The sequence below is a fragment of the Aythya marila genome (genome assembly GCF_965140915.1).
Source record: "Aythya marila genome assembly, chromosome: 9".
In the NCBI taxonomy this organism is placed as follows: domain Eukaryota; kingdom Metazoa; phylum Chordata; class Aves; order Anseriformes; family Anatidae; genus Aythya; species Aythya marila.
Window position 1 is genome coordinate 26,587,536 of NC_139050.1, and position 103,520 is coordinate 26,691,055.

At 41.9% G+C, this 103,520-nt stretch overlaps 4 protein-coding genes and 4 long non-coding RNA genes across 14 annotated transcripts; 5 read left to right on the forward strand and 3 right to left on the reverse strand.

Annotated features, from left to right (window-relative positions):
• Positions 1 to 1,345: 1,345 nt before the first annotated feature.
• Positions 1,346 to 21,098, forward strand: CP (ceruloplasmin). Its single transcript, XM_082767209.1, has 19 exons — positions 1,346 to 1,546; positions 3,142 to 3,386; positions 4,884 to 5,096; positions 5,574 to 5,747; positions 6,345 to 6,599; positions 7,869 to 8,034; positions 9,001 to 9,140; positions 9,731 to 9,871; positions 9,997 to 10,208; positions 10,813 to 10,963; positions 12,007 to 12,219; positions 13,062 to 13,269; positions 14,561 to 14,700; positions 15,217 to 15,345; positions 15,950 to 16,056; positions 17,404 to 17,620; positions 18,385 to 18,524; positions 19,266 to 19,428; positions 20,006 to 21,098. Exons 1-19 carry the CDS (start codon positions 1,347 to 1,349, stop codon positions 20,074 to 20,076), a joined length of 3,285 nt encoding a protein of 1,094 aa, XP_082623335.1. The 5' UTR covers position 1,346; the 3' UTR covers positions 20,077 to 21,098.
• Positions 21,099 to 21,244: 146 nt separating this feature from the next.
• HPS3 (HPS3 biogenesis of lysosomal organelles complex 2 subunit 1) lies at positions 21,245 to 40,715 on the reverse strand. 2 transcript variants are annotated; one of them, XM_082767210.1, is made up of 17 exons: positions 40,448 to 40,715; positions 39,167 to 39,658; positions 37,485 to 37,671; positions 36,051 to 36,136; positions 34,674 to 34,866; positions 34,361 to 34,442; positions 32,985 to 33,139; positions 31,698 to 31,806; positions 31,324 to 31,505; positions 30,808 to 30,985; positions 29,999 to 30,229; positions 27,976 to 28,161; positions 26,448 to 26,636; positions 25,703 to 25,810; positions 25,133 to 25,339; positions 23,791 to 23,881; positions 21,245 to 22,559 (listed from the first exon to the last, which is right to left on the reverse strand). In XM_082767210.1, the coding sequence occupies exons 1-17, from the start codon at positions 40,668 to 40,670 to the stop codon at positions 22,432 to 22,434; spliced, it is 3,027 nt and encodes a 1,008-aa protein (XP_082623336.1). In that variant the 5' UTR covers positions 40,671 to 40,715; the 3' UTR covers positions 21,245 to 22,431. The 2 variants fall into 2 exon arrangements, with proteins under 2 accessions (XP_082623336.1, XP_082623337.1); XM_082767211.1 differs by lacking the exon at positions 29,999 to 30,229.
• A 982-nt stretch (positions 40,716 to 41,697) lies between these two features.
• On the reverse strand, positions 41,698 to 45,838 carry LOC309881190 (tubulin alpha-3 chain). Its single transcript, XM_082766854.1, has 4 exons — positions 45,419 to 45,838; positions 44,740 to 44,888; positions 43,190 to 43,870; positions 41,698 to 42,275 (listed from the first exon to the last, which is right to left on the reverse strand). The coding sequence occupies exons 1-4, from the start codon at positions 45,687 to 45,689 to the stop codon at positions 41,970 to 41,972; spliced, it is 1,407 nt and encodes a 468-aa protein (XP_082622980.1). The 5' UTR covers positions 45,690 to 45,838; the 3' UTR covers positions 41,698 to 41,969.
• A 5,679-nt stretch (positions 45,839 to 51,517) lies between these two features.
• GYG1 (glycogenin 1) lies at positions 51,518 to 66,306 on the reverse strand. Of its 5 annotated transcripts, none has more exons than XM_082767451.1 (9): positions 66,231 to 66,306; positions 63,057 to 63,192; positions 61,039 to 61,213; positions 60,526 to 60,688; positions 57,148 to 57,228; positions 56,600 to 56,726; positions 53,209 to 53,428; positions 52,517 to 52,567; positions 51,518 to 52,313 (listed from the first exon to the last, which is right to left on the reverse strand). In XM_082767451.1, the coding sequence occupies exons 1-9, from the start codon at positions 66,235 to 66,237 to the stop codon at positions 52,143 to 52,145; spliced, it is 1,131 nt and encodes a 376-aa protein (XP_082623577.1). In that variant the 5' UTR covers positions 66,238 to 66,306; the 3' UTR covers positions 51,518 to 52,142. The 5 variants fall into 5 exon arrangements, with proteins under 5 accessions (XP_082623577.1, XP_082623581.1, XP_082623579.1 ...); XM_082767455.1 differs by lacking the exon at positions 66,231 to 66,306 and adding an exon at positions 65,259 to 66,215; XM_082767453.1 differs by lacking the exon at positions 57,148 to 57,228.
• An 18,819-nt stretch (positions 66,307 to 85,125) lies between these two features.
• LOC309881560 lies at positions 85,126 to 89,454 on the forward strand. The gene is made up of 5 exons (XR_014318153.1): positions 85,126 to 85,196; positions 85,574 to 85,714; positions 86,860 to 87,681; positions 88,685 to 88,795; positions 88,916 to 89,454. It is a non-coding gene; the product is annotated as an uncharacterized lncRNA (long non-coding RNA).
• Positions 89,455 to 91,565: 2,111 nt separating this feature from the next.
• On the forward strand, positions 91,566 to 92,213 carry LOC309881561. Its single transcript, XR_014318154.1, has 3 exons — positions 91,566 to 91,689; positions 91,820 to 91,881; positions 92,154 to 92,213. It is a non-coding gene; the product is annotated as an uncharacterized lncRNA (long non-coding RNA).
• A 187-nt stretch (positions 92,214 to 92,400) lies between these two features.
• LOC309881563 lies at positions 92,401 to 93,578 on the forward strand. 2 transcript variants are annotated; one of them, XR_014318156.1, is made up of 4 exons: positions 92,401 to 92,425; positions 92,556 to 92,632; positions 93,165 to 93,230; positions 93,319 to 93,578. It is a non-coding gene; the product is annotated as an uncharacterized lncRNA (long non-coding RNA). The 2 variants fall into 2 exon arrangements; XR_014318157.1 differs by lacking the exon at positions 92,401 to 92,425 and adding an exon at positions 92,869 to 92,909 and having other exon boundaries at positions 92,554 to 92,632.
• A 73-nt stretch (positions 93,579 to 93,651) lies between these two features.
• On the forward strand, positions 93,652 to 96,274 carry LOC309881562. Its single transcript, XR_014318155.1, has 4 exons — positions 93,652 to 94,607; positions 94,727 to 94,776; positions 95,170 to 95,263; positions 96,184 to 96,274. It is a non-coding gene; the product is annotated as an uncharacterized lncRNA (long non-coding RNA).
• The last annotated feature ends 7,246 nt before the right edge of the window (positions 96,275 to 103,520 follow it).

Here is a 103,520-nt window from a genome sequence, read left to right on the forward strand (position 1 = left end):
AAAACTAAAATCAAGATTTTTCTGAGCATTAAAAAAATAGCTTCAAAGAAGATTGTAGTTATTACAGATATTTTAAGCTGTACAATGAAATGTATAATTTTGAATGAGTGTACTCAGAGTTCAAAAAAAAAAAAAAAAAGAAGGCCCAAGAGACTGACAATTGTTTTTTTAATAGAAGTCTTTACAATTTGCAAGTTTACAGTTGGCCTGGTATTCCTAAAGCTTCAGACATAACCATAATATAATGGATGTATGCTTGAAAAAATGCTATTGCAAATTTCAGTTAGGTGCTTTTTAAAAGTCCTAGGTTTCAGGTCCAATTTTGTTGCTTTTATTCAATTAAACTAGCTGGTACAAAAGATATGCAGAATTTGAATAAAACAGAAGTATAGCCTTCTGCACTGAGTAGTCAGTTTAAATAATGGTAACAGTTAAGATTATCTTGAGCTTTGAGTATCTATTATGCTTTTAATCACTGAAGAATGTGTCTTATCCTGCTCAGTGATAGGGCAGGAGAAGGATAACATAGAAAGTTCATTCTGTGGAATTTCTGAGCCTCATTTCCATTTGAGTAGTACTGAAATTGCTTGGGAATGAAAAGTAAACATTCTTCCCCTCCCACCACCCCCCAGCTCCAATCCTTGAAGACCAGTCCTTGAAATCCTGGAAGACCATTTTATCTCTAGCTATATTTTCCATTCTTTGTGCTAAAATTATATTTACAAGGGAACTGTGGTGGGTTAGAAGAGCTTATCCAAGTATGCATCGGTGTGCAAATGCCTCCGTGATAGCAGTAACCTCAGTCCTCCTTCTCATCAGTTTAGTGAATGCTGTACAAAGGGGAAACAAAGAGATCTGTAGATTCGGAAAGAACAAGCTTAACAGGCAAAAGAAAGTCTGCATTTAAAGGGCCTGCCTTTCTTTTAGTTATGTCAACAAGGAGCAGACACACTAGGGGCAGCTGTTTTCACTTAGAGCTTTTAACAGTGCACTTAAAAAGTTGCATTCTTCAGACAGACTTAACAGAACTTATTTTCTCAGTAGTATACAAGCTATAAAGACAATGATAAAGACAACAAATAATGTAATTAAACTTAGTTATCATCAATTCAGCTGAAAGATTTACAATCTGATAACAATCTAAGCAGCAATTTGTGTTACACTAGGTTGGCAGAAACTGAAAAAATTCCTTTGAAGATTACGTGTACTAACGAGGTTACCAGAATGTTTTGTTTACTCTTGACACAGAGAGACATTGTGCAACTTTTTATTGTATTCACCAAAGCAAACGGGGAGAGTAAAAAGGGTGGGGGGTGGGAAAGACAGAATATATAAAGGGAAATTGCATGTGCCCATCATTTCACATTTTCCACAAAGTTCATGAATTAAAAATGAAGTTATTCTTCCTAAATTTCATGCTGTTTTCTTGCTGTTGCCAAACTGGGGCAGTGACCAGGGAGTACTACATTGGGATCATAGAGACAACATGGAACTATGCACCTGGCAACACAAATATCATCTCTGGACAGCTTTTTGCAGAAGAAGAGTAAGTAATACCGTTTATGCTGATCAAGTTTTATTTTACAGCACTGCCTGCTTTGGATACTAGGACAAAGCTATTTTGTGAATCAATTGAAATTAAATGTTTACTAAGTAAGGAGAGACAAGGAAATGGCTATAAATGTCTAATGATGTTTACTTTGAATTAACAAAGTATCAGTTTTGATGGTAAGGCTTTTTCTTTTATGCTTGTAAACTCAGAAATTTGGCACATTTGAAACATTCCTATTGGGCACAAGTTTCCTTTTTAGTTGTTCATCATTGGCAATGGTCATTTTCACTTGTCAGAGGTGCAGCAGCATAGGTAGGGTGTTTCTTGTGAGGCAAGGAAGGTCCGTGAGAAAGAGAAACAGAGGGTAAGTATTGTGAAGAGGTGGGAAACACCCAGAAGACATGGATCATCAATAAAGAAAACTGAGATGTAAAAGGCAGCAAAGAAAATTTTGAGATAGAAAAAAATGTTCCTTTTTCTATTTTTTTTCAGTGCCTTTAAAATGAAGTAGGACTGTACTAAAGTAAAAACAATGAAGAAATAGATCTGAAATGAAAAAAAAAAAAATCTCAAAAATACAGTTTTACTCAGTTTGTAGATGAAGGATTAGATTTCCAGTGGTTTGTTTTCTCTGGTGAAAGCCAACATCTCAGCCATAACTTGCCACTTCATCATGTATGAGGCAAGGCAGTCAATGCTTCTTTCTTTATTTTTATTTATTTATTTATTTATTTTACTCAAATGGAGAGATATGTGATACAACGTCAGTGATTCAGTAGGTTAGTAATTCTGATAAATGGTGGAATCAAGGCATCTTGTCTAAAAAGTGAAGAGCAGTGTTTTCATATGATAAGCCCTCACTGTTCACTGCTTTTCTGTGCTCTGTGACAGCCTGCAATGTGCCCAAAACATTCAGTTTTTCAGTGGTTGTATGCCTGCAGTGGAGCTGGCCCCTTTTACCCTAATGTTCAGATTCTCTGATTCTTGTTCTTATGAACCCTTCAACTATGAGGCTGTGCTTGCATGGAAGATGTTATTTATAGAGGCAGGGAAAGGTAAAAGGGACAAGTACAGTGTAGCTTCTGGAAGGAACACTACAATTAAATGGTAATTGTTTAAATTGTCCAAGAAGGGTCATAATATATTCCCTTGATTTAAATTGTGGCTGGAAATCTTGGTGCACTCAGACTTCAGTAACAGCCTTTGCAAGCAAGTTTATGCTCTCCAAGTTTCACAGAGCTCTGCACTGAATTTTTTTTTTTTTTTTTTTTTTTTTTTTTAATTACACTTCAGATCTGTGTTTGCATATGTACAAATAATGCATCCCTGTGGGCTCAAGAGGAGCAAGTGTTCCGTTGTGGGGAACACTTTGCGTTTTGGTGCACTATTAACTTGTTTCACAGTATGACTGCTGGGAACATGAAATCACATTGAGTTTAGGGTAAGAAACGCATTTGCTCCTAGAGACAGATGTAGTTGTGCACAGCGCTATAGAGGCCTTTTCTTGTTTGACACCCTATTAATTAACACCATTTAAATATAAAATTAATATCTGACACTACAGATGTGTTTGTGTATTTTCTTTACAGGCAGGCTGAAGTCTTTCTCAAAAAAGGACCGCATAGGATAGGAAGCATTTATAAGAAGGCTGTCTACACTCAGTACACAAATAGTTTATATGATGTAATAGTTGAGAAACCTTCCTGGCTGGGTTTGTTAGGCCCTGTTATTAAGGGAGAAGTTGGAGACTCTATTATTATTCACTTGAAAAACTTTGCTTCCAGAAGCTACACACTACATCCACATGGTGTAAGGTACACAAAGGAAAATGAAGGTAAGCTTGAGTCCGTTTTGTGTCAGAATTTATCAGAAGTTAACCATTCTTCTGAGTGTGATAGTCTATCACTAAAGAGACAAGTGCTTAATTAAATAAAGTTTTGAAACAAAACACACTCAGTTTAAAATAGGAGCTGATTAAGAATTTTGGTATTTCTTCAAGAGTGAAATACAAAGCCAAAAGTGGAATTCATAAAGAAGGCAATTTTAAATCAACATTTCACCTGAACTAAGGGTAATGTAGGGCCACAGGTATTGAGGGTATCTGAAGGAAAAACTAACAGTGTTATAAAGAAAATGCTGTTAAAGGTGATAATTTATGATTCAAAATTCCTAATGCTTTTTGTATAAATTTTATACAAGATGCACCTGACGGAGAAACAGCTACAACTGTACAATGGTGTACAGCTGTACAATTCATGATATAGAAGACTGACACACTTTAAGATGTATTGTAGGAATGCTATTGGGATTAGTGGTGATTTGTTGTTGGCAGTAGTGGGGAAATTTCAGGCTGTGGAGCATTGCTCTAGTTTCACTGAAATCAGTAGATTCCTTGGAGATCTATAGGCAGATATACAGCATTCTCTTCTGTTCAATTCTAACAGTGTTTCTGCAGCATCTTTTATACATACAGCAAACCGTAAGTACAAATGACATCTGTCAGAGACAGCAACTCATCCATCCTGAGGAAATACTATGATGATTCTAGTTTCCTCCTTCAAAGCTACTAGATATAGTGTGAGTACATGTTGTAGCTAGGCTGCAGCCTGACAACTCACTCTGCACCCCAATGAGAGTTTTATTTATTTCAATACTATTAACTGCAAACAAGACTGCACCAGAACGTAGCCACTAGAAGCTTGTTAATAGGCCTTAAAAGCAGGGTGTGAATTATTGAGAATATAACATTATGCCAAAAGTAGTTTTTGAAAATTTTTCAGTAGGAAAAAAATATGAAATAGCAGCCTAACTTCTAGTATTTTTTGAAGTTTTTCTTTAGATCTAATATGTGACTTGATATGGACACATTTTGTTAGCAGAACAGCATGTTATGTAGTAATATATGCAATTTTTGCAACAATGTTCAAATTTTTTTTTTTCTGTTGCTGTTATTTCAGCAACACCTGAATTCCTTAGGTCCATGTGCAATGTTTTAGAACAGATTCCAAGATTAATATTTAACAAGTGTTTTTACAAATATTTGAACTGTTGTCCTTTTAGCAGAAGTACATGGTGCCCTCCTAATAAATTAAGGACTAATTTAAAGTTCTGTTAGTCAAAGCACACCCATGGAAATCAAAGGCAAATAAGGGAACCCTTAAATGGAAGGAAAAGCTCTACTCATTTGGTTTTAAGGATTTCTTTTACCTGTATTCAGACATTCAATCCATGGTATTGCAACATGCAGTTAAGTTTAGAGCATGAAAGGTGCTGTTCTTATATCTCAGCATGAAATGTGTTCTATTAATGTTGGCTGTGTGGTATTCCTCAGGTGCTTTTTATCCTGACAACACCAAAGATTTTGAAAAAAGAGATGATGCTGTGAAGCCTGGAAGCCAGTACACTTACATATGGGATGTAACCGAAGATCAAGGTCCAGCTGAGGGAGATACAGACTGCATAACCAGGGTTTACCACTCTCACATAGATGCTCCAAGAGATGTTGCCTCGGGGCTTGTTGGGCCTTTAATAATTTGTAGGAAAGGTAAAACACAAATAAATAAATACATATAACTATTGATAAATATAAATGAAATAATTTACTGGAAGAGGAAAAGATTAAAGTTAATTTTGAAAGAGCAGTTTATTGTCTTCACCATTAACTGTCTTTTAATACTACAGGATGTGATTTGATTTTGTGTGATGGTAAATATAATTTGTAGAATGTTTTGTCCACGAATGTATATGAGTGAAATGTGTTCATGCTACTAATGTAAAAGGATCATACCGATAGGAAGAACAAATGTTTTGTAATGTTATCATATACAATATTTATTCTTAGTGAAGTTCTTTTATGGCATCTACCAAAACCATTTTTTATTTTCTGAACATGTCTGTAAGTTAATGTGTGCACTCAAGATAAGTGACAAAATATCAAGTAAACATTAACCAGCCTTACAGATACTACACTTAAAACTGAAAAGATGTCAGTTGCCAAAGAATATACTGCTTTCTTTTTCAGGTACAATGAATGAGGGCAGTGATAAACACATTGATGCTGAGTTTATCCTTATGTTCTCTGTGATGGATGAAAATCTCAGTTGGTATCTAGAGGATAATATCAAGACATACTGTTCTGAGCCTTCCAAAGTTCGCAAAGATGATGAGGACTTCCAGGAAAGCAATAAAATGCACTGTGAGAGAACTTTATATTAATGCCACTTGTCATTTATATGAAGTATTGTTTTTTATGGGTTGTCCCTCTTAAAGTTTTTTTTTTTTTTTTTTTTTTTTAAGCAGAACAATTCTTTCTTGGAGAATTAAGCTTCTTTTAAATTAAAAAAAAAAAAAAAAATGATGTCAGGTATTTTACAATTCAGCCTTTGGAATTGTGATACAAAATTCATACATACTAAAAATTTTGCCAGTACTTTTTTGGCAGTATAATTTCCCAGCAATTCTAAACAGTTATAAGATTTTTTTTTTCTAAGTCCAAAACTCTATGCTATATAACATTGCAGTTTAGAAAAACAGTTTTTACTGTTAGTTTCAACAAAGAAACTAACAGTAAATGGCTCTGACATGGATTCCAGAATGACAGCAAGAACTGCAGAGAGATGGGAAGATAAAGTGTGTCTGATATGCTTAACTTTCAAAGGTTCAATATTTTGTTTTGAACGTCTTTCTATCCTGAAGAGCAATGATTGTATGACACCCATTTTTGAACTAAATATTCTTAACTCTATGAATAAATAACCTTTTATGTTTGTTTGTTTGTTTGTTTGTTTTCAAGCCATCAACGGGTATGTGTATGGATACCTCCCAGATCTCACAATGTGTGTGGAAGATAAGGTAAAATGGCATCTTTTTGGCATGGGTAATGAAGCTGATATCCATTCAGTTTACTTTCATGGACAGACCTTAATAGAAAGGCATCATCGAGTTGACACCATCAACCTCTTCCCAGCCACATTTATTGATGCTGTCATGATACCAAGGAGTCCTGGGGAATGGCTGCTGAGTTGCCAAGTGAATGACCATATTGAAGGTAAAGAATAAGTTACAGGGATTTTTTTTTTTTTTTTTTTTTTTTATTTACCCCAGCTTGAGCTACCAATTGAATGAGTCTTTTTTTTAGCATGACTCCTGACATGGTTATATGCCAAATTATATTCTCTAGGTAACAAAGCTCTCTCTCATAACACCTGAAATGCCTAAAAGTGTATTAGATACTTTTGCAAACTTAAGCTTTAGACAAATGATATCATAATGTTTGCCTCTTACTGAAAGTAACTGATCACAGTTTTCTGTTTGCCAGCAAAAAAAGTTGGCACTAATCCCATATTTGGGCAAGGGCATAGGACAGACAGGTTAACTTAGCTGCTGACAAAGACGTGTTCTGGAAAGTACATTGGCTAATTATCAAAGATGATCTGCACTTGTCTTCCTTGTATCTTCTTGTATTTCCACTGTTTGTTAACATTATGAAATACTTAGAAGCTAATCCCACGCTTCCATATGATCTTGATATATAATCTTATATCCCTCTAAGTGAGTAACAGAAGTCTTTGCCACAAAAGTGGAAATAAACACAGAACTCAAAATCATGCTCCAAGATCTGAAAATTCTGATATAGAAAGGAGTATGTTTAACCTACGATTTCAACTACAGGGGATATAAGTTTGGAGTTAACTACCACATGAAGCAGTATCCTGAAGTGGTTGAAACTTCATAGGCAATACTTAAATAGATAGATATAGATAGATATCTCAATAGATAGCTCAATATATAGCTGTAAAAAGCCTCTCTCTCTCTCTTTATTTATTTATTTATTTTTTTGGTATCATTTGTACCTTAAATTATTATTTTTTTATTATTATTTGTAAAGGACATTTGTTAATGGATCTTTCTCCGAGAGTGCAGAGACCCAGGAGTTTCACAAATAAACCATTGATTAGAGTTAAAGGAAACGTGGTTCATCTTGTAGTACTTAGCCTCGGTTCACTGCCATCTAACAGTACACTGTTTTCACTCTGACCTAATCTTTTCTGTAACTACCCTGTTAGTTGTATCTTTACAAGCAGAATTCCCTTCACCACACCTGTCTACCTACCATAGACACTATGGTCATAACTCTATAGCCTTGCTCAGCTGGTCTACATGCTTTTATATCATTCACCTGTTCTTTATTTGTGATTTGTATATCCATCAATGGTATGGGAATCCTCCAGGGAAAAGAAGAAACTATTAGAAGCATGGGAAGAAAAATAAAGTGTAGTTTCTTCTTAGTTTTCTCTACCTCCTTACTTTTTTCCAGGTGGTATGCAGGCCCTTTTTACAGTAAAAGATTGTAGGAAATACACAACAGATCAGAATGAGAGTGCAAAGATAAGACAGTACTTCATTGCTGCTGAAGAGATTATCTGGAATTATGGCCCATCTGCAATGAATCATTTTACAGGACAAGAATTAATTACTGACAGGTAAATGTCTCTAGTGGAGAAGTTTAACTTTCAAGCAGAATTGATAGAGCATGCTAAACAAGGTAAGCCTTATGCTAGAATTTACTTCTAACCAGAATTTCTCATTTCTCTGCTCTGCTTAATTATTAATGCTGAGATAAATATCCAAACAAATCAAGACCATTCCTTCCCTTGTAATCTTAATATACATCTTCCTGTAATGTTAGTAATTTCACTGGGATAAAGATTAAAATTAATGTCATATGTAGACGGTCACCTTTGACATTTCAAGTTGGTTGATTACTCTGAGTTAGAGAGCTGGAGTTCATGGTCAGCACCTTACATGATGAAAATCCATGATAACTTCATCTCAACCAGCAAATCGTTTGTACATGGTGGCTTTGCCACTTGCTCTCTGTCTGTATGTTTAAGGTCTGGATGGAGTCACTGAATATATTGATTCCTCTGCTTTTTATTCACTGAAATGAGTTAAGTAATACTAGTAATACTTATCTGCTCCACACCTGACCTGCTTGTAAAACACTGAAAGGTCCCTTTTTTTTTTTTTTTTCAAGAGTAAAAGTGTACACTAAATCTCCATAATTTCTGCTTAGATGTTACATATTCTCTGTGTTTGTATATACTGTTGAAGTATGTATAACTGTTAATAAAAAGAACTTTTGGAAGAGTAGACTTAAGGCTACAAAATGTCAGTTAGAAATCTTTGTTGATGACTCTCATGCTGGTTTATAAGGGCAACATAGCAGAATGTCTTTCCCTTAAAGAAAAATTGGTGAAGAATAATGGATTCCTGCACATCCTTATATGGAACTATGTATAAGTGCATGCTGAGATCACTGACTGGAGACTCAGAAGACAATCTCAGTATTTGATATGTTAGAGAATAGGATTGAGGTCCTGACTGCCTTTATAAAGCTGAGCATTATCACTTAACTGTTTGCATCCATTACAATTTCTTTCACACAGTGAATCTCAGATTTTTTTTGAGCAAAGTGAGACACGGATTGGTGGCTCTTATAAAAAAGCCATTTACAAGGAATACACAGATGGTACTTTCACGGAACAGAAAAAAAGGATCCCAGAGGAAGTACACCTTGGACTCTTAGGTAAGACATTTAGAATGATTTCACATCAAGAGCTTTTCACAGTAAAGTATCGCTTCCAATGGCTGGCCAACAGTGCCCCTCCACCTTCTCCCTCCTTGGCATTCCCTTCCTCCTGTGGACACTGGTGCCTGTGGCTTCCTCAAACAGACATCTCAGGGTGTAAGAAAAGCTCCTGAAGACAATGCTGAGGTGGCCCCATGTCTGTGGGAATATGCCATGGTCACCAAAGGTCAGGTATGCATTTCAAGGCAAGGTTATGGAGATCTAGCCCTATTTATAACCTGCCTGATTCTGGCAGGGCTTTGGGATGAGTTTGAGGTTGGTACTAATGTCTGTAGATCCCTTTAGAAAGGGAGGAACTGTCCTGTGTTGTATCAGGCCTTCATGAGAAACTGGGAGGTGAGCACTCCAGTTGCAGCTGGGGTGCCATGAGATTGGGGCCATATGGCAGGAACCTGGTTTGTGGTTGCATAAGCTCAGGGGCAGTTTCTTGTGGCAGGAAAAGCAGACAGTCATTCCTATGAGTTTGTGTTAATCACTACATCACTTGATACGAAAACCTTGTAATTAGACCATGTGCTCTTTTCTAGGACCCATTATCAAGGCAGAAGTGGGTGAGAGCATCAGGGTGACTTTCCGAAACAATGCCAGCCGCCCATTCAGCATCCAGCCTCATGGTGTGAGTTACCGCAAGAACAACGAGGGGGCACTGTACCGTGCTGCCTCCAGAGGTGCGCCTGTGGACAGGGACATTGCAAGCACCAGAGAACAAGTTGGCATATATGTTAATGCATTAAAGGTGGCAAAACAAACAAGTTTTATTGGGCTTAAATCCTAATATTGATTTTTATAACAGATAGTGAATCTCGAGCTTCCCATGTTAGTCCTGGTACTACATATACATATGAGTGGAACATACCAGAAGATGTGGGTCCCACAGACCAAGATCCTGACTGTTTAACCTGGCTCTATTACTCAGCTGTGGATGCAGTCAAAGACACCAATTCTGGCCTTGTGGGTCCACTTTTGGTGTGCAGGAAAGGAACTCTACTTCCTTCTGGGAAACAGGTCAGTCAAAGAAGAAAAAAAATGGAATCATTTGCATCATCATAACTGAATCTGTTTTATCTTCTTAAACTGGGCCCACAGGGCCTGCCACATTAATGACTAATGACCACCTCCCTCCACATCACTATCTCACTCATTTGCTGAGGGGAATACATAAAATGAAACGAAGTGCATTTTGTTTTAATTAAAAAAAAAAAAAAAAAAAAAAAAAAAAAGGAAAATTAGTTTGGTCCCAGTTAAGTAGACACTGTACTGTAAAAAAACATTATCACAGTGAATAATCACCAGCCTTCAAGTCTTAACTAGGAGGAGAATGAATTAAGTTTAGAGGCTTTCAAGGCCAAAATATGAATTAAATTCTGGACGCTGTTTCTGCTGGTAGAAAGAGCATTAGCAGAAGATACCTACCCACCAGATACAGCAGTTAGATAGCTTTGAGGTTGTCTGAATGAAGAATCAATATATGCATCTTCTCCAGTTTTTTAATTATTCTCAAATTGTTATATGCGTTTGATTATTTTTTTTTCCACAGATTTTTCTTTTTTTTCCTGACATCGTCTGTTCACTCATTTCTATTTTTCTTTGTGCTATTTCTTCTCAACAGAAAAATGTGAACAGGGAGTTTTTTCTACTTGCCACTGTATTTGACGAGAATCTAAGCTGGTACTTGGATGACAATATTTTGATGTTTACGTTAAATCCTAGTAAAATTGACAAAGATGATGAGCACTTCCAGGAGTCTAACAAAATGCACTGTAAGAAAATTATTTATTACAATTAGCTAGTCAAGTGCTTCTTTTCTACAGTTTTGTGTTTCAGTTTTGTGATTTCATAGTGGAGATTGGGAGACTGTATATCAGCAGAGATGCTTCATTCCTTTCCATTGGAACAAGCCTGTATTTGAATGCAAGTCAATTTCAGCTCAGTGTGGTCATCCATTCAAAACATAATGCCAGCTGTTCAGTGTCTTGCATAGCAGTCATATATTTAGCACTGTTATGTACCACTTTTAGCAGCCCATGTGCAATCCCTGCAAACGCAGCCCCCCAGCAAGAGGAAAACTGACCTCTGCCCTATAGATGACATGGCTGAAAAGAGGATTTTGTGTCTGGCTGATTCTGGATTCCCTTACAAGCATTGCAGATACCTTACAATGAAAATCTTTACTGCTTTAATAGGGCAGAACCAAGCTTCACAGTGAGTTTTTTGATACTGCAGCAAATTATTTGAAGTTTCACATGAAAGAACATTTTTATCTTTAGTCCCTAGTCCTGCAAATACTTTCTAACCTTTAAACACATTTGCCTGTGAACTTCCTAAAATTTCCCTCTGGTATTTCTACTGTTTACAGAGCTTTGGTACTGAGAATTCAGTGGTACCTGTGAGGCCCAGGCTTTGAAAGGTTTGCATAGGAGAGCCTAGTAAGAATTAACACAAACAACAATTTGGATTATCTCCACTGTGTGGCTGTAGCACATTTACAGGGTATAAAGCAATGGAAGTTGCAGGTGGCCAAGTTAGCTTGCTGTGCTTTAGACACAGTGAGAACTTCAGACACAGCGAGAATAAGTGAGAACAGTTCAAAATTGTTTTTGAAAGTTGTTTTGCTTGATTTGATTCTCTAGTTTTGTTGTTGTGATAAAGTATTTTACTATTGGTATTTTTGTGAGTCTAAGGCATCACATTACATGTTAGGGGTTATTTATTTTTAAGTATTATATTTAAGTGTTATTTAATTTGTATTGCAGATTTAAGTTGTGTTAATGAAAGTGGTTTTGCTTCCTCAAATCTTCTACAGCTATTAATGGCTATATGTATGGTAATCAGCCTGGTCTTGAGATGTGTAAAGGAAATGTTGTTTCCTGGCATTTGATGGGCTTGGGGTCAGAAGTGGATGTTCATGGGATATACTTTTCAGAAAACACATTTGTAACAAAAGGAACAAGAAGGGATACAGCAAATCTGTTTCCACATACGTTTCTCACAGCTATTATGAAGCCTGATTCCGAAGGTAAATGTCTAGTTGTTTTTATTTGTTTGTTTTTAGCTTGTATCCCAGACACAGAAGTATTATGTTGCTACAGAAGTTCCTTGCAGCACTTCCTCCGATTGGCCTAAAAGTTGCTGGAGGCCATTGCCTGGCAGAGGTTCTCTTGCCACAATTCACAGCTCATTTGCAATAGGCAAACATTCCCAATGAGGCCCAGAACAGCCCTTTTAGGGCACCTGTTCTTTACCCTAAGCACTTTGACGTGCTTGTATAGCGCTGCTGCCAAATAGGAAGGATCATGTTTTCCCATTGAACCTTGCCAGATTTTGGGAGCAGTCACTCTTCCAGCTCTGGTGTGCCATGCCTACCTGCAGGAAGGTGTCCTTATGTGCCAAAGGTTGCAGAATGGTGGACTCAAACAATTTAAAGCAGGCTCTTATTTCTTCCTTTTTTCTTTCACATGTTGGTGACAGTCTTGTCTATGTACATAAAACTATGTGACAAAAAAAAAAAACAAAAACAAAAACATTTTTTTGCCTCCATGGTACTGTGAAGTACTTTCTTATGAGCATTTTATGCTTAGATAGAAACTCTAAGTGGGAGGTATTTTGATCCTTGGAATACAGCATAGTGTGTAAACTGTATGTAAGCTTCTAACGCTAAAGTCTTGATTTTCCTAGCTTCTATGTCTGTGTTGAATTATGTTGCTACAAGTAATCATGTTACATAAAGAATCTCAATCTTCCTTTATCAATAGCCTGTGTTTTGGTCTCTAAATTTTAAACCAAAACAGATAATGCAGTTTCAAGAGCTACAATAACAGATTTTTGTCTTCAAGTCTTTGTTTCTGGTACAATCTCTAGGAGTTTTTGAAGTGTCATGCCTGACGACAGATCACTACACAGGGGGCATGAAACAGAAATATGAAGTGAAACAATGCCATTGGTGGAATGTGAATCCATCCCTATATCTGCATGAAAAGACTTACTATATTGCTGCAGTGGAAGTTGAATGGGACTATTCTCCTAACAGGACATGGGAATTTGAGCGGCACCAGTATCATCAGGAAAGGTACATTGGAACGTACACAAGGGGAAAAAGATGGGAAAAAGCAAACAACTTATCCTGTGAACAATTTCCTCCTTGCAATCCAAGCATTTCCATACACATTTTCTTTGCATATACATTTTTAGGGCTCACTTGAATTTGTAGTCCTTCCAGTAATGTTGTCATATAACTGAAAGACAGACATCATAATATTCATGAAATGGTCCAGCACAAATATTATGTGTGGCAGCTGCAGGATTTATTGGATCCTGGATATTGCATGTGTGTTTGTTACTTACTGATGCTGATACAGTCCTTGCTGTGGAATGCTTAAATTATTCAATAAGTTGTAAATAAGATGACAGCTTTGCCTGATGATTAATTATATGATGTCATGGTTGTTTGTCTCATGTTTATCTGAACTCTGAATAAGGTTTCTTTTCACTCCCCTTATTTCTTTACCTTACACAAGATGAGATGTTAAGTTCATGACAGAATCTACTTACGGTGAAGCTTGTAAACTTGTTGTTTTATTCCCAGTATTTGCATCTCGCTGAGAGTGAAATGATAGGATCTAATAATTCATGCCAATTAGCAGAAGAGGATAAATAATTAACTGATGAGTTTGTGTGTGACCCTTCTGCCTATATAGCTTCAACTGAGCATTAAGTAGATTCTGTCTATATTTGCTTATTGACTTAGTTATGTGTGTGTTTATATATACATGTATATATGTCCAGCCTGACAGAAGATTTCGTTGTCCTGCATGCCATAGAGAACTCTTTCATAGTCCTAAACATCAGTAGTATGGACTATGCTGTTACTTGGCTTTTTATTTTTTTTTTTCTTTCTCCAACGCCATGATCTCAGCAGAGAATCAATCCCTCATGTTTCAGTTCAGCAAGGCATGTACGCTTTACAAGTTTAGGCCTCATTTCAGATCAATAGAAGTTGCTGAAGACTTTATTTTTCAGTATGCACGTTGTTGGATGACCTTGTCATTTGAGTCATCTCCTAGGCCAACCACTCAGCATTCTCTCAACCACTGTAGTCAGTCTATCTACGGTGTGTTTATTCTCTTGTGGGTTAAGTGACCTCCCAGCCTAACAGAGTGTTTTCATGTTGAAGACACCAGTGGCCTGTGAGATCCTGTGTGAGTACTGTTCCACTGAGCTAGATTTTTGTTTGATGGTTAATTAAACAACCTGCAAAAGAAGGTATAAAATACATGAAGAAATGTAAGATATATTCTCATGTCTATTTTCTGTGTTTTGTTTTGTTTTTAATTATTATTTTGGTTTGGTTTGGTTTGCAGCCCTGGCAATACGTTTTTAAATAAAGAAGACAAGTTCATTGGCTCAAAGTACAAAAAAGTAGTATATCGCGAGTACACTGATCAGACATTCAGTACTCCCAAAAACAGAGCAGAGGGGGAGCATCACCTGGAAATTCAAGGTATAGTCATCATGAAGTTCAGTTACAGAATTGAGGAAAAAATGCAGAGGAACGAAACAAGCAGACACTACTTGAACAATACTGAGTATGGTCCTAGCCACACAAAGTGCCTAAAGCCACATGGAATTGCTATTTACATATTACAGTGCTTTTCTCGCAAGATAACATTGCTTGCTTTACAAAAGAAAAAAAAAATAAATTAAAAAATCTGGTTTGCTGCCTGATCACAGGCCATTGTTTTCAAAGCTGGCATTTTGGGCACCAACATCCAAGCTGACTTCAAATACATAGTACTTGTGAAAGTGGTCAGAGCTTCTAAGATGCAGGCCTCTAATTAGATGCCTAGCTTCAACTACTCAAATTATAATATCATAGTGAATGCACATTATCCATGTCTAGTTTGTAGCTGAATTACGATTATATATCAAGGTTGTTGTGTATTTCAACACCCTAAACTGTTTCTCTCTGGTCTGATCATTTGTAAAACCAGCTTAATCTTTCTTTTCAATACAACAGGGCCACTGCTTATGTCCAATACTGGAGACAGAATTACAATAGTTTTTAAGAACCTGGCATCAAGACCTTATTCTATACATGCTCATGGAGTGAAAACAGACAGTTCTGTTGTTGCTGTAACCAACCCAGGTATCAAAGCACCCTTGTTTATTTCCAACAGGTAACAGCAAGCCTTCTAGTAAGGTTTAGCAAGCTTTTCTTTCAGGACAGCAGGAAATACCTTGGAGTTCTGGTTTTCTTGGTTTTGTGTTTTGTTTTGTTTTTACCTCAGATTCTTACATTTTGAAGCTGATACGTCTGCAATTAAAATGCCCTTCATAACTATTGCTATATATCCTATTCCTTGACAAATCAGTAATTTTTTGACATGACTTTGTTGTACCTTTTAAGACAGCAAACAGGTTTGTCTACAGAGGGAGAGCATGGCTTGTGCTGGCTATTATTTTAAAAGTTATTGTGATATTTACAAAAGATACGGTTTTTTTTTTTATTATTCAGTATGGTAAACTGGACAGTGCAGCCACACAAAAGAATATTGGGAAGAAATTTCAGTGATCTGCAGAAGACAACTAACAATAAGAAGCTAGGCAATGCAGTAACTGGGAAGAGGAAGATCAAGACCAATATAAACTGTAAATGGAGATAATACCTGATAATACCTGTTTCAGGACTTTTTACAGATCAGCACACAGAAAAATTCTAAAATTCATCAATATTTATTTATTTAATTCAGGTGAAACAAAAATGTACATCTGGAAAATACCAGCAAGATCTGGTTCTGAGAGAGGTGATCCACAATGTATTGCATGGGCATACCATTCAACGGTGGACATCATTAAGGTATATTACTAGTATCAGTCTAAAATATTTTGTCCGTGACTTCAGCATTCATATACTTACAGTGAAAGGGAGACAAGTCTGACACTTTCTCTGCTTTCTCTGTAAAGTTGTTCCCTTATTATGATACCTTTGAATTTAAAGGCCTCTTGAATAATGCAAGAAAGTAAGGGCAGAATTTGAAAGTCATAGTCCCCTGCTACTCATACAGATCACGTCATGAATATTTTATTTTTAAAGATATCACTTTATAGCTCCCTCAATATCTCAGCAATCATGTGTGGAAAAACTAACAGAATGGCGGAACATAAATCTGCCTTTTTCACACAAGCATCCATTAACTTAATATGAGCAATCATTTTTAATAGAAAGTAATGTATTCTTTCCTGTGTGTCTGTCCTGGTTTTGATTGGGATACGGTTAGCTTTCTTCACAGTAGCTTTCATGGTGCTTTGTTCTGGAGTAATGATGGAAAATAAGTGTTGGTAACACACCGATGTTTTAGCTTTTGCTGAGAACTACCTACAGAGGTGTTTGTTTCTCACACGGCCTTGCCGGCCAGGAAGCTGGGGTTGCACAAAAGGCTGGGAGGGACACAACTAGGACAGCTGGCCTCAGCTGACCAAAAGCAGATTCTGTATCAGATGGGGCTGTGTTCTGTAAGAAAAGCTGTGGAGGGGGAGGTGGGATGCTCAGAGCGATGGTGCCTGTCTTCCACACATAACAGGCACTGCCGGGCCTGTTATGAACGAGCCCGGCTGTCCTGGCAGTACTGACCATCAGCCTGCCACTGGGGAGTAGTGAATGTACTGCTCATTTAGCTTTGTGTGCATATGCAGTTTTTGCTTTACTTCGTAAACTGTCTTTATATCAACACACTTTTATCTTTCCAATTCTCTCCCACATCCCATGGTGAGAATGAGTGAGCAGCCACATGGGGCTCAGCTGAAAGCCAGGGTTTACTCACAGTGGTGTCTCAATAAACAGAAATGGAAGAGTGCCAGGTTATTTAATATCAACTGTGTGAAATGTTTTTAACGGAAAACAGCTGAAAAACACTAAAGCTTAAAAAGAATTTAAAAAAAAAAAAAAAAAAGAAAAGAAAAGAAAGAAATTAAAACGGAATAAATGCTTATTTCAAGCAAGAAATTAAAAAGATAGTTTTTCTCCATAGTCCATTGTACTTAACCCACACGTAACAATGATTAAATAACCTTATTTGTCTGGCACTGACTACCTTTATTGTCAGGTAACAACAGCTGTAAAAATAACAAGAGGATTCATGTTTGTCATTAAAAAAAAATGTTTCTGCTTTTATTAGTCTTAAAATTATTTATTTTTTAATTTCAGGACACTTACAGTGGATTAATAGGCACACTTGTTGTGTGTCATAGGCATTATTTGCCATCATTTCATACTAAAAAGAAAGTTCAATTTGCTCTTCTGTTTATGATTTTTGATGAAAATGAGTCATGGTACTTGGATGAAAACATTAAAACCTATTCTACCAACCCACACCATGTTGACAAAGAGGATGAGGAATTCCTTGAAAGCAACAAAATGCATGGTACGTTTCCCAATTTAGTTGGCCTAACTCTGGAAACACCATAAAATTATGCGTTCGAAAGTACTGCATATAAATTTGACATTCTTATCTTCCTGAATTTCCAGTTACAGGGTGGAAGGCCTGAAAAATTTCACTCACACTATTTGAAAATATTGTTGCTGCCAGTGAATGACCTTTTTTAATCTATAAAAAAATAATAAAAAGTCCATGTTGAAATGTTGAGGACAAAAAGAGTAAAAAGCAAATTTGAAATTTAATGCCAGCAACTAATCTGAATAGGTTGGTAATATGCGTCCTGAAAGTGTGTCCTCATAATGCTTACCCTTTTTGAGAGCCATAGGAAATGCAGGCCTTCAAGAACTGTAGCACAGGTATTGGTGTAAAGTAAATCATTTTACTTTTAACTACCTCTTGCTTTCTAGTTATGTGTGGAAGTTACAAACAGACCCAATCATAATATGCTCTCTCTTTTGGTAAGATAACAATGCATTAATTCGTTAAAAAAAAAATATCTATATCTATATCTATCTATATAATATAGATATATATATAATATAATATAGATAGATATATAAAATATCTATCTATCTATATAATATAATATAATATATATATATATATATATATATATACATACCATGCCATTCAAAGCAGCCTCTTTTGCCTGGCAGTAGCTTTCAACTCTCATACTCTCTTAAAGCCTTGAGAATAACAAGAAACAAAATCTTTTTTATTTTTCTTGTTTTCTTGTTCCTTCTTTCTAGCCATTAATGGAAAAGTGTTTGGAAATTTACATGGTCTTACAATGCACGTTGGAGATAAAGTAAGCTGGTATTTGATGGGAATGGGCAATGAAATAGATATTCACACAGCACATTTCCATGGCCACAGCTTTGACTATAAGGTAACTGGTTCTTTCCATTCATTTCTTGCCATGTTAAGTATAAGAGGTAGAGCAAATATCAGGAAGCATCACCGTTTTTGAAAAGTCAGATGTTACAATATTAAGCAGCAGACTTGTAATTTGACCTTCAAGTCTTTTCATGCCCCAAACCTGTATTTGATCAAGACACAAAAACCAGATCCATCTGCCAGTAGCGTTTTTTGGCTGGTAATTTCACAAGTTGCTTTGACAAAGCAGCTGTGAATTTCAGAACCACAGACTGGTTTGGGCTGGAAGGGACCTTAAAGCCCACCCACTCACATGCCCTGCAGTGATCCTTCCCCCCAGCCCAGGCTACCCAAATCCCATCTAGCCTGGCCTTGGGCACAACCAGTGATGGGGCAGCCCCAGCTGCTGTGGGCAGCCTAGGCCAGGGCCTCACCACCCTCATGGTGAAGAATTTCTCTCTTATATCTCACCTAAATCTACACTCTAGATTAAACAAGAAATTTAGTATTTTCATGACTGTGATATGAGAACAACTGCACTTTTTAACATTCATTTCCACTTAGTTTCTATTTTATTCATATTTTAAGCACAAAGTGAGTATAGAAAAACTCTTCTATAGAAATGACATACAGTAGATATCTTTTTACTCAGGTGTGATTAAAAGTTTGGTGGGAGTATGAGTAAAGGGTAGTTTGTTTTACTGCCATCTGGTTATGCCACACTGTTTAACGATTGCTTGTTCTCATCTGGAAGCAAACAGGAGTTTACAGGGCAGATGTCTTTGATTTGTTCCCGGGGACATTTCAAACCGTGGAAATGATCCCACAGAACCCTGGAATATGGCTACTGCACTGCCATGTCACGGATCACATCTATGCAGGAATGGAAGCAACCTATACAGTGCTTCCAAAAGAAGGTCAGTTCATCTACCCCAGCAACATTAATTAGGAATCTGAATCCAAAAGAATTCTGAACATTCTTGTATCTACAAAGTTAATACTATTTAAAAGCAACTTTCATGTACTAAAAAGACAGAGCACAAGGTATGAGTTATGCTAATTGACAGACAGAGAGCAGTACTACAAAATGTGTATGTCTATGTGTATATATATATACAATATAATACATGACTATACTTATACACATAAATTAGGTTGTTAAACACCATCTAGTTATATATGCCTGATTTGTAGAATACATTTTGCCAAACTTGTGCAGATGATAAAAAAATTGACTCAGACTACACAGAAAGAGATGAATAAGAAGACTTCTATGTCTAGAAGCAGTATGTTGGATTTTTCAGTATCAGCTAAGTATAGTCCAGTGCATTAAAACGTACACATCAGTGCATTTTAAAACTGTTTTAAAATCTAACTCAGGATGTGTAAAAGTTTCAGAGATCCATTGCTCTCATCTTCAACTCTGTTATCTATATGCACAGGCTCTTCTTTTGATGGAACAGGTATAACAAAAGCTATTTTTCCTCCTTACAGACAAACAGTCTTCGTTGCCAAAATTATTCAATCAGATCAAGCGTAAAGGTATGACAGACATGCAAGAATGAAGAAAACATTTTACCACAATGATTCTCTGAGGTCTGCCTTCAGTGAAGAACTGCTTGAGAAGTCTGGACAACTCATCTAATCTATTGGTGTTTTAGAAGACATCATTTGGTGGCCCACAGTTACCAGAAGGACCATAGACTGAGATAGATGAAACGATATAATAGCTTATATTTTTCCTTAAATAAAAATCATACCTTGCAAGCTAACCATGTTCTAGGTGATGCCTAATGCATATTATTTAAGTGCTGAGAAACATTAAGAGCTAAATCAAAGGTACTTTCCATGTTATGTTTATTATTTTTAATTAGTAACTGCGTAACAACAAAATTAATTTTAGGTATTTTTCCTAGCTTTGATGTCCCATTTTACTAGTCATCTAGTAGCTATGTCTAGTAACTAGACATCTTAGTAGCTATTCCACAGAGAATTGGACTTCAATTATCCAATTATTCACTTTATCCCCAGGTTCTTGAATTATTTTATAATTTTATTTCAAGATAGTGAATTTAAAAGATGCAATGTCTGACTTACCGCAGTTGCACATAGTTCATAATTGTTTGTGTTTTTTTGTTATGAAAATAATTACAAAAGAGACAGTTATGATGACATAAGCCTGATAAAATTAAGACAATGAAGGGTAAAATATGGTGACTAGTATACCTAAGAGCTTTGCCCCAAATCCTGAATAGCTACATTTTGCTTCTATTGTTGTAGTACATAGCTAGACAAATTAAGCACTTCTTGACAGCTGGAAGCAACAGTACTACTGCTTGACTGATTCTTGGTCAAAAACGTAAGCAGCAAGAACAGGAATCTTTGTACCATCCAGTTGTGTTTTAAAAACCTGACTGCCCAAGTTAGAGCATAGCTCTCCCTTTGGCTCATCATTAGATTGTAACATGTAACAGGGAAGAACATATTATACAGACAGACAAAGCAAAATACCTGGGGCTTTATAGCTTACCAGTGTAAAGGACATTTCTTCTCTGTACCAAGTCTAAATTGCTCTGCCTTTTTTTTTTTTTAAAAAAAAAAACGGGAAGTTTCTGTTAAAATCAGATGACTCCCTGCTAGTAAATTAGATCACTGATTTTGGCTGTATCAGACCTGCCACATAAAGAAGTTAAAACTACTCTGTTTTGTTTTGTCTTGGATGTTTTATTTGGAATGTAGATGATCTCTTCTAATTTTTTACTAGTTTACGTAATGTTACAGCTTCAGTGAAATTGGAGTTGAGAGACTATATCAACTAATTAGGCCTTTAGCTGTTTACAGGATCAGAGGATCATTGTTTTATTTGTAGTAGATTATCGAAGTACATTAAACTATTTATAAGACAGCCATAAACACTGTGATAGTTTATTATTACTAAATTTGAGCTGAAAGAGTAGAAGGATGCCATCTGCCCAAAAGGAAGACAAATATCAGTACATACATGCACATGCACGAGACACTTACCAGAAGACCTGGAAGAAACATATTTCAGCTAGATTTGTGACCTAGTGATACTTCAAATACTCGCAAGTACTATTCAAGTACAACAGAAGAAAGCATACAAAAACAGCAAGTATGTATCAAGTATGTAACAGCAGTAGTATGTATCTTCCATTCCCCTTAGGAACATTTTTGTGTCTTTAATTTACAGCCTTTTCTTGTAAATTGCTAAATGCTAAATAAATGCTAAATTGATAAAATGATAAATAAATTTGATAAATTGATAAAATGATAAATAAATGCTAAATTTTCTTGTAAATTGCTAAATAACACTTTCACTGTAACACTTGCAGGGGTATGTATATAAGATGACAGAGCAGCTGACTGGATTTTCCAGATGGAATTCAAGGGAATGTCTATTTTTCAAAATCCAGTAACACTTACAAGAGTAAGGTACTTACACAATTAAATACATGACTAAGCGTAACTTCCTCTCTAGGTCAGTGATCCAACTAGCTAGCGTACAATTAAAACTAACTCCCTGTTTTACTTTCAGTGAATATTTTATGTCCAATTACACTGTACAGTCTGTATTTTTCAGCTGCTTTGGCCATAAGTTCATCCTTATTTACAGGACTAGTGACCTATGCCTAGTAGTTTAATAGCTATGTTTTTAACGTGGCAAACAATTACTCAGTTCTTCTGGTTCACTGACAAAGTGCAATAGTGTTAGCTTCAAAGGAGATGCTCTGCCTCAAGTAAGTTGTCATTCAATAATTGTCATAAGGTATTAGCTCAGAAATAAGGTGATTTATATGCAGGGGTACTCATAGTGCTTTTTATGTATTTCTCTTTTTAAATGTACTTTTTTATTCCAGCACGTTTGTGGTATTTAAATGCATAGTAGACATCCATTGTGTCTAGGTCAGCAGTTTCCTCTGGCTGCAGTGAAGAAGATGTGGCAGGAAAAATGCTGCAGTTCCATCCTCTGGTAGAAGACTCAGGAAATCCCTTAGTTCCAATTCCATTGCAACAACTGATAAAGTTTCTGCCCAAAGCAGAGGAGAAAGTCACGTTTAAGGTATTTTGGTTAGAACAAAGAAACAAAAAACATTAACAAGGTCACTAATTCAAGTTATCAAGTGATGTAAGTATTGTAACTCAAATAAAAATCAGAGACACACCCATTAGAGAGCAAATACAGCTACAGAAAAATTATGTCCTAGATTAAAACCAAACCTTTATCTTAATTCATCAGGTCTGCATGTGGCAGTAATGTTTACGGAAGTCTAATGAAGTACTCTACATGTTTTGTAGCAAATGAAAAAGCAGCCCTGGAACTCTACCAGTACTCTAAAACAGCACTATATGTTAAAACAGATGTTCTGCAAACAGCCTCTAAGATGAAGCTGTTAAACATGTTCTTAAGTCCTTATTATAGCACAGTTATCACATGAAAACGAGTACAAAAAAAAAACAACAACCACAAATAAACATGCTAGCACTTCAAACTAGAACTTTATAGTGCAGCACAGCAACCAGTGCTGCACCACGCAACTCAGTGCTGCTGTTGTTCTGACCCCAGGGAGCACATTGTTCTGTTTTAATACATTTATTTTATTCAGCCTTCTTATTCTGTCAAAAACAAATGCATACATGTATGTTGCTTAGCTATGCAGTATTATTGACTTCCTACAAACATATAACAACAGGACTACATCAGCTACTAGGGTTGGTTTTACTTCTTTATTTCCACTAACCAAAGAGTTGTAACCCCACCACCACTTTGCCAAATGTTTTCTTCTGCTTAATGTCACCAACTATCAGTAACACAGTGTAGTTTTTATAGTCTGTAACCTAATCATGAGTATACACTTAAATGCCCACCAGGTTATCAACAGTAGCCAGTTAGCTGTCATTGCTTAGAACCATATAGTCACTTAGCCCAGAAAAAAAAGCAAACAATCCCTATCTTTTAGGGAAACTGAGTTCTTTAAATAGTATATATTCTTGACCAATATAGAAGCAATGATTCTCACAATGCAATTGTTTGCAATATATAATGAATGTCATCCTTTTTTTTATGAGACAACACTGTATGTTGCAGAATGCTGTTCTGATTACGAGAAAGCCTGCTGAACTTCATTAGCTTTAAACATAGAAACTTACTCCCCTTTCTTTGAAAATATCACGTCAGTATTCTGTAAGGCTGAACAATATTTAGAATGTCAGATGCTATACAAAGGCTTCTGTAGTTAAGTTTTAACCAATTGATTTACCTTTTAGTGATGAAATAAGAACAGGATAGTCATTTTCAGTAAGTCTGGTTCTCTTGCAAAGTTCTGGAAGCAGTTTGTTCCACCATACAGCCTAATTCATAAAAACCCACAGCAGAAGTGTAAATTAACAATGACTACAGTTAAGAGTATGAAAGACCTGCTAAAAATATACTGAACTAAGATCAGACGTATATGCAGATAGGTTACAGTGGAATCAGTAAGCAATTTATAAAATTATTTGAAATGCAGTGTTTTTGCAGATGCATTTCCAATTTTCAGTGTGATCTTTTCATACTTGAGAGTTAAACAGTGTCCCCTAGTGCCTGTAAGATGACTTTTTTTTTTTTTTCATCCAAGCAGCTCCATGCAAGGAGTCCCTTGCATGGTGAAGTTCCTTGCATGGTGAATTTTATTCACCATTGTAAGAACACTGCTGTGCCCTGACCTAATCTGCTTCCAACAGCTAAAGTAGTGAGTTATTTACTGTCAATTTGTCAATAAGAGTGAAAAGAGGAAGAAGAGATTTCTTTCTTTCTTTTCTTAAACATGGTAACCCTTTTCTACCACCTGTGTTCTGATTCATTATTGTACCCTCACAACTCTATAACTAACATGAAAATTACCAATGAAACCATTTTTAGATCTGAACATAAAGCACAAATGTGGTCTTGAATGCAGCAATAGTATTTCCCTCTGGTAGACAAATCACCTTCACTGAGTTTGGTCAACAAAAATACGGACAGTTAAGTAGCTGTGATAGGCAATGGAAGTAAAATCTTGTACTCCCAAAACACTGGAATAGAATCAGTTACACCAATCAAAACTGCATGGAGGTCTATGTGAAAAATGGGACATAAAGAATGTGAAATTTCTCAGTACTATACCAGTACCGTTTTGATGACAAGGTGTCACTAAAAACACAAGAAGAACATACTTAAATATGATATTATTTGAAGAATCTTCTCCTAGCTTATTAGTAAAATATGACACTTTATACAATAATATCAAACAAATTAGAACATGGATTAGTAAGAAACTAGACAGTTTTCCACTTATAATGGAAAAAAATTACTCTGTTTTCTGAGGTCCTCTGTTCTCTGAAAAGAGGAAACTTACTAGAATGAATACAGGGAGTCACAGAAGAAACAGGGAAAAATGTTTCATTAAAATTAGTGGTATTGATTTATGGAATTTAAAGGCCAGGCAAGTGAAAGTAAGCTAAGCAATTTACTGTGTCTGAAATCTTGGCTATTTGATCCATCCAGAGTCCATCTGTATGTATACAATAACAGTGTAGTTAGTGGGAAAAAAAATCTGAATGAGTTTAACCAAAGTAGCTCACCCGACTATCATCCTTCAGCTCATGCTGAGCATATAATACAGCTGCAGCAGGACACCTTTTGAGAAGCTGGTCAATGGAATCCTCATACTTGGCTAGATGAGTACTGCAGAGAACATGGATGGTGAGGCCAACATTGCCAGCCTCTATCAGAGGTTCCAAGATAGGCAGAGCAGCAGTTATATTGATTGACTGACTACATAAAAGAGACTAGAGACAGAAAGAAAAAGTATTGTTTGGATTTAAATCAAACTTTGCAAAGCAATGCTAACCATAACCTTAGAACAAAAGGCCTGTATTTATCATAGTATATTTGAAATAATATTTATTTTATTAAATGTTATTGAAAACTGATTAAGTTTAGAGTTAACTGAAAAGTAAGTATCACAGTTATTGATGTGTCATTTTGGTATTTTTTTCTTCAACGATTTCAATGGGTCTTTTAGTTCAACTTGGGTAGTTCAGGGAGTGGGCAGGGAAGGAGGAGAGGAGGCTGCTAGAGAAAGATCTACAGGCACAGACATTTGCAGAATGGATCTAAGTTGCAAACGACAAAGTTTAAGTGTTTCATACCTGTAGCTTTGAAATATCTTCAGGGTAATCTTTATCAGGTGGAGATCCCATTGACATTATGAAAGTAACCCATGGGAAAATGAACCCAAAACGATTACAGGAGTTTATCTATGAGAGGGAGACAGGGAGAGAGGGAGTGAGAGAGTGAGAGAGAGAGAAAGAGAGAGAGAGAGAGAGACAGAAATGAAGAGCAAGTGAGATGGAGAGATAAAAATTGTAATAAATGAAGTATTTCTGTTAATGACAGTTTCTTGTGAACATACCCATACCACACCCCCTCACAAGTGAAGAAATTTTGTTCTTAAATAGTATACTTGGAATAGCAACTGTTCTTTCTTCCGGTTCATATAACTGAATAACAAATAAACTGGAAACTTCTATTTAATTCTGTATTTTAGACTCTCTATTCAGAATATTTTACAATCAATTACTCCTATGTTTTCTCATTTAGTCAGCTTTGTAAGTTTTCCATTAACGGGAAGAAAAAAAACCTCCACCTGACAAACTCTCAATGTTTCATTTTAGCCCTTATTTCTGCCCAGAGCTCAGATTCCTGCTGCATATTTGCAAATGCTCTTAAAGAATAGGATTCCCCAGAACCATCTGTCTGGTAAGTACACACTACATCATTTACTTTCAGTCTTGCTTCTTTTAAGTGATAAACTGTCCAGAATTAAAATACAAAATATTTGGATAGACTTTGGATGAACACCACAGATATAAAACATATGAGTAGTACACTTACCAGATCCTCTGTTGTTTTCAATGGCTTAGTTTCAGGAAGTTGCTTCTTCGATATTCTCCAAACATACTGAGAAGTAACCCTCAGTAAGAGCTCCTGAAGTACATCTTCCTGAGAGCATACTACAAGGAGAGCTTCCCAGAAATCTACCAAGAGCTGAGGAACAGTGTTTTCACTGTTATTACACAATATCTAAGAACAAAAACATTAGAAGACAGCAATTTAGTATAGAATGTGGCAATTATTAGTAGAAGAAGTTAGAACAAACAAAAGGAACTGTTTTTTTTTTACTTTTACTAGAGGCAGGATGTTGGTTCCTTTTTTGTTTTGAGGTGATAGATGTGATTCTACATGATACAGTGCTTGGCAAAGTATAAAGTTCATGGAACGATTTTAAAGCAATCAATTCTAACGTATAGATTTGATTACTTCTTGAAGATTTATTCCACTGACAGAAATGTCAGCACATTGTCAGCAAGGATTTACTGACTGCTACTTTAGAGGCTTTTATATACACCAACAGCCTAACAGATGTCTTCTAAGAAAGAATCTTAATGTAATCAAAGGCCAATGATAACAAAATGATGTGCAGCTCAGGTATAATGGTAGGTCCCACAAGGGAGATGCTTCTGGGCTTTAAGGCCTCGTGTGTCAGGCAGGGAAAAGATTTGTTACTCAGTTTACACCTGACTTTGAAAAAACATATTTGTTCTATTTCAGGTTTCATGATTTGGTGTTTCTGATATAGGTCTTTCACAGTAACAGATGCAAGACCACAACATACCAATATTGAAGTATATGTGGTTTTAATCCAAACAACATTACTGATTGTAGAAAAAAAAGTTTTGTCTATTCCCAGTCCAAACAAAGAAAACGTCAGTAACTAGATGTTTTACAGTAACAAGTGTATTGAATTGATCCAATTGATCGAATCTAGGCTGGATGGGGCCGTTGGCACCCTGATCTAGTTGGTGACATCCCTGCCCGCAGCAGGGGGGGTTGGAACTAGATTATCACTGAAGTCCCTTCCAACCCCAACCATTCTATAATTCTATTTTCCTTTCCATAAACTGCAGAGACCCACTCTTCTTTCAGAAGTGTATACAGATGATCAGAGCATTATATACCTTCATATTTGAAGCATATTTAATATAGAATGTGTATTTAATATTCTCATTCTTTAGAAATATGTCTCATCAAAAGGAGCCTATGGAAGTGGTTTATCCAAATTCTGTTAAGTTTCAATAGTCTTAGGAAGCCAAACTGTTAGGAAGCCACTGAAAGATCCCTCAGACTGGGGTATTTTCCATTCAAGTGTTAATGGATTTTTTTTTTTACTTGATTTGACCAGTATTTCTTTCCAGAAGTTCCAGATTCTGATGTAGTCATCTATCAAAACTGGAACATATCCAACCTTCATCTCTCTCGTTCAAAAAAAAAAAAAAAGAAAAAAGAAAAAAAAAGCTGAACATAACATCAGTACATGGAAGGGAAAAAAAAAAAAAAAAGGAAAAAATTGTCAGAGGCCAACCTTGAAAAACACATCTGCTTCTTCCAGTTCAATTTTACTGTTCTCATGTAAAGCCACTATGGCAGCCACCAGTAATCCAGGCTGCATCTCCTTCAGGTGAACAGCAAATTCAGTTGGAATAACGATTCCTTCTTTATACTGTCTCAGGAGTTTCGGTTGCTCAGTGAAGCCAGAGGCCAGTACTGTCTACAAACATAGATATAAATCAGGTAAAGAACTCAACCATGTACAATTCAACTCTGCAAACTCAGTATTTTCTCAGGCAGTCAAGTTTATATAGATGAAATAAAGAAAACTAAGGGGATGGAAATATAAGCTTTCTACAGTTTATAGAGTAGCTCTCCAGAGATCCAGGTCCAAACTGTGTGCTGGATCAGTGACTCCTGAGCACTATGACAATTGCCTGAACACTGGAAAAAATGTGCTGTTGAAATCTGGAATTACTGTATGCGTAAGAAAAGATTTTACTATGGAATCACAGACACTAAATATACGGGGTGTTCTGAAAAATCACTGGCTGAAATTTCAATTAACTACTTAGCTGAAATATAATTTTTATATTGAAAATACACCTGAAATAATGACCAAAACATGCTGCAAAATATACAACTCTAAGTTGTTTCTGGGCATCTGAGTGCCTTTGAAGGTAATATAACAAAATATTATTTCCATTTTAAAAACACCTGGGAAGTGATGCCTGAGCATATTAAATGAAATACACCACAAATATAAGGCAGACCTAGGAAGAAAGTAAACATTTCTCAACCCCTGTATGTAGAAACTATCTTTCCTTTCTTTATCTTTCTAGAAGCATTATTTTTAAGAATTTGCACTAAAATACTTTTTAAAGGTGAGATGTAGTAAAGCATTTTTGTAATAGATCAATTAAAAATAATAAAAAAAAACAACATACACAACCAAGTCCCTAACCTTTAAATGAGGTACGCAATGGACTGGTGGTGGTGAGTATTTGGACTGGATGATCTCCAGAGGTTCCTTCTGACCTCAACCATTCTGTGATTCTGTGAGTATGTATTTCTTAGCTTGTATGTAATGTCACAATTTCACCTGATCTTGCTGCAAATGGTTAGAAAGCAGGTGGTCCTAAATACAATAATTGAAACAGCTATCCACAGTTCCCAACTTGCAATTCAAAACCTAGTAACTCTTGAAAGCTCTCCAAGGACTTTTCATGCTGAAGCTTGGTACCAAAGTTTGGACTATCTATCAGTTTATCTTAAAAACCTTTTAGACCTCTAACAGCTCACACTCAGAAAGATTTCAGATTTCAAGCTCCACAAACTTTGAATATTCCTTTTTCAACACTCCTGAAGAATCTTAACAAGAAGTAATTTACAGACTGGGCTCAGTCTAAATCCACATGTGAACACCTATGGCAGAGAATGATCAGCTAACATTTTTTCCCAACTGATGTGGAATTCTGATTTTGATAGCACTGAAGTAGGTTCTGATCTAGTCTTAATAAAAGTTAAGTACTTTGATTCTACAGAAGATTGGAAATTGTATAAGGAGATTGTACACAGAAACGTTGGCTTGTATGCACCACGGACATTCTGCTACAAAAGCAATTTTATAAGGGCTGTTTATATACAGATGGTAGGCTTTCATGGGCACACTGCATGTTAATCATGTATTAATTACAGATGGAGAGCTGGAGAGGCGGAAAAATGCTACTATGCAACCCCGCCATATTGGTGAAGAGCATTGGCTCTGCGGAGCCTGTTATGCTCCAGTAAACTGCATTTAATTTATAAAAAAAAAAAAAAAATAAAGCCTTTAAAACATTTGTTTATTGATAAGGCTTTGCAAAGATGGAACCATCCCAGCGTACACTAGTCCTGGATCTTACTGTTATTGCAGACATTCAGTGGAGCCTATAATGCATACCAGGAGGAAGAAGAGCAACTGAAAGGATGTTTTACTGTAAAACAGAGCCACTAGCCAAACTTAATGACTTGAGCATTGTAAAAAGCAAACAGTTCGTGCTTTCAGCATACTTTACCTCCTTATGGGAGCCCATCTCATGCTCATACATCATCAGGTCTCCCATTTTCAGCGCCATGAAAGCCTTAGTAAGTGTGAGGACCACTGATGGCATATTGTTTTCTACTTTATGAAGATACTTCACAGCTGTCAAAGGACATGCATTTCTCATGCAGGGACTGCAGAGGATATGAGGCAGCTGCATGGGATCAGCACTACTGAATATCTGGAGAACTTTATTCGCTGATTCCTATTAAAATAAAATCCATTTGACAGTTTTAACGTTTCCAGATACGTAATCTTTTCTGGCATAAGAAGCACTCCTTTTCTTCTTTTGAATAGGCAAGTACAGATTAGCTACCAAATCCCTACTAGTGAAAGTAAAGTTACTCTAACCAGGAATGATTCAGCACATTATTTTGAAAAGCCAGGAGAACTCTCTACCCCACTGAGTCAGTTTTACCAATCTGAGCAATATGGCAAGGTTCAAAAAACAGTTTGCATTGTTGCAGAAATGGGAAACTAAAGAGATTTGAGACAGAACTTTTCTAGCACAACAGTATCTCTGTGTGCAAGTGGGAACCATCATTATCAATATGCCTTGTGATAACCAAATCCGTAAGTTGCTTGAAAGCAGCCCAAAAGCATCACAGCTGTTACATGCATGCTCTTTTGTCAAAAATGGGTAAATAAAAAAATGTATGAAAAAGAATAATTGTAATACCAAATAAACAGTTCAGCATTTTAAGAGAAATTTTACTTAATATTTGATGCAGTTCTTAAATTGTAATTAAATCAACAGATTAAGAAAAAAATACTTGTTTCTACCTTGCTTAATTCTTCATTTATGTCTTCATTAAGAGAGTGAGTTAAATAAAATATAAAACCTCTTTCATATGTCTGTATTTCATCACCTTCTGAAACTAGTCGCTCTAAAACTTCAGACACGGATAAACCCGCCATTCTATAGTATGGCAAAGCAAGGTGGTAATCCTTTGTGTCAAACCTGAAAGTAACAGATGGGAAGGAAAATGAACAATTAAGAGCAACACATCTGACACCACTGTTTCTAAGAACTAAAATAACTCATCAAAGTTGCAAGCACACCAGTATCTGCAAATACATAGCTAATACTCAAGGTAACATCGTATTTTGTGTTAAACTGACAATAAAAACAACCAGGCACTTAACAGAGGACCAGATTAAGCTTTCTGGTAGAATGTAAGTTTTTGAAATACATATGCCATGCCAATGCAAAATAGCAAGGAATAATGGATTTTCATTTTAAGGTTACATTATTAGAAACAAATGCTCATCTATATCACTTTGACATCTAAAACATACCTGCTGTAGCAGTCTCCTAAAAAGGCACAACTTTCTCCGAATGCTCTTAGAAGTTCTTCTTTATCATCTGATTTAAGGAAACCAGGGTCCATTATAGCTGCTCTGACTAGTAAGTGAGCCTCACTTAGGAGGTGGATGCAACTCTCAGTTTTCGCATTTTCGTAAGTTCTACTATAATCTACCTAGAACAGATACATGATACACTTTGGATGCTGTTAAAAATAAAGAATATACAGAAACAATTCTAGAGAAGGCAGCAGGTATTTGAAATAGAATTATGAGCTATTCATAAGAGATATATTACAGTATATTCAGCACCAGAGATTAACAGTACCTATTTTTAGTCAATAAACAAAAGCAGGAGTGGGAAATACCATTTCTCTGTACAGCTGGATGGTTGAAACAGTGTTTATAATATATAAATTCCACCCAGGCTCTGACTCGGAATTTGTTCTGGATTTGATGCTATTAGCCTTTCTGGAACTAGAGAAAAGGAAAAGAGTTAAGTTGCCAATGTCCAAATAAACATTCTGTAGCCAAAAACAAACAAAAATTTGACAGTTTAAATGCATAAACAGGTATGTTTGCAGACTAGTAGACGTTTGAGAGTTCAGTTGTGAATTTAAGTTGTAATGGCTAGTAATAGATAGCCACGTTCGTACACCAGAAACATCACTGTTAGAAAACATCAAGTACATCTTCTCCTGGATTTAACACCAGATAGTCTCATGTACATACATGAAAGTGAGTAATTCAAATCAGTTAAGATGTTCAGTTAAAGTAAAGTAAATCTTTCCATAAAGATTTACTGCACTTTTGCCCCTGCAGCTCAATTCACACATTTGTCAAGGTGTTAAAGAAAAAAAAAAAAAAAAAAAAAAAAGTACTTGAACGCTTTTACTTTTGATATATTGGCTAGGTCTTCAATTCCCGAACATTGAAACACTAGGAAAACAGTGTCTTCCTGTTCCATTTCTTTATTAATCATAGAATATCTGAGATGGATCCCACTAGGATCATCGAGTCCAACTCCTGGGTCACCAAAGGACCATACAAAAAAAATCAAACCAAGTGTCTGAGAGCATTGTACAAATGTTTCTTGAACTCTGATAGGCTTGGTTCCTTTGAGAGGCCTACTCCAGCGCCTGACCACCCTCTTGGTGAAAAACCTTGACTGCATACATACAACAACACTATCTTAGGCCAAAGTCCAGTGCTTCTTTTGTCATTAATATAGCAATGTTCACAACTGTCTTATATTTAGTTAAAGGTTCTTTCTAAGAAATTTTCATTTTTTGCTACAACACGTTTTGTTAGCCTGCAGGCCCATAACTCCTACATATTTTTTGCCAGGGTAAGTATTTTTTTCTTCTCAGTAGCAGTTACATTCTTTATAACGTTATTTTAACATTACGTACGGAAGTTGGCTTTGACAATCTTGAGTAACTTATTTTGTAAAATTTCAACTTTCCATTTCTTCCATGTCATTTAATAGAGTAGAATTCAAAAATCAATGCTTGATTTCTGTTCTCATCTATCAGCTAGGGAATTATGTCCTAACAGTCTTTCCACAGAGGATCCTGTCCGACTCCAACACCTGAAAATTCAGCACTGTATACAAAGCTATAAATCCCATCTCCCCAAAATATGCAAATTCTTACAGCATCCTTCTTGTGGGCTTCCGTCTTTCAGTAACATCTTCTGTGTTAGCCTTAGTCAGAAGAATTATATGGTTTTTGAAATGACAGATAGCTCTTGGTCCTATAAAAAGCTGCATTCGTAATGTGCAGACATCCAGAGCAACAGGTGGACAAGCCTATAAAGAAAAGCACATGTGTTTTGTAATTTCAGTTAGTGTGTGCTTTGAGTGAATCTTTAAATCAAAAAGGAAACGTTACCTAACGTGGAAAACTTAATCCCAAATAGTTTGAATTTGGCTGAGATGTAAGACTGCCTGATGTGTTTGCAAAAGTCCTGATTTCAGTTGCTTATGTTTTATATAAAAAACAAAAAATACAGACAGAAATATTATATTTGCTTGCACTATTTATTGTTACGTTGCCTATCCAGTATTACATCCTTGATTTATTCAACATGCATCTTTCAGCCAAAACATACCATATCCTCTAGGCTGGACTAAAAATAGAAAAATGCAACCTCATTTGCCCAGAAATATTCTACACTTGTAACTCTAAAAAGATAAAATACCACATTTACAAATTGGTATACATGGTGAAGCAAGGCAACACAGCATCATGTATTATGTGTGCACTACTTTTTGAAGAAACCTCAATCTTTGGTAAAGAGGCAGAGGGCTGCAGTGATGATCTGGAGGCTATAAACTGCCCTGGGCCTGTCATAACCAGAACCAGTCAGATCTGAAATTGATGTCAGAAAAGGCACAAAAAACAAGTACATGTCAAACTCCACAATGGAGAAGGAATTCTACTAAAGGACTGCAGCCTGTGCGAAACCCACACCAGGGAGAGGCACCCCTGCACAACTGCAGTCCATTGCTGACCCACACTAGAGCAGGGGCGTCCTTCAGGGACAGTGGCCCATGAAGGACCCTTGCCAGAGTGGGTCTGCGGCCTGTGGAGGGCAGGCTGCAATATGGAAATCCATGAGTGTCTGCAACTTACTATTACACGCACATCTCAAAAACAAAAACAAAGAACAATAGTTTAGGTTTCAATACAGTTATGCTTTACAAGCACCATCAGCTGTCATATGGGAAAACTGCTCCCTCCATTCAGAATAGCATGGAATTTAGTTGAAAACTTATGATATCATAGTTTTTGACATTTTTGAAAACTTTCTATTAATTATCTAGAATCTTAAACAACAATAATAGATTGTTCCAGTGATACATGTGCAGACTTTTAGAATATGCCACAGATTGAACTAAAGTATTCATTTTTGATTTTTTTTTCTGGTCACAGCCAATAGAAACTAACACGATTTCAGAAGGAAACATAGGGGAACAAAGCGTCACACTGCTACTCCAATTCTTTTAGCAAAAGAATGAGATGTGCACCTTTGCAGTAGTATCAATGTATGGATCCTCATCACGAGCTGCTGCTGCACTGCACCGCACTGTGAAACACTGCAGGTTCTCACTAGAGGGAAAGAAGAAACAACACTGATGACAAAGAAAATGAAGACATGCAATAATCCAAAAGCCAAGACTAAAGAGAATCAGATCTTTCTCCTTATGCAGAAACGGGCTTTGAGGCCTAGGCAGGAGGATGTTCTGCACCATAACATGAGCTTGCCCAGAATGCTTCAGGAAAAAATAAAGCACAAAGAGAAAGATAGTAATACAATCAGCGAAAGCATAAATATAGTACCTTGTAATGACGTGCAGGAATTGTGGAGTGAGAACTGCCTGCTCTGACTTCTCTGAATACTGGTAAGTAGAAATCAGTTCTACTACCTTCCCAACAGAGTAGAGATATCCAACATGAGGCAAAGAGAAAAAGCAAAAGAGACTGAGTAGTTCTCTCTTGTTCTCAGTTTCCTCATGGGCTGTCACAGAACTTCCTAGATGTAACAATAAGAAAGGCATTTTATATACATCTCGTAAACCAAAACCTTGCAATTCCTTTGTAAGTCCAATTCCTAAAAGCTACTCTCAGACCTGATCAAGTTCCAACTGGTTTTGTTAATAGCTACTGAAGAGAAGGAGAACTACATGAAGAACACCATACCAGTTGGTAATACACCAATCTGTATGCCTTGTTCACATTTCAAGGCATTTCTAACAAAAGCGTGGCTGAATCACCAAGTGAAGAATTTCCACAGAACCAACAGTATGTGGGAGTCCTGGCAGATTCATCACAACTAAATACCCATAGCTCGAATGATCAGTCTGGTCTTAGACAACTCCTTGTGACCTGGGATGAATGCTCATCGAAAGCTGCAGACGAACTGCACCAAAATGCAGATCCTCATTTAAATGAAACAGAGTCAGAGAATGGCAGAATTATTTATAAAGCCACTTTGGCAGGTAAAGGGTGTGTTCAGATTCTACAGACCCTGTTGTCAAGGTCTGTAAACCACAAGAGAAAATAAGTTGGATGGAATTGAACAGCAAGTAGCTCATCCTCTTGAGTCAGCTGCAACTTAAATGAGACTCTGCTACTGAAAAGAACAGACAACCACAAACTGGGTGAGCAGTCAGTAAAGGTGACATAACAAAGGATTAAATTTTCCCCTGGTCATGGTGAAGCGTTAGCTAGTGTTTATTGATGAATCCCTGAAATTTGCTTTCATCCCTTGCCATTTTAAAAAAAGTCTGGCATAAAGGTAACCTGTACCTTAACATTATTAAGGTTTACTACTCTGATTTCCAGTGTTGACTCTCAGAGACAGCCTAGAATGTTACACTGACACTGAGGATAATTTTATTTATGCAACATAAAAAGTGACCTGTTTTGTGATGTAAAATTTGTCAGTAGAGAACTGGTAAGAACTGTCTTTGAACAGACTTACTCTTATGGTGCTGTGAATTGGTATTTTCATTCGAAGTTTACACAGAACTTAGAGAAACTTTAACATGTCTGTTAAATGAAGCTCAATTTAAATCACTGAAAAGGGAGGAAATACCTTAATTTTAAAACAAATCATACAGGAACAGTGTACAAAAGAGATTATACTGACATGTTCCTTCCTTTCCCAGGACTCCTGTGACACAGAACATAATGCATCCCCGCATATGCATCTACCTGTCTGGTATATAGGAAGCAGTTGAACAGAGTGCAACTTCATGTCTTCACAAAACCCAAAAGGCGACTGGTCAGGTGCAAAATGCCTAGAGGAAATATCCAAACCAACACGGGACATCAGTGAGAAACTATTACCATTCACCTTGAGCAAGGAAAGAGCGATAGTTCTAACAGCCATAGCTGATGTTTTAATATTCAGCTATTTTGCCTTCATACTACTAATGCAATTAGCTTAGCAATGCTAAGAACATAGCACAGCTAGAAACAACAAGTTCCTGCAACCAAAAATTCTTTCTTTGCTTGTCTACAAGCCATGTGCCAAAGTCTGGGATCACTGAAGATGTGCTGCAATTGATTTGAACCCTGATTTCATCTTTCTTCCTTTTTATTTAACTGAACAAAATTCATCCTCAATCCTACTTTTCTTTCCTTTTATGAGTCATCCTTTTTCTTGCCCTGCTTCAAAATTCACAACTGGACTGAGATATCAGTTCTTACTCAGTTTTAGATAGAAGCGTAATGGTTTTGATTATTAAAAAATAATCAAATCAAAATAAGTTCTTAGTGCTTAAGATACTTGGTAAACTCTTCTTTGCCAGCTGCACAAAGGGAAGTTTTATATATATATAAAAATATCAAAGGTATATATATATAAATATTAAAGGTATCACTTTAGCTGGAGTTGATGAAACCTGCAGAATAGACACAGAGAAGGCAGTACCATGATCAAGGTCACGCAGCCAGGACTGATGGTTAGTCTTGTGTCTTATACTTTACAGTAGGCTTCTCTAAACCATAACGGAGTTTGACACAAGCTGCTTCAGAATGAGACACGTAAAACTTAGTTTGGCCAGTTCAGAATCAAAGTACAAAAACCTGAGTGGTCAGACACCATAACAGGCTTCCCAGAGAGGTTGTGAAGTCTACCCCATCTCAGGAGTTACTCAAAACCTGACTAGACTAGGTCCTGGAAAACCTACTCCAGCTGATTCTGCTTGGGAGTAGGATGTTGGACTGGATGACCTGAGATCTTTTTCAACCTAAATGATTCTGTATGCTTAGAAGAAAACATCTCCTCTGATACATCACAAGAGAAGCTCTAATGTACGGTCTTCACAGCATTCAATATGTATGGCTGTATGAAGAAAGCAGACACTACACATCACCAGTACTGCAAAACCATCAAAGATAAATTCCATTTTAATTGTAATGACTAGCCACATTCTCAAAATTAAATAAAGCTTAGGATTCACAAGGCCAAAAATGGCATCTTTGGTATCACAGTGTTCTTGGTCTGCTTAGGAAACAGCGCATAAGAAGCTCAGAAGTCAAAATACCAGGGTATTTCTTTCATCAAGATACGAGCTTATATTTCCTTCTTGGTATTATTAAAGTAACAGTTAACCCACACAGGGGAAAATGCATTTATAATACCTGAAAAGGAGATACCGCACTTGAAAGTGCTTTGTGTCTTCTGTAGCTAACTCTGTGGATTCCAGTGTGATGGGTATCTCACATAGCTTACTTTCTTCCCCAAGTAGTTCCACTGGCTTCTGACATATGATGAACTCATCTAATTCAAGCTGCAAAGTATGTGTTGAAAGGTCTTCATCTTTTACACCTTAACAACGGAAATGCATTAATTATTCAAACCATTCCATATAGTAATAACAAAATGCTGGCACAACATCAACTAAACATTGTAACTACAGCTACCTAATAAGCAATGGCTTCTTCAAACCACGAGACTTTCAGAAGAGCTCTGCTAGAAGACAAGAACAATCTTTCATTTAGGCCTGTTGTGGTTTAACCTGGTCGGCAGCTAAACACCACACAGCCGTTCGCTCACCCTCCCCTCTCCCTCTCTGGGATGGGGGAGAGAAATGGGAAAGTGAAGCCTGTGAGTTGAAATAAAGACAGTTTAATAAGACAGGAAAATAACAACAATAATGATGATAATAGTACTACTACTAATAATGTGTACAAAACAAGTGATGCACAATGCAATTGCTCACCACCCGCTGACCAACGCCCAGCCTAACCCCGAGTAGTCCGGCCCTCCTCCCCCTGGCTAGCCACCCCTATACATTGTTCAGCGTGACCCCAGATGGGATGGAACACCCCTTTGGCTAGTTTGGGTCAGCTGTTCTGGGTCTGTCCCCTCCCAGCTCTTGCTGCACCCCCAGCCTGCCCGTAGGCAGGACAGAGTGAGAAGCTGAAACGTCCTTGGCTTTATGTAAGCACTGCTCTGCTACAATTAAAACATCAGTGTTATCAGCACTCTTCTCATCCTAGGCCAAAACATAGCATTCTACCAGCTACTAGGAAGAAAATTAACTCTGTCCTAGCTGAAACCAGGACAAGGCCTCACCTGTCTCATTCCTTCAGAGTCAAGATTTCTGAAAGAACTGGCAGTGAAAGAGCTGGCAGTGTGTACTTGCAGCCCGAAGAGCCAACTGTATGCTGGGCTGCATGAGAAGTGCAGCCAGCAGGTTGAGAGGTGATTCTCCCCTTCTCATTGAGCCCCCACCTGGAGCACCACGTTCAGCTCTGGGGACTGCAGGACAACAACCACATGGAATCGTTGTAGCAGGTCCCAAGGATTTGGACAACACTCTCAGACATAAGGTCTGATTTTCAGGTGATCCTGTGCAGATTCAGGAGTTGGGACTCAGTGGTCCTTGTGGGTCCCTTCCAACTCAAGATATTCTATCATTTTGAAGTTCATGAGATGATTCTTTCCTTCAGCCTCTTCCTTGTCCCTTAGAAGAGACCCGCTTATCTGGGCAGTGACACTGACAGAAGAATTTTTTCTGAACACAACACACTGACTTCCTATCACTTTGATTTGGCCAGTAGTGGTACCCCAAAACAGATACCTAGTTCTGTGGCTGCACCATCCTGAAAGTGTCCACAGAACAACAGCATATTTAAGTGTTACCTCCAACTACATGTAGCAGAACTTTTCATGCACTGTAACTTTCAACTAATGGCCCAAAAATTATCTTAAAATACTTTCTGAAGGGCAATTACCTTGTTAGAGCCTACTTCAAGAGTAATAGCAATCACTTAACAGATTCCCAGAGGCAGAAAAAAAAAAAAATATCTCTACTTACTTCCATTCCCAGGTTCTTCTAGTGTACTAACTCGATGTGTGTATTGCTCTGTACTGTCTGCACTTTGGATCAGTTCCAGTTTCAGGATCAGAACATCCAAGTCTGTTGTTATGGCTATATGTCTGGCACAGAATGCAACTTCAGCAGGAATGAAGTTATCAATGTGTAAAATTAAGGTGCGTTCAAAGTCTAATACAGTCAAATTCTGGTTTATGACCAGATATTTCAAACAGAACATGACTAGTTTATTTTTGCAGCCCACAAGAAGATCTCCATTTACAGGACAACATGAAACGCACAGCGGAGGATCTGAAAGTGGCATTTCCACAATTGACATCTGTTCTTTTAAGGTTTCACTGTATGACTCTTCCATCTTGTGACCAACCATCCGGACACAAACACGAGAATTCCCCGCAGACATGCATCTCCAGTTCATATATGCTCTTAGGAAAGTTGCTTTGCTTTTCTCCTCAATTGTCACCAAATAGTCTCCTTAAAACAAAGCAGCAGTACTAAAACGTCAATATAGAATAGATGACAGTTTTTGAGCTGTTTAGCTGCTATTCCAACAAAGTACATTTCAAATAATATCTTAAATTCTCAACTCTCACATAAAATTTTAAAGAAGTCTTCACCAATGTTTCTTTAACGAAAACCAGAGCACAAGTTTCTTTGCTAGATGAAGCACAATTCACATACCAATAAAGTGACCTAACATACAGGTCAAGTCCCGGATATAACTTTAAAATGAACCCACTTTAAGAGCAGCGCTCGCAGACAAGGTATTTTTTTTAACCCCCAAATACCCGTTAACAAAAAGTCAATTAATTTAAACAAGTCATTAACAGCTGTGGAATCGGCTGGGGAGAAGAGACACAAACACCCGCCGCCCCGCGCTCTGAAATCAGAGCGGCCAAGGGCGGGAGCGCAAGGCCCCACCACAGCGGAGGAAGACGACAACAGACGGGCGCCGGGCGGCTCCACGCTGCCCCTCCGCGCCTCAGCCGCCGCTTTACGAGCTCGCCCGCGGCAGGCGCCCGGCTCCGCCGAGAGGCGCCTGAACCCGCCACCAGGGGCCGCGCCGGGCGGGCGGGGACCGCCACGCCGACCTGCCGCGGGGCCGCGACACGCTCCCGCACGCAGCACTGGCCGCCCGCCCCGGCGGAGCCCCACGGCCTCCGCTCGCCGCTCACCCCAGCCCAGCAGGGCCCGTTTGCGCCGCCCCGCGCCCGGCCCGGACACGCCTTAGTCTCCCCGGGCCCAGCGGCGGCCGGCACTGACCTGCTCGGCTGTGCACCATGTGCAGCACGGATCCCAGCGTGGCGAAGGAGCCCAGGGGTTCGCAGCGGCCCTCGTGGCGCACCGCGAACACCTCCACCCCGCAGCTGGCCGCCGCGCCGGCCACGAACAGCACATCGGGCCCGCAGCAGAAGTGCGCCGGCTCCTGCCCGCAGGGCACTACTCGCTGCGACCCGAACGGGTGCAGGTTGTAAAGCTGCACCATGGCCCCCGAGCCCCCCCCCCCACTACAGCAGTTGCCACAGCTCGCGGGGCCGCAGTGCCTCCCGCGGCTTCCGCCTCCGCCCACGGTTCCGCAGCGGGCGCGGGGCGGGGCGGCGCTGGGGATTCCCGCGCGCCACTCACAGGATCATAAAGCTTGGAAAGGACCTGGGTACATTTCCTTCGTTACGCGTTGCTCGGTTCGAATGTAAGTTACGGCGGAGCGCCGAGCAGTCGGAGGTGAGCAGGCGCCGAGTTGGAGTGGGTGCCACTAGCAGTATCGTGCCTAGCGAGTTGGGCTGCTGGGATCTGTGACCTTCCAGCGTCCTGGATGCAAAAACACCTTTGGTTTTGAAAACAGCAGTTCTTTAGAACTTCGTAACTTGTGCATCCATGGTATGCTCTAGATACAAGTACTTCCACGTACTTAATCCCGGGTATCTTCAGCACACGTAGAAAATCTTTTCTTCCTCGTGGTTTTATAGAGGAAAAAAAACAAAACAAACAAACAAACAAGAACTTTTTCTCATTTACAGAACTCAAGATTGAACAATTTTAAGCAAGTAGGTCAGCAGTTTTTACCTGTGTCTCATGACTTAGCAATTTCTCAAGTGTCTATAAAGTTCTGTTCATTTGAAAGTACCACAAAAGAATGTATTTTTAATAGGTTAATGGAGGAATTTAAAATAGGAGTATTTTTAGCAATTTTCATCTAAAGGGAATTGAATGCAGGGAGGCACACTTGTCAGAAAATTTTACGTTTTGTCTGCATAGTCTCTCCATTTTCATGTTTTTATTTTTCAAGGTAGCAAGTTTTGTCCTGTTAGCTAGTATACTGGTACTAAGTTCAAATCAATACTGTAATTGTATGTGCCATAACTACAATTAGGGAAATTACTTGAGTATATTATTTTTTTGTGTGTCTTCTGTGAAGCTAGCTTCAAAGCAACGATATCCTTAATATCAGGTTTCTGTCGATTATGTACAGACAGGCTTGGAATAACACCCATTAATCCTTTAACAAAAAGAAATTTCCTGCTTGTGCAAAACCAAAAATAAGTTTGTCACAAAATGCTTCAGGATCACAGGAAATTCTATATAATTTCCTGATTTTATCTTTAGTTTGCACATGATTAGATGCTACCAAAATTGCAGTTTCAAGTGGTCCTTACATAGTGACTATAGATGTAAATAGTAATGAAGACAAAGAAAGAACCTTTAAAACTTTATTTGAAAACAATCAAACAAGTGAACAGGGTTCTGCAATTTGTTGTTGTTGTTGCTGAACATACTTTTCCAGACTTCAGTTTTCTAAATATTCATCCCCTTCTTCAGCCTCTGCTTCTACTGAGTCTACCCCAACTTCTTCATAATCTTTCTCAAGCGCAGCCAAATCTTCGCGGGCTTCAGAAAATTCTCCTTCCTCCATTCCTTCCCCAACATACCAATGTACGAAGGCACGTTTAGCATACATGAGATCGAATTTGTGGTCAAGGCGAGCCCATGCTTCAGCAATAGCAGTTGTATTACTCAGCATACACACAGCCCGCTGCACCTTTGCAAGGTCACCACCTGGCACCACAGTTGGAGGCTGATAGTTAATGCCCACCTTCAAAGAAACAAATAAAAACTTTGAGTGGGAAGGGTTAAAGACATTTCTGTTAATAATGAACAAACATCGCAGTTATGAACAAATAGCTTAGAATTATTTTGCATTTCATGAGCATATCTGACTAAATCCTAATTCAGGATCAGATCAAATTAATATTGGGACAGTATTAGGTAGGCTGCACTACAGATTTTTTTTTTTTTTTTTTTACCAGATCATAATGAATAAGTCACACAAATGACTGTGGAAGGGCCCTAGAAGAAATAATTGGTAGTAAGAGCTTACTGGACTCTAAATAGAACAGAAGAATCTGGTCCTTTCAAGTCCTGAATGCACTGACAGTAGCTAGAAGGATGGATTGCTTATCTGCAAGGTGTCATTGTCAGCCATGTTGACATTGTAAACAACAGCACAAAAGATTTGCCCTAGTGATAGAAGCCAGGTGTCATAGAACATCTGTCATCACAGTACAGACCCGGAAATTGACAGCATCTGTCATTTTAAGGTATCTCAAAAATGTTGTTGGGAAGTTACTGCACTTTACTACAAGATAACTTACTATGGTGTTTCTACAGTTGTTTGAGGTTTACCTACACTTTCTCTATACAGAATTACCTAGGTTTTTGAAGACTTGCAGAAAAATGTAACACAGTTTTTTTCTACCCACCTGTTTTTAAATTGTTTTCAGATACTCGATATTGCCTGTTGCTATAAAAACTGATAGCTTGTCTATAACTTGGTACAGAATTTTCACCTGTGTTGCAGTATCTTGGATTTATACTTAAGAATGTAATCTGAAACGCAAGCAGTTTGCTAACAGGGACATTACAACATTGTACAGTGACCATCACATCTAAATACTATGCAATTCCTAGTATTTTAAACATCAAGCACCTCCTAAGTTATTTATGTACCTTGAATCCAGTTGGGCACCAATCCACAAACTGAATGGTACGTTTAGTCTTGATAGTAGCAATAGCTGCGTTAACATCCTTAGGTACGACATCACCTCTATATAACATACAGCAGGCCATATATTTGCCATGGCGAGGGTCGCATTTTACCATCTGATTAGCTGGTTCAAAACAAGCATTGGTAATTTCAGCCACAGATAACTGCTCGTGATACGCTTTTTCAGCAGAGATGACAGGAGCATATGTTACCAGGGGGAAATGGATTCGTGGGTATGGAACAAGGTTAGTTTGAAATTCAGTGAGATCTACATTGAGGGCTCCATCAAAACGCAGTGAAGCGGTGATGGATGAAACAATTTGCCCAATTAGTCGGTTTAAATTGGTATAAGTAGGACGTTCTATATCAAGGTTGCGACGACATATATCGTAAATGGCTTCGTTATCTACCATGAATGCACAGTCTGAATGCTCCAGTGTGGTGTGCGTAGTTAAAATTGAATTGTAAGGTTCTACTACAGCAGTGGAAACCTGGGGTGCTGGATAAATTGCAAACTCTAGTTTAGATTTCTTTCCATAGTCAACAGAGAGCCTTTCCATGAGCAGAGATGCAAACCCTGAACCAGTGCCTCCTCCAAAACTGTGAAAGATAAGGAAACCTTGCAGCCCTGTGCACAGATCAGCCTATAATGGGGTAGAAAAAAGTGGGAGAGAAAGAGAAGTTATTGATTATTCTGGAGAGGGTAATATTAAAATAAGCATTCCAAAGCAATTACTTCCTAATTCTTTTAGTTTTAAAATGTGAACTTTTTTTTTCCTTGCATATCTTTTACTCAGAACTACCAGTGACACTGCATACCTTATTCCGAATATGAGTATTTTCACATTTAAAAGTAGCATCATTGTTTTTGATGCCACTTTAACACTACTGTAAGCAAGAACAGCTGTATACCACTGTGAAGTTATTATAAAATCACAGCTGGGTTACACCTTTGGGAACAGATTCTACTCTACATGGCAGCAAGTATCAATTAAGTATTGAAAACCAGTATTTTGTAATTTTAGATAGACAATCACTATTTCACTTTGAATCAGGTCGTACTATGCAAGTTTCTCACAGTGCATCAGGATATGAAAATCTAGAAAAATACTTGAAATTTCTGAGCTTTCAACCAAAACCTGAGGTTCGGGTACTGGAATTATTTTGCTTGACACATAAGGGTGCAATTCAAGTTGAAAATAACAAACAAACAAGTACAACAATATGACCATGCTTTTTTAAGGATTTTATAGTATGTTTCCAAGGTATCTGTAGAATGCCTTCAAATAATGCTGTTTCAGACCCTAAGAAGCTTCAAGCTTTATTGACCAAATTTTTATTTACCTCAAAAGGGGGAGGCAGGAAGACTTCTTTTTTTTAACATTGTAATGGATAAGTGATTAAAAAAAATGAAACAAACAACAAACACAAGTGTCAAATCACAGTTATAGATAGCTGTAGGGCTGTATCAAGTATTTTAAATAACTGCATGACTTACAGTGTGAACTCTTACCAGTTTGCGAATGCGGTCTAGCACGAGATCAACAATCTCTTTTCCAATGGTATAATGGCCTCTAGCATAATTATTAGCTGCGTCTTCTTTCCCAGTAATGAGCTGCTCAGGATGAAATAACTGCCTATATGTGCCTGTACGTACTTCATCTACAAAGAAACAGAATATGCCAACGTGAAATCTATCTGTTCAGTTCTATGCATGCTGCCTAACAGTGAAATACTATGTAAACACACATATCATAAGGGTGTAGACAGCATCTGTGACTACATGCAGCTTGTCTGACTAGTGTAAAAAGTTGACACAACTTCAGCCCCTTTGCATAGAGGAAAACATCAAGCACTCAGAGCATTACATGGATCTGGGAACACGGAGGTAACTCAGAGAACTACATCACAGGCATAGACAGACATATTCTAGATAGCAATTAAATGAAGCTCAGCTCTGGATGTCATGCAGCAGTTTGGAAAGATTATCCACAGACTGCAAAAAAAGTTCTAATGTCTCCCAAATGTTCCCCACAGATCATTATTTACTTTCTTCTTCCAAGTAACAGTAATTTAAAACGTCAAAGCAGCATCCAAGCATACATCTTTTAGAATCTGCAGTGTTCTGAAGATACAGAGATGTCTGCAGGGAAAGGAGTGGTTTCACAATGACGTACATGTTGGGTACGTACCAACTACAGTTGGCTCTAGGTCCACAAACACTGCTCTGGGAACGTGTTTACCAGCTCCTGTCTCACTGAAGAAAGTGTTAAATGAATCATCTCCACCTCCGATAGTTTTATCGCTGGGCATTTGACCATCAGGCTGGATCCCATGTTCAAGACAATACAATTCCCAGCATGCATTGCCAATCTGAACACCAGCCTGACCAACGTGGATAGATATGCATTCACGCTGAAAATTAAAAATAGAATAATGATAATGAAATGTAGAGCTACCCATCTTCTAGATTTCACTCTCCTAATAACCAGCAATCTGTGGGTTAAGTTACCATGATCCTCCCCAGCTGCTTTCAAGTGAAAATTACACTGATCAAGTTGTCTCCTGCTGGCAAGATTCTACTCACCTCAGTTGATCTGGACCATGATATTGAAAACGTTGTAGAACCTTAGAGACTACATAGTCATAGAGAACATGTAGGGTGAATGCAATAGTATCATCCCTTACCATGCTACACATGTATTCTATCTTTGATATTGTCTAGTCTCTTTTCCACCTTTCCTTGGTTTTGAAAGACTTCGTTTTATATAATAACCCCACATTTCCTTGATTTATTGCCAATAATGTACTGGGCAATGTTGCAAGAATCTTTCCCACATAAAACCTTTTAGTATGTTTTCCCTTGCAATAAAGTTATCTAGTGCCTGGAAATCCATACATCTTTGAGTTCCTCTGCTATATCACCAGTGTAAGCATGCCACATGTTTAATCTCTCAAAAATCTTAATTTTTGTCTTACAACTGAGACTGAGATAAACTGTTATTCTAGCTTAGTGTTACAGTGTTTCTAGGAAAAAGCAGAGACGTAAAATAAACAGTAGGGTGTCTATAGTCCTCTTTTCTTCACGGCTTCATCAAAGCTTGCATCCTTGACTCCATGTTTGTATTCTCACTCAGGGGGTTCTGGCATTAACCCGTTGCCGGCAAGGCTGACTCCGCACTTATTTCTGCTTCCATTCGGTTAGCACCAAGTTTCTAAAGGCTTTGTGCTGCCTGTCTCCAGTTCCCTATCACGTTTGCACCACGCGCCTCGGAGCGGGAGCAGCAGGCGCCGGGCACCACCCCGCAGCCCCGCCCGTGCGCGGGCAGCCGTGCCGCATGGCTGGTTACGGGCCAGCCCCCTCTCCTCCGAGTGGCTGCCTGCGACTCTCGGAAGCTCTGAGCGCTGCCGCCGCCGCCACGAAACGGCAGAACGAAATGTTTGGCTGTTGTCTTGCGCTTTCCTGCCGTCTCTCACCTCGGGCGGGTGTAGTCTATCCCTCACCTGTCACCTTCTCTCCACCGCGCCGACAGCGAGGCCACCGCTATAAACAGCCTTTCATTGCTTTTCCACGCGGCTTGTCCCGATAGCCACCGGCCAGTTCCTGCACATCGCCTGCCTCGACGTGTTAACTTACAGCCACCTCCCTCCTCCCCCCCAGCCCTCCCACCTTACTGCTACCGTGGGGACTCCACGGGGCAGCTCTCTGCAAGCCCCGCCATGGTAGACGTAATCCTAAGCTCCCCAGACCCGCCGCAGAAGTGCTCCCAAATTCCCTGCCTCCTCCCAGCCGCGAGAGGCCCGCTCCCCACCATGTTGCCTGGCCAAGCTCAGGAGCCTCGACTGCACCAGACCGCGTCCGCCACCTCCCGCCGAGCACTGCCAACTGCCGACGAGTAACCGCCTCGATCCGCTCGGCTTCGCGCGCTGGCTTCCCATTGGCTGTTACCCGCGCGCTCCAGAGGCGAATGGAGACCGCTGATTAGCCGAGTGTGCTGATGTGCCCACGTGGGGGTGATGACTGCCACGTGCTCGCTTGAGAGCGCGAGTCGGGGCGGTTGCAGGGGGCGGGCTTGAGCTTTGCTGAGCGGGGACGTGCGCGTGTCGGCGCGGGCCGAGGTGCTGCGTGCAGCGCGTCCTGGGGGCTCGAGGAGTCGCCTCAGGGCGGGCTCGGACTGCCCCCTGCGCTGAGGCAGCAACGGAGGTCCTAAGCGCGGGCTCGCCGCGCGCGCCTACGCTCGCAGCAGTCTGGGCGAATGGCTGGAAGCGGGGCCGGCTGCGAGAGCGCGGGCGTCACTGGAGCAGGCTTCTGCGGCGGCCATTTGGAGGCGGCGGGAGGGCCGGTACCTCTCAGTAGAGCCGCGCGCAGCCACAAACCGGGCGGAGAAATCCCTCTCAGCAGAAACGGCAGGTACCTGGGCATCCAGCTCTGCATATCCACCTTGCAGTGCGTACGTTCAGTTGTGTTCTGGAGGGTCTGCCTTGCTACCCCTCTTGTTTTCTTTCCTTCTTTTGTAACAGTCAAGACTTTGATCTTTTTCAGTGTATTCCCCTGTATTAACAAAATCACAGGAAGGCAGGGGTACCTCCCATTAGACCAGGCTGCCCAAAGCCTCATCCGGCCTGGCTTTGAACAGTCCCAGGGATGGGGCATCTACAGCTTCTCTGGGCAATCTAATCTGTTCAGCGCTTTGCCACCCTCACAGTGAGGAATTTCTTCCTTGTATCTCATCTAAATCGCTTTCAGTTATAAACCCTGACTGCCCCTTGTCCTGTCACTACACTCTCTGATAACGAGTCCCTCCCCCCTCGAAGTACTGGAAGACTGCTCTCAGGTCTCCCCTGCTCTCAGCCTGCCTTCATAGGCGAGGTGCTCCAGTCCTCTGATCGTCCTCATGGCTCTCTTTGGGACCTGCTACAACGGTTCCATGTGGTTGTTGTGCTGCGGGCCCCAGAGGTGACCATGGTGCTCCAGGTGGGGGCTCAACAAGAAGGGGAGAATCACCTCTCTCGACCTGCTGGCTGCACTTTTTCAATAATGTTAGTTTTAACTAATAGGACAAGGGAGTCGTAGAATCATAGAACCATTCAGGTTGGAAAAGACCTTCAAGATCATCTGGCCTGACCACCAATGTCACACACTAAGCCATGTCCCTAAGCTCCATGTCCGACCTTTCCTTGAACACCCACAGGGACGGTGACACCACCACCTCCCTGGGCAACCCGTCCCAATGTCTGACTGCTCTTTCTGAGAAGAAACGTCTCCTCATTTTTAACCTGAACCTCCCCTGGCACAGCTTGAGGCCATGCCCTCTAGTCCTATCACTAGTTACCTGAGGGAAGAGCTGAGATCCACCTCCCCACTTCCTTTCAGGTAGTTGTAGAGAGCAATAAGGTGTCCCCTGAGCCTCCTTGTCTCCAGACTAAATCAGCAGCTCCTCATAGGACTTGTGTTCCAGGCCCTTCACCAGCTTTGTAGCCCTTCTTTTGAGGGCTCAAGGGCCTTGATGTCCTTCTTGTGCTGAGGGGCCAAAAACAGTACTTGAGGAGTGACCTCACTAGAGCAGAATACAAAGGGACAATCACCTCCCTGGTCCTGCTGGCTACACTATTCCTGATAACAGCAAGGCTTTTGACACGGTTTCCCATAGGATCCTACTGGACAAAATGTCCACCATACAGCTAAATAAAAACATCATACGATGGGTGAGCAATTGGCTAACGGGCAGGGCCCAAAGGGTTATGGTAAATGGGGCTGCGTCAGGCTAGCAGGCGGTCACCAGTGGGGTCCCTCAAGGCTCCATTTTAGGGCCGGTACTTTTAAATATTTTTATAAACGATCTGGATGTAGGAATAGAAGGTATTTTGAGCAGGTTTGCTGATGACACCAAACTTGGAGGAGTTGTGGACTCGAATGAGGGTGGAAAGGCCTTGCAGAGGGATCTGGATAGATTGGAGAGCTGGGCGATCACCAACCGCATGAAGTTCAATAAGAGCAAGTGCCGGGTCCTGCACCTGGGACGGGGAAACCCTGGCTGCACGTACAGACTGGGCGATGAGACGCTGGAGAGCAGCCTAGAAGAGAGGGATCTGGGGATCGTGGTAGACAGCAAGTTGAATATGAGCCAGCAGTGTGCCCTGGCAGCCAGGAGGGCCGTGTCCTGGGGTGCATCAAGCACGGCATCGCTAGTAGGTCAAGGGAGGTGATTGTCCCGCTCTACTCTGCGCTGGTGCGGCCTCACCTCGAGTACTGTGTGCAGTTCTGGGCACCACAGTATAAAAAGGACATGAAACTGTTGGAGAGTGTCCAGAGGAGGGCTACGAAGATGGTGAAAGGCCTGGAGGGGAAGACGTACGAAGAACGGCTGAGGTCACTGGGCCTGTTCAGCCTGGAGAAGAGGAGGCTGAGGGGAGACCTCATCACAGTCTACAACTTCCTCGTAAGGGGGCGTCGAGAGGCAGGAGACCTTTTCTCCATTAACACCAGTGACAGGACCTGCGGGAACGGGGTTAAGCTGAGGCAGGGGAAATTTAGGCTTGACATCAGGAGGGGGCTCTTCACAGAGAGGGTGGTTGCACACTGGAACAGGCTCCCCAGGGAAGTGGTCACTGCACCGAGCCTGTCTGAATTTAAGAAGAGATTGGACTGTGCACTTAGTCACATGGTCTGAACTTTTGGGTGGACCTGTGCGGTGTCAAGAGTTGGACTTGATGATCCTTAAGGGTCCCTTCCAACTCAGGATATTCTATGATTCTATGATAACAAGCCAGGATGCTGTTGACCTTCTTGGCCACCTGGGCACACTGCCAGCTCATGTTCAGAAAAGCATTAATCAGCACCCCCAGATCCTCTTCCTATGCACAGCTTTTCAGCCACTCTCCCTCAAGCCTGTAGAGCTATGTGGGGTTGTTTGGGCCAACAGGCAGGACCCAGCGCTTAGCCATGTTGAACCTCATCCCATTGGCCTCTGCCCATCAACCCATCCTGTCCAGGTTCCTCTTCAGGGCCTTCATACCCTCCAGCAGATCAACACTTACCCCCCAGCTTGGTGTCATCTGCAAACTTACTGAGAATGCACTCAATTCCCTCATCTAAATCATCAATAAAGATGTTAAAAAGGATGGGCCCCAACACTGGGGAACACCACTCGCGACTGGTCACCAGCTGGATTTAATTCCATTCGCCACTACTCTTTGGGCCTGGCCATCCAGCTTTTTTTAACTGAGCAAAGTGTGTACCTGTCCAAGCCATGGGCTGCCAGCTTCTCCAGGAGAATGCTATGGGAGACCACAAAGACCTTGATGAAGTCTAGGTAGACTATGTCAACGGACCTTCCCTCACCCACTAGGCAGGTCACCAGGTCATAGAAGGAGATGATATTGATCAGGCAAGACTTGCTTTTCATGAACCCATGCTGACTGGGCCTGATCCCCTGGTCGTCCTGCATATGCTGCGTGATTGCATTCAAGATGACCTGTTCCATCACCTTTCCTGGCAACGAGGTCAGGCCGACAGTCCTGTAGTTCCCTGGGTCCTCCTTACAACCCTTCTTATAGATGGGTGTCACATTAGCAAGTCTCCAGTCATCCAGGATCTCTCCAGATGACCAAGACCACTGATAGATCATGGAAAGCAGCCCAGCAAGTTTTAGAACTAGTTTTAACCCAGCACTGAACTGTTCTGAAATAACTCTATTTTGTGCTTTTGGACTAGTACAGAGTATAGGTGTTAAAACTAACTAATTCCTAGCTAACAAATGAATCTGAGCTTAATACAGGAAGTAGTAATACAGCCTTAAGAACACTGTTGTTACTGTGGTGTTTATACTACTTTTGTGTCTGAGAATACAACGTGTGGCATTCTTTTACCCTGCACACATTGAAGGAGTTGTTTTCCTAATCAGGGTAGGTGCAGTTATTCAAGCAGCTACTTGATTTTTACTTGCCCAAATAGTATCCATTGTGTTTATGTGTTTAAAAACAATTTTATGTTCTACAGGGCTTACATTAGAGTTTATTCCATAGTAATCAAAATAAAAATTCCCTTTTCTCAAGCTCTATTCTGCTTGTGTGAAAAGCTTCAGCGGGTATTTCCTCTAGCAGCTCCCTGGCAAGTGATTATATACTCTGAAAATAATTACAGAACTGGAAGCTGGATATTTGCTAATGGTAGCTAGAATGGAGTTGAGAGTTTAGGGATATAGCTGTTGAATATTTTAAATTATACTTCAAAGCTCCCCCCCCCTTTTTTTTTTTTTTTTTTTTTTAAGAATTGCTCAAGAGTTTGAGGAAACCGGAAATATAACTTCTTTTTATTTTTGCATCAAATGCAAATAACAGATCAAGCTCAGTTTACAGGGCCTGTAGAATATCGAACTAAACAAATGCATTCTGCCATGCTGTATGCACTGTGTAAGAAAACCTGGTCAAAACTTCAGTGCAATTGTGACTAGAAGAGCAAAGCAGTGCTATTACTGTTACATATTTATGTATCCTTAATGTCATAAATACATTTATGGTAAACCAGAATAGCTATCTGTCTAGTGAATGAGCACTCCCATCAATCAGATTTTACACCTAAAATAGCAAGCAAAGGAATCAGTGCTAATCACCTTCATGTGGTGAAGTACAAACCCAGTGTCAAGGAATATTTTGAGCCAATTGATCGCAGCAGAAGAAAATGTGAGCTGAAAATACCTTTATCTAGTAGAGAGAACTGGATATTGGGCAATTACATCTGGCCCAAGGAATTCTGCTTCCTAGCTTTTGCTCAGTCTTCATCTGTAGCACTGCACTGGCCTTCAGCCAACAGTTTTTTCAAACTACTTGCAAGCTTAACTGACCACCATCTACCACCTTTCTAGCTGTTAGTTCTGGAACAAGTCCTTGTATTGCCAGTGCTCGAAACTGGCATTTCTATTGAAGGTAGGAGTCCAGTTTCTTCTTGATATTATCAAAGGAATCCATTCCCATGTAGTCAGCTTGACCTTGTTCCCACCGTTCCTTGCGTTCTTCTGAAGATATGGTTGGTAATACTGGTGATGGTGTTGATACTGACATGTGGGACACTGCCTCTGTAACCTCTGCCTAAAATGAAAGGCAGAGTAAAAATACAGAAATACCTTGCATATTTAAGGCAAGCAGCAGGCCATAGAACAGGACAACTAAATGGAAGTTCTCATGCACAGCAACAAGCATTGCCAGTAAGCAGGAATCATGCAGCTTTCCTGGTAAAATAACAAAGAGTAACAGAAGTCACTTGGGGGGAGGGGAGTTTAAGTTCTTCATACCTCTCTACAGAAGCCACAAGAGAAAGCCAGAGTATAGACCAAGCCTGATAGCTGCAAATAGTTCATTAGAAAGATGTAAGATTAATGAGAGCACATCTTAGAGATCAGCAACCTTAGGCTTAGAAAGGTTTAGAACTTAAACTGGCCCATGTACTAAGCTGAGACTGCAAAGTTTGCAGCCACCTGCTACTAAACCGTGCTTAACTAAGCTGTAATTAAGAACTACAGTTAGAAGCATTATTTTGGCTTTATAAATATCAAGATTCATCACTGCAAGTCTACTTAAGTAATTATTTATTGTAGGCCTACCTTGTACCATGCAAGATCTGCATGTGTATATTGCATGCTCAGCTGGGGTTCTTCTGTTTGAGAATGTTACTAGCTACAGCACATTAAGGATTAGGGCCCTTCTCTTTATTTACTGAAGTTACTACAGTATCATTTCTGGTGCACCATTATGCTCTTAAGTAGTTCTAGGCAAGCAGACAGCTATGTTCAAGACCACTATAGCATACTTCCCATCTGTGTTATCCTTTATTCCAAGCTTAAAAGAACAAAGCCAAAAAACTCTGCACCCCACCAGTTAAACCACACCGAGGCTTTGAAGTAGACAGAAGGAAAGGAAATTAGTGATAGCACAAAATCTGTTTCATATACTTAGGTAGTTTCTATAAGAACATTAAAACACATACCATGTTTACACCTGTGGTAGCTTCTTTAGCAATTCCATGCTGCTCTAATAATGGTAGAATATTAGTCATATAGGTATCCCACCACATGTTGAGGAATTCTGGGTGAACTACTTTAGGGTCATCCATATTGCCTTTTATGCTTTTTGTTTTGGAGTCATATGTATAGTTCCATGGCTTTGTGCTTCCCAGGAAATGCACCACTTTAGTATTTGCACCAAACCTGTTGAAAAGAAAAATCATAACCACCCAGTTTCTGCAGGTGTCTAGAAAACAAGAGTTTTGGTTGTCAAACAAATTTTTAACCTGCTGTCTTTGTAGGTGTCCAGAAAACAAATATGAATATATTTAGAAAACTAAATACTAAATAATAAAACTGCCAATGCCTACTGGGACTGAAAGCATCACTATATAACGGAAAAAAAATGCAAACAATTCTATGTTACACTAGTCAGAATACAGCCAAAGCCTCACAGACGGAACTATTTAAGTACTTACAGTCAAGTCTTTAGGTAGAGTGATGTCCATAGCTTGGGAGAGAGCAGTCTCAAGAAGCCACTGCAATTGGAACTAGTTGTAAAAGTGAAAAAGATTCTACTCCAGTCAGTAATCCTGATAACTATGCATTACAAGCATTAAGTAAAGAAGGGTCAGTAATAGTTACCCTTATAGACTACAGCCCTGTATAAAGGAACATCAGAAGGCCCTGTTGCAAGACTACCTCTACAAAATAACGCCTCTCATCTCTCTCTCATATATATATATACACACACACACATAGTCAAAGTAAAGGCTATAATCTAGACATTTCAGAGGACATCTAACCTTGCTGCAGGATCTTGGTAGATGGTCAGCTGTTATTTTTCTAAATAATCTTACTTTGTTTTTTTAAAACATTTCTTTAACAATTTTAACTCCCTTTCAATATGGACTCGAAGCTTTTGTCCTGTTACTATGTTCTTTTGTAATACAAGAGTAGATAATATCCATCCCTTTTGTAGTAAAGAACTTATACTAAGAGACAGCATTCATTTAATTCCTCTGTGATTCCAGAAATAGCATTCAGCTTGAGTCAGTTTGGAGAACAAGCAATACTACTCTCTCTAGTAATAGTGACTGTCTCATCTAGCTCATTTTGTGTCATGTTAGGATTTCTCAAAATACTAATGAAATGAATAATAATGCCAAACTGGTTTGTCTAACAGCTTTATTTAAGCATACTTTGGTCATTTGGACCAGGATTTGATTGAGTTATGCAACATACAGAGACTGTGCAGGTATGTTTCAAAGACTGTACAATATTCAGAACAAAGCAATATGCATTTAGATGGGGATTTTGAGCTATTGTGGTATTTGACTATTTCCATACACTATTTTGACCATTATTAATCTTACTGCCAAATGAAAACCCATGCATGGGTGAAACAAGGTAAAGAATCATAGTAGTTAAAAGTTATAAATAAATAAATAAATAAATACACACACACGGGGTGTGTGTGTGTCAGTTTCTGGGCTCTAACTTCAAAATCCGTATGTCAAGATTTGGCTTAGTAGGGCTATCGTAGCTTTGTTAGCTGTGACAGCGCTATTTAGCAACCTGAGTTGTCTTCATCGTAGGCTGATGTTGCTCTCAAGAAACATCATTGTTTAAAAATCGAGGCTACTTAAAACATTTTACACAATCTCTAGCTTATGTTTTACTTTGTTACGCTGCTTCTGCAAATGGAGAAGTGTATTCTTAGTATTCTGCCCACTAAAGACCTGTACAACAATTGACAGATGCCAGGCTTCTACTATGCCCTCAATATCTGCTTTCTAGATAAGATGCAGTACTTATTCTGATGTTTAAGCTGAACTGTTAGAAAGCTTTATGTCCACATTTGCTACAGCAACTGATCTGTCTTTCCCCATCTCCCAAAATTCAATGTTTTAAAGTTAGAGACCATTTATCATTACTTGGTATTTTCTTTACCAAGACTGCTGTGAAGGTTAGCCTTGCTAACCTTCTACAAAGAGCTTTGTTATCAGTGTCAGTAGGTTCAAATTTCAGTTTATGTCAACTGCTGTTTACTGTGAGTAGCTGATCTAACCAAAGGAAGTTGTTCCACCTATTGAACAGAACATGCATTCTACTTAAAAGCTGTACTTCCAGCATTACACTGTCTGAAGGTCTGCTGAGTTCAGTTAGGCAATCAATTCAATCACTTATATGGAATTTTCTTCATCAGGAGTCCCCAGTCCAACTAATCTTTCCTAGCAACAAGGTCATTTGTAAATTTAAGGTCATGTGGATAACCACCAACCAGTTGTGGAAAACAGACATACTTTACAATAGACGTTAGCTTATCAAATGTTGTCCAACTACTTAGTCATTCTCAGGCTTGCATAGATTTCTTTAAATAAGTGTTCCATTTTTAGCATGACAGTATTTCAGATGGTGTTTTGATCACAAGACAGTCTGACCTTGAGCCAGCACAGTCCTGCTTGTGCTAGCTGCTGCTTTAGACACTAATAAATTGATGTCATTCAAAGATCATTTTTTTTTTTTTTTTGCAGTTGGTACTTTCCTCCCTCCCCCAGCTGTCATAGTTCTTAATGAATATGGGTTTCAGTGTAACATTTCAGCTTTTAGAGCTGCCCCCTTTTCTTCTGTTTAACACTTTGAGTGACCTTACCCCTGACAGTAGGTTTACTCACAAGCCAAATTTAATACTGCTAGGGAAGAGACTTCTTTCCTTACACTGGAAGTGTGCAACAATATGGTGCCTGGCCATAGTCTGTTCCATCTTGCTATTACTTAAGGAACAGTCTTAGATCTAGAAAGACTGTTGGTAAAGAATTCTGCCTCTATGCAAGTCCTTGTTTATAATGTTTATTTGAATAGTGGATAGGTTGATTGTAGCTACCAGTTGTTAAATACCAAAAGTAATTTAACTGATGAGACTGCAAGTTATTTGGACAGGAAAAATACCATCAGTGACATGCTGAAGTTCAGCTCAAGAAGATTCAAGAGCTATTGCCTTTGGCTAGAGCTCTTTGCTGACAGTATCCTATACTGGTGTTGTGATTCTCTTTTGCATTTAAACTGTCAAGTGATGTTGATTTACAGTAAGCACATTACCACCAGGAATGAGAGGTTTAAACTACCAATAGTTTTCAAAGCTTATTTATCATCAGGAGAGTATTAGCTTAACTACCTATTACAGTTCTTACTTTAAAGTAAAACTTCAAAGTAATCTTTATTTTAAAGAGTATAAATTTATATGGTATTTTAGTCACACTAAAAGTTTCTTTTTTTAAATGGCAACCATTCAGTTCACATTGTACTTGTTCATTGTTACAATACATTAGTTTATATATGCCCTTGAAGGTCTTCTTAGAATTCTCAACTTACGCTTTAAATGCTGGAAGGTATGAGTACACAGAAGTGCTGCTCAAGTTATAAATAAACGGTAGATGTTTGTTCATGTCTGTTGTTGCCCAGCTGCTGAAGAAGGTGTTTAATAACCCCTGGTCTGCACCTGAAAGATAAAGGATTTATAAGCTACAAGCATACAGTTATTTTAGAGTTGTTCAGTCACTCTACCAGGCCTCCCTAATTAATAGTTGCTAATGCAGTTTGTCATGTCCAGTAGGAGTTTGGCACTGATCCCTACAGTTCTATTTGTAAACAATCCTATAAACCTTGCAGTCTTTGAAAATAAATAAAAAAAACACAAAACAACAAACAGAATGGGAGTAGTAGTACGTGCAAGGTTACTTTTGGTTTCTAAGAGACAGCAGGTTACTCTCAATCACTGAGATTCAGTTTATTTTAGTGTTATCTTCAAGCAGTGCAACACAGCAGAAAAGACTTGACAATTGGGTACTGAACAGTTGCTTCAGCAAAACTGTAGCTCCCATGACCAAGCGCTAACTATGAGTTTTATTATTTATGCTTACAGATACATGACCATGGTCTTGGAGCTGGAGTCAGTGGTCCTTTAAACCTGCAGCCCAATATGCATCTACCTATAATGGGATCTAATAAGGAAAGCACATTCAGTCTTAGACACAGCACTAAAAAAGAACCTTAATCAAATCCATTAACAGGCAATAGAAGTTCCTAGTTCTGTACTATCAAGCTGCTGACTAGCCCCTTAGTGAGGATAACCACCTAAATCATGGCTAGAGCTACAGTTTTGGGAGGGGTCAGTTTGCAAGTAGAAGTTGTAATGAGGTCAAATGAGTCTAAAGTTGTCTGGTATGTTAGTAGTAGGGTAGCTAAAAAAAATGGCCCAAATTATAATGGCACCTGGCCCAAAACAGACTAGTTTACAAGCAACTACTGAGAATTAAAAGCTACTTATATACCCTCTCATTCATTATTGCAGTCAATATACTTAGACTAAAGTGTATGCAATGTATTCAAGAACTGTAATTAGTTCCTCTGATGAAGGAGATTGGAGAGAGTACCTCAACTTGCATTTGCTGTCTTCCCTCCACCTGTAACTGCATTCACAAATAACATTGATGAACAGGAGATAAATAATTAAGAGACAGTATGTTTTATTTTAATCTTTAATTTTCTGAAGCACTCAGTTGCTGCTGATTCAGGAAAAAGGTTTGTTTTTCTTTGAGTGACCTATAGTTAAAGTCAGGACTGTAGAAAGGTTTACACACTCAATGCAATTTAAGCGGAATTTGCTTTTTGTAACTGAAGTGCCTACACTGACATTTTGCAATTAAATTTACAGGACATACACTGACAAATACAAATTCTAAGTATCCCATTACGGCTGTGAGCGTACATGCAGATTGCAGAGTGGGACACTGCAGACAGAATCAGTCCAGTAATTTCAACCCCCTGACTTGCCTCTCAGCCCCTAAGGATGAAAAGCACTTTTGAACTCACATGTCACAAGAGATCAGAGTCAAAGAAAGCAGACAAGACTTCTGGTCTTTACTCAGTTATGTAACATTTTAACTTTTAACTTAAAACAGTGTTATGAATGTTTATGCTAACAGTAAAATAATCTAGAAGATAAAGTCTTGGAGACCTCAGAACAGGTAGTTCACAATTAAAGGAGTAGCAGTGTGTTTAACTTACTCTACATGACTTTATCATTCAGACTTGTTCCACATAATCAGTTTTTTTCCAGATTGCATACATTTGTGCCAAAACAGCCACTGAAAACAAAGTTTAGCTGTCCTAGTTCAGACTTCAACAGGAGTCTTGTACAAATTGGCCCTTAAACATAAAATCAGGCAGTAGTTAATTAGCTACATGTCTACAGATAGAATTCTGCTGCATTATGTCTTTAAGAGTAAAGGAACTGTTTTACATACCAGGGTAAAAAGCCAGAGGATTGTGCAAGTCTTATCAACAGCTCTTAAGGTATCAGCACTACCAGAGTTCTTTTAAAACCAGACTTTTCTCCTCCTCTAGTTCCCTATTGTCTGTTTGAACTACACCTTTCTACATAAAGTAGTTGTCACTACGTAAGTAGCTGTCATTGTACCATTTCTGGACAACGGCATTACATAGGAGCTAACCATCTGCTCTAGTTTATCATCAGGAAACACCCTGGAAGGTCTTGCGTTTTCTAGTTAGTACTACTGTAGATGTGGTGCTTTGCGCTTGATTTCAGTTATGCATAACTTGGTAGATAGAGTTTTCATCCCTGTACCCTATTAAGGGCAGTAACCCTCCACAGATGTTTAAGAAGTTTCCTAGGAACTTTTATTACTGTCTATATCAATTCAAGTTTAAATCCACTCTCTCCAAGTTCATAAGCTCAATAGCAGCATATACAGGTAGAGACAGGTAAGTCTCCACTGCCTCATTATTTAGATCAATACTACCATTTCATAAAAGCTGAGTAAGTTTATAAAATTATAGTTCTAAAAATTTGGTACTGAAACCATTAACCCACCATTTTTGTTGTTAACAGCTGCAACAGTGGCTGTAACAGCTGCAACAGTGGCTACATGTTGACAACATCAAGGAAGTTTCACCATTTTGTGGCCTTAGCTCTCAAGTCAGAAAGAACACTGTGGAAGCAAGTCTGTTTTTTGAAAGAACTGGGGCCTTGGGCTTCGAAGATGGACCTGCTAGGAGTCAAGCTTAAAGCTCAAGAGAGATACATCTCAGATATACCTGGAGCTACTCAGTGAGTTTCCACAATTTTTTTTTTTTTATTTCAACAATTCAGTACCATCCTGTAGCTTTTGTCATTTCTTGAGGATCAATTTACCTCCAACATTTGAGAGCACTCCTAGAGCTACCAACCTCTGCCTCTTTAGTCATGAGGTATAGATAGACCATTCGTTACAGTACTTATTTTTACTTATTTACCTGGTAATATTAAGCATGCAACTGAGACTTATGTTCTATAATAGGCCACACACAGGAGCCCATAAAGTTACAGGGATGATTCTGCAAACTGAGACCAGCATCTAGAATTTTTACCATTTACAGAGTACTGGAAGATAAGTCAACAAGCTGACTAACTGGCTTCAAGTAAGAGTGCAATTTAATGGTCTTATTACATAGTTTTCTGCAGCTTTTTTGGTAAGACTTGGTTTTGTGCCACAGTAGCTACATAATGAAATTTAGTGATTGAAACACAGAGCTCATCATTTAGAAGCTTTTATTAACTACAGAGATTTCAAGCAACGTGTGTTGACTGCAGTGGTAATAGATTGCAAAGACTAACAGAACAGCAGTAGTTGACTTCTCAAACTTAAGTTTGGCACAGTGAGCAATCCTAAGTGACCTACAGTGGGTAGGAGCCAATGCTGCACACAATTGATATTGGGAAAAAGATGGTCACCATCCTATAATGATAGGAAGCTATCACACAATATCAAGAGACAGTTTTATCTTCAAATAATTTAGTTTCTCTGAAGGTGCACTCAAGTTATTTGTACTACTCTTCCTCCTTCACAGTAACTTGAGTTAACATTGAACACCTGGCCTTGAGCGTTGAAGAGCTGAATTTATTTAGCAATGCATGAAGCATAGCACTACAGCTTCAATTTGCTCATGCATTCACTGCACTTGCTGTATCTCAAGACTCCTTGTTACGTGATTTTGCCTTGTTAATGCTTATAGCTGCTGGTTTAGAGGCCAAACTCTTATGTTATTCCAGGAAACCTGATGAAAGTAGTTGTTTTACATCGAAATAATATCTTCTATTGTGATAAGAATGATTGTGCAGTTACACTGGAGTTCAGAATTCCATCAGAGTCCCCATGATACATATCTAGTTACTGAGCCAACCCAACCACCATTACCACTGTGGTCTAACTTACATTGGAATACAAATGAATACATACCATCAAAGCTGCCTTTCTCTGTGGCAAGCTGTAACAGCTGATTGTATGTTTCAATGGAAGGTCGGTAAACAAAAACTCCAGAATTAAAACAATCAGGCCAGCCTGGATCTGGTGCTGCAGACAGCTCTTCTCTCTCAAAAAGCTCATCGATATTTGACAAAACCTAGTTGTAGGGGGCAAAAAATTGCTTTCTGGTTTCTAGCGTAGGAATTGGGGTATCTTGTTTTAATGGATTTTGACATCCATCTTAAGACATGACATAAAATTCTCATATTGATGCTCTTGTCTTATGGAAGACTATATGGAGATAGCGCCCACAGACTACATGTTACAAGGAATTACTTAGACATAAGTGCACATGTATTTTTAGAGAGTTATGAGTCCAAACAGCGAGACCACCTCTGTCATCCCTCCTTCCCCTCAAAAATAAAACAAAACAAACACTACAAAAAAATTCAACCAACAACCCTCATACCAGGTCATGAAGAGGTACCATGAGACATGACCACTTACCATTGTGTCTGCATCCATGAAAACACACTTTGAAAACTGTGTCAGTTCCCAGCAGTGAAGCTTTGTTAATGTGACACCCAGCTCAGGTCTTTTCATTAATGCTAAGTGTGCTGAATCCCCACTATCCAGGATGTTTACCAAAATCACTTCATGAAATACTTTTTGTAGTACTTCCCTGTGGAAAGAGTTAGTTGCCAAAATTTAGTTCTATTGTTCCAGTACTGAACCACTTAACAGATTCCATGAACAAAAGTGGAGTAACAGAGCACCTGGCAATATTCCTTGTGCCAGCAGTGAGAGTTTACTACATACGGTGGGATGCATAAAATATACCTGTCAACCTCAGGGTTTCTAGTTTGCAGTGGGCACCTATTAGGGAGCAAAGAATTATTACCTTCCCCACTCCGCCAGGCCTTTAATTGGTACTGCTACCAGGTCCATGGTTACATAGTACAAGCTTTCCACATGTTTTTTTTTTTTTTTCCCCACAGTCAAACTAATTTTTGGTGAGTGAACAGTCTACTTTCAGTAGGCAATTAAGAAATGGGAAGCTGCTGGAGTAGCTTGAGCAGGACACTAGCTGAATCCTAAACAGCTGAAAGGGAAGTTCATACAGTAATCATGACAACGTCATTCCAGATTTGTGACTGCTAGGGCCATGTGACCCGACCCAGTTACTAAAACTTGCTTTATCCTAAAAATCTGTATGGGCTCACTTAATTGTGGTTCTGGATACAGCAGCATTTTGACTCAATATTATTTTCACCTTGAGGGTGATTTAAGTTTTCAGACAGCATAGTAAATTTTTGTGGTAGATATCCAACCTTTGCTTTACCATCACTATTTAGTTCAAGAGATGGTCATGCAGCTTAAAACATGAAGTATCTGTAAAGTCACACTATTCTATGGAGTATTTTGTACCAATAACTCCAGACCATTCGATTTGAGCCACAGAGCTTGTAAATGTATTTTAGAGCACTGTTTTGCAAGGCTGTCTTTACACCAACAGTTTGATACAGACAGTTGCTTCTGAATTTAAGGACACAAAGTATGAAGTTCCATTTAACTACCCATCAAGTAGTGTATCTATTGGTTTTCTTGCTATAGCTGTTTTAAGGGCATGGGACTAACTGCATTGCTGTAGCACAGTAAGCACATTTATGTGATTCATCTTGAAGGCACACAGTCACTTAATGTGTTAGAATAGATGTACCTATGTGAACCATCTTTATAGTGATAAGACTGTTCAGCTCCCACAGAACTCCAGAGAGATTAACTTGTTACTGAACCACTACCATCCCTGTAAGGTATCTTTTCAGAACTTCCCACATAGAGAGTCTTAACCTATAATATGTAGTTCATATAGCAAGTAAGTTATTCCCCAGCAACAACCCTTAGATGTTGAAAAAGCACCTTGTCAGTTCCATGCCAAGACTAGTTCTAGAGAGGCTATAGAAAGCAGCTGTCTCAATTTGTGAAAATACTCAAATGCCTCCATGCTGCTGATTTAACATACGGTAGTTCTACTCAGTTTCTTCTCCGTGATAAAATCATGGAGATCTGGTTTGGATAAAATCTGGAGATCTAATTTGAAGCATCTACTAAATTTCAATAGTTTGGGTTACAATAACTCAATCCAGAATACTAATACCAATCCCCTACTTCCATCTCCATATGCATAAATACACAGCTAATGAAGGCATGGACAACTTTGCATTGTCAGACAGTTTTAAGTAGGGCTACAAAAGAGCAAAGATCTAGTTGAAGTATGTCACAGCTTAGCGCTCTAACTAGAGAGTATTTTTTAAATTTATCATGTGGAAAAAAAATGTTTTTTTTTTTTTTTTTTTTTTTTTAAATGTCTGAAGCCCTTACAGAATTCCAGATAGTTTACGTTAATTCTGCTAAGCTTAATTAAGTTTCCAGAGTTTTGAAAGGTTACCAGCAAGAAGTTTAACTTTTTGCAGCCTTCACAACAGCAGCAGGTGTGGCAGTTTAATGTATTTAAGTGACCTTACCTCATAGAATCTGAGACCTGAGGAGTTATAAGTGCAGTCAACTTCCTTGTTGTTCTGTGCTGTTGCAAGGATGAACCAAGTACGAGTGCTCCTTTCACATAGGAATCATTTGTGGCTAGAGTCACAAAGGACTGGTCTGGAAGAAATTAACTTGGTCAAAGTTAGCACAATCTGCTACTTTAAGACTAAAGACTTTTAACATGCACTAACTCAGCATCGCACTTACCTATGTGATAGAACAAAGCATATTAGCGTTGCATAGCTCTACTTGCTATTAATAGCTTGAAACATGGCAAGAAGCAGTTAAAAAAAAAAACAACAAAACTGTTGCAAGAGAAAAACAGTTGCAGTTTTCCCTACGGGTTAAGTATGTCATGCCAGATGTTACAGATGATCGGAAAGGTCTAGAGATGTATTTTAGCCAATTATATACTATTTTTAAGCTAAAAGTACTAAAGGCAGTAAGCTTGCATTTTTTTTTTTTTAAGTTAGTAACAGCAGAGTTTTATAAAACTACACTGGGTTCAGCTTTGAACCCTGAAGCTAGAGCACAATAAAACTTATATTTTGTTTTCAAATGAAAGTAAGCATTGAATTAGATCTTGGACAACAGTAGCAAGTCTTAGTAGCTTAGGATTTTGCAGATGAGTTTTTTAGAAAGACATGGTTGCAGCTGTGTAACAAGAATGCAAGATTTAAATGGGAAGTATCTAGTAATACGATAAGCAATTCAAGACTTGTAGCAACAGTTTTTGCTCTTTAATGCTCTCTAGAGAGGTAAGGCTGGATTGTTACTATAATTCTCTGCTCTAACAGTACCTTAAAAAATAGAAGATGCATCATTTTGCCATATACTACTTATCGAGGCCATATAACACAAGCTTTTTCAAGGGTGGGACTGACATAGGCAAACAAGTGGCTTTTAAATTTCTTCAGTTCATTGTTAGCTGTCATTACATAGCCCTTTCCAAGCTGCAAGGCTTTATAAAGAAGCATGCTTTTTTTCTAACAAACTATTTTTAACACTATGAGCAGAACAGTTTCTTCCAAACAATTTCAATAGTAGATTTTTACATTAAATTTTATTTTTGAAACATTTATTTTCTTTACAGAAGTTAACTAGTTTAGATCAGGATGGGGAATGAGGGCTCTGTGCACTTAGAGACTTAAGATCGAGTCTAGTTGTAAGATTAAAATACTGACTACTCTATTTTCATAGATTATTTTTTGGGACAACTATTCAACCCATGAAACAGTCACATTTTTACATTTTTTTTTTCCTCCATCTAAACAGTCAACAAAGTTATGTACCATAATGGTCTATAAGCTCAGCAAACCTGGTTTGCAAGCTCTAGAAGGTTTTATAGCTGGTTTGTACTTCACTTAGCAACAAAACCAGCTCATCCCCAGAAACATTGATTCTAGTGGTCAAATGCAAAAATCAAAAAAGCCACTATAATGCCAGAAATTAATTATTTTTCAAATCACTTAATTTGTATTAGTTCATATAATTTAGCAATTCTGTAGAACAGTCTCCTGTTTCTTTAGAGCTGTGAAGCTTTACAAACAGCAAGTGTGTAACATTTTCACAGGTATTAACACCCTTCTAATAGGGATGTATGTTCATTACTGAATTTGCATATTACTCCTCAATTGCTCAAAAATAGTAGTCTAGCATTCTACGTAGATGGATGGCTAACTAAAAATCCAATGTGGGCCAAGTGTGATTATGCCAGCAACATATTCTTGCTACTGACAGACTGGTATTTTTTCTTTAACTTAGCTTGTATATTCCTAACAAGTCTCAACTTCCTGAAACTAAGTGCATTCAGGTTCTGTGTTGCCATGTTTGCTGGTTAGGTAGCTTGCATGATGCACACACAGAGATTTTACAGAAAATAAAGTCAATTTACAAATGGAGTAAGGGTTAAGAAGTCCCCATTACATCTCAACTGCAATAGGATTCACTATGACTGTCTGATGGGATGAAGATATTAGTAACTTGTACAGCATCAAAATCAGTACAGCTTTCCAAAGTTTTGAATAAAGCATATTCTCTTTCACACATTCTTTCAGCTACAGTCACAGCAGAAGTACATTCACACGCTACAAATGAATCTGTACTATGGTTTAGGCAAGACCAATTACTGCTTTATATAGAAGTGAAATCTGCAAGAGATAACGCAAGACAGACATCCGCACAGCATTCTAATTGAGCTCTCAGCCAGAACCATGCCCAGGGACACGCTTGGCTGCCCAGTCCGTAGGCTATAGCAGCCGTGTGGCACAGTCTTTGCAGGGGCCCCTAACAGAGAAGGGCAGCATTCCGGAAGCCTGAGCTAGGAGCAGTCATTGGGCAGCATGGAGGACAGTACTAGAACGTTTCTCCCGGGAGCATTTAACTTGGTTTAGATGTGCCAGCTTACAGATCCAGAGTTCTCACAGTTGTTTGTCTACTCCCCTGCTCTCCAAGTTCGGTACTGGTACCTCTCAGTGCCGAGTACAGGATTTCTAGAGACAGGAGCATCTAAGCAAGGCATGCATTGGGAGAGGCAGATCAGATGATTTCCTGCAGCCTTCCAGATCTGAGAGTGAAATCGGCGCCGCTGACAGCTTCACCAGAAGCAACAAGGGGGGGGGAAAGGGAAGAAGAGGCCAGGCATACTTCGAGAGGTGGTGAGGAACTGCAGAGCGCCGAGACGCCCGGAAACTACGAGCTCTCTTCCGTGTCTCAGGAGAGGGTGAGGTTTTCCTCCTGCGAGCCGCTGCAGCCCTGCGAGCTCCCCGCACCCTCCCGCCTCCCTCACGGCGGGGAACGGGGCCCGGTGCGGAGCCGGGCTGAAGCGGGAGCATCCTCCTAACCCAGACGGAGCTGCCGGCGGGGCGCCCCCACAGCCCCCCGCGGGCAACCCCGGCCCCTACCGGCCGCGGCGTCTGCTCGCCGCGTCCTCGCATCGCGGGCCGCAGTCAGCAGCCCACCCCGAGAGCTCACCGCTGGCAAGGGCTGCTGCCTAAAAATAGGGGCCGCCGCGGCCCGCCCTGCTCCCGCGCCGCGGCCAGGACGCCGCGGCCGGGGACGGCATGCCAGCCCCGCTCGTTCAGCCCGCGCCGCCAGCAGCGCTCACGAGCCGCGGCGCGGGGGGCCGGCTGGCCGCGGGGAGGTGCGGCACTGACCTGCCATGGTGCCGGTCCGCGGGACGCCCGCAGCAGACGCGGCGACCGCGCTCCGAGCTCTGCGCCGCGGCCTCTCCTTATATAGGGGCGGGGCCGCGCGCCAGCTGTCTTTGGACGGCAGGCGGAGGCCCCGCCTTAGGCGGTCCCTCGGCCGCCGAGGGGCGGGGCCTCCGCCATGGTGGCCAACGGCAGCGTCACGTCACTCGTCCTGTGGGCTGCGGCCGGGCCCGGGCGGCGCGGGAGGTTCTTGGGCAGGGGGCGAGGGGGGCGCGTGGGGGCCGCGTGCTGGCCGCGTGCCTCCCCTGGGGCCTGCCCTGAGGCCTCCCCGGCTGCGCTGGCCTCGAAAACGGTCCGCTGTGCGGAGGGAAGGTCGGAGCCGCGGCTCGGGCTGGCAGCGCCGCTGGCCCGGGAGAGTGCTGCTGCCAGTGCTGCTGCCAGTGCTGCTGCCAGTGCTGCTGCCAGTGCTGCTGCCAGTGCTGCTGCCAGTGCTGCTGCCAGTGCGGCCGCCCTAGGCAAGGGGTGAGGAGGAGCTTTCACTTTGGGGTTGATGCCCTCGTGCCTCAGTTAGGAGTCTGTAACTGCTACCGTTGGTGGTGCTTGGCACCTCAGGGGAGTGTGTGTCATTAGGTAAGATTGCAGGATGGTTTGGGTTGCAAGGGACTAGACCTTAGAGACCATCTAATTCCACTTCCCTACCCCCACCCCATGCCCCTGGCATGGGCAGGGACACCTCCCACCGGACCAGGCTTCTCCAAGCCCCATCCAGCCTGGCCTTAAACACTTCCAGGGATGGGGCATCCACAGCTTCTTTGGGCAACCTGTTCCCGCGCCTCACCACCCTCACAGTAAAGAATTTCTTCCTTGAATCTAAATCTGCGCTCTTTTAGTTTAAAGCCATTACCCCTTGTCCTCGCACTGCACTCCCTGACAGTCCCTCACCAGCTTTCCTGCAGGCCCTCCTTAGGTACTGGAGGCACACTCTAACGTCTCCCTGGAGCCTTCTTTGCTCCACACTGAGCAACCCCAGCTGCCTCAGCCTGCCTTCATAGGAAAGGTGCTCCAACCCACTTATCATCCTTGTGGCCCTCTGGACTCATGAGAACAGAGTGGAGAGGGAAAGTCAGAGGAGGGGGGAAGAAGAAGAGGAGATGCACCTATAATCAATTCGTGCCTCAAGTTTGGTCCTTGCAGAAATGCAAGCTGTACCTTTTCAGGAAGATAGGAAGGGTGCTAATAACTTTGTAAGCTCTCCTTTAGCACCCTTGCTAGTGTTGTAAATATTAAGATTTTAGTGCAGCTCCTTCATTAGTCACGTGGCTCTCTGCTTAGTAATCAAAGCTAAGCAATTAAAGGTGATGACAAATAATGAAAGGCATAGACACACAAGCTACTGTAACCAATGATGTGGGTTAGTGCAAATAATAATGGAATTACAGATGGGATGGGCTGAGGTGGGAAGGGACCCCTGGAGGTCATCGGGTCCAGGTCTCTGCTCAACAGGGTCACCTAGAGCCAGTTTCCCAAGACCAAGTCTAGATGACTGGCATACGTTTGTGGTTTGTGAGGTACTTTGTGTTCATTAAAAGTGCTCAACCCTTACTTTCCATCAAAAACTAAAAGAAAGCCAACCCACAGAGATTAAGATCGGTCAGTTTAAAAGGTGTTAGTGAACACTGTTTTTTTTTCACTTGATGTGAAGCACCTGTAGAAGTGGAGTCTAACCAAATCAGAGTCAAGCTGTGTAAGTCTCCATTTGATTTCAGGTAAATGCTCTGATGCGTGCTTTGATATAACTACAGAGGGATAATCCAACTGCGAAGTGTCAGGTTGTTTCTTAGTTCACAACTTTCCTGTCACAGATAGAAAATACCTTGAAATAAGTAGAGCTACTGTCATTTTTAATAAACACGTGCTCATAATGAATTTCCTGTATATGGGTAATTATGTTTGAGCTGAGACAGTCTTCATAGACTTTTCCTAAAAACAAATTGCTTACTTTTAAAATACTAAAATCATGGAAATGCTCCCTACCGCCACCACCAACAAAAAAAGCTTTTTGAGCCTAACAGTAATTCATAAAACACCACATACAGAAAAATGTGTGAATCATAATTCTAGGCAATGCTGGTAATGTTGTATATAAGTAGGGAGTATTAACATTTGCCAGTATATGGTCCTTTTTCAGGTGTACGCAGTTTTGACAGGCATGCTGTGATGGTGTTGAGCATAGTTTTTGTCTGCCTCAGGTAGTAATTTTGAGAAGTCTTTAGTTAGAACATTTCAGCTTTTTGCTGAAAATGTCCAGTTTTGCTTTGCAGAGTTTTTTTTTTTCCTTTTTTTTTTTTTTTTTTTTTTTTTTTCTCTGAGAAATTAACAGAAAAGCCACTATTGGTGATCAGTTTCTCCCCACATACACCTCCCAGTGCCCCTTTTTATTGTGTTAAAGTGGAGCAAAAAAGAGAGTCATTAATAAAAAATATTAATCAGCCTAGCTTTGTCAGTGTTAAGCTTGAAAATGTGATGGAGAAATGCTTCCTCCCTCCCCCTGCCCAGCACGTACCCCAGTGTGCTCACAGTACTTGAGATTTTTTAGATGTTTGAGGTTGAGAAGATGAAAAGTCTATGGTTCACTTGTGTGACTGGTTCACACAGGCATCCATGCCCCCATACAGACTGGTTACACTTCTTTTCGCACAATCCAGATGTGCAAACTCACTGGAAGAACATAGTCGAGAATTAGCTGTCCCATAGGCTTAGGCTTCTAGATCAAATGGAAGAGAAGATTTATCTTTGTGACACAAAGATAAAAGGGAAAATGTGGAAAAAAAATACTTGGGACAAGTTGTCATGAGATGAGGGCTAAGATAACCTTTTAGGAATTTTTATTGTACGCTCTGAGGTGAATTAAACACTTTGTGCTTAAATATAGAAGAAACAATAAGTTTCATGAACAATCAATGTATTGGACAATCGTACTGTCCTAAGCGGATATACAGGGAGTTTGCAGAGATGTATCATGAGCTGCTTCCTTATATACACTTGCCCCAGCATCAGTCATGTGAATGTCCACATCAGGTGCCTTAGCTCAGTATTTGGTTCATCTACCAGTTCTGCAGCTCAAAGGTGGCCCCTGTATGCGCTCATTCCATGATTGCTCCAGGGAAAGTCACAGATAATTCTTATCACTAAGGAAAACTTTACTCCCTTAGATGGAGTCATTCTGTCTGGCATTTCTGCTCCCAGACAGTTTTTAACCTGTTCTTCAGTAAGGCCTTCTTGCCTTCCATGTAAAATCATTCCTCAGTCACAAATTACCATTGCTGATCAGTTACAATTTGGATTTCCTCTTTATGGGAAAGTACCTAAGCCTAGGACAAGCTGATTAAAAACAAACAAACAAAACCAACCAACCAACCAACCAAACAAAAAAACAACCAAAACCCTTGGCCTCAGTTTTGACGAAGGAGGATAAATTTAGGAGTAGGTGAAAGATAAGTGTACAGGGCTGGGAACTATCCAGGTAAAGTGTGTTACTTTTCAGCATACTGCAAGATTTGGATAATTTTAGAGTAAGAGGAAACGTATTTTGCTGGAATAAGAGACAGCATTTGGAAAGAATGGGCAGAGTGCTGCCTAGCATATCATTAGGCGAATGGTGGCACACTGAATGAGGTCCTATGATGAACGAGCCCGTAGTCATGCAATTAGAAAATTACACCATAATGCACGTTACAAAAATCAAATTACCATTGCAATTATAGAACTTCCTATTTTTAACAACTGAATTTTTAGTAAGTCTGAAACATAAGTAAAAAGATATTTGAAAATCACTGCATGCATGGCTTCAAAGCACTAAATATTAAGATGTAGGTTTGAAATAGGATTTACATAGCAGTAACTAAAACTGCTGCCTCTATAACCAGACTGTGTTAAGTGTAAGCTTCTAAAGCACTTAAGAGATTTACATCCTACCTTTATCATTTTGTGAGTGGGCCTGTTCAGTCCAGGTTTAAAGTGGAGGAATTTAGTTTTTACAATACAACTGAAATCAGAATCTAAACAGTTGTGAAAGAGACTTTCATTGTTTGAAATAATGAAGTGGTACTATAAAGTAGTAATGATGAGATCTCTGACAGCTTTCTTTATGAAACTTACTGAAAATGTTAATTGGAGAACACAGAAACATGTACAAATGATTTCACAAGCTTGATTTCCTTATTCAAATAGGGCAAACAAGGCATATGTGCATGTATTTTTTCTCTAACCTGTCCTCAACTCCATCTCTGCCTGTTCCCCTTTGCTAGTAACTATCCTGGGGAGGAGGCCACAAGGCCTGATGAGGACATGTGACCTGGACCAGAAAGCAGTGTTTTGTTCCTGGTTCCACCCCTTGTTTGCCATGAAGCTAAGGGCAGGCAATGAGGCTTTATTTCTCCTTTTTTTTTTTTTTTTTTTCTTTTCTTTTTTTTTCTCTCTTTTTTCCACTTGGGTAAAAATAAGAACCTTGTTTCTTGATCTTTACTTGTATGGGGGAGTCCTAGTAATGTATACAAGCCGTAGGTGCTACTTCCTCAGTAGATAATGGTCAGTTGTGCAGTTTCTTATGTGCACAGACAGATGTACTGACCAGAATCTTAAAGTCTCCCAGAATGTAACACTTTCAGTACCTCATCTTAAAATACACTTCATTTCCTTACTACAGGAAGTGATAAAACTCTAAGACTTGAAGCAAATGAGCTACTTCATAATAAAAATCTTGGATATGTAAAGCTCCCCAAATGTAGAGATTCTAGCAGTGATTTGGGAAGAAGTTGGGGTAATACTTCCACTATTTTTGTTTTGTTTTGTTTTCCAAGACTTAGAACAATCCTGTAGTTCCATGCTGGAGTCATGCTAAATTTCAAGTTAGTATTTCCTCCAGTTTAGGCTGTGTAATCTTCTCTAGGCTCATGTAGAAATTAAAAACGAATCAGGATGATATGCTGGGAATTAAATTTCTGGTTAATATTAACTGAATTCAATCATTCCATTTTGGAAAAACCTTGCCAATATTAAGTTCAGATGCTTTGACACCTTTCATACCAAAGAAATACTACTAGAGAAGTGATACATTAAGAATAATGCTCAGTAATTATAGTTGTCAAATGCCTATATAAGTATTAATCCCACATCTCTGAGCATTTAACATTTACAACATCCTTTTTTACTGGAGATTATAAGGCTCATTTAATTTAAATGAGAAGAGAGTTTACAGTGTATGCTAGTGTAAAGCAACAGTGGTGTTGCTTGGAAGGTCTTTTCAATCAACCTCAAAGGAATTGTTTAAGCGTAACACAACCAGTTCAGGCAACACTGATATTTGTCATGTGACTGTCAGACTGTGTAAAACATCAGCTGTATCGATCTCTGGTGTAACTGCTTTCATGCCTGACCTTACTGACAAGGTCTTTTGCTCATCATATAACAGAGCAGAATGATGGGGTGCGTTCCTGGGTTCTTGACCTTAGCATGATGGTATGCTTGTCAAGGGCTAATTAGCGGACTTTCATTACTGGAGGACTTTCAGTGGAGTTCTACCTTAGGATGTTCAGGTTTGCACAAGAAGAATGCTAAAAGATTTTGATCAGATGTCTCTGTTATAAACTGCATCGCTGTGCAAAGTGGTCTGTGTGTGTTAAATACCACCTCCCTGCTAAAATCCGTGTTATATATGATGAAGCACACAGGTCTTGTATCAGGAACAGTGTGACCAGCAGGGCTAGGGAGGTGATCGTCCCCCTGTACTCAGCTCTGGTGAGGCCGCACCTCGAGTACTGTGTTCAGTTTTGGGCCCCTCGCTACAAGAAGGACATCGAGGTGCTTGAGCGGGTCCAGAGAAGGGTGACGAAGCTGGTGAGGGGTCTGGAGAACAAGTCCTACGAGGAGCGGCTGAGGGAGCTGGGCTTGTTCAGCCTGGAGAAGAGGAGGCTCAGGGGCGACCTTATCGCTCTCTATAGGTACCTCAAGGGAGGCTGTAGCGAGGTGGGGGTTGGCCTGTTCTCCCACGTGCCTGGTGACAGGACGAGGGGGAATGGGCTTAAGTTGAGCCAGGGGAGTTTTAGGTTAGATGTTAGGAAGAACTTCTTCACTGAAAGGGTTGTGAGGCATTGGAACAGGCTGCCCAGGGAAGTGGTGGAGTCACCATCCTTGGAAGTCTTCAAAAGACGTTTAGATGTAGAGCTTAGGGATATGGTTTAGTGGGGACTGTTAGCGTTAGGTCAGAGGTTGGACTCGATGACCTTGAGGTCTCTTCCAACCTAGAAAATTCTGTGATTCTGTGATTCTGTCTTTTCACACTGTGGAAAAATACTTAGGCTGGACATAAGAAATATATCTGGTGAGAAGTTAAAGGAGTCAGCCTTATGAATTCCTTCTTTATGCTGACTGACATTTTCTGTAGTGCTGTAAATTCTATTTAAGCGATGGATAATTGTATTTCTGTTGAAAGTCTGCAGAAAACAACTTCTTGCTGTGTCATATTTACAGCATCCTTGCTGGATGTGTGGGGTAAGTTTGCCATTTCTAGTGTATCATTCCAAGTCAATGTCTCTGTGTTAAAAATCTGATGCTTAAATTTACAGTCCATCATGGGTACAATAGCTGTCAAATGTAGCTACCTTGCAGTACATGCCATATGAAATTGGTTTCTGAAAACTTTTGGCATTATATTATGAAGCTGGGCATAGTTAAAGTGACAATGTCTTCTTTTGTGAATTGATCTCCATATATTAGTCATGGTTCAATGGTGTTTTTCTAGCTTCATAGTTCATTCAAACTATCACATTATTTGTACCGTGCAAATGTTGAAACAACATCTCATGCTTTGCTCACTGTATAGTCTTTTTAGTCCTTTTTTTTTTTTTTTTTTTTTTTTTTTGGTCATGGTCTTTTATTGGGATATTCGGTGTTGCCTCACAGCTTCCAGATTGTTCACAATGCAGATGCAGCACTTCTGTTGCTTGGGCTGGGCAATGGCAATCAAGTTACCCAGGCTTCACACTCTTTTACATTAGTTGTTGATAGAAAGGCAAACGTAATTATAGCTAGTACTAGTTATGGGGAGAGAGTGGGATGGACACTTGATTGTTTGAAAAGCCACAATTGGCATAATAAGAAGACCTGGGCTCTCTTTGCTTTTTTCTGTTGCTGTTGCTAGTGACTATATTTTGATGCAGTGTATTGCCTATGAAGGTCAGTTTGTTACAGCACTTGATGCAAGATCTGAAGCAAGTGAGTTTGAGTATGTGTTGAACTTTAGATTTTTTTCTGTAGTACTTTTGTGGCTGTATTTTTATTTGCCATAACAATACGAAAAACTTGAAAGCCCTGCAATGCTTCTGACTTTATAACAGTTTATGAAGTGAACTCCACTGGATAAGTTTAACATTTTGTCAGTGCTAAGTATAGGCTATAGATCCTTCCAATTCTGCGTTCCCCACTCTCTTCTGGAGAAGCCCTACTTACCATGACACTTCTCGAGTTTCAGGTGCATTTTTTGATATTTGAGGTTGTTCTGATATTGAGGGGTACTATATGTTCTTTCAATAGCTGTAATTTACAAGGGACGTTCTGAGTATTGTAGATGAAATAGGGATGACTGCTACAAAGTTTCTGAGTACTATTGCTGTGTTCTCAGCTACAAGAGGCATAAAAATTTCATAAGTAGAAATTCACAGCCTTTTTTTTTCTTAGTCTAAATGTATATTTTATAGCTCTTACAAAAACTATAGTACAGAATGATTTGTGCCATGATCTTGCTAAAAAAACACACTGCATTTGTACATAAGTTGAACATTATTTTATTTATATGTTTAATGGGTATAATGGTCCAGTTAAGAGATACAGCTGATAGTATTAAGCACTTAACTTTGGTATGCCTTATGTTCAGGAAAGCCATTTGGATAAAGCACAGTATCACTTATGTGAATAGGTATTGAGGAAATGTGTTTCATTTAAGAAAAAGTACAGCAGAGAGTAAAGCTCTGTTTACGAAGCCATTTACAATTATGGAAAGATAATAGTAGAAAATATTTTGTTTCCAGTCTTCTTTCCAGAGCCCTGGCACATTTTATGTCCATAGCTTCACTTAAATTAATGTGTTTTTTTCCTTCTAGCATTTTAGATATATTTAAAGCCACTAGTAGGCTCCAAATATTATATGATGGTCTTTAATGAGACTCTTTTGTCATGTATTAGAGAGGACATATTGTGTTTTGTTTTTTTTTTGCCATTGTTGTTTGTTTGTTTTTTCCTCTCTGGAGAAATAGAATTGAAGGATTAAAGGAGAGTGCTCTGTGTTTTCTTAATGGTTACTATTTATACACTGGTTTTCTGTTCAGTTCTGTATTGCTTCTTACCTGAACTTGGGGAGTTAAGACAGGTCAAAGCTGTGCCTTGCTCCAGTCAAGTCCAGTTGGAGGCCAGTCACTAGTGGCGTCCCCCAGGGCTCGGTGCTGGGGCCAGTCCTCTTTAATATCTTCATCGATGATCTGGACAAGGGCATCGAGTGCACCCTTAGTAAGTTCGCAGATGACACCAAGTTAGGTGCGTGTGTCGATCTGCTTGAGGGTAGGAAAGCTCTGCAGGAGGATCTGGATAGGCTGGACCGATGGGCTGAGGTCAACTGCATGAAGTTTAACAAGGCCAAGTGCCGGGTCCTGCACCTGGGGCGCAATAACCCCAAGCAGAGCTACAGGCTGGGAGAGGAATGGTTGGAAAGCTGCCAGGCAGAGAAGGACCTGGGAGTGATGGTGGATAGTCGGCTGAATATGAGCCAGCAGTGTGCTCAGGTGGCCAAGAAGGCCAACGGCATCCTGGCTTGTATTAGGAACAGCGTGACCAGCAGGGCTAGGGAGGTGATCGTCCCCCTGTACTCAGCTCTGGTGAGGCCGCACCTCGAGTACTGTGTTCAGTTTTGGGCCCCTCGCTACAAGAAGGACATCGAGGTGCTTGAGCGGGTGCAGAGAAGGGCGACGAAGCTGGTGAGGGGCCTGGAGAACAAGTCCTACGAGGAGCGGCTGAGGGAGCTGGGCTTGTTCAGCCTGGAGAAGAGGAGGCTCAGGGGCGACCTTATCGCTCTCTATAGGTACCTCAAGGGAGGCTGTAGCGAGGTGGGGGTTGATCTGTTCTCCCACGTGCCTGGTGACAGGACAAGGGGGAATGGGTTTAAGTTGAGCCAGGGGAGTTTTAGGCTAGATGTTAGGAAGAACTTCTTCACTGAAAGGGTTGTGAGGCATTGGAACAGGCTGCCCAGGGAAGTGGTGGAGTCACCATCCTTGGAAGTCTTCAAAAGACGTTTAGATGTAGAGCTTAGGGATATGGTTTAGTGGAGGGCTGTTAGCGTTAGGTCAGAGGTTGGACTCGATGATCTTGAGGTCTCTTCCAACCTAGAAAATTCTGTGATTCTGTGATTCTGAGATAAGAAGTGAAAAAAGATCAAGAAGTCAGATAGAAGTAAGAGTAGCAATTTGGAGCATTTGTGAGAGGAGTAAGGATTGGGAGATGTCAAATAAGCAATAGCAGAACTCTTATGAACTGTGGAGTAACACTGTGGGCATTAAACTGTGAAGTTGATAAACAGAGATGGACAGGATCAGAAGCTACAGATTGCAATATATATATATATATATTTAACAGTTTTAATCTAGCTTTTTAAAAGCAGCTGGTATTAAACTAGTCTGATAGGGAAACCTATGTAATGCTTGTCTTGTAACCTCTCATCACATCTCGCAGACTTAAATGACTTTGAGAGCTATTTATGATTAGTACAAAGAGTGTTTTAATGCTGGTTGCAGCATCACGGGGGGTAAGCAGCAAAATTCCAGTTACTTCAATATATAGAATCACAGAATCTCCGAGTTGGAAGGGACCCATGAGGATCATCAAGTTCAGCTTCTGGGTCCCCAAAGGACGCTGTGTAAAGCAGCTGTATGATTTGATTTCACTTGGAACTAGGAAGGAGAAAGGTCACTTCCTTGTCAGATCCTCAGGGGCAGAATTAGTCTTATTGTATAAAATACTTAGAATCGTAGAATATCCCAGGTTAATTGTGACAGATTGAGTTGACATCATGTAGGTGTGAGCACAGCAGGCACTCTTGTGACTCTCAAAGCAGAAAGTCTAAACTTCCAGAGTTCTGCTAAAATCTGTTATCTAAAAAGTACTATAAACCCACACATGAAGTAATGCCAGGGCTTGTGAAAGCTGTTCAAAGGTATCTGCTACATCCCTGTCTTCATTTAGTGTTTTTTCTAACAGTAACCTTTGTTACAGGTGGCTTCTTAACTACAGTGTATCTTATTATGAGCATTGTCCAGTTGTGTAAAATTACACCGTTTGTTGTCCCTCAGACTTGGTGATCTTTAGGAGATGACCACAGGAAAAATATATAAATATTTTTTAGCTGAGGTTTGCATGTTTTACTGATTGCCTAGTGGTTGTTCTGATTTTGACGCATCTCTAAAACCTTTGTCTGCCTTACCCCCTCTCTGTGTGAAAAATGATACAGGTTTGTGCAAAAATTATGTATATTGTGCATAAAGTGCGCAATGATTATGGGGCATTTTCAGCTTTTCATAGGTAAGGGTCCATGCTTACTTAATCACTTAAGTGTGGTCCTGGCTTTAAGTAGGCATAGCTAATGATTATTGCTCAAGTGGTTAAAAAGTTTAAAATGTTCGTTTATATGTATACATGTATGTATATATATATAAATGAAACTGAGTCTGTGGAGTGAAAGACTTTTCTGCTTGTTGCATATACTCTCCTATCAGCAGACTCATACGCAAGCTCATCCAAACTGGGTGCCAAGCTGTGCCTTTTTTCTTGCCTAGAATGTGCAATCTGTGCACCTCAGGTGTACCTTGTCTATTAACTATCTCTGACATTGTGCCACCCCATTAATATCAGTGGATATACCCAGCACTGCTTTGGGGCTACATAGAATGTGGAAATTTCTAGTATGTTAATGTTACTCTGTTAACAAAACTGAACATACTAGCCGCTTGCTGTTTCTATTTTTTTTTGTTTTTCTTTTCAGTAATCTCCTCAGAAGTTGTTGTGGACATGTTGTGTATCTTCTCTGTTCTTCCAGGATTCATTCGTCAGGAAAGATGACCATGAAATCCGATGGCTGTGGACAACCACCTACCAGATGGTTGTTGCAGATGCTTTTGGTCAACTTCATTCGTCTTCTTAGCTCGCCTTTTCCTTTATCTTGAGTTGAATTTTTGTGCAGCGCTATGTTTGCAGTGGTAACGTTGTGGCCGAGGTGTTTTTGATTAAAAATGATCTTATCCGTAATAGTGAAATTACCATGTGTGGCTTTGTGGAATGACTCCCATGATCATAACATTTTTCTCCTTTGTCACAGATATGAGAAAAGCTCTTTGCAGAGAGATGGAGAGGGAATTAATTATACCTCTGCCTCATTCTGTGAGACCAGAAGACATGGAGTAAATGGAAATCGCGATTCTCAGGAGACGTACTAAGTCTTGGGTTCCTTTTCTGCCTTCCCCCTAAGGCCTTGTGTACGTTGGGTTCACCCTGGGAAGGGAAGGTTGCTCAGGGCAGTTGTTTCCTACCTGAGACAACATGGGGTGTGTTTTTTTTCTGTTTTCACTTGAGGTTTTCAGCGCGGTTCGCATTACTTCCGTTATTGAGAAAATGGTTTGGGAAGATGTGTCTGCCGTTTCTCAGGATTTTCTGCTACTGCCTGCTGGCAGAAAAAATCAGTAATGCAGGTGGAGCCATGTAGGACTTCCCCAAGGTAAGCCTTCAACGGACGGGGACCCCTAAACTCGTGCGCTGAGCATTTAAGACAAATATACGTGGCACAAAGATCAAGGACGACTTCTCAGAGGTAAGCAGCTTTCCCTTTGTTTCCCCATCCTCTCAGGAGCCGTCTTTACTATGGTTGTACACACTTCAGGCTCACAACACTCGTTTTCTCCTCTACTTAGTATTCCTAGTCCCTGCCTGGTGGTGAGTCAAAGTCTACGGGTTGATGTGTTTCCAAGTTGAAAGAGATAAGTACGTCTATTTAAGGTGACATCTAGTAGGATCATTTAAAGTAAATTAATCTATATAGTAGTAGGTGCCTTCATTGCATGCAGCTCTTCTTCAGGTGAGTAATTCTTACAGCATAAATAATTCTTTTCCCATGTTTCATTCATGATGTTTGTAGCGTGTCTCTTTATGTGTGTGCTTGGCCTGGAGCTGTTCTGCCTGGCAATTAGTGATGGTAGCTAAAGTGGTGTTCCATCAGTGCAATAATACATTGTCCTGACTCTTTTGGAAATGACATCTGGTCTGTCTGTGGGCGAATACTCAAGCTCTGGGTGAGTACTCAAGGGCAGCTGGCACAGAGTCTTTTTGCTTTTTTTCCAGCAGTAGGTAAACATTAGGAGGAACCGGTCAAAGGAAACAGCGCTGTCTGGAACTGTCAAGTTCTTGTTTGGCAACTTAGTGACTGGTTTGATCTACTTCACAGGTGTAGATGCAAGTGGACTGCTCTTTTGAAATAATAAAATTAAAAACATAAAGTTTGTCAAAGATGGCAGTGCATGTTTGCAGTCTGTTTATTGCTTTTGCCAGTGGTAGATAACATTTAGAAGGAATCAGTCAAAGGAAAGAGCGCCTTCTGGAACTGTGAAGCTCTGTGTTGGCAACTTGGTGACTGGCTGGACCTACTGCCCATCTCCAGAGGGAAGCAGACTGCTGTTTTGAAATTAAAAAATACTAATAAAAAAAATAAAAATATGGTGCTGCTCTATGGCGCCCGGAGGACTGCCACTCTGCATGGCAGTTAAAAAGAATGTGGTTTGGAGATGGAGAGCAGCAGAGGTAAAGCAGCTGGGAAGAGAGAGATAAGTATTGCAGTAGGTAGGCTGTGGTTATGAGGTGCCTCAGGATGTGCTTTTTTTCTTGTTTCTGCCCTTCCCTCATGCAGCCTTGGAGAGGTGAAGTCCCCATGTTGTAGAGTGGTGCAAAAAGGTGAGAGGGTTGTCAGCCCGGTAAGTTTCCTTCACCAATGCTAAGGCAAGTCTTTGAAGAGATACAGCCTGGTTGCTTGTGCTGCACCCTGTTGAAATAAGCCAGACCAAAAACAGGGCTCCTGTTCCTCCTCCTCTCTTTACCTCTTCTCATCTTGCAAAGGAATGGTCCAGCAATTCGGGTCAACAGGGGATAAGAGAACAAAGGGATTTCAGAATAACTGCTAACTGTTATGACTATTGCATGGGGCACTGCACAAGTCTCTGACATCCAGCCAAGATGGACAAAGGAGAAGGACAAGGAAAAAGCCTGGGAGGAAGACTATGAGCCTTCAGTATGAGAGACCCCCAGAGGGACCACCAGAGACTGATACGCATGCGCCAGTGGGCGGGTTTGGATTCCAGGAACTAATTATAATAACCCTGCCTTTTCTAGAAGCAGTAATGAATATGTATTAGCCTAGGAGCATAAAAACCATCTGCCTGTTGTAACTCATGTGCGTCTTGGTGGAGCAGAGACTCCTGGTGCACCCAGTGCTGTTTGCTTACCTCTATTCGTTTAATAAATTGTAAACTTTGATTGTAATCCTATTTGGGACTTAGTCATTTATTACAACAGACAACCTTGTAAAATGCAGACAACCAGAATCCTTACCGCCATTAGGTGGAAATCACGGTGTAAGAAACGTTACCACCTCAAAGAGTAAAAGCCTCAAAAGAATTGTGACTTGTAACAGGCCAGCAGGTGTGTATTTTCTGTGAAGCGCCAGATAGAGTATGAACCTGGATTGCACAGTTAATGGGGAAACGGGACGGTCCCAGTCCTTGGGAGGAAAAAAAAAAAAGTATATAAACTGTGTATGGAATTAGTAGGCACCCTCCTGCTTGCGGGACGCTCGCCATTGTAATCTCGAATAAAAATGCTACTGTACTGAGATCCTCTCCTGAGCCTATGTTACTGGCTACAGATTGATTCACGGTTTTAAGGTTTCAGAGATAGGTTTTTCTAGGGTTGGGTTTCAGGGTAAGCGTTCTCAGGGTTTATGTTTAGGATTTTAAGGTTTTTAGGGTTGGAGTTTTAACAGTTAGGTTTTTAGGGATTTGGGGGTTAGGGTTTTAAGGGTTTCAGGATTAGCATGTTAGGGTTTTAGAGTTTTTTGTGTTGTAGTGTTGAAAGACTTTTTAGGGTTAGGGTCTTAGGGTTTTATTTTTGGACAGTTATTTAGGGTTAGGGTTTTAAGATCTTTTTTTTTTTTTTTTTTTTTTTTTTTTTTTTCAGGTTAGGTGCTCCAGGGTTAGGGTTTTGAGTGTCCTAATTTTTTTGGGTTAGGGTTTTGAGCGTCTTAATGTTTTGGGTTGGGTTTGGGTGTTGAGTGTCCTAATGTTTTGGGTTAGGGTTTGGAGCATCCTCATTTTTTGGGTTTGGGTTTTGAGTGTCCTATTTTTTTGGGTTTGGGATTTGAGTGTCTTAATTTTGTAGGTTTGGGATTTGAGTGTGTAAATTTATTGGGTTAGGGGTTTTAGGCATAGGTCTTCAGGGGTTTAGTGTGGTAAATAGGTTGGGTTAGGTCTGTAGTAGTTTCGAGGATTTTTAGGGTTAGGGCTTCAGGCTCTTTTGTGTAAGGGCGGTAAGGGCTAAGGTTCTCTTGATTGGCCATGCCGGCTCTCCAGGGAATGCTAGTAGTTGTAGTTTTCCGGCACCAGGCTTCCGGGAGGCCATGTTGGGTGCCCAGAGCATACCGGGAAACGTAGTTCTCGGACTCCGGACTTCCGGGAGGCCATGTTGGGTGCCAAGAGCATACCGGGAAACGTAGTTCTCGGACTCCGGACTTCCGGGAGGCCATGTTGGGTGCCCAGAGCATACCGGGAAATGAAGTTCTCTGACTCCGGACTTCCGGGAGGCCATGTTGGGTGCCCAGAGCATACCGGGAAACGTAGTTCTCGGACTCCGGACTTCCGGGAGGCCATGTTGGGTGCCCAGAGCATACCGGGAAACGTAGTTCTCGGACTCCGGACTTCCGGGAGGCCATGTTGGGTGCCAAGAGCATACCGGGAAATGAAGTTCTCGGACTCCGGACTTCCGGGAGGCCATGTTGGGTGCCAAGAGCATACCGGGAAATGAAGTTCTCTGACTCCGGACTTCCGGGAGGCCATGTTGGGTGCCCAGAGCATACTGGGAAATGAAGTTCTCGGACTCCGGACTTCCGGGAGGCCATGTTGTGTGCCCAGAGCATACCGGGAAATGTAGTTCTCGGACTTCGGACTTCCGGGAGGCCATGTTGGGTGCCCAGAGCATACCGGGAAATGTAGTTCTCAGAAACTAGGGTTGGGGTTAGGGGCTAGGGCTGGGGCTGGGGTTAGGGTTTAGGGTGAGGGTTGGGGTTACGGTTAGGGCTAGTGAATGCTGGTTCTGTGTTTACAGATGGGAATGAGCGTGCTTAAACTAATTCCAGTTCAGAAAGTTTCAGTTACTTGTTTGGTGATACTGTCAGTTCAATATTAAAAGCTGCAGCAAAAGCACAGGGATTTTTGCTTTGTCTGCGCTCTGCAGGTTTTTGAGATAAAGCAGATTAAAAAAAAATAAAAAAGAAACAAACAAACAAAAAAACATCACAGCTGCTGCTGTTCCAGCTCTCTTCCTACTTTCTTGTGCTTTGCCCCTCCCCTTTACCACGTGATTGGGTTTGGGTGCTGGGTGGGGCCAAAAGGTATATGAGCCCCAGGCATGGCATCAGAGAGCTCATTCTGCCTGGGCTGCTCCTTGGAGTAAGTGCTTTGTTTTTCTGTCAGTCAGTTGCAGGGTTGTTTAGGCAGGCTGAAGTCTATGGATTTCTGGATTTTAAGTGCTTGGAATTCACTTAATAGAGGAATATTTAGTGAAGGTTGCTGGCTCACTGTTTTTTGGGATGGTGGGATACACGCTTGTTTTTGAGCTGTATTTTAATCTGTAGATGAATCAACCCACTTGTGTAACTCTCCTGAGGACTAAAACCAGCTTGATCACATGCTACAAGAGGCTCAACCACGTAGTTGCAGTATTACCAAGAGACTGAGCAGGTTCACCTTTTTCATCTGCAAAGGGTAAGTCTGTGGCTACCTCTGTTGGGGCTCTTGTGCGTTCATGGCCTTTTGGCTTTTGTTGACTTCAGGGTGTTTGTTTATTTATTTATTTATTTTTCTAGCTCTGCTCTCTGTATTTGAGTTTTCTGCAAGGAGCTGCACTGTTCGCGTGTCCATTGTGGATGTGGCCTTCTCTATTTGTTTCTTGTTGCTCAGGGCACAGGCACGGAAATTTGAATGAGGCACGAGGGAGAGTGGATGTCTGTGGGGACTCTGAGTTTTTTGGTGGACTGTGTTAGTCTGCTTCTAGAAAAACCCCAGTTCTCTTGTCTGCACTCTGCATGCTGTTGAGCTAAGCCATATAAAGAAGTAAAGAAACCATAGCTACTGCTCCTCATCTTTCTGTGTTTTTTTTTTTTTTTTTTTTTTTTGTACTTTCCCAGGTGATTGTCTTCCGTTTCCAGGTGGGACCAAATGGTAACTCAATTGCAGGTATGCCATCAGAGAGCTCCTTCAGCCTGGGTTGCTCTTTTGGGTAGGTGCTTTGTTGTTCCTTCAGTCAGTTGCAGGGTTCTTTAGGTGGGTCAGAGTCTATGGACTGATGCATTTTCAAGTAGAAACCGGTACGCACATCTTTTTGAGGTGGTAACTGGTAGGATCTGTCATAGTAAAGCAATCTAGTAATAGTTACCTGTATTGCACGCAGCTCTTCCTCAGGTGAGTAGTTATTATAGCAGTTTTATGGATAGTATGGTGATGTTACTTTGTGTGTTTGCTTTGTGTTTCTGGGTCCCTTATGATTTTTGCAGAATTACGGGGCTTTTAGAGAGTCTTTGCCTGTATGTCAAATATTATCAAAGGCAAAACCTTGCTGTTGAAGTGATGGAGCAGGGTTTAGGAGAAATGTATGATGGAGGCTCCCTGTGGGAGCATGTATCTGGAAATGGCAGCAGTGGGCATGTAAGGGGTAGTCTTTTTCAGGTTTAGGGACAGTTTGTTATATTTCTGGAGCTTTTGCCTGTGTGTTTGCTGTCTGTTGAGTCCTTAGAAATTGCAGCCCTCTAGTCCTGATGTCCTTGAATTGACATATTAGAAGCATGTTTATGAGGGGTTTCCAGTTAGTTGTTCTTGGGAAACAGTGGGGTAATGCCTCTTGACCGCATAAGTGCAGTAGTGCCTAGAGAGTGAGCAGGGTCACCTGCTTCATGTCTAAAGAATAAGTCTGTTGGGGCCCATTTCGGCGCGGCGCCGCCCGGGCCCATTTCGGCGCGGCGCCGCCCGGGCCCATTTCGGCGCGGCGCCGCCCGGGCCCATTTCGGCGCGGCGCCGCCCGGGCCCATTTCGGCGCGGCGCCGCCCGGGCCCATTTCGGCGCGGCGCCGCCCGGGCCCATTTCGGCGCGGCGCCGCCCGGGCCCATTTCGGCGCGGCGCCGCCCGGGCCCATTTCGGCGCGGCGCCGCCCGGGCCCATTTCGGCGCGGCGCCGCCCGGGCCCATTTCGGCGCGGCGCCGCCCGGGCCCATTTCGGCGCGGCGCCGCCCGGGCCCATTTCGGCGCGGCGCCGCCCGGGCCCATTTCGGCGCGGCGCCGCCCGGGCCCATTTCGGCGCGGCGCCGCCCGGGCCCATTTCGGCGCGGCGCCGCCCGGGCCCATTTCGGCGCGGCGCCGCCCGGGCCCATTTCGGCGCGGCGCCGCCCGGGCCCATTTCGGCGCGGCGCCGCCCGGGCCCATTTCGGCGCGGCGCCGCCCGGGCCCATTTCGGCGCGGCGCCGCCCGGGCCCATTTCGGCGCGGCGCCGCCCGGGCCCATTTCGGCGCGGCGCCGCCCGGGCCCATTTCGGCGCGGCGCCGCCCGGGCCCATTTCGGCGCGGCGCCGCCCGGGCCCATTTCGGCGCGGCGCCGCCCGGGCCCATTTCGGCGCGGCGCCGCCCGGGCCCATTTCGGCGCGGCGCCGCCCGGGCCCATTTCGGCGCGGCGCCGCCCGGGCCCATTTCGGCGCGGCGCCGCCCGGGCCCATTTCGGCGCGGCGCCGCCCGGGCCCATTTCGGCGCGGCGCCGCCCGGGCCCATTTCGGCGCGGCGCCGCCCGGGCCCATTTCGGCGCGGCGCCGCCCGGGCCCATTTCGGCGCGGCGCCGCCCGGGCCCATTTCGGCGCGGCGCCGCCCGGGCCCATTTCGGCGCGGCGCCGCCCGGGCCCATTTCGGCGCGGCGCCGCCCGGGCCCATTTCGGCGCGGCGCCGCCCGGGCCCATTTCGGCGCGGCGCCGCCCGGGCCCATTTCGGCGCGGCGCCGCCCGGGCCCATTTCGGCGCGGCGCCGCCCGGGCCCATTTCGGCGCGGCGCCGCCCGGGCCCATTTCGGCGCGGCGCCGCCCGGGCCCATTTCGGCGCGGCGCCGCCCGGGCCCATTTCGGCGCGGCGCCGCCCGGGCCCATTTCGGCGCGGCGCCGCCCGGGCCCATTTCGGCGCGGCGCCGCCCGGGCCCATTTCGGCGCGGCGCCGCCCGGGCCCATTTCGGCGCGGCGCCGCCCGGGCCCATTTCGGCGCGGCGCCGCCCGGGCCCATTTCTCAGGTGGAGCTACTGAACAGGTGAGATAAAGGAGCTGGGAACAGAGAGATATTGCACAATTATATGTTGCATTAGTTGTAGTCAGCGTTGTGGAGGAGGTGGGTGTCAGAGCTAGCGTGCTAGTAAATGCTGGTTCTCTGTTTTTGCAAGCGATGATGAACCTGTTTGACGTAATTCCATTTGAAAAAGTTCCAGAGTACTTGACTGGTCGTGTTGTTCTTTCAATTTTAAAAGCTGCAGCAAAAGCATGGGGATTGTTGCTTCTAGAAACGTCTCAAGTCTCCTGTCCGCTCTCTGCATGTTGTTCAGGTAAAGCACAATTTAAAAAAACAAAACAAACAAAAAAAATGATAACCAGCTGCTGTTGCTCCTGCTCTGCTCCTACTTCCTTGTGCTTTGTCCCTCCTCTTTCCCAGGTGATTGGGTTTGGGTGCTGGGCAGGGCCAAATGGTATATTATCCCCAGGCATGGCATCAGAGAGCTCCTTCTGCCTGGGCTGCTCTTTGGGATAAGTGCTTCTTGTTTCCTTCAGTCAGTTGCAGGGTTCTTTAGGCAGGCTGGTGTCTATGAATTTCTAGATTTCTAAGTGCTTGAAAGAGAGGGATATTTAGTAGAGGCTGCTGGCTCACTTGTTTTTTGGGATGGTGTCATACACTTCTGTTTTTGAGTTATATTTTAATCTTTAGAGGTATAAAACCACTTGTTTTAGTCCTCTGGAGAGTTACACCAGCTTGATTACATGCTACATACGGCTTGACAGCGTAGATGCAGCATTACCAAGAGACTGAGCAGGGTTGTATCAGAGTCACCTTTTTCATCCGCAAAGGGTAAGTCTGTGATTACCCCTGCTGGGGCTGCTGTGTGTGTGCATGTCTTTTTGGCATTTGTGGAGCTCAGTTGTTTTTTTGTGTGTGTATGTTCTAACTTCTTGTTTTTCTGAGCTGTAAATAGTGTGTGTGCTGAATGTGGTTGGCAGGAGGAGGTGGGGAGCTGCTCAGGACTGGTAGGTTTGGTTTCTCGGAGTGTGCGGCAGCCTTCCTGTGTGATGCGACTGACTGTTGGGCGGGAACGTTCCAGTTTGTGTGTGTTAAGCAATGTAGCTTGTAGTGTGTGTTGTGTGGCCCGGGCAGAGTTTGCTGTGGTGCTGTGAGCAAAGAGTCTCAGTTAGAGCTGTTAAGCAACTGAAGTAACGGAGCTGGGAAGAGAAAGGTATTGCAGTAGTGTACTGGGTCTGGCTGGAATGTTAACTTTCCTGGCAGCAGCCCTTACAGTGCCGTACTCTGCGCTTATAGCTGGATAGCAGTGTTATCACATCAGTGTTGTGTCTACTGTTGAGCTGCAGTGGCACAGCATTGGGCCTTTCTCTAACCCTCCTAGGGGGTGGGCAAAAAGTGAGGAGAGAAACATCACTAGGGCAGCTGACCTAAACCAATTAAAGGGATATTCCATACCATGTAATGTCATACTCAGCAATAAAAGTAGAGACAGGAAGAGGAGGGGAGGGGTGGGCTCTTGTTGGGAAAACGTCGGTCCTCTTCTCGAACCCCGGCTATGTGCATTGAGGCCCTGCTTCAAGGGCGTGGTCAATCATCGCTCATTTGTGGGAAGTAGAGAGTAATTTCTTTTCTTTGCACTTCCATATAGCCTTCATTTATTTTATTTGTTTTCCTCCCTTCTTTTTATTTTTTCCCTTTCCCCCTCCCTTTTCCCCTTTCCCTTTTTATTTTCCTTTAGTTAAATTGTTTAGTTCATAATCTTTATTTAATTATTATTATTATTTCCCTTTTCATTAAATTATCCTTATATCAACCCGTGACTTGTTCTTTGCTTTACTTCTACCCCCCCTCATCTAAAAGAGGGGGAGTGAGAGAGCGGTTGTGGGGTTTAGCTGCCCAGCACGGTAAAACCACCACAAGCAGGTACGCTGTGGCTGTGAGGTGCCTCAGAGTGTGCTTTTCTCCTGTCTTTGCAGGTGCTTTGTGCAGTCGTGGACAGGGAAGGGAAATCCTCATGTCACAAAGCTCTGAGGGAAGGTTTGTGTTGTCAGCCTGGTCATCCTTTATCTGAAGCGAAGGGAAGATTGTTTGGTGTTTGATTGTTTTGGTGTATAATCTGTTCTGCACCTAGATTTTTCTTTCTATGTAAAAAAAAAAAAAAAAATGTTCGAGCTATTTCCAGTTAAGCAATTTCCAGTTACTTGCTGGGCTGTATTGTCCTTTTAATATTCAAAGCTGCAGCAAAAACATGGGGATTGTTGCTTCTAGAAACACCCCAGTTCTCTTGTCTGCAGTCTGAATGCTTTTGAGCTAAAGCAGATTTCAAAAAAAAAAAAAAAAAAAAAAACCACCAAAAAACCAAATATACACACACAAAAAACAACAACAAAAATCCACCTTTGGGTGATTTGTTGTGAATACAGCGATCATTTAATCCCTTTGTTTTCCCAGGTGGTGTGGATGATACTGGTTGCACTGTTGGAGCTTGGATTCGGAGAGGAAGAGGTGAGCACAATTGTACGTTGCATCAGTACTAGTCAGCATTGTGGAGCAGGTGGGCATCATGGCTGGTGTGTTAGTGAATGCTGTTACTCTGTTTTTGCAGCTGATGATGAGCCTGGCAATTGACTAAGATGACAATCAGTGCCTGTGCATTTCTTGAGGCGGAGGGACTTTACCATGCAGCAACCTGAGAGCTAAGTTAGGGGACACGTGGTATTTGCATATCTGGGGTGGCTAATGGGAGCTGGGAGCTAGAGCAGCATGGAGCCAGCTGGCTGAATAGACTTGGTGCCACGGTGAGGGTGGTTCAGGATGGGTCACGTTCAGGCTGCTTGTGGCTGGGTCACCAGGCTAATAGAAGCAGCGGGATTATTTTGTAGCTTGAGTGCGTGTGCCAGGCAGGACAGTTTCCTTCTGTTCGTCTGTCTTATGTTGCTTCTGCAATGTCTGTTCTGTGCTTCTCGGGTCTTGATATCCTTCTAGCTTTTTACACTGGACTGACCAGACAGGCAACTTGGTAGCGGTGCTGAAGGGCCTCAGTGCTTGATTTGTTGTTATAGCTCTGATCTGAGTACTTCTTGTCTTGCAGTCGCTGCTTAAAGTGCAGATCTGTTTCAGGTCTTGTGCATCGTATTCAGTTTGAGATCACATCTGTTTCCATCCTCACTCTTGCAGAAGTCATCTGGACCGCATCAGGAGCTCCTGCTTGGGAATTGAATTCCTAAGTGTCTTCTTATGGGGTTTTCAGTCCCCATCCTTCTGGTCTGTTGTCTTGAAGGCAGGCTTTTTAGGCCTCCATCATCCCAGTTCTGGCAGTTGCTTCCAGTCACATGTCGTGACATTTGAGTCTCTCCTAGGGTCTGGTGTAGAGCACCTGTTCTGACTTGCTGTTGCCATAGGGCTTTCCTCTGGGGGGTCACTTTTTCTTGTGCCTTGTGTTGTGTGTTTTGTTTGTAGTGTTTGTGGCGTGCCTGTGTGTGTATGTGTTTGGTCTGGAGCTGTCCTGACTGGCAGTTAGTGATGACAGCTAACGTGGCAGCGCATGGGTGTACTAATACATTGTCTGGACTGTGTTGGCGAAGACATCCAGTCTGCCTCTGTGCACGTACTGAAGGGCAGCAGGCACAGTCATCTCTGTGGTGTTTGGCAGATGTTGGGGGTTGGGGGGACAGTTGAGCTGCTTGCGAGCAGCTGTTCGCATAGCACTTGAATGGTATCCTTGAGGAGGTCTGTTGAATCTTGAAAGCTTACAGATATGGGGTTTTGAAATGTTTATTTTTATTTCTATCCTGTCCCCAGTAGAGTGTAAACCTTTGGAGGAACCTGTCACAGGAAAGAGCCCCTTCTGGAACTGTTCAGCGCTCTGTAGGCAGCTCGGTGACTGGCTTGATCTACTTCTGAGGTGCTGAGGTATGGGGGCTTCTGTTTTGAAACGATAATATTGTAAATGGGGTTCCTTTGTGTTGTTGAGGGATGGGTGCTAATGCTGGCAGCTGAATGATTATTTTGTGACTGTTTTCCCTTGTTCAGGCTGAAACGCAGTGTGCAGTCCAGGATGTCATGACCCGAGGTGCCTCTGGAGTGACTCGTGCATGATGAGCAGAGGTAGCTGTTATTTTTGGGGTGCGGTTCAGTGCAGTTATTTTCTTACAACCAATAGAGTAAAATTTCAGTTACTCTTTTAGAGGTGCTATAAGTGGGTGAAGAGAACAGATGGAAGCATCTGCCATGTGGGGCAGGCCAGCGGCTGAGGTACAGGAGGCGATGAGAGTAACTGTCCTAAGGGTGCTAAGGGTGCTGTGGCTTTTGCTGCTGCAGTTGCTTTCTCTCCAGTTTATGAGGTGCCACAGACAAGGTGGGCTGAGATATCCTTTAGAGTAGGAGGAAAGCAGGTCGCTGGAATGCTGCGTGGTTCCTGAGAAAGGTGTTGTAGAGGAAAAAGGTTGTCTGGTGTGGCAGTTCCTGATGGCGTTCTTCTTTAATAGGCAAAGAGGTGCCTGAAGCCCCCTCCTGTGCAGCCTGAGTACGCCTCGCTGAGGATGAAGCCTGCTTTCCAGCAGTTCCAAAAACTGTGTTGAGGTTGAAATGCTGTGTCTGTGTCTGGGTTGGGGTTGCACCTTGATGAGTGCAGGGATGGGTTTTAGGCCGGTGCAGCGGAGGGCCTGGCCCCAGTGTCCTCTAGTGTGTTTTGACCCAGCATATCAGCATAGCCTTTTGGTTCTCAGATAGCCTACTGAAGTAAGTGATTTTTCCTGCGAGTGGAATGGATTTGATTTTTTTTTTTTTTTGGCGTGTAATCAGTTCTGCTCCTAGATTTTCTTTCTATGTAAATAAAGGATATAAAGAAAAAGAAAAGGTACGTTGTTTTTGGGAAACCGTGGGAAGGGTTCCTTGACTACATAAGTGCAGTAGTGCCTAGAGAGTGAGCAGGATCACCTCCTTTATCTCTAGAGAATAAGTCTGTTTGGGCACATTTAAGCGCGGCGCCGCCCGGGCACATTTAAGCGCGGCGCCGCCCGGGCACATTTAAGCGCGGCGCCGCCCGGGCACATTTAAGCGCGGCGCCGCCCGGGCACATTTAAGCGCGGCGCCGCCCGGGCACATTTAAGCGCGGCGCCGCCCGGGCACATTTAAGCGCGGCGCCGCCCGGGCACATTTAAGCGCGGCGCCGCCCGGGCACATTTAAGCGCGGCGCCGCCCGGGCACATTTAAGCGCGGCGCCGCCCGGGCACATTTAAGCGCGGCGCCGCCCGGGCACATTTAAGCGCGGCGCCGCCCGGGCACATTTAAGCGCGGCGCCGCCCGGGCACATTTAAGCGCGGCGCCGCCCGGGCACATTTAAGCGCGGCGCCGCCCGGGCACATTTAAGCGCGGCGCCGCCCGGGCACATTTAAGCGCGGCGCCGCCCGGGCACATTTAAGCGCGGCGCCGCCCGGGCACATTTAAGCGCGGCGCCGCCCGGGCACATTTAAGCGCGGCGCCGCCCGGGCACATTTAAGCGCGGCGCCGCCCGGGCACATTTAAGCGCGGCGCCGCCCGGGCACATTTAAGCGCGGCGCCGCCCGGGCACATTTAAGCGCGGCGCCGCCCGGGCACATTTAAGCGCGGCGCCGCCCGGGCACATTTAAGCGCGGCGCCGCCCGGGCACATTTAAGCGCGGCGCCGCCCGGGCACATTTAAGCGCGGCGCCGCCCGGGCACATTTAAGCGCGGCGCCGCCCGGGCACATTTAAGCGCGGCGCCGCCCGGGCACATTTAAGCGCGGCGCCGCCCGGGCACATTTAAGCGCGGCGCCGCCCGGGCACATTTAAGCGCGGCGCCGCCCGGGCACATTTAAGCGCGGCGCCGCCCGGGCACATTTAAGCGCGGCGCCGCCCGGGCACATTTAAGCGCGGCGCCGCCCGGGCACATTTAAGCGCGGCGCCGCCCGGGCACATTTAAGCGCGGCGCCGCCCGGGCACATTTCTCAGTTGGAGCTACTGAGCAGGTGAGGTAAAGGAGCTGGGAACAGAGAGGTGTTGCACAATGGTATGTTGCATTAGTAGTAGTGAGCGTTGTGCAGGAGGTGGGTATTAGGGCTGGCATGCTGGTGAATGCTGGTTCTCTGTGTTTACAGATGGGGATGAGTCTGTTTAAACTAATTCCAGTTGAGAAAGTTTCAGTTACTAGCTTGGTGATATTGTCAATTCAATATTAAAACCTGCAGAGAAAGCAAAAAGGGATTTTTGCTTCTAGAATTACCAGAGATATCTTGTCTGCTCTCTGCATTCTTTTGAGATAAAGCTGATTTTTAAAAAAGAAAGAAAAAAACCACAGCTACTTCTCTTGCTCTCTTTCTACTTTCTTGTGCTTTGCCCCTCATCATTCCCAGGTGATTTGGTTTGGGTTCTGGGTGGGGCCAAAAGGTATATGAGCCCCAGGCATGCCATCAGAGAGCTCCTTTTGCCTGGGCTGCTCTTTGGGGTAAGTGCTTTGTGTTTCCTTCAGTCAGTTGCAGGGTTTTCTAGGCAGGCTGGAGTCCATGGAATTCTAGATTTCTAAGTGGTTTGAATTCTAGATTTCGAAGTGCTTGGAATAGAGGGATATTTAGTAGAGTTTGCTGGCTCACTGTTTTTTGGGATGGTCATATATGCTCCTGTTTTTGAGCCATATTTTAATCTCTACATGTATAAAAACACTTGTTTTAGTCCCCTGGAGAGTTACACCAGCTTGATTACATGCTATGTGTGGCTTGACAGCGTAGGTGCAGCATTACCAAGAGACTGAGCAGGGTTGTATCAGAGTCTGCTCTTTCCTCTGCAAAGGGTAAGTCTGTGATTACTCCTGCTGGGGCTGCTGTGTGTGCACGTCTTTTTGGCATTTGTGGACCTCAGCTGTTTTTTTTTTTTTTTGTGTGTGTGTGTATGTTCTAAGTTTTTTTTTTTTTTTTTTTCAGGGGCAAATAGTGTGTTTGCTGAGCGTGGTTGGTAGGAGGAGGTGGGGAGCTGCTGAAGACTGGTAGGTTTGGTTTCGAGGAGTGTGTGGCATTATTCCTGTGCGATGCGACTGATTGTTGGGCGGGAACGTTGCAGCTTGTGTGTCTTAGCCATTGTAGCTTGTGTAGTGTGTGTTGTGTGGCCCGGGTGGAGTTTGCTGTGGCACTGTGAGCAAAGAATCTCAGAGCTGGTGAGCAGCTGAAGTACCGGAGCTGGGAAGAGAGAGGTATTATTGCAGCAGGTACGCTATGGCTGTGAGGTGCCTCAGAGTGTGCTTTTCTCTTGTCTCTACAGGTGCTTTGAGCAGTCGTGGACAGGGAAGGGAAATCCTCATGTCACAAAGCTCTGAGGGAAGGTGAGTGTTGTCAGCCTGGTCATCCCTTATCCGAAGCGAAGGGAAGACGCTCAGGTGTTTCCCTGTGAGGGTCCGAAGTGAGGCTGTTTGGGATAGAGGAGCAGTGTGGCAGGTGGTTGCTCGCAAGAAGAGTGGTCATTGTGTCCTTTTGTGTTCCCAGGTGGCGTGGGTGATGCTGGCTGCTCCTTTCAAGCTTGGACCTAATTTGCAGGTACAGAGGCAAGTGGCCTGCTGTTTTGAAAGGATAAAACTAAAGATGGGGTCCCTTTTGTTGTTGAGGGATGGGTGCTACTGCTGTCAGCTGAATGTTTATCTTCTGCTTGTCTTTCTCCTTTGTTGAGGGTGAAACGCAGTGCGCAGTGCAGGACGTCTTGACCCGAGCTGCCTCTGCAGTGACTCTGGTGCATGATGAGCAGAGGTAACTGTTGTTTTTGGGGCGCGGTTGTCACTGCAGTTATTTTCCTACATCCAATAGAGTAAAATTCCAGTTGGGCTTTTAGAGGTGCTATAAGTGGGTAAAGAGAACAGATGGAAACATCTGCCATGTGGGGCAGGCAAGCGGCTGAGGTACAGGAGGGGATGAGAGTATGTGATTTTTTTTCTGGGGATGGAATGGAATCAATTTTGTTGGTGTATAATCTGTTTTGCTCCTAGATTTTTCTTTCTGCGTAAATAAAAGTTTGAGCTAATTCCAGGTAAGAAAGTTCCAGTTACTTGCTGGGTCGTATTGTCTTTTTAATATTTAAAGCTGCAGCAAAAGCATGGGGATTGTTGCTTCTAGAAACTCCCCAGTTCTCTTGTTTGCACTCTGCATGCTGTTGAGCTAAAGCAGATTTAAAAAAAAATACAGGAAACACACACACAAAACAACAATAACAAGAACAAAAAAAAACCAACACCATTGGGTGACTTGTGAACGCAACGATCATTTAATCCCTTTGTTTTCCCAGGTGGTGTGGATGATACTGGCTGCACTGTTGGAGCTTGGACTCGGAGAGGAACACGTGAGCACAATCGTATGTTGCATTAGCAGTAGTCAGCATTGTGGAGAAGGTGAGCAATGGGGCCAGCGTCCTAGTGAATGCTGTTACTCTGTTTTTGCAGCTGATGATGAGCCTGGCAATTGACTAAGATGACAATCGGTGCCTGTGCATTTCTTGAGGCGGAGGGACTTTACCATGCAGCAACCTGAGAGCTAAGTTGGGGGGCACCTGGTATTTGCATATCTGGGGTGGCTAATGGGAGCTGGGAGCCAGAGCAGCATGGAGCCAGCTGGCTGAATAGACTTGGTTCCACGGTGAGGGTGGTTCAGGCTGGGTCACGTTCAGGCTGCTTGTGGCTGGGTCACCGGGCTAATAGAAGAAGTGGGATTATTTTGTAGCGTGAGTGCGTGTGCCAGGCAGGACAGTTTCCTTCTGTTCGTCTGTCTTATGTTGCTTCTGCAATGTCTGTTCTGTGCTTCTCGGGTCTTGATATCCTCCTAGCTTTTGACACTGGACTGACTAGACAGGCGACTTGGTAGTGGTGCTGAAGGGCCTCAGTGCTTGTTTTGTCATCATGACTCTGATCTGAGCACTTCTTGTGTTGCAGTCACTGCTTAAAGAGCAGGTCTGTTTCAGGTCTCGTGCATCATATTCGGTTTGAGATCGCGTCTGTTTCCATCCTCACTCTTGCAGAAGTCATCTGGGCCGCATCAGGAGCTCTTGTTGGGAATTGAATTCCTAAGCGTCGTCTTATGGGGTTTTCAGTCCCCATCCTTCTGGTGTGTTGTCTTGAAGGCAGGCTTTTTAGGCCTCCATCATCCCAGTTCTGGCAGTTGCTTCCAGTCGCGTGTCATGACATTTGAGTCTCCTCTAGGGTCTGGTGCAGAGCACCTGTTCTGACTTGCTGTTGCCATAGGGCTTCCCTCCGGGGGTCTCTTTTTCTTGCGCCTTGTGTTGTGTGTTTTGTAGTGTTTGTGGCGTGCCTGTGTGTGTATGTGTTTGGTCTGGAGCTGTCCTGCCTGGCAGTTAGTGATTAATGTGGCAGTGCATGGGTGTACTAATACATTGTCTGGACTGTTTTGGCGAAGACATCCGGTCTGCCTCTGGGCACGTACTGAAGGGCAGCTGGCACAGTCATCTCTGTGGTGTTTGGCAGATGTGGAGGTGGGAGAGTATATCTGCTTGTGAGCAGCTGCTCGCATAAGCGCTTGAACGGTGTGCTTGAGGAGGTCTGTTGAATCTTGAAAGGTTACAGATATGGGGTTTTGAAATGTTTATTCTTATTTCTTTCCTGTCCCCAGTAGAGTGTAAACCTTTTGGAACCTGTCACAGGAAAGAGCTCCATCTGGAACTGTTCAGCACTGGGTAGGCAGCTCAGTGACAGGCTTGATCTACTTCTGAGGTGCTGAGGTAATGGGGCTGCTGTTTTGAATTAATAATTTGTAAATGGGGTCCCTGCTGTTGTTGAGGGATGGGTGCTAATGCAGGCCGCTGAATGATTATATTGTGACTGTTTTCATTTGTTAAAGCTGCAACACAGTGTACAACGTGGGACTTGAGCATAGCTGCTTTCGGCAAGGTGAGCGATGAACAGATGTAGCAGGCACTTTAGGGGTGCAGTTGTCACTGCAGTTAGTTAACTACACAAAATACAGTAAAAATCCTGTTTATATTTCAGAGGTGTGTTGTAGCTGGCTTAAGAGAGCAGATGGAAGCATCTGCCTCGAGGGCAGGTGAGGGGGCAGAGGTAAGGGAGCAGATGAGAGTAACTGTCCTAGCTGTGCTGTGGCTTTGGATGCTTCTTAGGCCTATGCTTTTCTTTTTGTTTCACAGGTGAGTCGCACAGGCTCAGAGGGGCTAAGCTGCACTCTAAAGAGCAGCACGAGAAGGGCGGGCTGTTTGTGAGCTGGATTGGAGCAGAACTGCCAAGTAGCACGAGGTGACTGCGAAGGGTATCCATCTTGCTTTGCAGGTGCCATGGCAGGCTCTCCACAGAAGCAGTTGAGGATTTGAGAAGAGGTTGCAGATCATCAAGGAGCAACACATGCAGGGACGGCTTGAAAACGGTATGGCTGCTTTCTCTTCTGTTTATCAGGTGTCCCAGGCAATGTGGGCTGTGATGTTAGTCTTTAGAATCGGAACAAAGCAGGTGCTGATGGCTGTCTTCTTTGGTAGGCAAAGAGGTGCCCAAAGCCCTGTCCTGTGTAGCCTGAGCACACCTTGCTGAGGATGAGGTGTCCTTTCTACCAGTTCCCAAAACTGTGTTGAAGCTGAAATGCTGTGTCTGTGTTTTGGTTGGGGTTGCACCTTGGTGAGTGTAGGGATGGATTTTAAGTGGGTGCAGCGGAGGGCCTGGACCCAGTGTCCTGTAATGTGTTTTAACACATCAGCATAGCCTTTTGGGTCTCAGCTTACTGAAGTAAGTGATTTTTCCTGTGAGTGGAATGGAATTGAATTCTTTTTTGGCATGTAATCAGTTCTGCTCCTAGACTTTTCTTTCTATGTAAATAAAAGCTTGAGCTAATTCCAGATGAAAAAAAAAAAAAATTCAGCTACTTGCTTGGTCATTTTGTCCTTTTAATATTCAAAGCTGTAGCAAAAGCATGGGGATTGTTGTGGAGAAATGGTTAAGTGAGGTAGGACACGTGGATGTTGAGCAGTTAGGAGGTCATGGGCTAGGGGGGGTACCGTACTCAACTCATATGAGCCTGGGCACGTGCGCAGCCGGTTGAGAACCAATCAGGCCCAAGGACATGATGCCCTTGTGTGGTTGGGAAAGTCCCTAAGGCGGGATGGTAGCTAAAAGAGGGAGGAACTAACTGACAAGATAGGAAAGTGTTAGCCAATCCTGAGCTTAGTTTTTGCAATATGTATGAGTTGATTATGTTCGAACTAGATAAAAGGCGACTGAGCTATCCATTAAAGTTGAAGTTCACTGTTCACTCATATTGAGCGTCTGTGTCTTCCTTCCGTCGACAACAAATAGCGCCCGAACAGGGACCGATCTGAACGGGATTTGGACACTGCTGGCGGTGATCCTGGGCCACGGTTGGACGGAATAAGGGAGGAACCGGTCCTGCAAAGCAGCCCAGGAGGTGGAAGGGACAAGAATCCCCTCACCCGCGTCGGGAAGGTGAAAGGGACGTGGAGTCCCCGCACCCGGGAGAGGATCCCGCCGGTCACGCGTCGCCGAGGTCTGAAAGGTGAAAGGGACGAAAACTTGGAGTCCCCGCACCCACAGCTCGGAAGGTGGAAGGGAGTCCCCGCACCCGGGATGAGCCTATAAATGGTCCCGCCGGAGAAGCGCCGCCGAGGTCTTTGCAAAGGCTGCAACCAACGTATATAAAGGTATGGAGAGACAAGCGGCGTATGCTTTGCTCGAATGCTTTTTAGAAAAGCGGATCACTTCAGATATAGACTGCAAAAAGGATTTACCAGGATTATTAGCATATGGAGTAATGCAGGGTTGTTTTATCAATCCTGATACAGTTTTTCAACAAACAGAGTGGCGTAAATTTGGGGACAAATTGTTTGATGAAGTTATTAATGAAAATAAGGCTGCTAAAAAATTATTGAAGCCTTGGAGAGCAGTCACTAACGCCTTAGTTATACATCAGGCTGAACAGAGAGTCGCTACTGCTGCTACAGAGCAACTGGGATTGCCGGGAAGTGTTGGAGCTGGGGATTGCCCACTGCCGCCTTCAGTGAGAACGATAACGCTGCCTCAGGGGGCTACGGGGCAGTGGGAGCCTCCCCCCCCCCTCAGTCACCGCCACGAGCAGTGCTGCGCTCGGAGTTCTGCGGAATCGAACGGCAGCTGACCCTCACCGTGTGGCGAGTCGGCACAGAGCAGAGGGACGGACATCAGGACCCTGCAGCCTGTCTGATGTAACCATGGAAGCAGCGGCGGCTGTACTGCTTCTCTCTGGCATTCTTTTTATAAGAGGTTTACCTTGCAATGAAAAAGGGATACTAACTGGAGTGTTAATAATTGTATGTGTTATTCTTAAATGTCCAGGTATTTTGTGTTGAAAGTATTTGTGTAAGGGTAAGGTTTTAAAACAAAGTGTTGCAAGTCACTTCACGAGGAACACAATGAGAGGCAATACTTGTTTGTTTGCTTATCATTCTAAATTATATTCGTGTGGTATGATTGAGGTTGTGGTATGATTGAGAGTGAGATGTGCCAGAGGCCTCTGGGTGTGTGAGTGTGCTGTGTACTGTGTTAGTGAGAGCGCATTTATTGCCATAGTGCAGGCTGAAATCATAGGAAATTAGTACTGGTCGAGCAAAATCATGTTTCACAAGTATGGAGTCATTGTGCGAAGTAGCCACTTGGAGAAACTTAAGGGAACGTACTGTTTAAAACTTTTTGATCGTAATGAGTCAATTCACAAATCCATTACTTTCTTGAAAGAGCACATGAGAAAGAGTCAATATGGTATCAATCCTTTCAATCAATGGTTCACTGATTTGTTTGAAACAATGCATAGATGGTTACTGGGATTAGTCAAAGAGGGATTAAGGATTTTGTTCACTGTGTTGTCAATCATCATTGCATGTAGTATTGTGATAAATGTGGTTAAAGAGTTACTTGCAAAAATGTTATAAAATGTTATAGAGATTTTGAAGTGGTGCCAGAAACAGGTACCCAGTGGATCACTGCAAAGTGGACTGAAGCAGCTTTAGAATCTGCACACGCCGAAGACGACCAGGAAGAGGTTCCTGATAATCATTCTGACAATGACGTGGGCTGTGACACCTCGACGACTATCAAGAACAGCCTTTGATCACCATCAAGTGATTAGGTTTAAGTGTGTAACTACTAAGTTGTGTTACTTACTATTAATTGTGTTACCATTAAGTGCTTACAGTAATTGTAGTGTTATTAGGGTTAAGTTGTATAGTTGTGTTATGTTATGTACCCTTTCAGAACATGCTTGTTTGGGGTCCCGATAGGGGATCCAAAGGAACTGAGTGAAATGTTAGCACCATACTCTGCCCGTATTACTCTGCTTAATGGATCTTTTTCTGACTGTAGGAACTGCACACGCTTTGGCTAGCATAAATAAGCTTGCTTGTTGGGCTGTTAAACAGTCAAATGTAACCACACAAGTTCTTTCTGAAATGTCGCAAGACACGGAAAGCCTAAGGCACGCTGTGCTGCAAAATAGGGCCGGTATTGATTTCTTGTTCTTGGCTCAGGGACATGGGTGTGAAGATGTAGAAGGAATGTGTTGCTTTAATCTTTCCGACCATGGTCAGTCAATTCACGACCAGTTGAAATGGTTAAGGGATCATACACAAAAAATTGTAGTACAAGATAGTTGGTTTGAAGGTTGGCTTAAATCTGTTTTTGGGAACATGGGTGGATGGGTTTTGTTAGTTAAAGAGGGACTTTGCTTTCTACTTATAATTATATTGATTATAATTGCTGCATATGTAACCTTTAACTGCCTAACTAAGAACCTAGAGCAACTCACAGAGAAGGTATTTGTAGCACAAAATAAAAACGGGGGAATTGTGGAGGAATGGTTAAGTGAGGTAGGACACGTGGATGTTGAGCAGTTAGGAGGTCATGGGCTAGGGGAGGTACCGTACTCAACTCATATGAGCCTGGGCACGTGCGCAGCCGGTTGAGAACCAATCAGGCCCAAGGACACGATGCCCTTGTGTGGTTGGGAAAGTCCCTAAGGCGGGACGGTAGCTAAAAGAGGGAGGAACTAACTGACAAGATAGGAAAGTGTTAGCCAATCCTGAGCTTAGTTTTTGCAATATGTATGAGTTGATTATGTTCAAACTAGATAAAAGGTGACTGAGCTATCCATTAAAGTTGAAGTTCACTGTTCACTCATATTGAGCGTCTGTGTCTTCCTTCCGTCGACAACAGATTGTAGCTTCTAGAAACACCCCAGTTCTCATGTCTGCACTCTGCATGCTGTTGAGCTAAGCCATATAAATAAGGTAATAAAACCACAGCTGCTGTTCCTCTTCTTTCTGCTTTTTTTGTGCTTTCCCCCTGCACTTTCCTATGTGATTGGCTTCAGGTTCCAGGTGGGACCTAATAGTAACTGAGTTGCAGGTGTGCCATCAGAGAGCTGCTTCTGCCTGGGCTGCTCTTTGGGGTAAGTGCTTTGTTTTTCCTTCAGTCAGTTGCAGGGTTCTTTAGGTGGGTCAGAGTCTATGGACTGATGCATTTTCAAGTAGAAACCGGTACGCATATCTTTTTGAGGTGGCAACTGGTAGGATCTGTCATAGTAAAGCAATCTAAGTAGTAGGTGCCTGTATTGCACGCAGCTCTTCCTCAGGTGAGTAGTTATTACAGCAGTTTTACGGATAGTATGGCGATGTTATTTTGTGTGTTTGCTTTGTGTTTCTGGGTCCCTTATGATTTTTGCAGAATTACAGGGCTTTTTGTGAGTCTTTGCCTATATGTCAAATCTTATCAAAGTCACAACCTTGGTGGCAAAGTGATGGAGCAGGGTTTAGGAGAAATGTATCATGGAGGCTCCCTGTGTGAGCATGTATCTGAAAATGGCAGCATTGGGCATATAAGCAGTGGCCTTTCTCAGGGTTAGGGGCGGTTTGTTATATTTCTGGAGCTTTTGCCTGTGTGTTTGCTGTCTGTCGAGTCTTTAGACCATAAAGCCTTCTAGGCTTTATGTGCATGGAATTCACATATTTGAGGTATGTTTATGAGGGGTTGCCAGGTACGTTGTTTTTGGGAAACCGTGGGTACGGTTTCTTGACCGCATAAGTGCAGTACTGCCAAGAGACTGAGCAGGGTCACCTTCTTCATCACTGAAGAATAAGTCTGTTCGGGCACATTTCAGCGTGGTGCTGACCGGGCACATTTCTCAGTTGGAGCTACTGAGCAGGTGAGGTAAAGGAACCAGGAACAGAGAGGTATTGCACAATGATATGTTGCATTAGTAGTAGTGAGCGTTGTGCAGGAGGTGGGTATTAGCTCTGGCATGCTAGTGAATGCTGGTTCTCTGTTTTTGCAAGTGATGATGAACCTGTTTGACGTAATTCCATTTGAAAAAGTTCCAGTTACTTGACTGGTTGTGTTGTCCTTTTAATATTAAAAGCTGCAGCAAAAGCATGGGGATTGTTGCTTCTAGAAACACCCCAGGTCTCTTGTCCTCTGCATGTTGTTCAGGTAAAGCAGATTTAAAAAAAAAAAAAAAAAAAAAAAAGAAAATGAAAATCTGCTGCTCCTGCTCTGCTCCTACTTCCTTGTGCTTTGTCCCTCCCCTTTACAATGTGATTGGGTTTGGGTGCTGGGCAGGGCCAAATGGTATATGAGCCCCAGGCATGGCATCAGAGAGCTCCTTCTGCCTGGGCTGCTCTTTGGGATAAGTGCTTTGTTTTCCTTCAGTCAGCTGCAGGGTTCTCTAGGCAGGCTGGAGTCTATGGATTTCTGGATTTCTAAGTCCTTGGAATTCACTTAACAGAGGGATATTTAGTAGAGGTTGCTGGCTCACTGTTCTTTGCGATGGTGGGATACGCTTCTGTTTTTTGAGCTATATTTTAATCTCTAGATGTACAAACCTACTTGTGTAATTTTCCAGGGGACTAAAACCAGCTTCATTTCATGCTACATGTGGCTTGGCAGTTTAGATGCAGCGTTACCAAGAGCCTGAGCAGGGTTCTATCAGAGTCTGCTCTTTCCTCTGCAAAGGGTAAGTCTGTGATTACCTCTGCAGGGGCTGCTGTGCGTGCACGTCTTTTTGGCATTTATGGATCTCAGATTTTTTTTTTTTCGTGTGTGTATGTTCTAAGGTTTTGTTTTTTTTAGGGGCAAATAGTGTGTGTGCTGAGCGTGGTTGGCAGGAGGAGGTGGGGAGCTGCTCAGGACTGGTAGGTTTGGTTTCTCAGAGTGTGCGGCAGCCTTCGGGTGCGATGCGACTGATTGTTGAGTCTCTCCTGGGGTCTGCTGCAGAGCCCCTGTTCTGACTTGCTGTTGCCATAGGGCTTCCCTCTGGGGCTCACTTTTTCTTGTGCCTTGTGTTGTGTGTTTTGTTTTAGTGTTTGTGGCGTGCCTGTGTGTGTATGTGTTTGGTCTGGAGCTGTCCTGCCTGGCAGTTAGTGATGACAGCTAACGTGGCAGTGCATGGGTGTACTAATACATTGTCCGGACTGTTTAGGCAAAGACATCCAGTCTGCCTCTGGGCACGTGCTGAAGGGCAGCTGTCACAGTATATCTGTTTGCGCACAACTGCTTGTTTACCTCTATTCATTTAATAAATTGTAAAATTTAATTGCAATCCAATTTGGGACCCAGTCATGTATGACAACTGGGGGCTTGTCTGGGAGGGCTTTGGTTCCTGAATTCTTACTTTATCTAGGAGAGGCGCCCCACCGTTTGGTGGCTGCTGTTCGAGTCAGGTCGGGACTAATGGCATCTTGAACCTGAATAAAGGTAAGCAAAGGTTTTGATTTTTTTTCAGTTCCCTTGCTGGCTGCAGCACTATATTTTGCCTGTAATTCTGCGTGTGAAGATCTGAATGAAGACAATGGAGTCATAAGCGTTTAAAGCGTATACTGTTCTGTTGGGTGCGTTTCGGTTGCCTGTGTGTGTAAGAGTGTGACTGAGACGGAATTCAGTTCTGAAGCGATTGTGGAGGTCTTCTAACCACGGTTCCAATCTCCTGCTAGGGACTTGGCCAGTGAAGGAACGAAGGGATTCCTATAGGATTTGTGGGTGGGTGATAGATCTTAAATCCTCCGTAAGACACTCTTATTAAGGTAACCAAGGGCTGTGGGAATTGCCACAGTAACATTCCAGATGGGTCAGACAAAATCGAAGACCAGGGACCAGAAGAAAGGGAGCAAATTACCAGACATACCACCAGAAAGTCCATTAGGAATAACGGTTAGAAATTGGAATGAGAGGGGCCCCAGAAAAGGAAAAAGTAAATAAAAAACGGTCCAGTATTGTGTGATAGAATGGCCAAAGGAGCCTTTAACACCACATATCTTTCAGCCTGCTTTTGGATCCTTTGAAGACTGTATTTGTCAGGCCTTAAATACACATGTTAATTCGAGGGAACCTTTTTGCTGGGAAGAAAGTGATTATGCAGGATTATGGATCAGGAGGACTTCATGTCCTTTTCCAGCCTCAATATTTACACTAAAAGCAGATAAGAAATTTGAAGAAGAACAAGAACAGGAAAAAGGAAAAGATAATAAACGGGAGCCGTTGGATAACCTACCATCTCCATATCCTAACAATCCACCTCCGGTGGCTGTGGTATCTCCAGCAGTACCACCATTGCTCCAGCTTTCAACACCATCAGCACGAGAATGAGACCGACCACCGGCTGCATGCACGAGAAGTAGTACTGCCGTATCTGAGAGAGCTCCTCTATATCCCTTAAGGGAGGTAACTGGTGTATAACTGGGTTGGAGTTTTAACAGGGTTTTAATGGTTTCAGGGTTAGTGTTTTAGTGTTTTAGAGGTTTTTTTGTTTTTTGTTTTTGTTTTTTTTTGGGATGGAGTGTTGCTATGTTTTTTAGGGTTAGGGTCCTAGGGTTTTATTTTTGGTCAGTTACTTAGGGTTAGTGTGTTAAGATCCTTTTTTTTTTTTTTTTTTTTTTTTTTTTTTTTTTTTTTTTTTTTTTTTTCAGGTTAGGTTCTCCAGGGTTAGGGTTTTGAGCATCCTAGTTTTTTGGGTTATGGTGTTGAGCATCCTAATGTTTTGTGTTAGGGCTTTGGGTTTTAAGCATCCTAATTTTTGGGTTAAAGTTTTGTGTGTCTTCATGTTTTCAGTTTGTGCTTAGAGCGTCCTAAAGTTTTGGGTTTTGGTTTGTGTTTTGAGCGTCCTAATGTTTAGAGTTACGGTTTTGAGCATCCTACTGTTTTGGGGTGGCTTTGGGTTTTGTGCATCTTAATTTTGGGGTTAAGGCTTCAAGCGTTCTAATTTTGTTGTTTAGGGCTTTGAGAATCCTAATGTTTTGGGTTTGGGTTTTGAGCGTCTTAAGTGTTTGGGTTAGGGCTTTTAGGCATAGTATTTCAGGGGTTTACTGTGGTAAATAGCTTGGGTTATGCCTGTAGGGGTTTCAAAGTTTTTTAGTGTTACGGTTGAGGCTTTTTTGAAAGGCCGGTAAGTGCTTGGGTTACAGTGAGTGCCGGTAAATGTATTTCTCGAACACTCGGCCTGTGATTGGTCAAGCCAGCTGCCTGGGGAATGCTGGTAGGCGTAGTTTTCCGGCACCGGGCTTCCGGGAGGCCATGTTATTTACCCAGAGTATGCCGGGAGATGTAGTTCTCGGACTCTGGACTTCCGGGAGGCCATGTTGAGTGCCCAAAGCATGGTG

Excerpts from the sequence above, each read along its gene's own strand:
- CP (XM_082767209.1), top strand. The coding sequence starts at position 1,347 with ATGTGCCCATCATTTCACATTTTCCACAAAGTTCATGAATTAAAAATG. Across the intron at positions 1,547-3,141 it reads CAGCTTTTTGCAGAAGAAGA|GCAGGCTGAAGTCTTTCTCA; the intron begins GTAAGTAATACC and ends TTTTCTTTACAG. Across the intron at positions 18,525-19,265 it reads GCCACAGCTTTGACTATAAG|CAAACAGGAGTTTACAGGGC; the intron begins GTAACTGGTTCT and ends CTCATCTGGAAG.
- HPS3 (XM_082767210.1), bottom strand. The coding sequence starts at position 40,670 with ATGGTGCAGCTTTACAACCTGCACCCGTTCGGGTCGCAGCGAGTAGTG. Across the intron at positions 30,230-30,807 it reads TAAATGAAGAATTAAGCAAG|GAATCAGCGAATAAAGTTCT; the intron begins GTAGAAACAAGT and ends TTATTTTAATAG. Across the intron at positions 25,340-25,702 it reads AAGATATTTCAAAGCTACAG|TCTCTTTTATGTAGTCAGTC; the intron begins GTATGAAACACT and ends TTCTGTCTCTAG.
- LOC309881190 (XM_082766854.1), bottom strand. The coding sequence starts at position 45,689 with ATGGGTAGCTCTACATTTCATTATCATTATTCTATTTTTAATTTTCAG. Across the intron at positions 44,889-45,418 it reads CCTAGAGCCAACTGTAGTTG|ATGAAGTACGTACAGGCACA; the intron begins GTACGTACCCAA and ends GTTTCTTTGTAG. Across the intron at positions 42,276-43,189 it reads GGTGCCCAACTGGATTCAAG|GTGGGCATTAACTATCAGCC; the intron begins GTACATAAATAA and ends GTTTCTTTGAAG.
- GYG1 (XM_082767451.1), bottom strand. Across the intron at positions 60,689-61,038 it reads TCATGGATGCAGACACAATG|GTTTTGTCAAATATCGATGA; the intron begins GTAAGTGGTCAT and ends CCCTACAACTAG. Across the intron at positions 53,429-56,599 it reads TACCTTCCAGCATTTAAAGC|GTTTGGTGCAAATACTAAAG; the intron begins GTAAGTTGAGAA and ends TCTTTTCAACAG.